The following is a 144,179-nucleotide window of genomic DNA, read 5'->3' on the forward strand; positions in this document are numbered from 1 at the left end:
GGATAGAAACATTACTATAAAATAAATTGCCATGGAAGTTGTTTTTAAAGATCTTGAATCTTAAAAAATATTTCCTATTTCTCATTCAATATGAGAACAGAAATCACACCTGTTAAAGTGTGTAATTTTGCAATCTCAGCCTGAGGGATTTTTAGTCAACAGTTACTTAAGTATTAACTTTTCCCTTCTCCAACATTTATGTGGCACTAAAACTTAACTGCCTATTTAAGTTTCTAATAGCTTAATATGAAAACCCAGATTCTATTTGATAAAAAACAGTTTTCAACCCATATGGAAGAATCATACTGGCTCATTTAGCAAGTACATGTAGGTTTATTATAGGTCAAAAATATGGAGGAAAGACATCAAATACATTCAGAAAGAGACAACTTTTAACTTCTTTAATAACACATTCAAAATTTTAACATGAGGAGGATTCACTACTTTAATTAACTTTAAACACAATTTTAAGAACAAAAGACCACACACTGGTCAAAACATTTAGAAATTCAATGGGTATGAAGTAACAATAGAGTGGAAAACCTTACAACAACTGAATTCAGTATGCTCATTGTACAGCTGACCAAACTAAAGGCCAAGGCAACTGGAATATAACAATCCACATGTGATTTTGAAAATGACAGAAACTACCTCGGTTATGAGAAATGCAGGTTGACTGCTTTAGGGGAATGTAATCCTCAAATTAGAATTTTCCACTGTAGTCTATGGCCATACCACCTGTCTGTGCCTGATGTTGTCCAAACTCAGAAGCTAAGCACAGTCAGAGTATGGTTAGCTTATGACCACAAACTTCTTCTGGTTAGAACTTGGATGGGAGAATTCCATCATAACCCAATCTAAAATGGAAGGATGCTAAATGTCCATGAAAAGTTACTCTTGTAAGTTGGGATGCCTTAATGATGAGGCTGTAGAATAAAATGGCTACACAAATAACCACCCCTGGTGGCTCAGATGGTAAAAAAAAAAAAAAAAAATCTGCTTGCTAATGCAGGAGACCTGGTTCCATCCCCAGTCGGGAAGATGATCACAGGGAAGGGAATGGCAACTCACTCCAGTATCTTCCCTGGAGAACCCTATGGACAGAGGAGTCAGTGGGCTACAGTCTCTGGGGGTGGCAAAGTCGGTCATGATGGACACTTTCACAAATAGAACAGTGAACACAAATTCTAAGTCAAGATAATATTCATATAGAAACAAGTAACATGAATTTTCTTGATACACAAGAATTATTTTGATGATCTTTTCAAGTAATGAATTTAAAATGAAGTGTGTTAGCTCCAAATACAAGATGAACAGAAAACCACTTTAGAATTTATGTAATATTCTTGCTGAAAAACGGTTATTGAAATCACAAACAAAATAACAGAATATCTTTAAAGCAATGCTGTATTTATAACCTTCAGTAATTGCAGTTGCCAATTTTTAAGAAGTTTTATTTGGTTTGTAAATTTTGTGCAAGTAGACTTCTGTTTTATTGCTCCCCAAATTGCAGATATCCAGGATACAGATGACATGTTCTCTATCCATTTTAGATACTGCTTTGATAATATCACCTAAAAGTAAAACAGATGGAAAGTATTATAAAATAGATAAATATTTACTCAGATTAAGTATCAACAAAAGCTGATTTTTTAAATAATTAACAGTGTCTGATTTTCTCCCTCTTCCCTCAAATTCATCACACACATCCATCGAGTTATGTCACAGTAATTTCTGCAGATAACAGTAAATACATCAAACAAATGCTACAAAAAATGTCAAGATACAAGCTGGTACTCCCCATAATTAATTAATTAACTAAATAAATATGTATTTTCAAGGTCATTTAGGTGCCAAGTAAACAGTTTCCTAGTACTCCTCAAGGAAATACAAAGAATAAACTTTTCTATTTTGAAATTCAATTATCAATTATTTACAAAACTTCTAAGACATAAAGCAAAGTAAGAATAATAATTGAAGCTGCTTTTAAAGTATATTTCCTTTGAAGTAGCTTTATTAACTAACTTAGCTTTGGATATTCTTAAGCACCTTTATCAAGAGGGGATTGGGTGAGACATTGATGAAAATGGCAGAGTACAGAATTTCAGGGCTCTCTCCCTCCACTAAAGCAACTTGTAAGCTGGCAAAAAGCTCTCAAATCAGCTTTTGCAGAACTCTGGAATTTAGAACAAAACTTAACAACCTGGTGAAAGATTAATGAATAGAGATTCTGCTGCACTGTGGTAAGAGTGTGCTTGTTTTCAATTGCCCACCTACTCCCCAAATCAGCAACAGTCATGAAGATGGCAGCTTGCCCTCCTGGTACAGGTCGCTAGCATCAGAGAGAGCAATGCTGGCCTTTTTCTCAAAGATGTGGTTGTGTATTTTTGATCTCTTAGGCAGCTCCCTCAAGGTCAGATGCAATAAACTGCTTTTGTTTTACCCAGTTTGGAGCACCCCCATGACTAGGGTAGCTTTCCCAGTGGCTTTTGCTGAAAGCAAAAGCACTGATCAATCAGAGCAGATAGAGCAGGGGATAAAGTTGGGACAAGCAATAGACAGACCAAAAAGCCTGGGGAGGAAGGAGCTGGGAAGAGATGTGGGGGGAGTATTATTGGCTTTTAAGACTTCCTGTGTATTTCAAGGAATCAAGGTGGCCACTTATATGCCCATTGCTGGAAGCATGTTCAGAAAACACTCACTGTTCACCTCTGGCTAACCATCAGTCTCTGCAGAGCAGAAGTGAGGGCTAAGACAGGATCATAAACAACTGGCTAAGTACTGAAGGGGCTTCCCTGATGGCTCAGTAATAAAGAATCCACCTGTCAATGTAGGAGATGCGGGTTCAATTCCTGCGTGGGGAAGACCCCTGGAGAAGCACAGCCTGGCAAACCACTTCAGTATTCTTGCCTGGAGAATCCCATGGACAGAGGAGCCTGGCAGGCTACAGTCCATGGGGTCACAAAGAATTGGACACAACTGAGTGACTAAACAACAAAGCACCAAAGGGGCGCCACAACACAGAGTCAATCTGCAAAAAATGAGAGAGTGCTGTTTTTCTTTTCTTCCTTTTCTTGGGTAAAATGGTATTTAAGGAATCTCTTTCAAAACACTACCTGACCACTACTAAGCTACTGTATCACAGATTTCTGTGACTACACATGACAAAGATTTCATTTTAAATATGAGAAGATTAAAACATTTAGAGGTTAAGTAAAATAACCAAAGTCACAGGGTCATTCTAAACTGGACAGTCTGGCATCAAAGTATGGGCTCTGAACCTTTTGTGCTAGAGCTACTTCTCTAAAAAATTATGCTAAAAGGCTAGCAGTGCATCTACATTTTATGGGGCCTGAAAAGGTACAGTATTTGGGGGCCCTCTTTATGAAACAGAAAGAAAAATACCTCCAAAAAAAACCCCAGAAGGGCCTCGGAAGGGATTTATGCAAGTGAGAACTCCTCAAGCTTAGATTTCATCAGCTTCATGCAAAAGCCACATCTGCCACAAAATCGGATGATTGTTTTTAATCTTTAATAATTTTATTTATTTTTGTCTCTGCTAGGTGTTTGTTGCTGCATGGGCTTTTTCAAAGTTGCACAGAGTGGGGGCTAGTTGCAGTGCACAGGCATCTCACTGCGGTGGCTTCTCTTGTTGTGGAGCACAGGATCTAGGCACGTGGGCTTGAGTAGCTGTGGCCTATGGGCTCAGCAGTTGTGCTGCATGGGCTTGGTTGCTCCAAGGTATGTGGAATCATTCTGGACCAGGGATCAAACCCACATCTCCCACACTGGTGGGTGGACTCTCTACCACTCAGCCACCAGGGAAGCCCCTGATGAATTATTTAAAATTGTGCAAGTTCACTAACACACAATGAATATAATAAAAGTGCTAGGTCTTCCCTGGTGGTTCAGTGGTAAAGAATCCACTTGCCAATGCAAGAGACCTGGCTTTGATCCCTGATTCGGGAGGATCCCACATGCTGCAGAGCTACTAAGCCTGTGCGCAACAACTACTGAGCCTGTGCTCTGGAGCCTGGGAGCCATAACTGCTGACCCCATGTGCTGCAACTACTGAAGGCCTTGTGCCCCAGAGCTCATGCTTTAAAACAAGAGAAGCCACCAGAACAGAAGCCTGTGCACTGCAACTAGAGAGTAGCCATCCTTCCTCACTCCACAACTAAAGAAAAGCCCATGCAGCAACGAAGACCCAGCACAGTCAAAGTTAAAAAAAAAAAGAAAAAAAAAATTGCCAGTACTATATAGTTTTATTCTTCTTTGATTGGAATGGACTTTAATCCAGGTGCTTTGGAAAGATTTTAAGATCTTCAGATTTGATGCTAACAACAGAAACCCAAACCTTAATAATTCTAATTGCTATCATGTCATTTATAAATATTGAGTTACACAGTACCTGCAACAAAATGTATAAGTAAGTCTTCTGTTTAGGTGACTCTGCCTACTTGTGTAAATGATAACCTCTCTGTGCTTCAATCTGCTCATGCAGTAACTACATCATAGGAGGATTAAATGCATGAAAAAGCACTTTGGTAGCTGACATAACAATTAAATGTCAGCAACCATCATTTCCTACTTAAGAAAAACTGGTATTAAATTACAAATTTTTGGAGGTTTTCGTTAAATGTAATATTGCTTCTCTTGTTATCATACTGATTCTTTTCTATTTATAAATGTGTTTTGATGGGCAGTAAAACAAAGTGTCTTAAAAGTTTTAAATAGATAAAATGTGCTTTACACAGTTGTCTATAAAAAGTGCTTTATGTAATCCAAGCAATTCATACTATAAACTTCACTCTTATTGTTGTATGCAACTTTTGCTATCATGTAAATAAGTTTAAGTAAAAAGAACTAATAGATGCCCTGCTTTAAAAAATACCCTGCTATTAAATTACAATGTTCTCATTTATATTACAAAGGAATTGTTTTAAGAGGGTTATAGATTTTACCTATAAAATGAGCTTCTCTACATCTCATTTGAAATTGTTGGACTTACAAAAATTGTGTATTTTTAGGAACATCATATATGCATAAGGTGTGTGACAAAGGAACGCTGTGTTTACCTCTCCATTTCCTATTCATGGTCACATGGGAGACAAAGTGGCCTGGCCTCCCTTTAGTTAGATTAGCGTTAGTCGCTCAGTTGTGTCCAACTCTTTGCAACCCCACGGACTGTAGCCTGCCAGGCTCCTCTGTCCACGGAATTTCCCAAGCAAGAATACTGGAATGGGTTGCCGTTCCCTTCTTCAGGTTATCTTCAAAAGCCAGGGATCAAACCTGGGTCTCCTGCACTGCAGGCAAATTCTTTACCATCTAACTGAGCCACCAGTTAGGTTGAGATCATGTAAATAAGTTCTGGCAAATAAGAATGTGAGTGGAAATGATGTAGCAGTTTTGCTCCAACACAATTACAAGCCAGTCTCTTTCATCCCTTTCTTCCTCTGCCTAGACAACCCTAGAAGTCATTTGTTCCTGTTGGAGCTGCAGCAGGATGGAAGCGGGCTGCATTCCTGAATCACTGCTGGGGAGAAAGCTAATAACTGATTGCATCAGACTTGACTTGAGCAAGAAACAAACTTTTACTGTGTTAAGTCACCGAGACTTTGGAACTGCTTTGTACTGCAGCACAGTCTAACCTCTCGTGTAATACAGTGTGTTATTCCTTTCTCTGAACATAATATCGGAAATCCGGATTACCTAGAGGATAATACAATTATTTTCTTAGATGTGTTAAAACCTTTTCATACCATGTTACGCTTCTGAAATGTTTATCAATGGAAACTGCTTTCAAAGGGATGGCATGTGTATGTGTGTGTGTATACACATACATATATTCTTGTACTTAATAGTTAAAAGTATAATAGCAATTTCAATCAGTATTATTCGGTATCAGTATTATTCAACATGATTTGGGAACTATGGCTAATTGTTGGAAAAACATTAAGCTGGATCCCCCATCTCATTCTCTATACCAAAATAAATTCCAAATGGATTAAAATTTTAAACTATAAAAATGAAACCATATTAACAAAAGGAAAAAAAAAAACAAAAACGCCCAAACAACCCAATTCAAAAATGGGCAAAGGACTTAAATAAACATTTCTCCAAAGAAGATATACACATGGCCAATGAGCTCATAAAAATACGCTCACTATCATTTGTAATTAGGGAAATGCAAATCAGAACCACAATGAGATATCACTGTAGGATGGATGTTATAAAAGCAATCAAAAGCAGAGCCCCCCCCCAAAAAAAACCCCAAAATAATGTGTTGGTGAGAATGTGGAGAAATTGGGATCCTTGTGAATTGCTTATGGGAATGTAAAATGGTACAGCTGCTGTGGAAAATGGTTTGCTGGTTTCTCAAAAAGTTAAATATAGAACTACCATGCTGCTGCTGCTGCTGCTAAGTCGCTTCAGTTGTGTCTGACTCTGTGCAACCCCATAGACGGCAGCCCACCAGGCTCCTCTGTCCCTGGGATTCTCCAGGCAAGAACACTAGAGTGGGTTGCCATTTCCTTCTCCAATGCATGAAAGTGAAAAGTGAAAGTGAAGTTGCTCAGTCGTGTCTGACTCTTAACGACCCCATGGACTGCAGCCCACCAGGCTCCTCGGTCCATGGGATTTTCCAGGCAAGAGTACTGGAGTGGGGTGCCATTGCCTTCTCCGAGAACTACCATATGACTCAACAATTCCAACCCTAGGGATATTCTTAAAACGACTGAAAGCAGGGACTTAAACAGGTACTTGCACACCAATTTACATAGCAGAACTATTCACAGTGGTCAAAAGATAGAAACAACCCCAATGTCCATCAACAGACGAATGAATAAAAAAAATGTAGTGCATACATTCACCAGAAGATTGTTCAGATGTAAAAAGAAATGAAATTCTGATATATATTATAACATGGATGGACCTTGAGGATATTATACCAAGTTAGTAAGTCAGACCAAAAAGGACTAAACTGCATTACTTCTCTTAGATATCTAGAATGGGGAAATTCATGGGGACAGAAAGTAAAATAGAGGTTATTAGGAGCTAAGGAGAGGGGGGAATGGGGAGTTATTGTTTAACAGGTATAGTGTTTCTGTTTTCAGATGATGAAAATGTTCTGAAAATGGTTAACATTGATGGTTGCACAACATTGTAAATGTACTTAGTGTCACTGAATTGTACACTTTAAAATGGTTAAAGTGGTAATTTTATGTTATGCATATTTTACCAAAATACAAATTATATGTGAGTAAAAAAACATATAAAAGTATCAGAAAAAAAAAAACAGTGAATTTTAAAAAAATCTTGGACTGAGTGATGTCTTCTCGAGTCTGACATAAAATCAATAGCCACAAAAATGAAAGACTGATATATTTGAGTACATAAACATAAAATTGCTTAACAAATCAAAACAAGATTCCCATTGAATAAATTTCAAACTGATAAAAGTATTTGCAACACACAATGAAGGTTAAATTTTTACAATATGCAGAAAGAACTTACAAATTAATTTAAAAAAGAACTCATAGAAAAATGGAAAAAACTAGCATAGAAAGTTCTAGAAAGTTCACAGAAAAATATAAATGGCCAATAAATATATGAAGATACTGAACCTTAGAAATAATTCAGAACTGCAAATGAAAATAATGATAGCAATACATTTTGCCCATCACCTGCCAAAGATTAACAAGACTGATACTATCCAGTATTTTTAAAGGAGTGAGTCAAGTGGCACTCTTTCTTTTGGTTGAAGTGTGAACCGTTATAACCTTTTTGAAGGACATTTTGACAATACCTACCAAAATTTTGGGCTTCCCTGATGTCTCAGACAGTAAAGAATCTGCCTGCAATGCAGGAGACCCAGGTTCAATCCCTGGGTTGGGAAGATCCCCTGGACAAGGAGATGGCAATCCACTCTAGTATTCTTGCCCAGGAAATCCCTTGCATAGAGAAGCCTCATGGCTACAGTCCGCAGGTCACAAAGAGTCAGACACGACTGAGTGACTAACTTTCACTTTTCACTTACACCAAAATTTTAAATTTGGTGACATCTAAGAAGTAGGTAAAGGAGTACATCAAGGCTGTATATTGTCACCCTGCTTATTTAACTTATATGTAGAGTACATCATGAGAAATGCTGGGCTGAATGAAGCACAAGCTAGAATCAAGATTGCCGGGAGAAAAATCAGTAACCTCAGATATGCAGATGACACCACCCTGGTGGCAGAAAGTGAAGAAGAACTAAAGAGCCTCATGATGAAAGTGAAAGAGGAAAGTGAAAAAGTTGGCTTGAAACTCAACATTCAGAAAACTAAGATCATGGCATCCAGTCCCATCACTTCATGGCAAATAGATGGGGAAACAGTGGAAACAGTGACAGACTTTATTTTGGGGGGCTCCAAAATCACTGCAGATGGTGATTGCAGCCATGAAATTAAAAGATGCTTATTCCTTGGGAGAAAAGTTATGATCAACCTAGACAGTATATTAAAAAGCAGAGACATTACTTTGTCAACAAAGGTCTGTCTAGTGAAAGCTATGGTTTTTCCAGTAGTCATGTATGGATGTGAGAGTTGGACTATAAAGAAAGCTGAGTGCTGAAGAATTGATGCTTTTGAACTGTGGTGTTGGAGGAGACTCTTGAGAGTCCCTTTGACTACAAGGAGATCCAACCAGTCCATCCTAAAGGAAATCAGTCCTGAATATTCATTGGAAGGACTGATGCTGAAATTCCAATCCTTTGGCCACCTGATGGGAAGAAGTGACTCATTTGAAAAGACCCTGACGCTGGGAAAGATTGAAGGCGGGAGGAGAAGGGGCCGACAGAGGATGAGACAGTTGGACGGCATCACCGACTCAATGGACATGAGTTTGAGTAAGCTCCGGGACTTGGTGATAAGACAGAGAGGCCTGGCATGCTGCAGTCCATGGGGCCACAAAGAGTTGGACACGACTGAGCGACTGAACTGAACTGAAGAATTCATCTTACAGATATATAAGTGCACAAAGATTATAGATTATATATACATACACATGGGGCTTCCCTGGTGGCTCAACGGTAAAGAATCTGTCTGTCAACACAGAAGATGCGAGTTCAATCCCTAATCCAGGAAGATCCCCTGGAGGAGGAAATGGCAACCCACTCCAGTCTTCTTGCCTGGGAAATCCCATGGACAGAGGAGCCTGGCAGGCTACAGTCCATGGGGTCACAAAAGAGTAAGACACAACTTAGCAACTGAACACCAGCAACATACATTCACACAGATAGATACAGATACTCATTTCAGTACTGTTTGCCAGTATAAAAAACATTTGGAAACAATCTAAATGCCCATCAATATGTGACTAATTAAGTAAATACCGGTATAGCTACACAGTGGAGTATTTATAGCTACTAAAACGAAAGAGGTAGCTCTCTATATATTGATACTAACATGAAAACTATTCAAGTGTTAAAAGATAAAAGTTGGTTATTAAACCATGTATAGTATAATTCCATGTATGTATCTAAGAGACAGAGAAACAGACTGTATGTGTGCATGCGTGCTTGTGTATGTGAGACAGAAAGAATATACTGTCAAATGTAAAAATAATTTCTTAAAGGATTCAAATACAGGTTATCTCCAGAGAGTGGGTGGGCTGGTAGAAAGGGATGAACCTTCAAAGGCGGGAGGGAAACTTTCAGTTTTACCCTGTACCTTTTGGTATTGTTTGATTTTTTAAATTATGAACATGGATAGCTTTTATAATAAAAAACTAGTTCATAAAAATGTTGAAAAGATGATACCAATGTTATACTGTAAGCCACTGTATTACTTTATTCTGTATATTTTTAAAAATTAGTTTATTTTAATTTAATTTTATTTAATTTAATTTTATTTAATTTATTTATTTAAATTAGTTTAATTTAATCACTTTACAATATTGTGGTGGTTTTTGCCATACACTGACATGAATCAGCCATGGGTGAACATGTGTACCCCCTCCCGAACCCTGGTCCCACCTCCCTCCCCATCCCATCCCTCTGGGTTGTCCCAGTGCACCAGCTTTGAGTGCCCTGTTTCATGCACTGAACTTGGACTGGTCATGTATTTCACATATGGTAATATACGTGTTTCAATGCTATTCTCCAGAGAAGGCAATGGCACCCCACTCCAGTACACTTGCCTGGAAAATCCCATGGATGGAGGAGCCTGGTGGGCTGCAGTCCATGGGGTCGCTAGGAGTCGGACACGACTGAGCGACTTCACTTTCTCTTTTCACTTTCATGCATTGGAGAAGGAAATGGCAACCCACTCCAGTGTTCTTGCCTGGAGAATCCCAGGGACGGGGGAGCCTGGTGTGCTGCCATCTCTGGGGTCACACAGAGTCGGACACGACTGAAGTGACTTAGCATAGCATAGCAATGCTATTCTCTCAAATCATCCCACCCCCGCCTTCTCCCACAGAGTCCAAAAGTCTGTTCTTTATATCTGTGTCTCTTTTGTGTATCTTTCCGTTTGTAATTATGGAGGGAATGGAAATGTTTCGAACCAAATTGATCTGTGCTCAAATCCTAGCTGTTATCTATGTTGATGAATCTCTCTGATCTTCAGTTTAATCATCTATCAACAGGGGATAATAATGTTTACCTTGCAAGGCTCTTCTTGTTAGGATTAGTTGTAACTTATGTAAAATGTCCAGGCACAATGCTTTGCAGTGAGCTAAATGGACACTATCATTATGCCATGAAAAATATGGTATTCCATGTTTGAAATGAATTACCTTGCTTTTGATTATATCACTTCTCTCTTCTAGTGATTCTTGCCCTTCATGTCCCAAATATTAACTGCTCTGGCAGAATGGTACCAGGTATTTTCACATGATCATGTTAAGTGACTGCTGGAAGAACGCTGGCTCTAGCAAGTAGTGGGTAACTGTGAATTTTGTCTTCATTTTTTTATATCGTTAATAACATACACAAACAGCAGAAGAAACATGACAGAAGTGGATACTGCAGTGAAGCAAGAGCAAGAGTTCCACAAAGATTTAAAGTACAGATTAGGGTCCTAATTACCAAATCCAGAGTTACTGACAGTCTAAGGAGCTGAAACGTAAGAAGTAATGTGTATGCATGCTCAGCTGCGCCTGACTTTTTGCAATCCCATGGACTGCAGCTTGCCAGCCTCCTCTGTCCATGGGATTTCCCAGGCAAGAATACTGGAGTGGGGTGCCATTTTCTCCCCCAGGGAATATTCCTGACACAGGAATTAAACCCACATCTCCTGTGTTTCCTGAATTGGCAAGTAGATTCTTTACCACTGAGCCACCTGGGAAGCCCCATATGAAGTAATACTGCAAGTTAATATATCATCTTTAAAATGGACTGTGGGAAAAATAAAGAACCTTATCTCTTACAAAACTGGATACTTAAGTTCAGTTTGAAGTGAAGTGTTAGTTGCTCAGTTGTGTCTGACTCTTTGTGACCCCATGGACTTTAGCCCACCAGGCTCCTCTGTCCATGGAGTTCTCTGGGTAAGAATACTAGAGTGGGTTGCCAGGCCTTCTCCAGGGGATCTTCCTAATCCAGGGATTGAACCTGGGTCTCCCATATTGCAGGCAGTTTCTTTACCATCTGAGCCACCAGGGAAGTTCAGTTTGCAGTAACCATTACTGCCAAAAGTTACTTCATCATCAGGCACAACTCCTAAGACTTGTTTAAAAACAACATACACTCAAGAGTTTCATCAGCTTAGAAAGACCCACCACAAAATCCCAAGATAATAAGGCCTTTCTTTAGTGCTTTTTTAAAGGGAATATTCATATAATCTCAATTAAAATTGCTAGAAACTTTACCACATGCTTAGGAAATAGAAATGACAGAAGAAAGTGAATAGGATAATTATAATTGGAATGTAATTTTACTCATATATATATAAATGATTTAAAGTTCAGGATGTTAAATAGCAGCCTAAACAATTCGTTGGTTGAAGGGTTTCACTATTGGGATTACACACATGCTTAGGAGTCCCCAAGGAATTTATTGCATAGCACTTGAATAACTATTTATAAGAGAAAACAATTGTACTGTACTATAGTATGGGGCTTCCCTGGTAGCTCAGCTGGTAAAGAATCCACCTGCAATCCAGGGGACCCCAGTTTGATTCCTAGGTCAGGAAGATCCCCTGGAGAAGGGATAGGCTACCCACTCCAGTATTCCTGGGCTTCCCTGGTGGCTCAGATGGTAAAGAATCCGCCTGCAATGCGGGAAACCTGGGTTCTATCCCTGGGTTGGGAAGATCCCCTGGAGGAGGGCATGGCAACTCACTCTAGTATTCTTGCCTGGAAAATACCCATGGACAGAGGAACCTAGCAGCCAAAGTCCATGGGGCCACAAAGAATTGGTAATGACTGAGTGACTAAGCACACAGTATGGAGGCACTGAGATTTCAGGCAATTATAAGGTGAAAGGACAAATTGTCTTGCCTGAATTAAAAGGAGAGAGGAGTAGAAGCTGCACTGTTCTGTATGCATACCACTTCAGTTTAGCGAATACTTACATTTAGAAATGTATTATAAAAGAACATTCTTAATGCCTGCCTGGAATAGAAACCATTAATCTATCCAATTTTATTTTTAAATATATTCTCATTTATCTTTGGGTACCTTTACCAAATAACTCTTCAAACTGTATCAAATGTTAAAGCTAGAACTGTTTATATAGTAACATCTTAAGGTTGGGACCATTTGCATTATTAATTAATTTTATTTTCTGACTGCAAAGATCCTGAGATTGTCTTACCTGCAAGTACTCTTGAACCTGTAGTTTTTTCACTGCTAGTTGATGCCTGTGGATACACACAGCTGTAATTCATGCAGGTTAATAATGTGTCTACTTGAGATGTTTGGGCATCTTGTAGAGAATACATGGGGAGGAAAGCCACATCGATTGCTATCTCATGGTTCAGACCTGTTACAGAAAAATCACACATTATTAAAAGTGTAGTTAGTAACATGGTGCTAATGAGGCCAGATCTGATGGTCTGATCCTCACATGTGCCAGATAGCTTCAAAACTATAAAAAAATAACTTTCAAAACTAAGGGACTAAGCCCTTTGCTGTGCAAATGCTTATAAATACATTGTACTGATTGAAAGAGGAGACACTTTAGAGCAATCTAGCATCATTGTTGGAAATAACAGTCCCAAATCTTTTAAATATTGATGGATGGCTTAAATATTAATATCTAGAGAACAGCCTAGTCACAAAAATGAAGACATGTAGAGAATTTTCATCATCATTTATGATAGATGCCATTACAGGACAGGAGAATTCAGAGATAAGTACTGGTTCTCTTACTGCCATTTTGGACTTATGGATATAAGACTCAAGCAAGGCCAGGGATGGAAGTACCAAGGTTCCATTTGTCCTCAAACATACAAGAAAAATTTCAGTCACTCACCATTAGGGCGAGAAAAGGTTGCAGCTTGGGGGAACCACCACCATGCATCCTGACCTATGTCTGTTGTCTCTTTATGAGGGTCAGTGTCAGCTAGGGTGGATTAAAAAAAGACTTCTGACAGGCAAGGGTTTTAGCTGGGTATTCAAGCATGAGTAGCGCTTAAATAGAGAGAAGGGTATTTCAGGTAGGGCAGGAAGAAGCCAAAAGTACAGGCCAGAGTAAGGAAACCATCTTGACTGGATGAAGGAAAAATATGCAGAGCACAGCTTGAAAACTCTGAATTCTACCCACTCAAACCAGAACTTAGAAGTTATCCTTAACTCTTCCCTTTCATTCTTCCCTGATATTTAGTCAGCAAGTCCTATAGATTCTATGACTTCAGTATCTACACTATTCATCCCATAGCAATTCTTAAGTATAGAGCATGAGCCAATGATATGTAAACAAGTCCTTCCAGTTAAGCTGTAAACTGATCCAGAAACTCAAGTCCATTCTTTGTTTTTTATGGGTAAACAACATTAAGTTCCATAGCTTTAACTTAACAAACAACTAAGGGCTACTTAAAGCTTTTTAAGGATTACTAAAATCTGGTATTCATAAACTAAAATAGTCATACCATCTAGAATTTACTGTGGATTCCAATTCAGTATTGTAACTCCCTCATAACTCAGCAATGCTGCAAAACTCATGTCAGTGTGCATACTGGTATTCTATTTCCTTGATTCTAATACCAAATCTAAGGCATACCATCAATTTAATAATGGGTTTTTAATAAAAAGAAAACACTGCATTAAATGTACCCATTGACCATAAGATGCATTCCAACTTGCAAATGTAAAAAAAGAGAAAGAGTGCTTTAGAATTGAGAAAATATCAAGTTGGAAACCTTGATTTTTAGGAAGATAGCTTTATTATCATTGTGTCATTGACACTATTATGAGTTGCTTTCTAAATTATAGAATACTGTGAGTTTAGCTTCAACATTACTGGTAAAATTTGTCATGAGTTGTTTGGCTAAACTAGAGTTCAGAGTGCAAATGTATAAGCAAATATGCCCAAGGCCGCTGTACTTGATGTTCCTGTACATAGAATGCTCTTTCCCCAGATAAACACACAGCTTGGTCCTTCACCTCTGTTAGGTGTCTGGTGAAATGTTATTTTCTTAGGGAGACCTCCCTGACCACTCCATTTAAAATTTAGCCATTTCCAATGACAGCACTCTCCAACCCCTTTCTTTTAGCATTGATCATTATACCTCATTTCACCACAGGGCTCTGTTATCGTTTGCATTAACTCATGTAACCTCAGTCCCAAGAGCAGCACTGAGCATGCCTTAGGTGCTCAGTAAATATTTGTGAAATTGAGTAAAAGAAAGTATACGTGCGCATTTCAATGTACAATTTTCAACTACTTAGACTTTAGGACATTTGTGCACTGTATTCAAATACGAATTCATCCATATTCACAATAGCAAAAGAGATGAACACAAATATCCTCCCCACAATGTACAGGTATAATGCACTTCAATGGTGACAATTTATGTGTTACTTAGGTAACTTGCAACATACTACCTAGGTAAGTGTGGTAATATATGTGGATTATATTAAAAATTAGAGGGAAATAGAAAATCAACAAAATAAGCTCATATTCCTCTTTTGTAAAGTGTATTGTATGCAATTTATATATCTTCCTCTCAAATTCTTCGTTATCACTGTATTCCTTTTCCAATGAAAGTCTATGTGTTTGTGTGTGTATGTGTTGGGTAGGATCCCACCACCTAGCATAGTACTTGGTATATGCTATATTTTATGAAATCTAAAATATCATTGTTTTTTAAGATGATCATTATTTTTTACACCACTAAGGAAAAAAATACTACCAATTAAACAAAGGCATGGCATCAATTTTAAGATGCATATACATTTTAAAAGATATTAACATACGGGGAAAAAAGTGTGTCTTACACTGATGAAATCTGATAGTAGGTACTTAAGGTTTAAGGATTAAATTACTTTTATTATGCAATGGAATAAGGGACAGAATTAAGGGGTAGCAACAGTAACCTATACAATCCAGTGTGCTGCTCCATTTGGGATACAAGAATGAGAAGCATGTCAGTGGAATAGGATATCCTAAGGATACAGCCAGTGAAGAAACCAAGAGGAAGGGAATCCAGTTCTACTCAGATTTTAATGGTTCAAGTAGCCTTCAACATGGAAGGAGGCATTCCTCAGGGCTACAAATAATTGGTCCTGAGCCTGCAGGCTAGTGCCAAGGAGGGCAGGAATTATGTTGCTCTGCTTAGTTGCTTTAATAAGAGGAAAAAATCAAGAGAAGTAAAGCCTTATGATTTCCATGTAACTACAGCATATTACATTACTTTGATGTTAATGCAATTACTTACTTACAATTTGTGATGATTTAAATGCATTTTCCAGAAAAGGAAAAGAATGATACAAAATTTTTTGACAAAAAAAATCCTGATTAAAAAGTCTACAAAACACTATCTTAACATTCTCCTTGCTGCTGCTGCTAAGTCACTTCAGTCGTGTCCGACTCTGTGCGACCCCATAGACGGCAGCCCACCAGGCTCCCCTGTCCCTGGGATTCTCCAGGCAAGAACACTGGAGTGGGTTGCCATTTCCTTCTCCAATGCATGAAAGTGAAAAATGAAAGTGAAGTCACTCAGTCGTGTCTGATTCTTAGCGACCCCATGGACTACAGCCCACCAGGCTCCTCCGTCCACGGGATTTTCCAGGCAAGAGTACTGGAGTGGGGTGCCATTGCCTTCTCCGAACATTCTCCTTAAATTACACCTATTGTTACTGGAGTTTGTATCTCTTGATATCCAAGAGATAAACAGATGGCTTTCAGAGGTTTACTAAAGGTTGGCTGAGTAATTATTTTCCTTACTGTCTAAGTCAAATGCAAACTGAAGCTTTAATTGACTCATAGCATTTCATGAGCAACTATTAATAAATTAGTGTTTGCAGAATCAATGATGTACTAATGCCATCTTTAAGTCCGATCAAGCTTTTGAGAAGTATCTTCTTAATATTTTAAGTGAGAAACAATTCTTAAAATTGACCAACAGATTAAAAAGCTTATACTTGGGCTAAATGCATTGAAAATTTCATCTTACTTCATTCAAATATCTTCTCTTTGAAGTATGTTATTATGTAATATGCAATGGGCTGAGATTTTAGCACATACTATCTACTTATTTGAGTTAAGTGAGATGGCATAACAAGAATTATTAACACAAGAATTGGTACTTTTGGGATAGGTTTCTGATATTGCCACAGTACCCAACTGGTTGTTGGGAGCCATTTGAATTGTGGGAAGGAAGATTAATAATTCTGTGCAGTATTTTCAATAATGATTCACCCTAGAGCAGTCAGAGCTAACGACCAAGTAATGGGATTATGGTCTGAATAACCTTTCTGGCTCCCAGAATAAGACACTTCAAAATTACTGGGCCCTCCAGAGATCAGCAAGATAAAGCTGAAGGATAATAAACTACTAGAAGGTAGTATCAGTGTAGGTTGTACACTCTTAATGTCAGAAGAACTTTAAAAATCATTCAGACTTATCTGCCTTCATTGGTATAGCCAGTTATATCTGAAAACAGGGATCTAGAATAGGGGTCAGCAAACTATGAGCTGGGGGCAGGGATCAAATGTAGCTTCTACCTGGTTTCAAAGAATCCATGGCCTAGGAAACTTTTTTTTCATTTTAAATGGTTGGAAAAAAAAGAATATTTCGTGATACATGAAAATTACATGCAATTCAAATTTAACTGTCTATAAATAAAGTTTTAGTTAAACATAGTCAGGCACATTCATTTACACATTGTCTATGACTGCTTTCACACTAAAACAGCACAGCAATGAAGTATCACCTCACACCTGTCAGATCAGCCATCATTAAAAAGTAAAAATGGAACTACCATATGACTCCTGGCTATATATATATATAAAAACCCCACTAATTTGAAAAGATACACACACCCTATGTTCATAGCAGCATTAATGATAACTGCCAAGATATGGACGCAACATAAGTGACCATCAACAGATGAATGGATAAAGGAGATGTGGTGCACATGCACAATAGAATACTACTCACTCATAAAAAAGAATAAAAATTTGCCATTTGTAACAACATGGATGGACTTGCAGAGCATTATATTAAATGAAATAAGTCAGACAGAGAAAGACAAACACTATATGATATTGCTTATATGTGGAATCTAAAAAATAAAACAAACTAGTGAGTATAACAAAAAAGAGGCAGACACAGATATAGAGAACAAACTAGTTGTTATGGGAAGGGGGAAGAGAGAAGGGGGAGGGACATTATAAGGGTAAGGGATTAAGACATGATTTCTCATTATGGCCTGACTTTTACCTATCTAGTAGGTAAGACTAGAAGATATTCAGGATTCTTTTATCTTTAAAATTAAGTACCTCATCAGGAACGATCCCTTTTCTCCCTTCCTGCAAGAAAACTCACAGAAAATTACTACTGGATGCTGGTAATTTGTTATTTACAGGCACCTAGTAATACTTACTTTTTCTGTTTTATTTTATTTATTTATTTTTCTTTTTAAAAAATTTTATTTGTTTTATTTTAAATGTTCTGTTTTATTTAATCCACAGGTAGCTTATTTTTCAATGTTTTTATCCCTGTAAATCCACTTACGCCCTTGAAAAATGGTAGGATATAAAACAGTCCAATTCTAACATGAATTACAGCTGGTTAGGCATAACAACAAATTAGCCTCCTTTACATCTGATTCTTGCTTTTCGGTGACACATAAGATAGCTGAAATGTTTAGAGGATCAGTAACATGTTGAAAAGAAGAAAAATATTCAATTTCTATGACTCCAAATGAACTCATGATTTTCATGGTTACTTCTTGTGATGTATGGGAAATCTCTGCTGTAATTTGTTTCCTCGATATAAAACTAAGATAGATAAACTACCCAAAGAGACCAAGCAATGCAGTCTAGTAAAAAGAAGCATTTGAAACTTAGATCTGAGACTGTCTAACAGTCAGTGGGAATTCATACTTTTCATAAATTATATACATATACACAATCACATGGATGTAATATTTATATGTGAGGAGGTAGGGAAGAAGAGTGGGAGAGAGTAAGGGGGAAAAAGGAATCTTGATAAAGGTCAAGGTAATTCATTCCAGTACTAGAGATATAAAAATCTATGAAATACATTTTCTTTCAGGCATTAAATTAATTTGCTAATGGCATTGCATCATTCTTTCACTTAAGGTAATCATATCTTCCTTTCAAGTACAAATAAAAAATTTCCCTTGATCTAGAGAGTACCTCACTTTGGCTAAGATTTTATTTCATAATTAACTTTGTGTACATTTTTCATTCATGAGAAACAAAATTTAAAAATGAAGTTTAAAAATGTGTTGACTTTAAATTTTTATAAGTTCCATAGCTACATGTCAGTTTAGAACAACCTGAGAAAATAAGTTTATTGTCACTTATCAGACAATATAGTTTTGGGACTTCCTGGTTGGTCCAGTGGTTAAGACTTCGAGCTTCCACTGTAGGGGGCTCGGTTTCGATCCCTGGTAGGGAACAAAGATCCTGCATGCTGTGCGGCATGGCCAAAAAAAGAGAAAAGACAAGGTCGTTTTTTTCAGTAGCTTCTTTCTTTTCAACCTAAGTTACTTGAGAATTTTATTTTCTTCACAGGCTAAACAGACAGAAGTTCATAGGATCTTCTCTTAATTATCCCTTTCTCTTTAACCGACATTTTACCCTTTAGTGGTTCAGATGCACTGAGAAAGAAAGGCAGAGAATATGAGCAAGAAAGTGGTGGCTAAAGGAGAAGAGAATCGGTTTTAGAGACAGTCGGTCAGGGAATAGAAAAGTTCCCTTGGTTCCCACTCTTCTCTCCTCAAATACTTTCCAAGGATTTGCCAATATTTAAAAGCACACAATTAAAGCTTCATGTATTCTAGGATGTGTTCCCATTCCTTTGGTTTGAGCCAAACAGGAGCTCTTTGGGTTTAACTTTTTTTTTGGATGGGTGGAGGTGAAATGTTTAGTTTTTTTTGTTTTTTTTTGTTTTTTTTTTTAAGCAAAATAATATCATCTGTATTTAAATTATGTCACGTAAATAACATTCACAAGGGCTTTCCTGGTGGCTCAAATGGTAAAGAGTCTACTTGCAATGCGGGAGACCTGGGTTGGATCCCTGGGTTGGGAAGATCCCCTGGAGAAAGGCACGGTAACCCACTCCAGTATTCTTGCCTGGAGACTCTCCATGGACAGAGGACCCTAGCAGGCTATAGTCCATGGGCTCGCAGGACATGACTGAGCAGCAAAGCACAAGGAGACAGTAACATTCAAAGAAAAGAACAGGTGACTTACCTAAGATGGTTAATTCAAAATGTCCAAGGCTTCGGGCGCTCTTAAAATGATCAAGTTTTGGGACCCTTCCTTCTGGTGGTACGTATTTTGCAGGCTGAGAATTAAACTGCTGACCAAGAAAATGTCTGTGCTCGGAACTAAATTTTCGTGGAATACTTTCAGGATGAACCCGGCTGTAACGCAGGTGATCTATCAAGCTGAACTTCTTGTCTCTCCACAGCTGACTTTCCCATTTATCACTTATAGTTTTTTTGGCTCTCACTACGAAGGTATGACTGGGGTTTTCTCGACCTGCTAAAGAAACAATGAGATAAACACAAATAAACTATTACTTATATTAAACATAAATAAACTATTATTTATATTACTTATAAACTAATGAAATCAGGTAATTCAGTACAAAGAAGCAGATTAATAAGAAATAGCTTAATTAACTGTAAAAATCAAACAGCCACCTAGAAAACATAAACTGAATGTCCAAAAGATAAATGTTATTAAAGTGAGGAATGAACTAAAATTTGCCTTCAAAATAAACTTTTACTCCAAAGTATTAAAAATATTGTTTTCTCTGTTGCTGGAATTAATGAGATTTTTAATTATCTTCTTTATACTTTTTCTGTCTTTCCTAAATGTTCTTAAACAAACAAACATTCCTTTTATTTTCAGTGATAAATTCAAGTTAAGTCAAATTCATGAGAATAAGAACATTTAGAGATTGAACCACTCCTCACTACTTGTGGAAGGTAAGCTTAAAATAAATTTTGTTAACTTTTGCTAAAAGTACCCTGAACAAATACAAAATATAGTCTATTTCTTGGATATAACACTCTTTCAAAAGGACCATTTATATGATATTCCTTTCAGATATAAATAACATATGAAAAACAAAGAGGGAACTAAATTGAAAGACCACTTCAACTCTTGATTGTTCTCTGTCATCAAGTCCATTTATCATTTATGTACAACTTACTTAACATATTTAGTTTCTAAGGCAGAATATAATTTATCTCTTACACACTGTGATATTCATTCACTCAGCAAACCTATTATGTACCAGATACTGCACTGAGGAATTTGGTAAAATAACATTTTAATTTAATAATATACACTGGAATCTGAAGACATAGAGTAGAATCAGTAAAAAAGCCAGATTTTAGCACTTCTCACTTTGTCAGTTCTGCTAGCTCAGACAACCTGAAGCAAATTGTTTTTTCAGAACTTCATTCCTAAGTTTAATAAGGTTGCTGAATTGCTTCCTTGTATGCTGCTCGTGCCTTGGCGTTTATTATTTTCCTAATATAAAAGACCTTGCTGAGACAGAAGGGTGTTTCAACAGCGAGGTTTCAGTGTGGTTAATATATCACTTCTGCTTTTGGACTTTATTCCATATCCCCAGACTACTTTCTTGGTTTCTTAACCCTAGACAGAGACTGAACATTTATTACAAGGTAAAATACTAGACTGAATTTTGAGAGAAGATAAAGAAGTTGAACTTCTTACCAGGAATTTAAAATACTGCAATATTACAAAAGAGTTTCTTTTTAATTCTCAAAATTTAGTTGATGAACACACTTAACTTCCTTATAATACCGCTTGATAACAAAAAGGATAGAACATATAATCACATGTGAAAAGGAAAGGACTCAATAAAAGCCAAGAGGAAAACTCTAATAGGACTAAACTGGAGATTGGGCAATGGATTTAATCCTTTTATCTTCTAGAAATGAATTCCTCTTATCTAAACTAATAAAAGTACATAATCAGATCAGCAATAAGTAGATATTAGAACCCAATATAGTGAGAATTCCTGACTGATTTGTTCTAAAATATGCAAAGAACAAGTTATAGGCCATTCCAATTTTTAAAAATTAAATAATTTCATCTACTCCATAGGAAAAAAAATCCTCTAATTCACACTGTCTGATAAGAATAAGTCTGATAGTCTGATATATTTTCTGTGCTTGTGTTCTCATTTGAGTGTTAAGAACTGGCAAGGTTTAATGCTCACATGAAAAAGTTCTTCTGAAAAAAATAATGTATAGTTTTTTAATTTGGTAACTTGGGACTGTAACTATCTCAATTATATGTTTCAAAATTAATACAAATGGGTATGAGATCAGTACAGGAGATATTGGCAGTCACCGGTTATGAATAGTAAGATTTCAAGGGCAACAATTAGGAAAGAGACAAAATGTATCTAGAGTTCAGGTTTTTCTAAAAATGGAAAATCATATACTATAATTCTTCAATTTTTAGCTTGAATATTACTAATATTACCATACAAAACACATTATGCTTTAGGCCCAATACATAACTAAGATGGGCTTCCTGGTGGCTCAGTGGTAAAGAATCCACCTGCAAAGCAAGAGACCCAGGTTTGATTCCTGGGTTGGGAAGATCCCCTGGAGGGCACGGCAACCCACTCCAGTATTCTTGCCTGGAGAATCCCATGGACAGAGGAGCCTGGTGAGCTACAGTCCATAGGGTCACCAAGAGTCAGACACGACTGAAATGACTGAGCATGCACATATGCACATATCTAAGATACAGCTTAATTACCTAGCAAAATTATACACACACATATATAATTATTTATCAGAATTATAGTAATCATTCTTATTTTAGTGAATCATTTTACCCTTATTCCTGATGAGAATGGATATATATTTTAATGAAGAAAAATTTCAGAATACCACATTTAGGTTGTGAGTTGAAAAGGTCATTGTATAAATGTGTATGTGTGGTGATTTTGTTTCTTCACTGAATCTACACTAAGCATTTCATTGTGTGGATAAGAGTGACAGGTAGGGGTGTATGAAGGCATAGGGGAGTGGGAAGAGCTATTTCCTTTGCCTCTTTCCTGTTTGCCTTCAATGACCCCATGCTGGTGCAAGAGCTACAAGACTGGAAAAAAACAGGGTATTTCAGTCAGTGATCAGGTCTGTGCTTGGTAGCAAACATATAAGGACTTTGTAAAGGATGGTGTAAGTCAGAAGCTACTTATAATGTCTTATGATCTCAGTAGTACTATCACTGTTTATTGCTAGATTTTCAGTGTATGTCTCATTTACTTATGTTACCAGATACAAAGGATAAGATGTTAAACTCTGTAATCTTCAAAATACCTAACACAATCAAATTGCATACACAAATTAGCTATATATTCACAAAATGAGTACTTTTGAATTTACACACATAATAATTTCCAAAACTAACATGAAACATATCTGGGAATACATTAGTAACCATGTTAACACATATAGATCCAAATTCATTAATTAAGCCTGAAATATAATAACACAAAGGGGACTGTGTAAAACTAGAAAGCTTCTGCATGGCAAAGGAAACCATCAACACAAAGGAAAGGCAACCTACTGAATGGGAGAAAGTGACTGCAAATCATATATCTGATATGGGGTTAATATCCAAATATATAAATAATTTGTTTACCTCAGTAAACAAAAATAAGCAATATGATTAAAAAGGGGGCAGAGGATCTGAATAGACATTTTCCCAAAGGCATACAGTTGGCATACAGGTACATAAAAAGATGTTTAACATTATTATTAGCAAAATGCAAATAAAACCCACAAGGTATCATCTCACACCTGTTAATATGGATATTATCAAAAATACAAGAATAAACAAGTGTTGGTGAGCATGTGGAAAAAAGTCAACCCTTATGCACTGTGGGAATGTAAATTGGTACAGCCACTATGAATACAGTATGGAGGTTCCTCAAAAAAATAAAAATAGAACAACAATATGATCCAGCAATTCCACTAGTGGGTATTTATCCAAAGAAATAAAAAACACTAACTCATAAAGATATATATACCCCCATGTCCACTGTAGCATTATTTATAATAGCCAAGACCTGAAAACAACCTAAGTGCCCATCAATGAATGAATGGATAAAGAAAATGTGGTATATTATTATTCATTCATAAAGGGAAATCTTAACTTGGATGAATCTTGAGGACACTATGCTAAGTTAAGTAAGTCAGACGAAGACAAATATTATATGATCTTACTTACATGTGGAATAAAAAAAAGACCACTCAAAAAAACAAGCTCACAGATACAGAAAACTGACTGATGGTTGCCAGAAACAAGGGTTTGGGAGGGGATAGGTGAAGTGGGTCAAAAGTTATAAAATAAATAAGTCAAGGAGATGTAATGTACAGCTTGGTGACTATAGTTAATACCATACTGCATATCTGAAACTTACTAAGAGTAGATCTTTTTCATCACAAGAAAACAAATTTTTATAACTATGTATGGTAATGAATGTTAACTAGACTTATTGTGGTAATCATTCTGCTATACATACAAATACCAAATCACTATGCTGTACACCTGAAATTAATATAATATTATATGCTAATTATACCTCAATTTAAAAAAGAAAAAATGTAAAAGAGTTTTGTAAATTAGGAAGAACCATTATCAACTTCATGTATCGGACACTTCTTGAGAAACTATCTCCTTAACAGGTATGCTATAGTGGGGATTTGGGACACTACACTAACTGAATAAGATTTGATCTTTTGCTCACACTCTAGTTAAATTTCTCTATTTTTTTTTTAACAATTCTGACCATTTAAATTTAATTATCAGTTTCTTTAAGGTTTGCTTGCTCTGAATAGCTAAAAGTTATCAATATACTTTAAATATTGATAATAATTAAGAAAATAAAGAGAAATTAAATTTAAAGGGAATTATTTATAATCCTGGGCAAAATAATTTATTATGAAAATCATATAGATTCAAAAAAAGTAAAAAATTAAACCAGTCATTCATATGGTAACACATCCCAGGGTTTATACTCACATAATCTGTAAGAATTAACGGATTATTTTTACTTAGTTTCCAGATTTTTTCTGTAGAGGGATGCTATACAAATGTGACAACTCTGAGAAACATTTACAGTTTAAAAAGTACTTTTGAACATCTGTTTAAAAGTCTTAGGCTAATTTTATTAAGTAAATAAAGGGATGCTATCATCCCTTTTGAGTGCATGCCAGTCACTGAGTCCCATCCAACTCTTTGCAATGCCATGGACTGTAGCCAACCAGGCTCCACTGTCCATGGAATTTCCCAGGCAAGAATACTGGAGTGGGTTGCCATTTCCTCCTCCAGGGGATCTTCTTGACCCAGGGACTGAACCCGCATCTCCTGCACTGGCAGCTGATTCTTTACTACTGAGCCATCTGGGAAGCCTGATGTCAATTTCAGAGATGAGTAGGTTGACATATAGAGTGACTGAGTTACCTCTGTTCACACAAGTTAAAAAACAACCAACCAACCAACCCTGAGGTATAGTATTATGGTACATAAATAAAAATGAAAATACAACATAACAACTTTTAGGATTCAGTGAAAGTAGTGATCAGAGGGAAATTTATAACATAAATACTGATATTAAAAAAGATATTCAATAATGTAACATTAAACTTAAAGGAACTAGGAGTGACAGAAGTAATTATGCTTAAAATAAATATAAATGAAATAGAGAATAAAAAACATAATAGAATCTAAGAAAGCAAAAGTTTGTCCTATGTAAAGGCCAGCAAAATTGATAATCGTCACCTCTACAGACCCAAGGAGTGAAGACATAAATAACTAAATTCAAAAATACAATGTGATTCATTACAGAGATAAGAAGAATTAAAATAGAATACTATGAACAATCATACACCATAAATTAGAAAACTGAGCTGAAACAAATTCATAAAAGCAAAAAAAATTGCCAAAACTCATTCAAAAGAAAAAAAAGGAAAAAAAAAATCTCCACAGACCTATAGCAAGTAACAAAAGAGTCCAAAATGCAGTACTTGGATGCAATCTCAAAAACGACAGAATGATCTCTGTTCGTTTCCAAGGCAAACCATTCAATATCACAGTAATCCAAGTCTATGCCCCAACCAGTAATGCTGAAGAAGCTGAAGTTGAATGGTTCTATGAAGACCTACAAGACCTTTTAGAACTAACACCCAAAAAAGATGTCCTTTTCATTATAGGGGACTGGAACGCAAAAGTAGGAAGTCAAGAAACACCTGAAGTAACAGGCAAATTTGGCCTTGGAATACAGAATGAAGCAGGGCAAAGACTAATAGAGTTTTGCCAAGAAAATGCACTGGTCATAACAAACACCCTCTTCCAACAACACTAGAGAAGACTCTATACATGGACATCACCAGATGGTCAACACCAAAATCAGATTGATTATATTCTTTGCAGCCAAAGATGGAGAAGCTCTATACAGTCAGCAAAAACAAGACTGGTAGCTGACTGTGGCTCAGATCATGAACTCCTTATTGCCAAATTCAGACTTAAATTGAAGAAAGTAGGGAAAACCACTAGACCATTCAGGTATGACCTAAATCAAATCCCTCATGATTATACAGTGGAAGTGAGAAATAGATTTAAGGGCCTAGATCTGATAGAGTGCCTGATGAGCTATGAATGTTCATGACATTGTACAGGAGACAGGGATCAAGACCATCCCCATGGAAAAGAAATGCAAAAAAGCAAAATGGCTGTCTGGGGAGGCCTTACAAATAGCTTTGAAAAGAAGAGAAGCGAAAAGCAAAGGAGAAAAGGAAAGATATAAACATCTGAATGCAGAGTTCCAAAGAATAGCAAGAAGAGATAAGAAAGCCTTCTTCAGCGACCAATGCAAAGAAATAGAGGAAAACAATAGAATGGGAAAGACTAGAGATCTCTTCAAGAAAATTAGAGATACCAAAGGAACATTTCATGCAAAGATAGGCTCGATAAAGGACAGAAATGGTATGGACCTAACACAAGCAGAAGATATTAAGAAGAGATGGCAAGAATACACAGAAGAACTGTACAAAAAAGATCTTCATGACCCAGATAATCACGATGGTGTGATCACTGACCTAGAGCCAGACATCCCGGAATGTGAAGTCAAGTGGGCCTTAGAAAGCATCACCACAAACAAAGCTAGTGGAGGTGATAGAATTCCAGTTGAGCTATTCCAAATCCTGAAAGATGATGCTGTGAAAGTAATGCACTCAATATGCCAGCAAATTTGGAAAACTCAGCAGAGGCCACAGGACTGGAAAAGGTCAGTTTTCATTCCAATCCCAAAGAAAGGCAATGCCAAAGAATGCTCAAACTACCACACAATTGTACTCATCTCACACGCTAGTAAAGTAATGCTTAAAATTGTCCAAGCCAGGCTCCAGCAATATGTGAACCCTGACCTTCCAGATGTTCAAGCTGGTTTTAGAAAAAGCAGAGGAACAGAGATCAAATTGCCAACATCCGCTGGATCATGGAAAAAGCAAGAGAGTTCCAGAAAAGCATCTATTTCTGCTTTATTGACTATGCCAAAGCCTTTGACTGTGTGGATCACAATAAACTGTGGAAAATTCTGAAAGAGATGGGAATACCAGACCACCTGATCTGCCTCTTGAGAAATTTGTATGCAGATCAGGAAGCAACAGTTAGAACTGGACATGGAACAACAGACTGGTTCCAAATAGGAAAAGGAGTTCGTCAAGGCTGTATATTGTCACCCTGTTTATTTAACTTATGTGCAGAGTACATCATGAGAAACGCTGGACTGGAAGAAACACAAGCTGGAATCAAGATTGCCGGGAGAAATATCAATAACCTCAGGTATGCAGATGATACCACCCTTATGGCAGAAAGTGAAGAGGAACTAAAAAGCCTCTTGATGAAAGTGAAAGAGGAGAGTGAAAAAGTTGGCTTAAAGCTCAACATTCAGAAAACAAAGATCATGGCATCTGGTCCCATCACTTCATGGGAAATAGATGGGGAAACAGTGGAAACAGTGTCAGACTTTATTTTTCTGGGCTCCAAAATCACTGCAGATGGTGACTGCAGCCATGAAATTAAAAGACGCTTACTTCTTGGAAGGAAAGTTATGACCAACCTAGATAGAATATTCAAAAGCAGAGACATTACTTTGCCAACAAAGGTTCGTCCAGTCAAGGCTATGGTTTTTCCTGTGGTCATGTATGGATGTGAGAGTTGGGACTGTGAAGAAGGTTGAGTACCGAAGCATTGATGCTTTTGAACTGTGGTGTTGGAGAAGACTCTTGAGAGTCCCTTGGAGTGCAGAGAGATCCAACCAGTCCATTCTGAAGGAGATCAGCCCTGGGATTTCTTTGGAAGGAATGATGCTAAAGCTGAAATCCAGTACTTTGGCCACCTCATGCGAAGAGTTGACTCATTGGAAAAGACTCTGATGCTGGGAGGGATTGGGGGCAAGAGGAGAAGGGGACGACAGAGGATGAGATGGCTGGATGGCATCACTGACTCGATGGACATGAGTCTCAGTGAACTCTGGGAGTTGGTGATGGACAGGGAGGCCTGGCGTGCTGCGATTCATGGGGTCACAAAGAGTCAGACACGACTGAGCGACTGATCTGATCTGATAGCAAGTAAAGAGATTCAAAAGAAAATTTAAAAGGCTATTCCATTTAAAATAGCAACTAAAAGAATAAAATACCTAGGAATAAAATTTAAGCAAGGAGGTGAAAGACTTCTATACTGAAAACTACAAAACATTGTTGAAATAAATTAAAGAATACCTAAAAATGAACAGAAAGAAATCCCATGTTAATGGACTAGAAGAACTAATATTATTAAGACATCAATACTATCCAAAGTACCTGCAGACTCAACGCAACCCATATCAAAATCCCAAAAGCTTATTTTGCAGAAATGGTCAAATGGATTCTTAAATTTTATATGGAATTACAAGTCCTCAACGCTAAAGCAATCTTGAACAACAGGGACAAAGTTGGAGGGCTCATACACCCCAATTTCAACAGCTGATACAAAGCTATAGTAATCAAAATACTGTGGTGCTGGCATAGGGACATACATATAGACCAGTGAAAAATAATTTGATATTTAACAATGGTTTTCAATTCAGTGGATACCAAGTCAATGCAATTTTTCCTATTCATTGTCCATGGACTACAGGAAACTTAGTGATACTTCCCCATGTTGATGGCAATAATTTATCTGACCATTAACAACCTTTCAAGTTTATATTGGTTCTACTTCAAATCCAAGAGGCCTGTGCTCTGGACTCTGTTTTCTAAGTGGTTATTACACCTCAGTCTATAATCATTTAGGCCTCTAGTTCTTAAATGTCCATGAGCAGTTTTAGTTTTAGTTCCTATTCACCACTTAATCTTTTTTGTTTCTGCCACTTAGGGATTTTTAATTCTTGCTTTCAACTTGGTTATATATTTATACTACAATGATTTCCCCCTTATTTTCTATCTTTTATTTGGGGTGGAGTACAATCCAAATCCCTTTGTGGGTTCTTAATCTGTCAGACTGACTAGAAGTCAATTCTCAAATAAGAATAACTCATAAAGCAAGAAGGATCTAAAGTATTAAAATGTCTACAGAGACGACCCCTTATAAGATCTGCTTTAAACAAACTCACTTTAAGGATACCCTGCCAGAACTAAATTTGTGTCAGAAAATTTGTGTCACTTCAGAAAAAAAAGCCCCAAAACTGAAACTACAACTATCTTTTAAGCTTTAACTACGGTTATTGTCAAATAAAAATTAAACTTCCTACTTCATTCTTCTCTTAATTAAAAATAGTACATCTGAAGGAATGTACTACCAGGGAACCAATTTACTAAGTGTTGTTCAGTTCAGTTACTCAGTTGTGTCCGACACTTTTTGACCCCATGAACCATAGCACGCCAGGCCTCCCTGTCCATCACCAACTTCTGGAGTCTACCCAAACCCATGTCCATTGTGTCAGTGATGCCATCCAACCATCTCATCTTCTGTTGTCCCCTTTTCCTCCTGCCCTCAATCTTTCCCAGCATCAAGGTCTTTTCAAATGAGTCACTTCTTTCCATCAGCTGGCCAAAGTATTGGAGTTTCAGTTTCAACCTCAGGGCCTCCAATGAACACCCAGGACTGATCTCCTTTAGGATGGACTGGTTAGATCTCCTTGGAGTCCAAGGGACTCTCAAGAGTCTTCTCCAACACCACAGTTCAAAAGCATCAATTGTTCGGCGCTCAGCCTTCTTTATAGTCCAACTCTCATATCCATACATGACCGCTGGAAAAACCATATCCTTGACTAGACAGACCTTTGTCGGCAAAGTAATGTCTCTACCTTTTAATATGCTGTCTAGGTTGGTCATAACTTTCCTTCCAAGGAGCAAGCGTCTTTTAATTTCACGGCTGCAATCACCATCTGCAGTGATTTCAGAGCCCAGAAAAATAAAGTCAGCCACTGTTTCCACTGTTTCCCCATCTATTTGCCATGAAGTGATGGGACCAGATGCCATGATCTTAGTTTTCTGAATGTTGAGCTTTAAGCGAACTTTTTCACTCTCCTCTTTCACTTTCATCAAGAGGCTCTTTAGTTCCTCTTCACTTTCTGCCATCAGGGTGGTGTCATCTGCATATCTGAGGTTACTGGCATTTCTCCTGGCAATCTTGATTCCAGCTTGTGCTTCTTCCAGCCCAGCATTTCTTATGACGTACTCTGCATATAAGTTAAATAAGCAGGGTAACAATATACAGCCTTGACGTACTCCTTTTCCTATTTAGAACCAGTCTGTTGTTCCATGTCCAGTTCTATCTGTTGCTTCTTGACCTGCATACAGGTTTCTCAAGAGGCAGGTCAGGTGGTCTGGTATTCCCATCTCTTTCAGAATTTTCCACAGTTTATTGTGATCCACACAGTCAAAGGCTTTGGCATAGTCAATAAAGCAGAAATAGATGTTTTTCTGGAACTCTCTTGCTTTTTCCATGATCCAGCGGATGTTGGCAATTTGATCTCTGGTTCCTCTGCCTTTTCTAAAACCAGCTTGAACATCTGGAAGGTCAGAGTTCACATATTGCTGAAGCCTGGCTTGGAGATTTTTGAGCATTACTTTACTAGCATGTGAGATGAGTCCAATTGTGTGGTAGTCTGAGTATTCTTTGGCGTTGACTTTCTTTGGGATTGGAATGAAAACTGACCTTTTCCAGTCCTGTGGCCACTGCTGAGTTTTCCAAATTTGCTGGAAAATTAAGTGTAGCACTTTCACACCATCATGTTTTAGGAATTGAAACAGCTCAACTGGAATTCCATCACCTCCACTAGCTTTGTTCGTAGTGATTCTTCCTAAGGCCCACCTGACTTCATATTCCAGGATGTCTGGCTCTAGGTGAGTGTGAGTAATCACACCTTCGTGATTATCTTGGTCGTGAAGATCTTTCTTGTACAGTTCTTCTGTGTATTCTTGCCACCTCTTCTTAATATCTTCTGCTTCTGTTAGGTCCATACCATTTCTGTCCTTTATTGTGTCCATCTTTGCATGAAATGTTCCCTTGGTATCTCTAATTTTCTTGAAGATATCTCTAGTCTTTCCCATTCTATTGTTTTCCTCCATTTCTTTGTATTGATTGCTGAGGAAGGCTTTCTTATCCCTCCTTGCTATTCTTTGGAACTCTGCATTCAAATGGGAATATCTTTACTTTTCTCCTTTGCTTTTCGCTTCTCTTCTTTTCAAAGCTATTTGTAAGGCCTCCCCAGACAGCCATTTTGCTTTTTTGCATTTCTTTTTCTTAGGGAATTAAGTGTTGTACTGGTGCAAAATTCAGAACAATTTTGGACTAGTACTTTTGACAAGGATTTCAGGTAATATAAATAAAAATGAAACAAAAATAACTAGCTACATATCTACTTAAAGTATTTATATTATGCCAGTGGCAGGCACAACCCAAAAATGCACAATCAAATCAAACAGCAGTATGTATATAATAATAGTGTTCCACAAAGTCTTCATAAAATCATTATCATTATCAAACCAACATACAGTCGGAGGAGCTTGGCATGCTTGGTTTACTTTCTTTTGTTTGTGAAGAAGTTTCTGGTTGAGGTACAGGAATTCTGCAAAAGATTAAAAAAAGATAACAGTTATAAAAACAGACTTTAATGGGAAAACTGTTTCCATTTGGAATTTATTCTAATCCAATACAATTAGAAAATTTATAGGTTTAGTTTCTTGAAAGTAATGCATTAGAAATGTAAGGAAAACACATTCAAATTCTGAACAAATATCCATACTAACATAATTCAAATACTGAAACAGAGTTATATGTTTTTTTAAGGAGTATTACACAAAAGAAAGTATTCAACTTTTATTAAATTAGTTGACACTAAAGATGGATATATATATATTTCATTCCCTACAATATAAATTAAATTATTCAGTGGCCTCCTTTCATATTTGCTTTGTTCAAATATTCTGGAAAACAAACTGCCTTAACTCTCCAACCTCATTTCAGAGTTTTCTATAAGCCTCATGCTGCTTCAAAACATCACGTTTTTCCTTCAGCCAGAAAAACCTTATTCCCCCTTTCCTTTGCCTGGTTAACTCTTATTCAGCCTTCAAAATTTAGTTCGTAGCATTATTTTCTATAAGAAGCCATCCTTGATCTCTACTCAAGGTTCACTAATCTTTATTTATGCTGTAATAGCTCTAAGAATAAATATTATCATACCACTCACCACATGATATTAAAATTACTGGCTTTTCAGTTTATTTCCTCTACCAGATTCTACTTGCTCTACAAAAACATAGACTTTATCTATTTTTGTATCTCCACAGAATAGCCACTCAATAATTGTTTATTGAAAGAAAAATAAGTGAAAAGGAAGCATCTTATTTTGAAGCTGACGAGAGAAACTTGCACTTATAACAAAGACCTCCTTCTTAAAAACTTTCAGTAAATTTCTATGATGAGTATTTTCTGCTGTTGTAGTTCCAAAACTAAAAGCATAAAGCAAAACAGAAGTGCCATGTTGTAGAATACTGCATAATACTGCTCAGCTTACTTAAGCAATAGAAATGTCTGTTACAATAACAGTATTCTTCATTTTATGAATGAGTTCTTAATGAATGCAAAGAACAAGCTTTCATGAAGGAAGACTTCATTTAAAGAACTCCAGGAAATAAAAACACGTTTTATAGTTGTAATTAAAACTTTTTTCTGAATATCAAAAAATGGTTTATTTCTAAAAATTAATAAACTGATAACATCAGCTCTCAGATATATTTAAATAAATAAAAATTTTTAGTTAGATTACATGTATTTTGAGATCATTAAACAGTATGTATATACTTTTAAATAGGGTCTTCCCGGGTGGCACAGTGGTAAAGAGTCTGCCTGCCAATGCAGGAGATGTGAGTTTGATCCCTGGGTCGAGAAGATACCCTGGAGTAGGAAATGACAACCCACTCTAGTATTCTTGCTTGGAAAATTCCATGGACAGAGGAGCTTGGCAGGCTACAGTCCATGGAGTTGCAGAGTCAGACATGACTGAACAATCGAGCACATACAGCAGCATATACTTTAAAATACATGGTGTTATAAAGTGATTTTTTCATCTGAAACAAATTAGAAGTAGTTTTCCAAATTCTGACAGCATCATTATATTGTATAGAATTTTTTTAAGTGGCTTAGGAAAGTTTTACTGAAACATACAATTATTCATTTGTATGCCTTAAGTGTCTTAAAGGTGAGGGCCTAAATGACAGAAGTGGAGATATCAATGTCTATGGGTACCAACTGAGGAAACTGAAAAAAAGAGATGAAAACTTAAAGCATAAGAAATATAACAGGATGCCTGAGGAAAGAAAGGGAACAGATGGCTAAGACAATAATGTTAAATATGGTGGATAGTAGCTGAATAGTATAAAAATTATGTCAGAGGCAATAAGCTGCACTCTTCATCAACTTATTGGCCTTAGATAAAAGTCATATAGATTGTATAGTATGCCATGCCCTCATTGATATAACAGTATTATAATTAATATTGTAGTCTTTCCTGTGGTCTTCCCCAGTGGCTCAGTGATAAAGAATCACCTGCCAGTGCAGGAGACATGGGTTCAACCCCTGGGTCAGGAAGATTCCCTGGAGAAGGCAATGGCAATCCACTGCAGTATCCTTGCCTGGAAAATCTCATGGACAGAGGAGGGTGGCAAAGATTTGGACATAACTGAGCACGCATGCACAACAAAAGTCATTCCAATAGTGCCTTCTCCTTTCTCATGGGACACTGATAATGATTTTTAAGGATTCACATAACCTTGATATGGTGTACTTTCTTGCTTTATGAAGTAAATACAACCAAGAGAACACAAATAAGTTTTAACATCCCATTTATTATGTTTTATTTCTCAGTGCTAAATTTTGAATGAGTTGATATACTTTGACTACATTTTACTATCTAGTAGAGAGCACCATGGGTCACTAGCTCCCATGTTCATTGATACAACCTCTTAAATGGTCATATTTATTACTACCATAAATTGTACCAGTGGAAACAGACCAATGGGTAATACAGACACTGGAGTCAGCAAGCCAGGAATTAAAATACAACAATGTGCCAGAAGAGTGGCATGCCCAGGTTCCACAAGTAGAGTGCACAGAAGCTCCATGTTTCTTCTCAGACCTTTCTCTATGTGTCTCTTCATTTGGCTCTTCCTGATCTGTAACCTTTACAATAAAACTGTGATTTTAAGTATAGTATTTTTCATTCTAGTGAGCTACTGACTCTGAGCGGGTCATGGGAACTCCTGAATTTGTAGCCAGTTGATTGGAAGTGAGGGGGACCTGGGGACCAGCTGAACTGTAGCCATTAGCACCTGAGGTAAGGTCAATCTTGAGCAGGATTAAGCCCTTAAGAATCTGATGTTAAGTCTGGTTATTAGTATTAAAACTGAATCACAGTATGGCTAGTTGGGTTGGAAACCCCACAAGAGCTCAATGAACCTAACTGATAGGTTTAACAGCACACAGGACATAGTTAAAGAGTAAATGGAGTGACAGGTCCAAACTGAAACACAGAATCAAAAATAGAAATGAAATATGTATATGAGTAAAAAATGCAGTGTAAGAAACTTGTTGGTCAGTCAGAAGTGCTAATATATATGAAGTATGAATCATGGAAAAAAAGGAAATAATGAGGAAGAAAACATATTTGAAGAAATATGGCAGATGGTTTTCCAAAACTGATGAAAGATATGAATAAACAGATTCAAGAAGCTTCGTAACCTCAAAGCAGTATAAAACAAAGAGAACCACTCCTTGGCACATCACATACAAACAGTTGAAAATCAAAATGAAAATCTTAAAAGCACTCACAGTAAAAAGATACAGTATCTTTGAATGAACAATCAGAAGGCATTAGTCTGATTCTTAATAGAAACAATGAAAGCAATAAAACAGTAGTTTCAGATTTCAAAAAAATAAACCTGCAACCAACTGAAAATATCCTTTTAGAAGTAAAAGTGAAATAAAGATGTTTTTAAACAAGCAAAAATAGAGACTATATCATCAGCAAGCTGTATTGAAATAAATGCTGAGAGGAATTCTTCATTCAGAAGGAAAATGATCCCAAAGAGAAGCATGGAAATATAAGTAGGAATGAAGAGAACTTAAAAAAAAAACTGTGGTTAAATATAAAAAAATACTAACCATATAAGAAAAACAATATTAACAATGTCTCTTAGAATTTAAAATATATGTAGAATTAAAATATAAAGCAAAAGTAATGAAAATGGAGATAAATGGAATTATCCTAAAGATCTAGCATTATCAGGAAATGGTAAAATTATTAGCATTTATTTATTTACTTATTTTATTTATCTTTGGCTGTGCTGGGTCTTCGTTGCAGTGGGGGCTTTTCTCTAGTGGCGGCAAGCGGGAACTACTCTCCAGTTGTGGAGCGTGGGCTTCTCATTGTGGTGGCTTCTCTAGTTACAAGGCACAGGGTCTAGGGCACATGGGCTTCAGTACTTGTGGCTCGCGGGCTCTAGAGCACAGGCTTAATAGTTGTGGCACAGGCTTAGTTGCTCTGTGGCATGTGGGATCTTCCCGGACCAGGGATCAAACCTGTGTCTCCTGCACTGTAAGATTTTTTTTTTTTTTTTACCACTAAGCCACTAGGGAAGCTCTAAATAATTTGTATTTATCTACAATAAGTCAAGTGTTTAGGTTGTAATTAACAGAGTAACTACTGAAGAACATATATCAAATTAAAAGAGGGAAAATTGAATAATGAAAACTATTTGATTAAACAAATAGTATAAAAATTGATATAAGCCCAAAGTACAGGTCTCCATCAACTTATGATGGGGTTAAGTCCTGATAAACCCACTATAAGTTGAAAATATAGTAACTTGAGAATGAATTTAATACACTTAACCTACCCAATATCATAGCTTAGCCTAACCCACCTTAAACATGCTCAGAACATTTTCAATACCCTACAGTTTGGCAAAATCACCTAACACAAAACCAAATTTATAATAAAGTATTGTATATCTCATGTGATTTATTGAATGCCATGCTAAAAGTGAAAATCAGAATGGCTGTCTGGGTACAGAATGATTATAAGTATATCAGTTCTTTACCCTTGTGACTGCATATTTGATTGGGAGGTGTGGCTCACTGCCACTGCCTTTATCATGAGAGTATAGTACTGCATACCACTAGCCCAAGAAAAGATCAAAATTCAGAATTTAAAGTATGTTTTCTACTGAATTTGTATTGCTTTCACACCATCATAAAGTTTAAAAATAGTAAATTGAAACATAAATTGGGGACTGTATCATTAGTTTCATTAAAACTGAACAGAGTGATATCAGCATCAAGGCAAAGGAAGATGCTCTCTTTGTCTCTCTCCTATCTACAACCAGTAAAACATCCACAACTCAACAAAAGTGCTTCTGCCCAACATACCAGAGCAGTGGAGATTTCAACATAGCTGTATATCTAAAGGTGGGTGGACTAGACTTATAGAGTATGTGGAATTTGGGGAACAGTGGAGTTGGTGCCTGTAATCCTGGTCCCCCAAGCCATGGCAGCTGAACTTGCAGTCCTGGAGAACTCGGTGGCAACAAGGTAAGCAGTGGATACAACTCCGGCCTCCTGGCTACAGCGGTGCCCAACAGCCACAGATTAACTGGATGGCAGTGGTAGTAGGGTCTGGGACCTTGCCTCTCTAGCCATTGAGGTACCCATGATTCTGACCCCTCCCCTCGCTTACAGCCGCAGAGTCCTCATCCGACAACGCTGAACATGGCCAGGGTTCCTGTGCCACCTGTGCCACCCCAACCTGCAGTGGGAAAGTCTGCACCTCAGGAAATCCTAGACATGGTAGAACTGTCCACCATCCTGGTGCCCCAGGTAGTGACACCAGCCACACCACCAGCAGCATAGCACCAATGACCCTGGAAGCATAAGCAGTAACAACAAAGGCACTGGGAGATACCTCTGATGGAGGTGGTTAAGACTGGCAAGTGCTGACTGTTAAATATAACCAGAGGCAGTGCAGGTAAGAGAAGCCAAAAACTTGTGCTATAGCACCACCTACTGGAAGATAAAAGAAAGGCCTAATCTGTTGAATCGGAGAAGGCAATGGCACCCCACTCCAGTACTCTTGCCTGGAAAATCCCATAGGCGGAGGAGCCTGGTGGGCCGCAGTCCATGGGGTTGCTAAGAGTCGGGCAGTCCATGGGGTCACTAAGAGTTGGGCACGACTGAGCGACTTCACTTTCACTTTTCACTTTCATGCATTGGAGAAGGAAATGGCAACCCACTCCAGTGTTCTTGCCTGGAGAATCCCAGGGACAGGGGAGCCTGGTGGGCTGCTGTCTCTGGGGTCGCACAGAGTCGGACACGACTGAAGTGACTTAGCAGCAGCAATCTGTTGAATTATCAGAAACAAAAAGTTTTACCTAGAAATGAAAGGGGCTTCCCTGGTTACTCAATGGTAAAGAATCTGCCTGCAATGCAGGGGATACAGGTTTGATCCCTGGGTTAGGAAGATTCCCTGGAGAAGGAAATGGCAACCTATTCCAGTATTCTTGCCTGGGAAATCCCATGGACAGAGGAACCTGGAGGGCTACAGTCCACAGGGTCTCAAAAGAGCCGGACACGACTTAGCAACTAAAACAACAACAAAAAAAAGAAGAAAGGTTTCTGCCACTTGAAATGGGCCAGCAGAGTAACACCTCATTAAGCACCATGAAAAACCACAGTAACACTGCACCACAAAAAGAAAATGACAATTCTCCAGAAACCAAAATTAAAAATCACAGAATATTGTGATCTAACTGATAAGAGAATTCAAAATAGCTATCATAAAATTCAATGAGCTACAAGATAAATCAGGATACCAATTAGTTCAGGTATAAAATTAATAAACACAAGGAATACTTTACCAAAGACACCGAAAGTAAAATGAAACAATCAGAAATTCTGGAGCTAAAGAACTTAATAAATGAGTTGAAGAATGCATTACAAAACACTGGAAATAGAGCAGACCATACGGAAGAGAGAATTAGTGAGCGTGAAGACAGAAATAGATGATACAAGGAGAAAAGAGAATTGAAATATTTTTTAAAGTGAGTAAGTGCAAAGAAAGTTAGCTGACTCTTTTAAGAAGGGCAGTATTAGGGTAATGGATATCCCAAAAGGAAAAGAGAGGGAGAAAGGAGCAAGGAGAAGAAAGAAATAATAGCTGAGAATTTCCCAAGTCTGCAGAAGGAACTATATATACAAGTCCATGAAGCTAGGAGAACTGTTGCCTCAATGCAAAAAGATCTTCTGCAAAATGCATTGTACCAAAGTTGTCTTCATAAGTCAGTGACACAGAAAGAATTTCAAAGGCAGGGTAAAAAGGATGGTAACCTACAAAGGAACCTACATTAGGCTATCAACAGATTTCTTAGCAGAAACTCTACAGGTCAGGAGGGAGTGGAATTGACATTCTCAAAATACTGAAAGATAAAAACTGTCACCCAAGAATACTCTATCCAGCAAAGTAATCATTCAGATATGAATGGGAAATAAAGAGTTTCTCAGACAAACAAAAGCTATGCCTTACAAAAAATGCTGAGAAGACTTCTTCTACCAGAAACAAAAAGGCAAAAAAGTTCATGAAAGTTTGAGTAAGGTAATAGACAGAATCATAAAACTGTAACTACATCAAAATAGGCTTTTTAACATTTTATTATAGCATAAATGTTAAAGCAGAAAAGAGGGAAACATAACTATAGCTACTTCAATTTGGTAACAAATTCACAACATAAAGAAAGATAATTTGAGAAACAAAAACATGAACAAGAATGGGGAAAAGGACATAACCTATATAGGCAAATGAAGATAAGATGCTATCAACAGAAAAAGGACTAGTTTATCTGTGAGATGTTGTATACAAACCTTATGGTAACCATAAAACATAAATCTAAAGCAGAAAATTTTCCGGTGGCTCAGTGGTAAAGAATTTGTCTGCCAAGAAGGAGATGAGGGTTTGATCCCTGGGTTGAGAAGAAATCCCTGGAGAAGTAAATGGCAACCCACTCCAGTATTCTTGCCTGGGAAGTCCCATGGACAGAAGAGCTTGGTGGGCTACAGTTGGTGGGGATGCCAAGAGTCAGACATGACTTAGCAACTTAACAACAAGCAGAGACACCAAACAAAAGAAAAAAAAAGGCAGGAGGGCTTCCCTGGTGGTCTGGTGGTTAAGAATCTGTCCTGCAATGCAGGGGATACTGATTCAATCCCTGGGGCAAGAGGATCCCACATGCGATGAAGCAATTGAGCTTGTGCCCAACAACTACTGAGGCTGTGCTCAAGAGCCTGTGAGCCAAAGTTACTGAGTCCATACACTGCAACTACTGAAGCCAGCACACCTATAGTCTGTGCCCTGCAACATGAGAGACCACCAAAATGAGAGTCCATACCACAACAAAGAGTGGCCCCCACTAGCCAAACTAGCGAAAGCCCAAGTTCAGCAATGAAGACCCACCAAAGCCAAAAACAAGAGGAAGAAACTGAGAAAAATATCAGAGAAAACCATGAAACCAAATGGTAGATCAAAAAAGAATGAAAAAGAAATAATGGAGATACAGAGCAACCAATTAGAACTGGACATGGAACAATGGACTGGTTCAAAATTGGGAAAGGAGTATGTCAAGGCTGTATATTGTCACCTTGCTTATTTAACTTATATGCAGAGTTGCTGCTGCTGCTGCTAAGTCGCTTCAGTCGTGTCCAACTCTGTGCGACGCCATAGACGGCAGCCCACCAGGCTCTCCTGTCCCTGGGATTCTCCAGGCAAGAGCACTGGAGTGGGTTGCCATTTCCTCCTCTAGTGCATGAAAGTGAAAAGTGAAAGTGAAGTCGCCCAGTCGTGTCCGACTCTTAGCGACCCCATGGACTGCAGCCTACCAGGATCCTCCATCCATGGGATTTTCCAGGCAAGAGTACTGGAGTGGGTTGCCTTTGCCTTCTCCAATATGCAGAGTACATCATGTACAAAGAGGAGCTGGGTGAAGCTCAAGCTGGAATCAAGATAGCTGGAAGAAATATCAATAAACTCAGATATTGCAGATGACACCCCCCCCTTATGGCAGAAATCGAAGAAGAACTAAAGAGACTCTTGATGAAAGTGAAAGAGGAGAGTGAAAAAGCTGGCTTAAAACTCAACATGCAAAAAAACTAAGATCATGGCATCTGGTTCCATCACTTCATGGCAAATAGATGGGGAAAAATGGAAACAGTGACACTTTATTTTCTTGGGCTCCAAAATCATTGTGGATGGCTACTGTAGCCCTGAAATTAAAAGATGCTTGCTCCTTGGAAGAAAAGCTATGACAAACCTAGACAGCATATTAAAAAGTAGAGGCATCACTTTGCCAACAAAGGTCCATCTAGTCAAAGCTATGTACGGTTTTCTAGTAGTCATGTATGGATGTGAGAGTTGGACTATAAAGAAGGCTGGGTGCCAAAGAATTGATGCTTTCGAGCTGTGGCGCTGGAGAAGAGTCTTGAGAGTCCCTTAGAGATCAAATCAGTCACTCCTAAAGGAAATCAACCCTGAATATTCATTGGAAGGACTGACGCTGAAGCTGAACCTCCAACACTTTGGTCACCTGATGCAAAGAGCCGACTCATTCGAAAAGCCCCTGATGCTGGGAAAGATTGAGGGCAGGAGAAGGGGGTGACAGAGGATGAAATGGTTGGATGACACTAAATGGACATGGGGAGAAGGAACTGGCAACCCACTCCAGTATTCTTGCCTGGAGAACCCTGTGGACAGAAGAGCCTGGTGGGCTGCTGTCCATAGAGTTGCATAGAGTTGGACATGACTGAAGCAACTTAGCATGCATGCATGCATTGGAGAAGGAAATGGCAACCCACTCCAGTATTCTTGCCTGGAGAATCCCAGGGAAGGGAGAGCTGGTGGGCTGCTGTCTGAGAGGTTGCACAGACTTGGACACGACTGAAGCAACTTAGCAGCAGCAGCAGCAATGGACATGAGTTTGAGCAAACTCCAGGAGGTAGTGAAGGACACAGAAGCCTAGCGTGCTGCAGTCCATTGGGCCACAAAGAGACAGGACTGAGCGACTGAACAACAACAGAGCAACCAGAAAACAGAAGATAAGATGGCAGTAACTAAATCCTCATCTATCGATAATCACTCTAAATGTAAATGGATTGAATTCACCAATCAAAAGATACAGTGGCTGGATGGATTAAAAAGCATGGCTGGATGGATTAAAAAGCAAGACACAGGAGGCGGTCCTAAGATGGTGGAGGAATAGGATGGGGAGACCACTTTCTCCCCCACAAATTCATCAAAAGAACATTTAAACGCTGAGTAAATTCCACAAAACAACTTCTGAATGCTGGCAGAGGACATCAGGCACTCAGAAAAGCAGCCCATTATCTTCAAAAGGAGGTAGGAAAAAATATAAAAGACAAAAAGAGAGACAAAAGAGGTAGGGACGGAGCTCCGTCCCAGGAAGGGAGTCTTAAAAAAGAGAGAAGTTTCCAAACACCAGGAAACACTCTCACTGCCGAGTCTGTGGCGAGCCTTGGAACCACAGAGGGCAACATGACCAGGAGGAAAAATAAATTAATAATTAAAACCCACAGATTACATGCCCAATGGTAACTCCCCCAGCAGTGAAGCAGCACAGACACCTGCATCCGCCACTAGCAAGTTGGGGCTAGGCAGGGAGGCGTGGGCTGCAATGCTTAGAGTAAGGACCGGGCCTGAATGCCCTGAGGGCAATCTGAGGGAACTAACTTGGGATAGCAAACCAGACCGGGGGATAGCTACCACGCGAAAAGCCCTAACCTAAGACACAGCCAGGCCTGCTCACAGAACAAAGGACTGACGAGAGCTACATGAAAAGCCCTAACTTAAGACACCATCAGGCCCGCACACAGAACAAAGGACTGAGCAGAGCTAGCCAGCTGCAGACCATTCCCCTCTGCTGACAGGCAGCCAGAGCCAGAAGGGGGCAATAGCGGCCCCAGAGAGGCATTATCTACCAAACTGCAAGCAGGCTTTGTTGCTGACTAAGATTTCTTGGGATTCTGGACGGTCAACATCTGCCTGAGAAGGTGTGCCGGTAGTACACCCAGAAAACTGAGCAGCAGGGATGGGGGAGGTGATAAGTTGCAGCGACCGTGCGTGCTTACCAAACACCTGATCACCTGAGCTGCTCAGACCTGGGAAGGGCACAAAACGCAGGCCCAACTGAGTCTGCACTCTGAGGACTACCCAAGTGCCTGAACCTGAGCGGCTTAGACCTGGGAGGTACTTGCAGCCCAGGGCCGGCCTCAGACGGTTCCCAGCAGAGCAACCTAGAGCTTGAGCAGTGTGAGCAGGGAGGGCACATGCACTGTGAGCAGGGGGCAGGCTCAGTGTGGCTGAGGCACTGCGAGCACACGCCAGTGTTATTTGTTTGCAGCGTCTCTCCCTCCCCACAGCGCGACTGAAAAAGTGAGCCTAAAATAGTGTCCACCATGGCTCCCTTGTGTCATAGAGGAAATCAGACACTGAAGAGACCACCAAACAGAAGGAGCTAAAACATAGGGAACCACAGTGGAAGTGACAGGTGCAACAGATTAAAACCCTGTCGTTAGTACTGACTACATAGGAAGAGGCCTATAGACCTTGAGAAGTACAAGCTGGACCAAGGAACTATCCGAAAATGAATTGACCCCACACTGCCCACAACACCAGCAGAGAAAGTCCTAGATATATTTTACTATCATTCTTTTTTTTTTTAATTTTTTTAATTTTTAAGTCCTCTATTACTCCTTTAATTTTCATTTTTATAACCTACTATTACTTTGCAAAAAAAGAGACCCTATTTTTAAAAGCAAACTTCATATATATATACTTTTTATAATTTTTGTGACTTTTTCTTCTTTTCTTTAATATGATATTTTTGAAAATCCAACCTCTACTCTAGATTTTTAATCTTTGCCTTTTGGTATTGGTAATCAATTTTGTACCTTTAAGAACCCAATCTTCAGTACCCATTTTTACTTGGGAGCGAGATTACTGGCTTGACTGTTATCTCCCGCTTTGCACTCTCCTTTTTCTCCACCGGGTCACCTCTATCTCCTCCCTCTCCCTTCTCTTCTCTACTCAACTTTGTGAATCTCTTTGTGTGTTCCAGATGGTAGAGAACACTTAGGGAACTGATTACTTGCTGGATCTGTCTCTCTCCTTTTATTCCCCCCTTTATCCTCCTGGACACCTCTATCTCCTTCCTCCCTCTTCTCTTCTCTGTATAACTCCATGAACATCTTTGAGCGGTCCAGACTGTGGAGCGCACGTAAGGAAGTGATCACTGCCTAGCTTGCTCTCTCTTCTTTTGATTCCACCTCATCTCATTCGGGTCACCTCTAACTCCCTCCTCCCTATTCTTGTCTCCATATAACTCTGTGAATGTCTCTGGGTGTCCCTCACTGTGGAGAAACTTTTCATCTTTAATCTAGATATTTTATCAACGGTGCTGTATAGATGGAGAAGTCTTGAGGCTACTGTAAAAATAAGACTGAAAACCAGAAGCGGGAGGCTTAAGTCCAAACCCTGAGAACACCGGAGAACTCCTGACTCCAGGGAACATTAATCGACAGGAGCTCGTCAAACGCCTCCATACCTACACTGAAACCAAGCACCACCCAAGGGCCAACAAGTTCCAGAGCAAGACGTACCACGCAAATTCTCCAGCAACACAGGAACACAGCCCTGAGCTTCAATATATAGGTTGCCCAAAGTCACTCCAAACCCACGGACATCTCATAACTCATTACTGGACACTTTATTACACTCCAGAGAGAAGAAATGCAGCTCCACCCACCAGAACACCGACACAAGCTTCCCTAATCAGGAAACCCTGACAAGACACCTGTACACCCACAGCGAGGAAACTCCACAATAAAGAGAACTCCACAAACTGCCAGAATACAGAAAGGCCACCCCAAACACAGCAATAGAAACAAGATGAAGAGACAGAGGAATACCCAGCAGGTAAAGGAACAGGATAAATGCCCACCAAACCAAACAAAAGAGGAAGAGATAAGGAATCTACCTGATAAAGAATTCTGAATAATGATAGTGAAAATGATCCAAAATCTTGAAAATAAAATGGAATCACAGATAAATAGCCTGGAGAAAAGGATTGAGAAGATGCAAGAAAGGTTTAACAAGGACCTAGAAGAAATAAAAAAGAGTCAATATATAATGAATAATGCATAAAAGACTCTTGAGAGTCCCTTGGACTGCAGGGAGATCCAACCAGTCCAATCTGAAGGAGATCAGCCCTGGGATTTCTTTGGAGGGAATGATGCTAAAGGTGAAACTCCAGTACTTTGGCCACCTCATGCGAAGAGTTGACTCATTGGAAAAGACTCTGATGCTGGGAAGGATTGTGGGCAGGAGGAGAAGGGGATGACAGAGGATGAGATGGCTGGATGGCATCACTGACTCGATGGATGTGAGTCTGAGTGAACTCTGGGAGTTGGTGATGGACAGGGAGGCCTGGTGTGCTGCGATTCAGGGGGTCACAAAGAGTCAGACATGACTGAGCGACTAAACTGAACTGAACTGAACTAAATGCAATAAATGAGATAAAAAACACTCTGGAGGAAACAAATAGTAGAATACAGGAGGCAGAAGAGAGGATTAGTGAAGTAGAAGATAGAATAGTAGAAATAAATGGGTCAGAGAGGAAAAAAGAAATACGAATTAAAAGAAATGAGGACAACATCAGAGACCTCTGGGACAATGTTAACTGCCCCAACATTCGAATCATAGGAGTCCCAGAAGAAGAAGACAAAAAGAAAGACCATGAGAAAATACTTGAGGAGATAATAGTTGAAAACTTCCCTAAAATGGGGAAGGAAATAATCACCCAAGTCCAAGAAACCCAGAGAGTCCCAAACAGGATAAACCCAAGGTGAAACACCCCAAGACACATATTAATCACATTAACAAAGATCAAACACAATGAACAAATACTAAAAGCAGCAAGGAAAAAACAACAAATAACACACAAGGGGATTCCAATAAGGATAACAGCTGATCTTTCAATGGAAACTCTTCAGGCCAGGAGGGAATGGCAAGACATACTTAAAGTGATGAAAGAAAATAACCTACAGCCCAGATTACTGTACCCAGCAAGGATCTCATTCAAATATGAAGGACAAATCAAAAGCTTTACAGACAAGCAAAAGCTGAGAGAATTCAGCACCACCAAACCAGCTCTCCAACAAATACTAAAGGATCTTCTCTAGACAGGAAACACAAGGGTGTATAAACTTGAAACCAAAACAATGGAGTAATGGCAACAGGATCATACTTATCAGTAATTACCTTAAATGTAAATGGGTTGAATGCCCCAACCAAAAGACAAAGACTGGCTGAATGGATACAAAAACAAGACCTCTATATATGTTGTCTACAAGAGACCCACACCTCAAAACAGGGGACACATACAGACAGAAAGTGAAGGGCTGGAGAAAGATTCCACACAAACAGAGACCAAAAGAAAGCAGGAGTAGCAATACTCATATCAGATAAAATAGACTTTAAAACAAAGGCTATGAAAAGAGACAAAGAAGGACACTACATCATGATCAAAGAATCAATCCAAGAAGAAGATAGAACAATTATAAATATATATGCACCCAACATAGGAGCACCACAATATGTAAGACAAATGCTAACAAGTATGAAAGGGGACATTAACAATAACACAATAATAGTGGGAGACTTTAATATCCCACTCGCACCTATGGCTAGACCAACTAAACAGAAAATTAACAAGGAAACACAAACTTTAAATGATACAATGGACCAGTTAGACCTAACTGATATCTATAGGACGTTTCATCCCCAAACAATGAATTTCACCTTTTTCTCAAGTGCACACGGAACCTTCTCCAAGATAGATCACATCCTGGGCCATAAATCTAGCCTTGGTAAATTAAAAAAAACTGAAATGATTCCAAGCATCTTTTCTGACCACAATGCAGTAAGATTAGATCTCAATTACAGGAGAAAAACTATTAAAAATGCCAACATATGGAAGCTGAACAACACGCTGCTGAATAATCAACAAATCACAGAAGAAATCAAAAAAGAAATCAAAATATGCATAGAAACGAATGAAAATGAAAACACAACAATCCAAAACCTGTGGAACACTGTAAAAGCAGTTCTATGGGGAAGGTTCATAGCAATACAGGCATACCTCAAGAAACAAGAAAAAAGTCAAATAAATAATCTAACTCTACACCTAAAGCAACTAGAAAAGGAAAAAATGGGTTAGTAGAAGGAAGAAATCTTAAAAATTAGGGCATAAATAAATGCAAAAGAAACAAAAGAGACCATAGCAAAAATCAACAAAGCCAAAAGCTGGTTCTTGGAAAGGATAAATAAAATTGACAAACCATTAGCCAGACTCATCAAGAGACAAAGGGAGAAAAATCAAATCAATAAAATTAGAAATGAAAATGAAGAGATCACAACAGACAACACAGAAATACAAAGGATCATAAGAGACTACTATCAGCAATTATATGCCAATAAAATGGACAACTTGGAAGAAATGGACAAATTCTTAGAAAAGTACAACTTTCCAAAACTGGACCAGGAAGAAATAGAAAATCTTAACAGACCCATCACAAGCACGGAAATTGAAACAGTAATCGGAAATCTTCCAGCAAACAAAAGCCAGGTCCAGACGGCTTCACAACTGAATTCTACCAAAAATTTAGAGACGAGCTAACACCTATCCTACTCAAACTCTTCCAGAAAATTGCAGAGGAAGGTAAACTTCCAAACTCATTCTATGAGGCCACCATCACCCTAATACCAAAACCTGACAAAGATGCCACAAAAAAAGAAAACTACAGGCCAGTATCACTGATGAACATAGATGCAAAAATCCTTAACAAAACTCTAGTAATCAGAATCCAACAGCATATTAAAAAGATCATACACCATGACCAAATGGGCTTTATCCCAGGGATGCAAGAATTCTTCAATATCTGCACATCAGTCAATGTAATACACCATATTAACAAATTGAAAAATAAAAGCCATATGATCATCTCAATAGATGCAGAGAAAGCCTTTGACAAAATTCAATATCCATTTATGATAAAATCTCCCCAGAAAGCAGGAATAGAAGGAACATACCTTAACTTAATAAAAGCTATATATGACAAACCCACAGCAAACATTATCCTCAATGGTGAAAAACTGAAAGCATTTCTGCTAAAGTCAGGAACAAGACAAGGGTGCCCACTCTCACCACTACTATTCAACATAGTTTTGGAAGTTTTGGCCACAGCAATCAGAGCAGAGAAAGAAATAAAAGGAATCCAGATTGGAAAAGAAGTAAATCTCTCACTGTTTGCAGATGACATGATCCTCTACATAGGAAACCCTAAAGACTCCACCAGAAAATTACTAGAGCTAATCAATGAATATACTAAAGTTGCAGGATATAAAATCAACACACAGAAATCCCTTGCATGCCTATACACTAATAATGAGAAAATAGAAAGAGAAATTAAGGAAACAATTCCATTCACCATTGCAACTAAAGGAATAAAATACTTAGGAATATATCAACCTAAAGAAATTAAAGACCTATATATAGAAAACTATAAAACACTGGTGAAAGAAATCAAAGAGGACACTAATAGATGGAGAAATATACCATGTTCATGGATCAGGAAAATGAGTATACTACCCAAAACAATCTATAGATTCAATGCAATCCCTATCAAGCTACCAACAGTATTTTTCACAGAGCTAGAACAAATAATTTCACAATTTGTATGGAAATAAAAAAAAAAAACTCAAATAGCCAAAGCAATCTTGAGAAGTAAGAATGGAACTGGAGGAGTCAACCTGCCTGACTTCAGGCTCTACTACAAAGCCACAGTCATCAAGACAGTATGGTACTGGCACAAAGACAGAAATATAGATCAATGGAACAAAATACAAAGCCCAGAGATAAATCCACGCACCTATGGCCACCTTATCTTTGACAAAGGAGGCAAAAATATACAATGGAGAAAAGAATCTCTTTAACAAGTGGTGCTGGGAAAACTGGTCGACCACTTGTAAAAGAATGAAAGTAGAACACTTTCTAACACCATGCACAAAAATAAACTCAAAATGGATTAAAGATCTAAATGTAAGACCAGAAACTATAAAACTCCTAAAGGAGAACATAGGCAAAACACTATCCGACATAAATCACAGCAGGATCCTCTATGACCCACCTCCCAGGATAGTGGAAATAAAAGCAAAAATAAACAAATGGGACCTAATTAAAATTGAAAGCTTCTGCACAAAAAAGGAAACTCTAAGCAAGCTGAAAAGAGAGCCTTCAGAATGGGAGAAAATGATAGCAAATGAAGCAACTGACAAAGAACTAATCTCAAAAATATACAAGCAACTCCTGCAGCTCAATTCCAGAAAAATAAACGACCCAATCAAAAAGTGGGCCAAAGAACTAAACAGACATTTCTCCAAAGAAGACATACAGATGGCTAACAAACACATGAAAAGATGCTCAACATCACTCATTATCAGAGAAATGCAACTCAAAACCACAATGAGGTACCATTTCATGCCAGTCATAATGGCTGCTATCCAAAAGTCTACAAGCAATAAATGCTGGAGAGGGTGTGGAGAAAAGGGAACCCTCTTACACTGTTGGTGGGAATGCAAACTAGTACAGCCACCACGGAGAACCATGTGGAGGTTCCTTAAAAAACTGGAAACAGAACTGCCTTATGACCCAGCAGTCCCACTACTGGGCATACACACTGAGGAAACCAGAATTGAAAGAGACATGTGTACCCAAATGTTCATCGCAGCACTGTTTATAATAGCCAGGACATGGAAGCCACCTAGATGTCTATCAGGAGATGAATGGATAAGAAAGCTGTGGTACATATACACAATGGAGTATTACTCAGCCATTAAAAAGAATACATTTGAATCAGTTCTAATGATGTGGATGAAACTGGAGCCTATTATACAGAGTGAAGTAAGCCAGAAAGAAAACACCAATACAGTATACTAACACATATATATGGAATTTAGAAAGATGGTAACGATAGCCCTGTATGTGAGACAGCAAAAGAGACAGAGATGTATGAACAGTCTTTTGGACTCTTTGGGAGAGGGAGAGGGTGGGATGATTTGGGAGAACGGTATTGAAACATGTATAATATCATACATGAAACAAATCACCAGTCCAGGTTCGATGCATGATACAGGATGCTTGGGGCTGGTGCACTCGGATGACCCAGAGGGATGGTACAGGCAGGAAGGTGGGAGTGGGGTTCAGGATGGGGAACATGTGTATACCCGTGGCAGATTCATGTTGATGTATGGCAAAACCAATACAATATTGTAAAGTAATTAGCCTCCAATTAAAATAAATAAGTTTATATTAAAAAAAGCAAGACACAATTATTTGTTGTATCCAGGAGACTCATCTCAACTCTAAAAAGAGAAATATAAGGTGAAAATGAAGGCATGCAAGATGATGCTTCAAGCAAAATGCAGACAAAAGAAAGCAGGTGTAGCCATACTTATATCAGACAAAATAGACTTCATTCCCAAAATTGGACAAGTTAGAAGAAATGGACAGATTTTAGAATCATACAAGCTTCAATGACTGAAAATCTGAGTAGACTGAACACTAGTATAGCGATCAGTTAAATGATCAAACAGTAATAAAAAACCACCCCCAAACCAAAACTCCAGGACCAGACAGCTTCATAGGTGAATTCTACCAGACATCCATAGATGATTTAATACCTTTTAAAATTCTTCCAAAAAATTGAAGGGAATGCTTCCTAATTTAAAATGTCCATATCACCTAAAGCAATCTACAGATTCACTACAATTCCTATAAAAATCCCAAAGACATTTTTCCCAGAAATAGAACAAAAAATTCAAAAATTTATTTGGAACCACAGTAGACCCCAAATAACCAAAGCAATCATGAGAACAAAACTGGAGGTATCATACTTCCTGATTTCACACTATATACACAGCTATAATAATCAAAACAGTATGGTATTGGCAGAAAAACTGACACATAAATCAATGAAACAGAACTGAGATCTCAGAAATAAACTCATACATATATGAACAACTTATTTATAACAAGGGAACAAAGAACATAGAGTGGTGGGAGAAATCTCTTCAATAAATGGTATTGGGAAAACTGGACAGTCACATGCAAAAAAATGAAACTGGACCACTATCCCCAACCACACACAAAATTAACTCAAAATAGAGTAAAGACTTGAGTGTAGGTCCTGAGACTATAAAACTCATAGAAGAAAACATAGGCAGTATGATCTTTGACCTTGGTTTTAGAATTATCTTTATAGATAGGTCTCCTCAGGCAAGGGAAACAAAACCAAAAATAAACACAAATGTGACTACATTAAACTAAAAAGCTTCTGCACAGGAAAGAAAACCAGCAACAAAATGAAAAGACAACTTACCAAATAAGAGAAGGTATTTGCGAATCATATATCCCATCAGGGGTTAAGATACATAATATATAAAACACTCATACAACTCAGCTTCAAAAAAATAAACAATCTGAATAAAAAATGAGCAGAGGACCTGAACAGACTTTTTCCCAAAGAAGTCATACAGATAGCAAACAAGGACAGGAAAAGATGTTCAACATCACTAATTATCAGGGAAATGCAAATGAACACCACAATGAGATTATCATCTCAAACCTTCACACCTGTCAGAACATCTATTATCAAAAAGATAGCAGGGACTTCTTTGGTGGTCCAGTGGTTAAGACTCTGTGATTTCACTGCAGGGGGCACGGGTTTGATACCTGTTTGCAGAACTAAAACCCTGCAAGATGCATGGCATGGTCAAAAAATTTAAAAAATAGAAAAGATACATGCACCCCTATGATCACAACAGCAATATTGGTAACAGCCAAGATAATGGAAATAATCTAAGTGCTCATCAACAGATGGATAAAGATGTAATATATACAGTGGAATACTACTCAGCCATAAAAAGATGAAATCTTATCATTTGTAACAACATGGATGGACCCTGAGATTACCATACTAAGTGAAATAAGTCAGACTAGGAAAGACAAATACTATATGATCTCCCTTATATGTAGAATTAAAAAAAGACAAAAATGGTTATTTCCTTTTTGTAATTCCCTACTTTAAACTTACATTCAATTACTCCATGCTGAATATGGCAGATAAGAGCTTATGTTATGGGTTGAAGTATGCATCCTCAATATTCACATTGAAGTCCTAATCCCCATTACCTTGGAATTTGACCTTACTTAGATATAGGGTCATTGAAGGTGTAATTTAGTTAAGATGTGGTCATATTAGAGTAGAGTGGGCCCTTAATCCAATGACTGATGCCCTTACCACATGGGGAAATTTGGACACAGATTGGAGTGATGTTTATACAAGCCAAGGAAAGCCAGAGATGGCTAGCAAATCACCAGATGCTAGGGGTAAGGCATGGTGCAGACTTTCTCACAGCCCTCAAAAGGAATCCATTCTACTGACACTTTGATTTTGGACTTACAAAGCTGTGAAACAATAAATTTCTGTTGTATAAGTCAAACAGTTTGTGGTACTTTGTTATAGCAGCCCTAGAAAATTAATACAGATTTTGGTATCAGTAAGTGGTGTGCTGCTATAAAAATACATAAAAAACATAGAAGTTGCTTTGGAATTGGGTATTAAGTGAAGGGGGCTTTCCCTGTGGCTAAGTAGTAAAGAATCCATGTACAATGCAGGAGATGCCAAGAGATGTGAGTTCATTCCCTAGGTTGGGAAGATTTTTGAGGTGCATAACATAAAAAGCCTAGAAAGCCCTGAAGAGAATGTTGGTAAAAATATGGATTTTGAAGGAGAATCTCTTGAGGGCTCTGAAAGAAAAGGAGTGGTAGAGAAAGTTTCCGCTGTCTAAGAGAATACATTCAGTGTCATGAACAGAACTAGAAATGTGAATGTAAAATGTGCTTCTGGTAAGGTTTCAGACAGAAATGTTATTGGAAACTGGGTGAAAGATAATCCTTGATACAAAGTGGCAGAGTATGTGGCCAAACTGTTCTGTTGGATGGAAAGTGAAACATCTGTAAGATGAACTTGTATATTTAGATGAAGAGATTTCTAAGCAAAGTGTTGAAGACACAGTCTGGTTTCTTCTTAATGCTTATAGTAAAATACAAGAAGGGAGAAGAGTTGAAAAGGAATTGTTAAGAAAAAAAAAGAATCAAGGAATCCCCTGGAGGTCCAGCGGTTAGGGCTCCACACTTTCACTGCCAAGGGTCTGGGTTCAATCCCTGGGTGGGGAACTAAGATCCCACAAGCTGTGCAGCATGGCCAAAAAATAAAAAAATGACATAAAAATGAAAAAAAAAAGAACCATCAATACTTGAAAAATTATCAGCCTTTCATATTGGAAAACATATGAAAGCTTGCTTTGGGAAGCATACTAAGAACATTGCTAGATAACCATATGCCCAAGAGATTACGACTTGTGGATCCAGTCAACCAACTCAGTAGGCATGCTATTAGCTTCAACTGAAAGGAACATAAGTGGGAAGAAATGCAGGAATGCAATGCCATTGGACTTCTGGGATTCTACAGTCAGGAAATGAGTTGACAGAGATATCTAGCTGTGATCAAGTATTATCCTTCAAGAAAATGGGAAAATGACCCTGAGAAGTGAGGCCATTTCCTCCGTTCTAGAAGGCAGGGACACCTCCTGAATTCCAGAAGCCAGGGCCACTTTCTCAGTTCCAGAGTGCAGGGCCACCACTCAGTGCCATGGGGGTAGGGCTGCCATCTCAGTGGGCCCAAAGGACACAGTACTCTGCCAGAGAGGATAATTCTGGGGCCTTAAAGCCAAATGGTATTTGCTTCACTAGGTTTCAAATTTGCCTGTGGCCCATAACCTCCTTTTTCTTCCCAATTTCTCCCTTTTGAAATGGGGAATACTTATCCTATGTCTGTCCCACCATTGTATTTTGGAAGGTAATAGTTTCATAGTTTCATAGGCTCACAGATGGAAAAGAATTTTGTTCCAGGATGAAACACCCTGCATCTCATCCATATAAGATTTATATGATATTTAGGAATGAGAGTTAATACTGGTATAGATTAAGACTTTGGGGGATGTTCTGATGGAGTGAATGTATTTTGTATGTGAGAAGGACATGAGTTTTTAGAGGGGCAGACTGTTATGGACTGAATTATGTTCCTGCCAAACACCACCCTGACTACCAATATGTAACCAATTACATGTTCAATGACCATAAAAATATGACATTATTTGGAAGTAGGGTCATTGAAGATGTAATCAGTTAAGATGAGTTCATACTAGAGTAGACTGGTACTCCAGAGTGGTTCCCTAATCCAATATGGCTGGTGTCCTTAAAGAAAAACTTGGACACATATACAGCCACAGGGAGAATGCCATGTGAAGACGAAGGCAGAGATTCAAGTGATAACTTCCATAAGCCAAGGAATGCTAAAGATTGCCACTAAACCACTAGCAGCTAAGGGAGATGCATGGAACAGATTCTTCCTCATAGCCTTCAGAGGGAACCCACCCTGCCTATACCTTGATCTTGGACTTTGGCAGCTGTAGAAAACTATACAACTTCCAGTAGCACTGCTCATTTTATACGATAGAAAAATGAAAAAGCATATGCTATGTATATACTTAATACAAATGACTTACTGTTTGCCACTTGGGGTTTGTGTAATTCTTTTCTTCGGGACAGGGTTTGAACTTGCACATGCAGAATGACATTGAGATCTCCCAGAACCATCATCGTGATGACGTTTACCATCTTTTTCCTGACTTTGACTTTCTTTTCTAGCTGCTTCAGATGTTGAGGGTCGCTTAGCATTCTAAAAACAAAAATTTGAAGAAAACATTTTAAACTAATTCACAAGAATTATTTCTCTCTTAAAAGACTCTACACTTTTAGCATATCCATTTTTCGTAACTTGAGTTGTGACAAAACTTTGTAATCATAACAATGCTTTTATAAAGTTGATTTATCTTAATCTAACTGCTAGTAACATATTTCAAAAAGATAAACAAAAGTTTTTCTTATGTAACTGTAAAGTTGGATTAGATGCTTCTTTCCATAAGAATAGTAATCTTAGAAATAACTTTTAAAAACACAAACTCATGGAAAAAATTAATTTGTCTTGATTTTGCCTAGAGTTCAGAAGTGGCCTCTTCTACAGCATTTATCCTCCAAGAGTCATTGCTACTTCTTAATAAAATTTGGGTAGAACTGCCAAGTCTGACAATAGAGCTAAAAACTTCCAGTGGGAATGTACATATACTTTTGGCCTGGACATAAGGTAAGAAATGAATGTAGTCAAAAATACGACCTGGAAATCTAAATAAATGCTATCATGACAGGCTCATATTACATAGAAAGCAAAACCAAAATACCAAGTTTGGAGGGCCTAGGGAAATATCAGAGGCTGTGACTTTAGTCCAGACTGCTCCAAAATAAATGACATAAAAAGAAAACAAACTAAAAATGAAGCTTTTCCTTTTAGGTTTACATCATTAAGAGTTAATACATTTGAGTTCTGAATGAATTGTACAAGATATAATGCCGGGGAGGCGGTCCTAAGATGGTGGAGGAATAGGACAGGGAGACCACTCTCTCCCCGACAAATTCATCAAAAAACATTTAAACGCTTAGTAAATTCCACAAAACAACTTCTGAATGCCGGCAGAGGACATCAGGCACCCAGAAAAGCAGCCCAGTGTTTTCGAAAGGAGGTAGAAAAAAATATAAAAGACAAAAAGAGAGACAAAAGAGATAGGGATGGAGCTCCATCCCGGGAAGGGAGTCTTAAAAAGAGAGACATTTCCAAACACCAGGAAACACGCTCACTGCCGAGTCTGTGGCGAGCCTTGGAACCACAGAGGGCAACATGACCGGGAGGAAAAATAAATAAATAATTAAAACCCACAGATTACGTGCCCAACGGTAACTCCCCCAGTGGTGAAGCAGTGCAGACACCTGCATCCGCCATAGCAAGTTGGGGCTGGGCAGGGAGGCGCGGGCTGCATTGCTTAGAGTAAGGACCAGGCCTGAATGCCCCGAGGGCAATCTGAGGGACCTAACTGGGACAGCAAACCAGACTCGGGGATAGCTACCACGTGAAAAGCCCTAACCTAAGACACCGCCAGGCCCACTCACAGAACAAAGGACTGAACAGAGCTAGCCTGCTGCAGACCATACCCCTCCGGTGACAGGCAGCCAGAGCTGGAAGGGGGCAATCACAGCCCTAGAGAGACATTATCTACAAAACTGCAAGCAGGCTTCTTTGCTAACTAAGACTTCTTGGGGTTCTCGACGGTCAACATCCGCCTGAGAAGGTGCACTGGATGTACACCAAGAAAACTGAGCGACAGGGACGGGGGAAGCGATAAGTTGCAGCGACCGCGCTCGCCAAACACCTGATCACCTGAGCTGCTCGGACCTGGGAAGGGCACAAAATGCAGGCCCAACCAAATCTGTGCCTCTGAGGACTACCCCAGCACCTGAACCTGAGCGGGTTAGACCTGGCAGCTGCATGCAGCCCAGGGCTGGCCTCAGACGGTTCCCGGCGGAGCAACCTAGAGCCTGAGCAGTGTGGGCAGGGAGGGTACACGCACCATGAGCGGCGGCAAACCCAGTGTTGCCGAGACACTGCAAGCACACGCCAGTGTTATTTGTTTGCAGCGTCCCTCTCTCCACACAGCACTACACAAGTGAGCCTAAAGAAGTGTCCAACACCGCCCCCTTGTGTCAGGGCGGAAATCAGACACTGAAGAGACCAGCAAACAGAAGAAGCTAAAACAGAGGGAACCGCTTTGGAAGTGACAGATGCAATAGATTAAAACCCTGTAGTTAGTACGGACTACATAGGAAGGGGCATATAGACCTTGAGAAATATAAGCCGGACCAAGGAACTATCCAAAAATGAAATGACCCAACACTGCCCACAACACCACCAGAGAAAGTCCTAGATATATTTTTACTATTTTTACTATCATTCTTTTTTTAAATTTTTAAAAAATTTTAAAGTCCTCTATTACTCCTTTAATTTTCATTTTTATAACCTACCATTACTTTGCAAAAAAAGGACCCTACTTTTTAAAGCAAACTTTATATATATTGTGTGTGTGTGTGATAATTTTGTGTGTGTGTGTGATAATTTTTGTGACTTTTTTTATTTAATATTGTATTTTAGAAAATCCAACCTCTACTCTAGATTTTTAATCTTTGCTTTTTGGTATTTGTTATCAATTGTGTACCTTTAAGAACCCAATCCTCAGTACCCATTTTTACTTGGGAGTGTGATTACTGGCTTGATTGCTCTCTCCCCCTTTTGACTCTCCTTTTTCTCCACGAGGTCCCCTCTATCTCCTCCCTCCCCCTTCTCTTCTCTACCTAACTCTGTGACACTCTTTGGGTATTCTGGGCAGTGGATAACACTTAGGGAACTGACTACTGCCTGGATCTATCTCTCTACTTTTGATTCCCCTTCTCCTCCTAGTCACCTCTGTCTCCTTCCTCCCTCTTCTCTTCTGTGTTTAACTCCATGAACATCTCTGAGTGGTCCAGACTGTGGAGTGCACATAAGGAAGTGATTACTGGCTAGCTTGCTCTCTCCTCTTTTGATTCTACCTCATCTCATTTGGGTCACCTCTAACTCCCTCCTCCCTCTTCTCTCCTCCATGTAACTCTGTGAATGTCTCTGGGTGTCCCTCACTGTGGAGAAACTTTTCAACTTTAACCTAGACGTTTTATCAATGGTGCTGTATAGATGGAGAAGTATTGAGGCTACTGTAAAAATAAGACTGAAAACCTCCATGTAACTCTGTGAATGTCTCTGGGTGTTCCTCACTGTGGAGAAACTTTTCAACTTTAACCTAGACGTTTTATCAATGGTGCTGTATAGATGGAGAAGTCTTGAGGCTACTGTAAAAATAAGACTGAAAACCAGAAGCAGGAGGCTTAAGTCCAAACCCTGAGAACACCAGAGAACTCCTGACTCCAGGGAACATTAATCGACAGGAGCTCATCAAACATCTCCATACCTACACTGAAACCAAGCACCACCCAAGGGCCAACAAGTTCCAGAGCAAGACGTACCACGCAAATTCTCCAGCAACACAGGAACACAGCCCTGAGCTTCAATATATAGGTTGCCCAAAGTCACTCCAAACCCACTGACATCTCATAACTCATTATTGGACACTTCATTACACTCCAGAGAGAAGAAATGCAGCTCCACCCACCAGAACACCGACACAAGCTTCCCTAATCAGGAAACCCTGACAAGCCACCTGTACACCCACAAAGAGGAAACTCCACAATAAAGAGAACTCCACAAACTGCCAGAATACAGAAAGGCCACCCCAAACACAGCAATAGAAACAAGATGAAGAGACAGAGGAATACCCAGCAGGTAAAGGAACAGGATAAATGCCCACCAAACCAAACAAAAGAGGAAGAGATAAGGAATCTACCTGATAAAGAATTCTGAATAATGATAGGGAAAATGACTCAAAATATTGACAAAAAAATGGAATCACAGATAAATAGCCTGGAGACAAGGACTGAGAAGATGGAAGAAAAGTTTAACAAGGACCTAGAAGAAATAAAAGAGAGTCAATATATAATGAATAACACAATAAATAAGATCAAAAACACTCTGGAGGCAACAAATTGTAGAATAAGGGAGGCAGAAGATAGGATTAGTGAAGTAGAAGATAGAATGGTAGAAATAAATGAATCAGAGAGGAAAAAAGAAAAACGATTTTAAAGAAATGAGGAAAATCTCAGAGACCTCCAGGACAATATTAAATGCCCCAACATTGAATCATAGGAGCCCCAGAAGAAGACGACAAAAAGAAAGACAATGAGAAAATACTTGAGGAGATAATAGTTGAAAACTTCCCTACAATGGGGAAGGAAATAATCACCCAAGTCCAAGAAACCCAGAGAGTCCCAAACAGGATAAACCCAAGGCAAAACACCCCAAGACACATACTAATCAAATTAACAAAGTCAAACACAAAGAACAAATATTAAAAGCACCAAGGGAAAAACAACAAAAAACACACAAGGGGATTCCCATAAGGATAACAGCGGATCTTTCAATAGAAACTCTTCAGGCCAGGAGGGAATGGCAGGACATACTTACAGTGATAAAATAAAATAACCAACAGCCCAGATTACTGTACCCAGCAAGGATCTCATTCAAATATGAAGGAGAAATCAAAAGCTTTACAGACAAGCAAAAGCTGAGAGAATTCAGCATCACCAAACCAGCTCTCCAACAAAAGCTAAAGGATCTTCTCTAGACAGGAAACACAGAAAGGGTGTATGAACTCAAACCCAAAACAACAAAGTAAATGGCAATGGGATCATACTTATCAGTAATTACCTTAAATATAAATGGGTCGAATGCCCCAACCAAAAGACAAAGACTGACTGAATGGATACAAAAAAAAGACCACTATATATGTTGTCTACAAGAGACCCACTTCAAAACAGGGGACACATACAGACAGAAAGTGAAGGGCTGGAAAAAGATATTCCATGCAAACAGAGACCAAAAAAAGCAGGAGTAGTAATACTTATATCAGATAAAATGGACTTTAAAACAAAGGCTGTGAAAAGAGACAAAGAAGGACACTACATCATGATCAAAGGATCAATCCAAGAAGAAGATAAAACAATTATAAATATATATGCACCCAACATAGGAGCACCACAATATGTAAGACAAATGCTAACAAGTATGAAAGGGGACATTAACAATAACACAATAATAGTGGGAGACTTTAATACCCCACTCACACCTATGGATAGACAACTAAACAGAAAATTAACAAGGAAACACAAACTTTAAATGATACAACAGACCAGTTAGACCTAACTGATATCTATAGGACATTTCATCCCAAAACAATGAATTTCACCTTTTTCTCAAGCGCACACAGAACCTTCTCAAGGATAGATCACATCCAGGGCCATAAATCTAGCCTTGGTAAATTAAAAAAAAACTGAAATGATTCCAAGCATCTTTTCTGACCACAATGCAGTAAGATTAGATCTCAATTACAGGAGAAAAACTATTAAAAATGCCAACATATGGAAGCTGAACAACACGCTGCTGAATAATCAACAAATCACAGAAGAAATCAAAAAAGAAATCAAAATATGCATAGAAACGAATGAAAATGAAAACACAACAATCCAAAACCTGTGGAACACTGTAAAAGCAGTTCTATGGGGAAGGTTCATAGCAATACAGGCATACCTCAAGAAACAAGAAAAAAGTCAAATAAATAATCTAACTCTACACCTAAAGCAACTAGAAAAGGAAAAAATGGGTTAGTAGAAGGAAGAAATCTTAAAAATTAGGGCATAAATAAATGCAAAAGAAACAAAAGAGACCATAGCAAAAATCAACAAAGCCAAAAGCTGGTTCTTGGAAAGGATAAATAAAATTGACAAACCATTAGCCAGACTCATCAAGAGACAAAGGGAGAAAAATCAAATCAATAAAATTAGAAATGAAAATGAAGAGATCACAACAGACAACACAGAAATACAAAGGATCATAAGAGACTACTATCAGCAATTATATGCCAATAAAATGGACGACGTGGAAGAAATGGACAAATTCTTAGAAAAGTACAACTTTCCAAAACTGGACCAGGAAGAAATAGAAAATCTTAACAGACCCATCACAAGCACGGAAATTGAAACAGTAATCGGAAATCTTCCAGCAAACAAAAGCCCAGGTCCAGACGGCTTCACAGCTGAATTCTACTAAAAATTTAGAGACGAGCTAACACCTATCCTACTCACTCTTCCAGAAAATTGCAGAGGAAGGTAAACTTCCAAACTCATTCTATGAGGCCACCATCACCCTAATACCAAAACCTGACAAAGATGCCACAAAAAAAGAAAACTACAGGCCAGTATCACTGATGAACATAGATGCAAAAATCCTTAACAAAACTCTAGTAATCAGAATCCAACAGCATATTAAAAAGATCATACACCATGACCAAATGGGCTTTATCGCAGGGATGCAGGAATTCTTCAATATTTGCACATCAATCAATGTAATACACCATATTAACAAATTGAAAAATAAAAGCCATATGATCATCTCAATAGATGCAGAGAAAGCCTTTGACAAAATTCAACATCCATTTATGATAAAATCTCCCCAGAAAGCAGGAATAGAAGGAACATGCCTCAACATAATAAAAGCTATATATGACAAACCCACAGCAAACATTATCCTCAATGGTGAAAAACTGAAAGCATTTCTGCTAAAGTCAGGAACAAGACAAGGGTGCCCACTCTCACCACTACTATTCAACATAGTTTTGGAAGTTTTGGCCACAGCAATCAGAGCAGAGAAAGAAATAAAAGGAATCCAGATTGGAAAAGAAGTAAATCTCTCACTGTTTGCAGATGACATGATCTACATAGGAAACCCTAAAGACTCCACCAGAAAATTACTAGAGCTAATCAATGAATATAGTAAAGTTGCAGGATATAAAATCAACACACAGAAATCCCTTGCATGCCTATACACTAATAATGAGAAAATAGAAAGAGAAATTAAGGAAACAATTCCATTCACCATTGCAACTAAAGGAATAAAATACTTAGGAATATATCAACCTAAAGAAATTAAAGACCTATATATAGAAAACTATAAAACACTGGTGAAAGAAATCAAAGAGGACACTAATAGATGGAGACACTAATAGATGGAGAAATATACCATGTTCATGGATCAGAAAAATGAGTATACTACCCAAAACAATCTATAGATTCAATGCAATCCCTATCAAGCTACCAACAGTATTTTTCACAGAGCTAGAACAAATAATTTCACAATTTGTATGGAAATAAAAAAAAAAAACCTCAAATAGCCAAAGCAATCTTGAGAAGTAAGAATGGAACTGGAGGAGTCAACCTGCCTGACTTCAGGCTCTACTACAAAGCCACAGTCATCAAGACAGTATGGTACTGGCACAAAGACAGAAATATAGATCAATGGAACAAAATACAAAGCCCAGAGATAAATCCATGCACCTATGGCCACCTTATCTTTGACAAAGGAGGCAAAAATATACAATGGAGAAAAGAATCTCTTTAACAAGTGGTGCTGGGAAAACTGGTCGACCACTTGTAAAAGAATGAAAGTAGAACACTTTCTAACACCATGCACAAAAATAAACTCAAAATGGATTAAAGATCTAAATGTAAGACCAGAAACTATAAAACTCCTAAAGGAGAACATAGGCAAAACACTATCCGACATAAATCACAGCAGGATCCTCTATGACCCACCTCCCAGGATAGTGGAAATAAAAGCAAAAATAAACAAATGGGACCTAATTAAAATTGAAAGCTTCTGCACAAAAAAGGAAACTCTAAGCAAGCTGAAAAGAGAGCCTTCAGAATGGGAGAAAATGATAGCAAATGAAGCAACTGACAAAGAACTAATCTCAAAAATATACAAGCAACTCCTGCAGCTCAATTCCAGAAAAATAAACGACCCAATCAAAAAGTGGGCCAAAGAACTAAACAGACATTTCTCCAAAGAAGACATACAGATGGCTAACAAACACATGAAAAGATGCTCAACATCACTCATTATCAGAGAAATGCAACTCAAAACCACAATGAGGTACCATTTCATGCCAGTCATAATGGCTGCTATCCAAAAGTCTACAAGCAATAAATGCTGGAGAGGGTGTGGAGAAAAGGGAACCCTCTTACACTGTTGGTGGGAATGCAAACTAATACAGCCACCATGGAGAACCATGTGGAGGTTCCTTAAAAAACTGGAAATAGAACTGCCTTATGACCCAGCAATCCCACTACTGGTCATACACAGCGAGGAAACCATAATTGAAAGAGACATGTGTACCCCAATGTTCATCGCAGCACTGTTTATAATAGCCAGGACATGGAAGCAACCTAGATGTCCATCAGCAGATGAATGGATAAAAGAGCTGTGGTACATACACACAATGGAGTATTACTCAGCCATTAAAAAGAATACATTTGAATCAGTTCTAATGAGGTGGATGAAACTGGAGCCTATTATACAGAGTGAAGTAAGCCAGAAAGAAAAACACCAATACAGTATACTAACGCATATATATGGAATTTAGAAAGATTGTAACAATGACCCTATATGCGAGACAGCAAAAGAGACACAGATGTACAGAACAGTCTTTTGGACTCTGTGGGAGAGGGAGAGGGTGGGATGACTTGGGGGAATGGCATGGAAACATGTATAATATCATATATGAAGCGAATTGCCAATCCAGGTTCGATACAGGATCCTTAGGGCTGGTGCACTGGGATGACCCGGAGGGATGGTATGGGGACAGAGGTGGGAGGGGGGTTCAGGATGGGGAACACGTGTACACCCATGGCAGATTCATGTTGATGTGTGTCAGAACCAATACAATATTGTAAAGTAATTAGCCTCCAGTTAAAATAAATAAATTTAAATTAAAAAAAGATATAAATCTAATTGTGGTTACAATCAGAGTGCTTTCAGAGATATACTATTAATTCTCTGCCACCATACCCGTAGTGTTTCAGATGCTGAGGCACTTTGAGTTGCACTGTGATATGGGACATACTTTATAACCGTAATTATTCCCTGAATTGCAATGCGCTTTTGTTCCCTATACTGCAGATCTTCAATCTCCACCTTTACTTCACTTATAGCTGTCAAGAGTGATTCAACTGCAAAAGAGTAATTCCAAGGAAATTGTAAGTTTTAAAGAACTGAAATTACAAAAACAAGAATTAGATTTGCAATGTAATTTCACAACATGAAAATTATAAACTTGCTAATAACTTAAATATGTGAGACTTTGTGTTTATATTTGGCATCCCCTTAGGTGATGTTGGTAAAACTGGCAAAATACATTTCAGTTAAATTGTTATACCGTCTTCTAGTCTGGTGTCTTAATTTGAAACAGAAATTTTACATATTGAATGCAATTTATATATCATACTTCAAACTATAAAGTGTTGCTTAGCCATTGCATAGAAGCACACATGTTAATATTTTCTATATTCTATATGCTATATATAGCATATACTACATATTGCTGGCATTATGAAGTATAGAAGGATGCCAATATTTAGCTAATGATAGATCAGTATTTCAAAGTTTCTTTTTTTCCAAAGCTGTGAAATTATCTCACAGCTTTTCAAAAAGAATATATGCTAAACTTTTCAACTATCATATTTTAAGTCTACTAAAATAAATTAATGTCTCTCATCAGTACTTATTCTGAATCTCACTAATTTTGATATCATTTTTATTTAAAGGTGGAGCCTCAGCCATGTTATATCCAATACACAGTCATCCACAAGTTTTGCAATACACATATCTATAAGTTTTGCAAACCTTCAGATACAAAGAGCCAACTGTAATCACTGTATATCCCTTATGTAAGGCATTTGAACATCTGAAGATTTACGTATCCATGGGGCTCCTTGAACCAATCCCCTATGGATACCAAGGGATATCTATGTATCATTTCATAAAAGTGGCCTAATACAGTTATATCTTGGTATCAAATTGTCCAATGTATCCTTTCATAGGTTTAATTTAAATAATATTATAAGAGTTGGGATCTACCAACTCAGATTTGATCTCAAAGACCTTAAATCAAGATATCTCCATTTAGTCAGTCTATATTCCTTTTTCTTTACAGTCTAATAAAATCAAAATATCCTTTATGGGACATGACATATGTTTTTATATCTTTATAAAGATCAAATTATTAACAGTGAGTATTGCTACACTCTGGCCTACTCAAATTAAAGAGTAAAGATGACTAAATGACAAGGCATATACCATACATATAGCATATAATCATAAACGACTAGTAATTTCATCAGTACCTTTAAGAGAACTACTATACTTCCAAAATGTCTCTGGCACTGGTGGATAGGGGTAATATCCACCTATAACAGTATTCTTCCCTTCTCCAGAATCGTTCTTCTCTTTAACCCACTGGATAAAGTTTTTTACCTTGGCATCATCGTTTCGCAGCTGGCCTTTATGACCTCATTGCACGAAGGGTAAAAAATAAGGGAAAAAAAAAATAAATCACTGTAGTAAACCGCCTGGACTTTTTTGTGTATAAAAACATTTTAATATAAGATCAATCTCATGTCACCAAGAAAAGAAGTCAACTTATTCACTATGTAGCACATAATTATACTGAATATGCATACAAAATTATCAAAGATGGTAAATAAATCCTAAATCTAGAAGGAAATCAAACATACTACAGTTTCTGTGGACTACACTGTAGCTGTCTGTAGGATACCAAAAAAAGCCAGAAGAAAAAGAAAACTAATAGTCTGGACTTTTCTAGCTATCCAACTGGTTAGCATCTTCTTAGAAAACCAATTTTTATGTATTAACCTGAAGGTATGATAGCACATATGAACTAAATTTTCTGTGAATATAGCTCAGCATTTAAACTCATGCTTTTGAAATGTACTTAAGTGTCATTTACATCTGATATTATTAGTATATTTTAGATCTGATATTATTCATATTTATAAAATGAGGTATAAACAAAGATGTGTATTACATCCTTCCTAGCACTCTTCTTTGACAAATTTCCTAATTACCAAGATGGTAGCATTCTAGTAAGTAAAACATTCCACAGTACTCTCTCATTCGTCTGATTTTTTTGCCCACATTATCAGAGAGAATGGAAAAAAATAATAAACTTATAGATAAGCAGTGAGACTTTGCTTGCTATGTTAAGTAAAATGCAAGTCTGGGAACCAAAATTTAACATACATTTTCATTTTAACATTTTAAAACTACTGTTAGTTGAATCCTTATTGTGATACAGGGCCAAACAAGTCTTCAATCTGTGAAGCCATTTATGATTATCTAACTTAACATTAAGCAGGAATTAAAGTTAACCAAAGGACATAAAATTCTCCAGAAATTCTTCAGAAAGTCAGAAAATTGTTGCTTGAATTGTAAATCATCTCGAAGCAACAGATTTCATAGGCTGTATATTCTTTGTTGGGGCCTCCTGGTGGCTCAGATGGTAAAGAATCTGCCTGCAATGCAGAAGACCCGGGTTCGATCCCTGGGTTAGGAAGATCCCCTGGAGAAGGGAATGGCAACCCATTCCAGTATTCATGCCTGGAGAACCCCATGGACAGAGGAGCCTGGTGGGCTAGTCCATGGGGTTGCAAACAGGCAGGTACGACTGAGCAACTACTGTGCACACACACACATACTCTTTGTTAAACCAATCTTATAGTGAAGGAGTTCAAAATAAGGCTATCTTGTGGTTGAATGTTATAATAAAATTTAATTTAATGAAGAGAAAATATATTAGATTTCCAATTAAATATATACAAAGAAATTGCTTACAAGTCATAAATATGTGACTCTCGTTTGTGGTGGTGAGGTAAAGCAGTTTAGGTACTTGATCATCATTTCTGACAACTTTCAGCTGTGTACACGTGAAATATGTCACTGCAGGAAAAGAAAACACTTATGAAATTATTTATGCATTTCAAAGGGAAATACCTAGATCACAATCTAACAGAGTACTTCTCAAGTTTTACTGAACTCAGGAATCACTTGGGATAATTGTTAAAATGTAAATTCAGATTCAGTAGTTTTAGTGTGGGGCCTGAAATTCTTTGCTTAGTGAGATCTTAGCACTAGTGATACTAGTGCTGTTAGCCCTTTGACCACACTTGGAGCAACAAGGATCTAACACTTTTCCTTTAGCAAGTATTAATACAGCAGCTGCACATAACCGAAGGCCCTGCTTGCTGGACAGCTGAAGAGTGAAAGTCTTTTAATTGGCCACACAACTGAGTGTGAACCGTTATTTCCTACGGAGAAAAAAAAAACTGAGCTTCTCCATGTTTTCACTGATTAACCCAATCTAACCTTGATCCCTGAAATTACTCTCACTCTTTCCATCAGATAGGGCTACACACTATTAATGTGAACTTGTTTATGCAAGTGTTTTAATTGTGTTTATCTCAATTAGACTTTAAATCTCAAAGACAGGGCTTCTACCACATATTCTTTTCTGTTGGCTTTCCTCACCAACTAGATAGACTAAAAAGAATCCTTGAAAATGAGATTATCATGTCTTCAGATTTCAACCACTTTCAAAAGCTATCAACTGTTTTGTAACTATCAGGTTATTTAGGAAGAGTTTACTTATGCAAAAATATCTTTAAAATTTTAACTTATATGTCCCAAAACAGTTGTCTTACAAATCAGGAAATGAAGAAATAAATATAAATACTTGCAATTTCCTATCAACAGTAAGCTCTCATTTGAGAATAAATATTTTCCTAGAGCATGATAATATCTATAAATTCATTTCCTGTATCTCTCATTTACTAGTTCTTTATTTTGGAGCAATGAAAAGAAAGAAAATCTGTTCAAATGACTAAGAATAATTCTCTTGATTTATACAGTTTTTCATTTATTTCAAAAATTATACAAAGATGTGAGTATTCATTATTAAAGATGCTGACATAAGCATACTAAAGAAATCTCTAATTCTAAGTTCATGGTTGCTAAAAATAAGATATTTGAACCTAACACCTTCTAGCTGTTTAAAATCTCTCTTGACCTTTATTTCCTCACCCATAAATTTGTAAAAACATCACCTCTTTAAAAGGTAACTGTAAGTACAAAATTAAGTAACATCTATGAGCAACTAATATATAGTAAGCAGTGAAAAAGTTTTCCCCTTAGTTCTTCACTTTCCTTAATGAAAAGTAAAAAAAGTGGCCCTGGGCCGGTGGTGCCCCAGCGTGCACACACCATGGGCCTTCCACAGCACCATGTATCGCCAAAGCCTGTGATTCTGAGCACACACACATAAAGTAAAACAGATGCCCTACTACCAAAGGATTCTGGTACTGTTCCAGAAGATCCTTAGTTATGTTCTCCTTCATAGGTCTGAAGCTTCCTTAATATTCACCATTTATTTCACAATTTTTTCCTTCACTCTTGGTCAAAAGATGAAAATGAATAGTGATTGTTGTCAACTCTTGTACTAGAGTAAATCTCACTAGGCTCCATATAAACTTTTCTTAAAAGATATATTTCATGTTTCCATAAGAAATAGAATGTGACTACATGGCAACACGTCTGTGAAAAATCATTTGCCAAAACCTGTGTCAGTTAGCTATTAAAACAGCTATAGTGGCTATAAAGAGAGAGGGATCTGGCCATAAAACCCATCTAAATTGTCATGAGCGATCATCACTATCAACCATCTATGCCCTGAGAGAAGTTATATGAAAGGTCATAGCCCCACTTACCTTGGAAACCTGTACCTTGGTTTTGGTCAAAATTCTCTTTCTGCTCTCCCCTCCAATCATAGTTGGGGTAATGTTTAGTTCTATTCATATACATATATTTTAAAATTTTAATCTCACAAGCATAAGGTGGATTCTAATGAAGTAATATCTGAATAGTGGGTAATACCATTTTACAATAGAGAATAAAGGGGTAGCAGAACAGCCCTGTATATGGTCTCTAGGTATCCTGATGTTCTACCATTTCTATGTTGTTGTCGATCAAAAAAAAAAAAAATACATGTAGTCAAGATTGGGAATTTCCTCAATTTTGGCAAGCATTTAACAATCAGTATTTCATTCATATACTTATTTGGAAAATAGCTCACCATATCTAAAATAGCTTTATGTTACAAATTCAAACAAGGAAAAATTTCACTGAAGTTGTTATAAGAAAGTATTAAATATATTTTTCCTCATCAAAATAGATTTGTAGACTAAGTTGTTACATAAAATACATAGTAGGACATACTTTAAATGTCTTGAAAGTAGTGGAAAAAATACCTATGTATATGAATAAATATAAGGGGAAAAATCAACACCAAAGTAAAATATTGACCAGGTGGTATAACACCATTAACCTAATATTAATTTCATACTCAAATGACATCATACTTACCACTGTCATTATTTAATTACATAGTTTCCCAATCCTCTACCAGTTAATTCTACATTAGTAAAGTCTTCATTGTCTTAAATGGGGTCTATTAATTCAGTTTCCAAACGGATACAAAGGAAATGGTCTATGCTTTAGTTTCACAGAATTTCAAGTTTTTATGTCTAAAATGCTAAAAGTGAGAATTAATAAGATCACCTGTTTTCTGAAAAACTAGTTTCAATCCCAAATTAATTCTGAATAGAAAACCAGAAGACAGTTAATATCTATAATACCACTTATAATATTAATATAGAAAAAAATTTATATGTGCTATCAGATTGCTTGAATTTGCTAGCTCAGTATCATGGCATTCTGTAAGTTAGTATACTCTACTATTTTTTTCAGTTAATGATCCCATTTCCAAATATAAAATGATAATAATATTTGAACTGAGTACTTGGGTAAATATGTTCAAAGATTTCTGGCTGAGATGTTGAAAACAGCTCCACTATAAATGGTTGTTCTGAAGTCCCGTCAGCAATGTGAATCCAGCGATATGACCAAAAATCTTCACGGCTCTCTATATGGATAGAATATTAGAATAAATGAAGACAATGGATTATGCACATATGAACACAGAATTATTCACTGAAATACATTTTATGACTTTCAATATCAGAAGCTTACCCTTCTTTTTTGACCGCTGGACCCTTCCTACAAAAACCAAAACTCCAATAACATCACAGATATAATTATTTGGCATCTTATCCAGTTCTGATCTAAAAGAAGGAAAATTATTAAATAGATATTTTATTTTTAAATAGCAAAAAAGCATTCTACAAATACGAATGAAAATACATATCTATTTAACTGCTACAGCATAATTTGGGGTAGATTTTGAGCAAATTATAATACCTTGTTTCAGTGACTAACAGTGAAAATTCATATTTGAGATATTTTACAAGAATCTATTTTACCTTGTAACAAAACGGTGATTTAATTTTGGCAATCTCCATTCTGGTTTCACCTGTTTTTCTGGGATGATAATTATATTAGGAAAATCTCGAATATTCAGGCAGATTTCTGAAAAAGAAATATATTACTTTAATATGATATACATATAAAATAATATACACATGTATATATCACACAGCAAAAAATAGATTGAATGCTTTGAGTCCACCACTAAACCTAAGAACTAGATCATTTTCAATAGCTTTCTTCTATCTATTCTGACATTATCACATCCACTTATCTTTGTGTTTTACCATATACTTAAATTTTTAAAAAGGTTTAAAAAAAATCACTTAAGTGTTTTTGCCCAAATAGTACACTATTTGGATTTGTTTTTGAACTTTAAATGAATGGAGTAACACCATAATGTAGTATTCTAGGGCTACTTTTTTCCCCACTTAACATTATGGTCTTAAAATTCATCCATGCAGCTTCGTGTAGCATTTTTTTTTTTTCTCCTTTCTACTGCGAATAATGTTCCAGGGCGTTGATATACTACAATTCTATTTACTCTTGATCATATTGCTGGACATATGGGTTATTTCCAGCTTTTGTCATAACAAACAGTAACTATGAATTTTTTTCGACATATCTCCTTGTACACACAGGCAAATACTTTCTAAGGTATTATATCCAGAAGGGAAAACCTGGATTATAAAATATGCAAATGTTCCACTGTATAGGATGAAGAATTTGCTCAGTCATGTCCGACTCTTTGTGACTCCAGGGACTGTAGGAGCCTACCATGCTCCTCTGTCCATGGGATTTTCTAAGCAAGAGTACTGGAGTGGGTTGCCATTTCCTTCTCCAGAGGATCTTCCCAAACCAGGGATCGAACAAGGGTCTCTAACATTGTAGGCAGATGCTTTACTGTCTGAGCCACCAGGGAAGTCACTCTATAGGATAATTCCAAACTATTCTAAAGTAGTATTTATTAACTCTTCACTTAGTTTATTAATATTATAAATATTTATTAATATTTACTAAATATTAAATATTAAACTATTAACAGTTTCAGCAGCAATGTACAAGAATTCCATTGAGCCACATCCTCTCCAAATTTTGGTTCTGTTAAATTTATTTATTTATTTATTTTGGCTGTACCACGCAGCATATGGAATCTTAGTTCCCTGACCAGGGATTGAACCTGTGACTCCTGCAGTGGAAGCACAGAGTCTTAATCTCTGGACAGCCAGGGAAATTCCTAACTTTCTTATTTTTTGTCAATCTAATGATACAAAATGGCAATTTGTTGTGGTCTTATTTTGTACTTCTCTTACGACTAATTATGTTCAACAACATTTCATATACCTATAGTTCATCTATGCATCCTCTTTCGTGAAATACTCCTAATATTTTTGAACATTTTTTCTACTGGATTGCCTTTTTCTTATTTGTATTAGTTGTTTATATATATTGCATACCTTTGTTGATTATACTATTGCAAATATCTTCACCCAGTTTTTGAATTTTTGGGGGTGTCTTTTGATGGACAAAAGTTCTTAATTTTTGTTTTATCCTTTAAAAAATATTTTATTTATTTATTTGGCTCTGCTGGGTCTTAGTTGCAGCATGCAGGATCTTTTTTACCTGTGGCATTTAAACTCTTAGCTGTGGCATGTGGGATCTAGTTTCCCGATTAGGAATAGAACCTGGGCCCTCTACACTGGGAGCATGGAGTCAGCCATTGGACCACCAGGGAAGTCCCAGAAGTTCTTAATTTTAATGTAGTTAAGCTTATTAATCTTTCTTTTATGGTTACCATTTCTTTGTGCTATCCACAAGATGCTTCCTTATCCTAAAGGCAAACAGATACTTTCTGTAAGTTCTTCTAAAAGTTTTGCCTATCATATTTAAGCATTTGATATCTCTGGCATTGATTTTTATAGCTGTGATATAGGAATATAATGTCATTTTTTTTCTCTTCATATTGTATGCTCAGTCGTGTCCAACTCTGCGACCCCATGGACTGTAGCCCACCAAGTTCCTCTGTCCATGAGGTTTTCCAGGCAAGAATACTGGAGTGGGTTGACATTTCCTCCTCCAGGGAATCTTCCCAAGCCAGGAATGAAACCTGCATCTCCTGCATCAGCAGGCAGATTCTTTACCACTATGCCACTATTACTCTTAATAGAATTTATCTAAAGCTCTTATTTCATTTACATTTTCTGTCCTTAAAATTTTCTTCATACCAAGTTCCTTTCCTTGCTGACAAATTTGTAATAACAAACATTAATTTCAGATATTAATTTGATTCTAAATACTTTCCAGCTCATGTGAGCCTGAAACTCACTTAGCTTAATTTCTTTTGTATTTTGAATTGTTTGGTTTGTAAGTACTTACTTTTATTTAAGCCAATTAAATAGAGCTCTTTTACAAATCAACCAAGGCAATGTTATCCAAAGTCAAAGATACATATACACACACAGAGACCTTAGTTCTTATTTTAAGATTTCAGTCCTGAGTCAGGTTCAGCAATGTAAAACCCATCAGTTTACAAAAGAAGTTGCATTAAAATTGGGTTTCTGACAGATGAAACAAGTCAGATTCACTTGGCTAGATGGCTAAATATTTGCAGAAAAAGCATTTAGGATTACTGTTTACCTTGGACAAGCCAACTTCTAGTTTACCCCCTCTAAAATTTGCATTTTAAGAGACAGCAGAGATGAGTGGTCCTGAGAAGACCAGATAGGACACTTGCATCTCAAAGATACAGGCAAGTTCTTCCTAGGATGACTTTGTTTCCCTTTTTGAAAATATTTACAAGCCTCTTAAGATAAACATGGAAGATTTGGGAAGTGGTAAAAGGACTGGAGGGTTTTGGATTAATTTTGGAGCCACCCTTCTGGTCCTGTAAAGATTACATTTGTAAAACAAGGATAGTTTTGTTTTTCCTTTTTTTTAAAAAAAAGAATTGTGTGGCTACCTCAATGAAACTGAAGGACTGACATACCAATTTACCTATGTTGGAAAGTTTTTCCCTTTCTAGCTTAGGGAAGAAGGCCTCTTGGGAAGGCTCAGAGGCAACACTTAGCCTCCTGTAAATCAATCTGGACCAAGGGGGAAAGAGGTGACAGTAATAGGAAAGATAGGCTGAGGAATCCACCTCATAGTCTTGCCAGGAAGGCAGCAGCCAGGGAAAAGTGGGCTCAGTGTTATGCTTGAACCAGATGTGTCTGGCATTGCACGGAAGTTGTCTTGTTGGGGGTGGATACCCTATTAGCCTGGTCCATTCCATGATCCCCCTTATCCTGTCAAGGGAGTCTTCAAGCAGCAGGCACCCTAATGGCTTTTAAGTGCCTGACCTGTGCTTGCACAATTTTAATTGGCCTGGTTCTCAACTTAAGGCAGAAGGAAAGGAGAGCCTTCACTTGCTTGGGTGGCAGATACTGTGGCACAGTGGGCTGCAGGGCCTTTGGAACACACCAGAGAGTAACCCTGGCCAGAGTTCCTCAGTTGCTTCCATAGCCACTAGCCTGTTCGCAGGGATTTGAGGAGAAAGAAACAAGAAAACGTAGAGGAAGCCTTACAGGAAGCAGTTAGTACCAGATGTCTGTGCGTTACCAAAGTAACCAGAATAAACCAAAACCTAGCCAGCCAGAGTCACATTAACATGGCTTCCCAGTTCCATTAGACCTGTGACCTTTATCCAAAAGGTCAGAGTTTTCAAAACACATACATACATACATACCAACACACAAACACAGAATGTCCTAGGAAGATAAGATAGAACATTTACATCTCAAAGACAGAAATCCAAGTTTCCCCCTAGAAAGCCTTTGTTAAAGTTTCATCAAGTTTCTGTTTTCTCCTCATTGGATCATAATGATAGGTCTACCAATCACTTAGGATTTTTCCTAGGGGACTTGGAGATGGAACCTTAAAGGAAGCAATTAGTACAAAATATCTGTGCACTCAAAGCAAACAAACCAAACCAAATCACGCCTGCAGGAAGTTACCCCAAAAAAGCAAATGGCAAAGAGATGCCCAGAAATTCAAAAAACCAAATGGCAAGAATGCCCCAAATGTGACTTCCAAGTCCCACTAAGCCTGTGACATTTGTGCAAAGCAGTGCCTTACAAACTGGGTGCCCTGTCTACAGGGAGAAACCCCTGAACTGGAACTGCATCAGTTCCTCAAATGGAAAACATCAAGAGACCTCAAGGTGCACCTTGGGGGACTTATCAAAATCCTAATGGGTGTCTCAATACACCAGATGCCCTCTTTCTGATCCTCCAGTATTTAGTGTTTTCTCAAGAGTGAAAGTTAGGGATGACACAGACTAGAGAAGAGAAGGTGTCCTTAAGGTGAAAGAAACCTTGCCAGGGCAGCCTCTCCCCCATTCTCTGCTGCATCCTTGAAGGTCCACAGCAGAGTCTGTGGGTCAGGTGTGACTGGGGCTTTGCCCTATGGCAGAAGTCTCTGGCTTACACACCCACCAGCTGGTCAGCTCCAGTCCTGGGACACCTCCATACCAAGCAGCTGCTGCTGCTGCTAAGTCGCTTCAGTTGTGTACAACTCTGTGCGACCCCATAGAGAGCAGCCCACCAGGTTCCCCCATCCCTGGGATTCTCCAGGCAAGAACACTGGAGTGGGTTGCCATTTCCTTCTCCAAGCAGCTATTCCTGCAGTAACCCAGGCCCACCCACCAGCAGGCTGGCACTAGCCATGGACCCACTCGACAATCCCATCCCTTGCCCAGGGACTGGCTCCCACCTTCCAGTGGCTAGCAGCCTCCACACAAGGTAGGGTCTGGCAGCCAACTAGGCCAGGGGTGCCCTGCCTACCAGCATGTCCACAGTAGTCATTCACAATAGGAAGGCTCACACAACCGGCATAGGAGGCACCCCTAAGCATATAGCCCTTGTGATCCATGCTTATATGGTCAATTAATCCATGACAAAGGAGGCAAGAATGGGGAAAAACAGCCTCTTCAATAAATGACATTGGGAATATTGGACAGCTCTATGCAAAAGAATCAAACTGGACTACTTTCTCACACCATATACAAAGATAAAACTCAAAATGGATTAAAGGCTTAAATGTAAGACCTAAAACCCTAAAACTTCTAAAAGTTAAAAAATAAAAAATAAAAAAAAAAAGAAAACAGAGGCCCTGTGCTCTCTGACATTGGTCTTAGCATATATTTTTGGATCTGTCTCCTCAGGCAAGGGAAATAAAAACAAAAATAAACAAATGTGACCACGTCAAACTTTTGCAAAGCAAAGCAAACTATCAACAAAATGAAAAGACAGCCCATTGAAGGGAGAAGGTGTTTACAAATGATAATTCAATAAGGGGTTAATATCCAAAATAGACAAATAATTTATACAAATACTAAAGAAAAAAAAACTAAATTAAAAGCTGGGAAGAGGACCTGAATAGATATTTATTTTTCTCAGACAACACAAAGATGTCCAATGGACATGAAAAGATGCATAACATCACTAATCATTAGGAAACTGCAAATCAAAACCATAATGAGATACCACCACACACCTGTTAGAATGGCTATCATCATAAAAGACAACAAATAACAGATGTTGGCAGGTATGTAAAGGAAAGGGTACCTTTGTGCACTGTTGGGATTGTAAATTGATGCAGCCCCTACAGACAACAGTATAGAGGTTTCTCAAAAAGTTAAAAACAGAACTACCATATGACCCAGAAATTTTACTTCTGGCTATTTACCTGAAAAAACAAAAACACTAATTCAAAAAGGTATATGCACATCAGTGTTCACTGAAGTGTCATTTACAATAGTCAAGACATGGAAGCAACCTAAATGTCCAATGACAGACTAATGGATAAAGAAGATGTGGTGTGTGTGACAAACACACACACACACACACACACACAGTGGAATATTACTCAGCCATCAAAAATAATGAAATCTTGCTACTTGAAACATGGATGGATCTAGAGGATATTATGCTACGTGAAATAAGCTAGATAAAGAAATATAAATACCATATGGTCTCACGTATGTGTGGAATCTTAAAATAAATTCAACATACAAAACAAAAACAGATTCACAGATACACAGAATAAATCAGCTGTTGCCAGGGGTTGGGGGATGAAATAGGTGATGGGAATTAAGAGGTACAAACTTGCAGTTATACAATAAAACAAGTAAGCCAAGGGGATGTAATATACAAAATACTGCTACTGCTAAGTCGCTTCAGTCGTGTCCAACTCTGTGCGACCCCATAGACGGCAGCCCACCAGGCTCCTCCGTCCCTGGGATTCTCCAGGCAAGAACACCGGAGTGGGTTGCCATTTCCTTCTCCAATGCAGGAAAGTGAAAAGTCAAAGTGAGGTCACTCAGTCGTGTCCAACTCTTAGCGACCCCATGGACTGCAGCCCACCAGGCTCCTCTGTCCATGGGATTTTCCAGGCAGGAGTACTGGAGTGGGGTGCCATTGCCTTCTCCAAATATACAAAATAAGAAGTTATAATAACTTTATAAAAACATTATAATAACTTTCTTTGGGGACAGGTAGTCACTAGACTTATGGTGATCATTTTGTAATGTATGCAAATGTCAAGTCACTATGTAGGACACCTGAAACTAACATATTGTAAAGCAATACAGCAACTGTGTTGTGCTGTGCCTAGTTGCTCCATTGTGTTCAACTCTTTGCAACTCCATGGACTGTAGCCAGCTAGGCTCCTCTGTCCATGGGATTCTCCAGGCAAGAATACTGGCGTGGGTTGCCATGCCTTCCTCTAGGGGATCTTCCCAACCCAAGGATCAAACCAAGGTCTGCTGCATTGCAGGATTCTTTACCATCTGAGCTACTGGGGAAGCCCAAGAATACTGGAGTGGGTAGCCCATCCCTTCTCCGGGGGAACTTTCCAACCCAGGAATCAAATGGGGGTCTACTGCATTGCAGGCAGATTCTTTACCAGCTGAGCTACCCAGGAGGCCAATACATCAACTATACCTCAATAAAAAGCTCTTATGCTTTTAATGGATTTTATCTTCTCACTAGGCAGTGCAGTGGTAAAGAACTGACCTGCCAAAGCGGATTTGATCCCTGGGTTGGGAAGATCCCCTGGAGGAGGAAATGGTAACCCACCCCAGTATTCTTGACTGGAGAATTCCAAGGACAGAGAAGCCTAGTGGGCTAGAGTCCATGGGGTCGCAAAGAATCAAGACACAACTGAGCACACAGGCACTCACACATCCCCACATTGGCAAGGGCAGCCTGTACAACATTAAACAGAAATAGTAATAAGAGACCATCAATGGTCCCCATTTTACAAAGGAGTGTTTCAGGACTTCCTTAGTAGTCCAGTCATTAAGATTCTGCCCTTCTGCTACAGAAGGCTCAGGTTCAATCCCTGGCTGGGGAACTAAGATCTGGTATGACACAAGGCATGCCCCCCCAAAAAAAAAAATTTTGGAGTGTTTCTAAATTTTCCCCTTAAGAGTTGTGTTTGTTTTCATTTGGTTTTGCAAACATCCTTTATCAGTTATGGAAAGTTCCTTTTCTTGGTATTTTCTTTTTAAAATTTATGAATGTGTGTAAAATTTTAGCAAATGACTTTTATGGCTCTGCTAGGACAACCTTCTTTAATCTATTAATGTGGCAGTGACACTTGTCTATTTTTGTAAGTAAAATCAACTTTGCATTGCTGGAAAACAATACAGCTTAGTCACAATGTGTAATCATTTTTTTTTTTACATATAACAATTCAGTTTGCTAACCTTCAATTTTGTATATCTGTATATATGTTCATAGCTGAAGATAGCCTTTAGTTTTCCACATTCATAAAATTCTTATTTGGTTTTAATTATCAAGGTTATATTGGTAGCAAAGAATAAGTCAGAGAGTATACCTTCTTACTTTATTCTCTAATGATACATTCCTTCAATGTTTGCTAGAATTTGCTTATACAATGATACCTGCCTGGTGAGTGAGAGGTGGGTGTGTGTGTGATTATTTTAAACCTCTGATTCACTTTAATAGTTATAGAACTATCTGGGTTTCTTATTTCTTAATGTCAATGTTTTTCTAAGGATTTGCTATGTAGCAAACAAAGATTAAACCAGAATGAAGATGACTGCTTTCTCATTTTGCCTATTACCAAACATGTGACTACAAAATTCTCTTTTACCTCTTCATATATGAGTGAACAAAGTTTGTATTACATGGTATTACCTTGTACCTAGAAAATAGTTTGCATTTTACAAAGCACTTTCATAGCCATAGTTATTCAGTTATACTCAAGGTCCCTCCCAGCTCTAAAATGCTAGGATTTCAAATGAATTAAAAACTTCCTTCACTCCAAACCCAAAACACCTAAGGTTATTACCTCAATATGTATTATGTAATACAGTCTGAAAATCTCAAGACTTTAAAAGGTTTATCATTTGTGTATGTCAACTGAACACTATTTTGTATAAGATAGGACAGAACAATAAACAAAAAGTCAATATACAAAAATCATACATTGCCAGCAAATATGTCCTTTTTTTTACAACAGAATTTTCATCTTCACAAGCTTCCATTTATTTAGTTTCTTTAAAATTACATTATTTTCTATAACTTACAACTATTATGTGTAAGCATGAAAAAATAAACCAAGCTAAATTACCCCAACGGTTTGTGTTCCAACATCAACACCTAGAAGGCAGTGATAGTATCACAGATCCTTATTTCTGAACTGACCAAACTGACCCTCGTTGCGTACTCTTTCTCATGTGTTCTCTCATAACATTTAAACTACACTGTTCTTATTCCTAACCCTTACTTACGTTTTCTCCAATTCAACCCATTCTCCTACTGTCCAGACCATTCACTCTTTCCTCAACTCCATTTCTGTTCATTTCCTCTCCCCTTCCATTCATCCTTTTTTCTTACCGTTTACTGTCAGCAGTCTTTCATGTTAATGTAATTTGTTCATCTTACATATCTGTTACCCTGCTAGACTAATTATTTTTTTAAATTGGAGGATAATTGTTGTGTTGGTTTCTGCTGTACGACAACATGAATCATCTATAAATATACATATATCCCCTCCTTCCTGAGCCTCTTAACCACTCCTTAGGTCATCACAGAGGACCTAGTTGCGCTCCCTGTACTATACAGCAGCTTCCCACTAGCTATCTTTTTTACACAGAGTAATGTATATGTTTCAATGCTACTCTCTTAATTCGTCCTACCCTCTCCTTCCCCCGCTGTGTCCACAGGTTCTCTATCTATGTGCTAGATTAATTCTAAGGGTAGAATTCTATATTACTTATCTTTGTGTTTCCTGTGCCTACCACAGTTCACAGAACTTTTTTTTTTCCCTTTAAAAGATGATTAATCACACTGAGATTTTTAAAAATCATAGATCAATAGTTTTCAACCCTGGCTGTACATTAGAATCCATCTGAGGAGTTTCAGAGATACATCAATGTGTGGTCCCCTCCTCAGAATAATTATTAATAATTCGAAATCTCTGAGAGTGGGGTGGTCATGGTTCTTTAAAGCTCCTGAAATGATACTAATATATCAATAGTATTGAGATCCACTTATACAGGAACACTAGGCAAACTATGGCTTGTAGATGGCTGCCTGTGTCTTGCACATAAAAGTTTTACTGTAATACAGCTATGCCCATCCATTGCCATATTATCTTTGGTTACTTTCACTCAATAAAGACAGAGCCGAGTTGTTGTGAAAGAGATTATACTGCTTATACATCCTATAATATTTACTATTCAGCTATTTATAGAAATAGCTCACTGACCCTTGATGAAGAGGGAAAAAGTCCTGTTACTTATTAAAAAGGTGTGGGATAACAGAGACTGATGCTAACACTGATAAGTAAAACTGTTCTAAAGACTAAACGGTGCATTTTAAACATATTCTCATTAAGGCTCTCATTTTAAAAATGATTTCTGTATTTGTAATTATTCACTTAAAAGTATAAATAGCTTCGCCTAGTGGGCTGCCGTCTATGGGGTCGCACAGAGTTGGACACGACTGAAGCGACTTAGCAGCAGCAGCAGCATATCCTAAAAAGAGAGTTTATATTATCAAAATCTGGCCCTATAATTCTGTGTAGCAGAGGTAGCATAGAGCTCAATTCACTTTCACTGCTATGTTTTAATAACTATTTATCTACTGACCACATGCTGTCTATTGCCCACTTTCCATATGTTTTTAAGGTTTAGAAGCAGCTATTAGTACAGACTCATTTCTAGATTTGTCCACAGCCACATAGAAACTGTGATTGAAGTTAATTTTCTTTATATCAGAAAACACTGTATTTAGTAAAAAGAACATTAGGTTAGGTATCAGGAGAACTAGGTTTCAATTTTCACTATGCCAGTGATCAATTATATGACATCAACAAAGTCACTTACCTTATCTGTTATTGACAAAGAATGTCTCAATTTTTACTAAAAAGCAATTTTGTCACTTGGAGATGCATGGTTGTTGGAAAGAATTTATAAATTGGCAGACACAATAATACACGTTTAGAATTAGCTTCCTCTTGCCAACTTTCACTACATTTTCTTAATTAAATCTCAACAGCAATCAGTTTATCTTCTCCTATGATAAAGAGTAATGCGATAATGGACTAGTCGTACCAAATTAATTAATATCTTGTTCACCCAGCCAAATTGATGTCCACCTTCAATAGCCGGTAGACACTAATACAGAATCATATGAAATTGTCCTAAATATATGTTTCGGTAAACAGTGAACAAAGGCTACATTATCTGAACATTCTTTATGTAATTAACCTTAATAGGTCAGCTAGGGAGTTCAGAATACATAGAAATACAGGTCCAGTATAAAACTATGACAAACCAAAAACAGTGCTTAAAACTGTTGACTGATGTGTCCTACAATTTTGAAAAATGGAAATTCAAAGAAGTCATATCCACACCTTAAGCAATCACTTAATATATTAATTCTAATGTTCCCCAAATATTAAGGATGATGCCAAGATATCAATACTGTGATTTCAATACTAATTAGGAAGAGTCCTTTCAAGATTACAATAATTGGCAACATTTGAATACTGATCATAAGTTATATAGCATTATTATATCAACTTTAAATTTCCTAGTTTTGATAACTATACTGTGACCTGTGACTGTGTAATAGAATGTTCTTGTTCTTAGGAAACAGAGAGTAAAATATCACCAAAGTGTTTAGAGGTAAAGGGATATGTATATATGATGGCTGCCACTTATTCTCAAATGGTTCAGAGGTGAGATCTATCTATCTATCTATCTATAGTGGAGAAATGATAAAGTAAATGTTGCCAACTGCTGAATCTGTGTGGTATACAGGAGTTCTTTATACTATTCTTTCAACTTCTGTGTATAAGTTCAAAATTATTTCAAAATAGAATGTTGACAAAAGCCCTGTGAAATGGTACCTTGAAGTAACAAAAACTATATTCAAGTCACTATTTAATATTTTAATACAAAAATGAAAGAAAAGAAAAATAAGTAAATCCAAAGTGGCATTCATTAATCAATAATAAATATCTCAGATGCTTTTCCTTAATAAATGAATAAATACACTTATTAAGTGATTGCTTAAAATTTTTTTATGGATAAAGGAATTTAAAGGTTTGTCAGGTTCTAATAGCGTCAGTAATTTTTAAGTTCTTTTGACTGATATGGTACTTTACAAATTTATACAAACAAAATAATGATAAAATAACAAATTCACTGAATACTTAACCCATTGTAGAAATTAGTTTGATGTGTGGATCCACAGGAAGAGGCTGCATCCTGAATGGATAACTCTTTCTAATAGAATAATTTTGAAGCAGAAGAACTAAACCAACATGCAGACTTTTGTACCACTCAGGACACAGGGTATTCCACATAATCATGGACACTGTGCCTGAGCTGTCAGCAACTTCCAAAAAGGTCTAGGAAAAAAAAAAGTAAAAGCATATTTTACCTAATAAATGCATATTTGTTACTTTTACCTACATGGTGTTCAAATTTTATTTTTTAAGAATGAGGAAGCAAAATTATAGGAGAACCACTGAGTAATTTATGATGTAATATGAGAGACTCTGTAATGATGAAAAGTTATGAAGAACTTTTAGTAATGTGAGAAAAACTTAAGAAAATGTTAAATGATACAAAATGTTATATATACTATGATTCCCATTTTGTAAGAAAATTTACTATGATACATGACATGCTGCTGCTGCTGCTAAGTCACTTCAGTCGTGTCAGACTCTGTGCGATCCCCATAGACAGCAGTCCATCAGGCTCCCCCGTCCCTGGAATTCTCCAGGCAAGAACACTGGAGTGGGTTGCCATTCCCTTCCCCAATGCGTGAAAGTGAAAAGTGAAAGTGAAGTCATTCAGTCGTGTCTGACTCATAGCGACCCCATGGACTGCTGCCTACCAGGCTCCACCGTCCATGGGATTTTCCAGGCAAGAGTACTGGAATGGGGTGCCATTGCCTTCTCCAATGATATATTACATAGTCATATGTAATATATAATAGGGGACTTCCCTAGTGGCTCAGTGATAAAGAATCCACCTGCCAATGCAGGAGACACGGGTTTGATCCCTGGGTCGTGAATATCCCCTGGTGAAGGAAATGGCAACACACTCCAGTATTCTTGCCTAGGAAATCCCATGGACAGAGGAGCCTGGCAGGCCATAGTTCATGGGATCACAAAGATTTGGACATGACTTGGTAACTAAACAACAACAAATACATGATAGGAATACATATATGCATAGATGTGGTATATATGACATACATATGCTATCAGAGACATATGCATTTATGAGAGATACATACATGTATGTATATATGATCTATACATACAAAATGGGGAAATAAAACACACTAATATTAACAGTGATTCTCACTGAGTGGTAGGATTTGGGTTGATATTATTTATCAGCTTAATATATCTTTATATACTTTGCAAATTCCCTAGAAGTATGTATAACTTTTATTATAAAAGCTTAGCAAAGCACTCTAAATAATTTTTGATAATGTGGAAATACAGTAAAATGTTAAGTTTAAAAAAAATGGGACAGAAATCAGCATCATATGCAGTCAAGATAACAGAGAAGTGTCAGATAGATTTGACAATTAAGGTCTCTATAGTGAGTGACCAGCTGAAGAAAAGAGCCGAGTTAATTGTGTTGAGAAGTAAACAGGAGGCAAGACAGTGAAAACAACTAGTGTAGACTACTTCTTCAAGGAGCTTGCCTGAAGGAGAGAGAGAATACAGGTGTCCTGATGTCAAAGATTGTTTTCCTTTTTTAAAATGGAAGACTATACTATATATCTGGGCTTCCATGGTGGCTCAGTAGTAAAGAATCTGGCTGCAATGTAGGAGATGCAGGCGACACGGGTTTGATCCCTGGGTCAAGAAGATCTCATGGAGGAAAGCATGACAACCCATTCCAGTATTCTTACCGGGAAAATTTCATGGACAGAGGACTACAGTCCATGGGGTTGCAAAGAGTCGGACACAACTGAAGCAACTGAGCATGCCCACACAGACTATATATTACTAATATTTATATGCTGGTATAGAAATCTCAGTAAAAAAGGAAAACACTGAAGATACAGAAAAAGGTATGAAGGAGACTAGCTGGATCAAGGGAACTAAAGAGCACTAATACAGAAATAATTCCTTTTTGTATAAGAAATTATACAGAAAAATACTCTGAAATATATATTTATGTTCATTATATACATTACTAAGTTGAACTTTTAATGTGTTATTTAAACATAAATTATCCTAATGAAGGTATCATGTCTGCAAGTTATAATTTATGATTGATAAATTAACATATAACATCTTATCACTATTCATACCTGGTATGGCTCAATTATCTTTTTATTGGGTTTTCCATAGTATCGCAGTTTTGATTTATATAAGATTCTCACAAGCAATGGAGGAAGATTCTTTGTATTAGACCAGGTCATCTCAAGGTGAGAAAGGGAAATTATTTTGGTATCTAGAATACAAAAAAGAAAAAATGTCATAGTGATTTCAAAATTCTATTTTATTAGTTAAAAATGGTAGCCAGATCAGACCCAAATCAACTCCTTCTCACCAGCTAAGCCAGTCTATATACTTCTCACATACAAAACTTAGCAATAAACAGTAACCTTAATAATAATGGTAAAATATATATATATATATATATATATTTATATTTATATATATATACACACACACACACACATACCCATGATTTACTATGTTACTGGAATATAGGTAAATACCTATGCTAAAAAACACATTTAGATGGAACTGTCCATCTATAATACTCTCTATCTTGTCAAACTGTGTAATTACTTCCTGGAAGACTTGGATCAAAACTTACCTTCCTTAAGAAAAAACTCAAAACCATGGAATATTTTCCCACTACTAAGCACTTATACATTTAATTTGTAGAATTTTCATGATATATTTCTTTATTGCCCCCACCTTAGTCTCATATGTGTAAGTTCAATTTTCCCCAAACATTCCAGACACGGTCCTGTATCAGGGCCTTTGCACTTGCTGTTCCCTGGGTTTGGAATGTCTTTCTCTTAGATATCTGAGTGACTTTTTCTCCTTCAAGTTTTGCTCAAAGGTCACTTTCTTAGTGATGCTAGCTCTAACCCCCCTATAGAAAACTAATCCCCTTACTTATCTCCATCCCATTTTTCTACATACCAATGGCACTTATTACATTTTTATATGCCATATAATTTACTTGAAAATGTTTTAATCTCCAAGCCTGTTGGTAAGTGCCAAAACTGTTTAAAAGCTATTCATCACCTTTAAAAGATTAATTTGTATTTCTAATTTTATTCTTCCTTGGGCTAAGAGGGATTCCATCTGCAATTTTCTCCACATTTTGTTCTCATAGCCTACAGTCCCAGCTTTTAAAACCTGAACTGGTATTTGTTCAAACATTTCATTTACTTCCCTAAGGCATCTTCCACTTCCATTTTTATTTATATAATGTATCACCACCTCAACTTTGGTATTAAAAGTATTCTCGTATTTTGTTTTCAGTAACAGTTTAAATGGCCTTTTATAATTACAACACTACCATTAATACCCACCCCATTTTCAGTATTAGGTATCTTGTATAAATTTCCCTCCAGATTCTCCCAAAACTACTAGTCCAGGATCACAGAGACTAGTATTTGATCTGACACAATTAAGTAATTTCCTTTTTAATATGGTGAAACAAACTGTACCTCAGCTCTGAATTATCTAGAGTGTATGTGGAACACTCTTGACCAATGAAGGCACATACACCTCCTTTACAAGTGGAATAAATTCAAAAGCTACACACTTTTATAAAACCAGAGCTGTAAGAGCTACTATTTCTGCTACAATTGAGTCCAGACAGCCATGATCAAACATCTGCCTGGAGAACATTTTCCCAGATTGGGTAAAAACAACAACAAAAAAACCCCTCATTAACTTCATAGAATATACATATCTCTAAAATCTAAAAAGAAATTACAAGTTAAAAAGAAATTACTTAGACAATGGGGAATCCATGTAAATTCATAGAAATAAGTGGATTCTTTATCAAAAGAAAGAATGAAAATAATAGACTACATATTCAATATAAAAATTAGTAAACAACACAATAGTGTTTCTTAAACTTGGTGGTCTCAGGACCCCTTTATAGTCTTAAAAAATTACTGAAGACCTCAATGCTATGCTAAGTCACTTCAGTGGTGTCCTACTCTGTGCGACCCCATAAACGGCAGCCCACCAGTCTCCCCCATCCCTGGGATTCTCCAGGCAAGAACACTGGAGTGGGTTGCCATTTCCTTCTCCAGTGCGTGAAAGTGAAAAGTGAAACTGAAGTCGCTCAGTCATGTCCGACTCCTAGCGACCCCATGGACTGCGGCCTACCCAGGCTCCTCCGTCCATGGGATTTTCCAGGCAAGAGTACTGGAGTGGGGTGCCATTGCCTTCTCAATAAGCTTCTGTTTATGTGGGTAATATTTACCAATACTTACCATATTACATAGTAAAACTAAGAAATAAAAATATTTATTAATTCCTTTAAAACAAAAACAATAAATCTGTTATACATAGTAAAAAGATGTATTTTTGAAAAATGACTACATTGTTCAAAATCAAAAATGTAGTGGGAAGAGTGGTATTGTTTTACATTTTTGCAGATCTCTTTATTATCTAGCTTAAAAGAATACAGCTGGATAAATCATATTTTCTTTGGCATTTATTCAGTCTGTTTCAATGTCCTTGACATGCAGCCTCTGGAAAACTCCACTCTGTACTTCAGAAGGAGAGTTTAAAAAAAGAAAATAAAGCCTTAATATTATTATTACATTGAAAACCACTTCAAAAGAATAAGTCTAAGGAATATAAAGAGGAATAAAGATAAAAATTGAAAATAATGAATTAGAAAACAGTATGACTGTTAAGTCCAATTCCCTGGAAAAATTAATAAAAAGGTAAAACCTTATAAGTGCAATCAGGAAAAAATCAAACAAAAAGATAACACCCAGAATGTGATCACCTATAAACATAGAGAAAATAATTTTAAAGATTATATGATTATATAGCACTAAGCATGAAAACAGCAATGAAATTGATAGTCTTCTAGAAACATATGAACTACCAATATAGTTGCCCTAAGAACAGAACACTGGAACACATCAATAACCATGGAAGAAAATGAAAAAGTTCCTAATAATGACCTTCCAAACTGCACCAGATTCACATGGTTAACAATTTTCAAAGAATAGCTTTCTCTTCAGTTGTTCTAGAGCACAGTAAGTATAAAAATTGTACCAATTCATTTGATAAACTTAGATAAATCTTAAAAATTATAACAAATAGTAAAAAAGAGAACTAAAACCCCCAAACATTTATAATGGCAAAAATCCTAAATCAAATACTTTAAAATCCAATGTAGCAGTATACTAAAATGCATTATGATTAAGTAGAGTCCTAAACATCTTGTGCAGGAGAATATTAAAAACTCTAAATAATTCTGGATATTGACATAAAATGCAAGTTCAAATAATTATGCTAAAACATTGAAGAGAATAAAAATATAATACTCTTAAATCACTAAGATAAAAATGTTTTCAAATAGTTAAAAAAATAATGCATGGACAAGGAAGAAGATGGTGGAGGAACAGGAAGGGGAGACCACTTTCTCCCCCACAAATTCATCAAAAGAACATTTGAACGATGAGTAAATTCCACAAACAACTTCTGAATGCCGGCAGAGCACATCAGGCACCCAGAAAAGCAGCCCATTGTCTTTGGAAGGAGGTAGGAAAAAATATAAAAGACAAAAAGAGAGACAAAAGAGGTAGGAATGGAGCTCCGTCCCAGGAAGGGACTCTTAAAAAAGAGAGAAGTTTCCAAAACCAGGAAACACTCTCACTGCCAAGTCTGTGTGAGCCTTGGAACCACAGAGGGCAACATAACTGGAGGAAAAATAAATAAATAATTAAAACCCACAGATTACATGCCCACGGTAAATCCCTCAGTGGAGAAGCAGCACAGACGCCTGCATCCGCCACTAGCAAGTGGGGGCTGGGCAGCGAGGCGCAGGCTGCATTGCTTAGAGTAAGGATTGGGCCTGAATGCCCGGAGGGCAGTCTGAGGGTACTAACTTGGGGTAGCAAACCAGACTGTGGGATAGCTACCACGCAAAAAGCCCTAACGTAAGATGCCACCAGGCCTGCTCACAGAACAAAGGACTGATGAGAGCTACATGAAAAGCCCTAACCTAAGAAACCATCAGGTCCGATAACAGAACGACTGAGCAGAGCTAGCCCACTGCAGACCATCCCACTCCGGGGACAGGCAGCCAGAGCCAGAAGGGGGCAGTCGCAGCCCCAGAGAGGCATTATCTACCAAACTGCAAGCAGGCTTCATTGCTAACCAAGACTTCTTGGGATTCTGGACAGTCAACATCCGCCTGAGAAGGTGCACCAGTTGTACAGCCAGAAAACCGAGCGGCAGGGATGGGGGAGGCCTTAAGTCGCAGTGACTGCGCTCACCAAACACCTGGTCACCTGAGCTGCTTGGACCTGGGAAGGGCACAAAACGCAGGCCCAACCGAGTTTGCCCCTCTGAGGACTACCCGAGTACCTGAACCTGAGTGGATTAGACCTGGGAAGTGCATACAACCCAGGGCCGGTCTCAGACAGTTCATGGCAGAGCAACCTAGAGCCTAAGCAGCGTACAAAGGGAAAGCACACATGCCGTGAGCAGGGGCAAACCTAGTGTTGCCGAGACACTGCGAACACACGCCAGTGTTATTTGTTTGCAGCATCCCTCCCTCCCCACACCACAACTGAACAAGTGAGCCTAAAAAAGTGTCCACCACCACCCCCTTGTTTTAGGGTAGAAATCAGACACTGAAGAGACCAGCAAACAGAAGAAGCTAAAACAGAGGGAACCGCCTTGGAAGTGACAGATGCAATAGATTAAAACCCTGTAGTTAGTACCGACTACATAGTAAGGGGCATATAGACCTTGCGAAATATAAGCCAGACCAAGGAACTATCCGAAAATGAACTGAACCCACACTGCCCACAACAACAACAGAGAAAATTCTAGATATATTTTTACTATTTTTACTATCATTCTTTATTTTGAAAAAAAATTTTAAGTCCTTATTACTCCTTTAATTTTAATTTTTATAACCTACCATTACTTTGCAAAAAAAAGAGAGACCCTATTTTTTAACGCAAACTTCATATATATATATATATTGTTTTTTATAATTTTGTGACTTTTTTTTCTTTAATATTGTATTTTTGAAAATCCAACCTCTACTTTAGATTTTTAATCTTTGCTTTTTGGTATTTGTTATCAATTGTGTACCTTTAAGAACCCAATCCTCAGTACCCATTTTTACTTGGGAGTGTGATTACTGGCTTGATTGCTCTCTCCCCCTTTTGACTCTCCTTTTTCTCCACGAGGTCCCCTCTATCTCCTCCCTCCCCCTTCTCTTCTCTACCTAACTCTGTGACACTCTTTGGGTATTCTGGGCAGTGGATAACACTTAGGGAACTGACTACTGCCTGGATCTATCCCTCTACTTTTGATTCCCCTTCTCCTCCTAGTCACCTCTGTCTCCTTCCTCCCTCTTCTCTTCTGTGTTTAACTCCATGAACATCTCTGAGCGGTCCAGACTGTGGAACACACATAAGGAAGTGATTACTGGCTAGCTTGCTCTCTCCCTCTTTTGATTCTACCTCATCTCATCCGGGTCACCTCTAACTCTCTCCTCCCTCTTCTCTTCTCCATGTAACTCTGTGAATGTCTCTGGGTGTCCCTCACTGTGGAGAAACTTTTCATCTTTAACCTAGACATTTTATCAACGGTGCTGTATAGATGGAGAAGTCTTGAGGCTACTGTAAAAATACGACTGAAAACCAGAAGCAGGAGGCTTAAGTCCAAACCCTGAGAACACCGGAGAACTCCTGACTCCAGGGAACATTAATCGACAGGAGCTCATCAAACGCCTCCATACCTACACTGAAACCAAGCACCACCCAAGGGCCAACAAGTTCCAGAGCAAGACGTACCACGCAAATTCTCCAGCAACACAGGAACACAGCCCTGAGCTTCAATATACAGGCTGCCCAAAGTCACTCCAAACCCACTGACATCTCATAACTCATTACTGGACACTTCATTACACTCCAGAGAGAAGAAATCCAGATCCACCCACCAGAACACCGACACAAACTTCCCTAACCAGGAAACCTTGACAACCACCCATTCAACCCCACCCACAGTGAGGAAACTCCACAATAAAGAGAACTCCACAAACTGCCAGAATACAGAAAGGCCACCCCAAACACAGCAATAGAAACAAGATGAAGAGACAAAGGAATACCCAGAAGGTAAAGGAACAGGATAAATGCCCACCAAATCAAACAAAAGAGGAAGAGATAGGGAATCTACCTGATAAAGAATTCTGAACAATGATAGTGAAAATGATCCAAAATCTTGAAAACAAAATGGAATCACATATAAACAGCCTGGAGACAAGGACTGAGAAGAGGTAAGAAAGGTTTAACAAGGACCTAGAAGAAATAAAAGAGTCAATATATAATTAATAATGCAACAAGTGTGATCAAAAACACTCTGGAGGGAACAAATAGTAGAATAAGGGAGGCAGAAGGGAGGATTAATGAAGTAGAAGACAGAATGGTAGAAATAAATGAATCAGAGAGGAAAAAAGAAATACAAATTAAAAGAAATGAGGACAACATCAGAGACCTCTGGGACAATGTTAACCGCCCCAACATTCGAATCACAGAAGTCCCAGAAAAAGAAGACAAAAAGAAAGACCATGAGAAAATACTTGAGGAGATAATAGCTGAAAACTTCCCTAAAATGGGGAAGGAAATAATCACCCAAGTCCAAGAAACCCAGAGAGTCCCAAACAGGATAAACCCAAGATGAAACACCCCAAGACACATATTAATCAAATTAACAAAGATCAAACACAAAGAACAAATATTAAAAGCACCAAGGGAAAAACAACAAATAACACACAAGGGGATTCCCATAAGGATAACAGGTGATCTTTCAATAGAAACTCTTCAGGCCAGGAGGGAATGGCAGGACATACTTAAAGTGATGAAAGAAAATAACCTACAGCCCAGATTACTGTACCCAGCAAGGATCTCATTAAAATATTCAAACCTTTACAAACAAGCAAAAGCTGAGAGAATTCAGCACCACCAAACCAGCTCTCCAACAAATACTAAATGATCTTCTCTAGACAGGAAACAAAAGGGTGTATAAACTTAAACCAAAACAATGAAGTAAATGGCAATGGTATCATACTTATCAATAATTACCTTAAACGTAAATGAGTTGAATGCCCCAACCAAAAGACAAAGACTGGCTGAATGGATACAAAAACAAGACCCCTATATATGTTGTCTACAAGAGACCCACCTCAAAACAAGGGACACATACAGACTGAAAGTGAAGGGCTGGAAAAAGATATTCCATGCAAACAGAGACCAAAAGAAAGCAGGAGTAGCAATACTGGTATCAGATAAAATAGACTTTAAAATAAAGGTTGTGAAAAGAGACAAAGAAGGACACTACATCATGATCAAAGGATCAATCCAAGAAGATAAAACAATTATAAATATATATGCACCCAACATAGGAGCACCACAATATGTAAGACAAACGCTAACAAGTATGAAAGGGGAAATCAACAATAACACAATAATAGAGGGAGACTTTAATACCCCACTCACACCTATGGATAGATCAACTAAACAGGAAATTAACAAGGAAACACAAACTTTAAATGATACAATAGACCAGTTAGATCTAACTGATATCTATAGGACATTTCACCCCAAAACAATGAATTTCACCTTTTTCTCAAGTGCACACGGAACCTTCTCCAAGATAGACCACATCTGGGGCCATAAATCTAGCCTTGGTAAATTCAAAAACATTGAAATCATTCCAAGCATCTTTTCTGACCACAATGCATTAAGATTAGATCTCAATTACAGGAGAAAAACTATTAAAAATGCCAACCTATGGAGGGTGAACAACACATTGCTGAATAACCAACAAATCAAAGAAGAAATCAAAAAGAAATCAAAATATGCATAGAAATGAATGAAAATGAAAACATAACAACCTAAAACCTGTGGAACACTGTAAAAGCAGTTCTATGGGGAAGGTTCATAGCAATACAGGCATACCTCAAGAAACAAGAAAAAAACCAAATAAATAACCTAACTCTACCCCTAAAGCAACTAGAAAAGGAAGAAATGAAGAACCTCAGGGTTAGTAGAAGGAAAGAAATCTTAAAAATTAGGGCATAAATAAATGCAAAAGAAACAAAAGAGACCATAGCAAAAATCAACAAAGCCAAAACCTGTTTCTTAGAAAGGATAAATAAAACTGACAAACCATTAGCCAGAGTCATCAAGAAACAAAGGGAGAAAAATCAAATCAATAAAATTAGAAATGAAAATGGAGAGATCACAACAGACAACACAGAAATACAAAGGATCATAAGAGACTACTATCAGCAATTATATGCCAATAAAATGGGCAACTTGGAAGAAATGGACAAATTCTTAGAAAAGTACAACTTTCCAAAACTGGACCAGGAAGAAATAGAAAATCTTAACAGATCCATCAAAAGCATGGAAATTGAAACTGTAATCAGAAATCTTCCAGCAAACAAAAGCCCAGGTACAGACGGCTTTACAGTGGAATTCTACCAAAAATTTAGAGAAGAGCTAACACATATCCTACTCAAACTGTTCCAGAAAATTGCAGAGGAAGGTAAACTTCCAAACTCATTCTATGAGGCCACCATCACCCTAATACCAAAACCTGACAAAGATGCCATAGAAAAAGAAAACTAAAGGCCAATATCACTGATGAACATAGATGCAAAAATCCTTAACAAAATTCTAGCAATCAGAATCCAACAAAACATTAAAAAGATCATACACCATGACCAAGTGGGCTTTATCCAAGGGATGCAAGGATTCTTCAATATCCAAATCAGTCAATGTAATACACCATATTAACAAATTGAAAAATAAAAGCCATATGATTATCTCAATAGATGCAGAGAAAGCCTTTGACAAAATTCAACATCCATTTATGATAAAATCTCTCCAGAAAGCAGGAATAGAAGGAACATGCCTCAACATAATAAAAGCTATATATGACAAACCCACAGCAAACATTATCCTCAATGGTGAAAAATTGAAAGCATTTCCCCTAAAGTCAGAAACAAGACAAGGGTGCCCACTGTCACCACTACTATTCAACATAGTTTTGGAAGTTTTGGCCACAGCAATCAGAGCAGAAAAAGAAATAAAAGGAATCCAAATTGGAAAAGAAGAAGTAAAACTCTCACTGTTTGCAGATGACATGATCCTCTACATAGGAAACCCTAAAGACTCCACCAGAAAATTACTAATCAATGAATATAGTAAGTTGCAGGATATAAAATCAACACACAGAAATCCCTTGCATTCTTATACACTAATAATGAGAAAATAGAGAAATTTAGGAAACAATTCCATTCACCATTGCAATGAAAAGAATAAAATACTTAGGAATATATCTACCTAAAGAAACTAAAGACCTATATATAGAAAACTATAAAACACTGGTGAAAGAAATCAAAGAGGACACTAATAGATGGAGAAATATACCATGTTGATGGATTGGAAGAATCAACACAGTGAAAATGAGTATACTACCCAAAGCAATCTATAGATTCAATGCAATCCCTATCAAGCTACCAATGGTATTTTTCACAGAGCTAGAACAAATAATTTCAAAATTTGTATGGAAATAAAAAAAACCTCGAATAGCCAAAGCAATCTTGAGAAAGAATGGAACTGGAGGAATTAACCTGCCTGACTTCAGGCTCTACTACAAAGCCACAGTCATCAAGACAGTATGGTACTGGCACAAAGACAGAAATATAGATCAATGGAACAAAATACAAAGCCCAGAGATAAATCCATGCACCTATGGCCACCTTATCTTTGACAAAGGAGGCAAGAATATACAATGGAGAAAAGACAATCTCTTTAACAAGTGGTGCTGGGAAAACTGGTCGACCACTTGTAAAAGAATGAAAGTAGAACACTTTCAAAAAATAAACTCAAAATGGATTAAATATCTAAACATAAGATCAGAAACTATAAAACTCCTAGAGGAGAACATAGGCAAAACACTGTCCGACATAAATCACAGCAGGATCCTCTATGACCCACCTCCCAGAATAGTGGAAATAAAAGCAAAAACAAACAAATGGGACCTAATTAAAATTAAAAGCTTCTGCACAACAAAGGAAACTCTAAGCAAGGTGAAAAGACAGCCTTCAGAATGGGAGAAAATAATAACAAATGAAGCAACTGACAAAGAATTAATCTCAAAAAAATACAAGCAACTCCTGCAGTTCAATTTCAGAAAAAAAACAACCCAATCAAAAAATGGGCCACAGAACTAAACAGACATTTCTCCAAAGAAGACATACAGATGGCTAACAAACACATGAAAAGATGCTCAACACCACTCATTATCAGAGAAATGCAACTCAAAACCACAATAAGGTACCATTTCACGCCAGTCAGAATGGCTGGGATCCAAAAGTCTACAAACAATAAATGCTGGAGAGGGTGTGGAGAAAAGGGAACCCTCTTACACTGTTGGTGGGAATGCAAACTAGTACAGCCACTATGGAGAACTGTGTGGAGTTTCCTTAAAAAACTGGAAATAGATCTGCCATATGACCCAGCAATCCTACTGCTGGGCATACACAGCGAGGAAACCAGAATTGAAAGAGACACGTGTACCCCAATGTTCATCACAGCACTGTTTATAATAGCCAGGACATGGAAGAAACCTAGATGTCCATCAGAAGTCAAATGGATAAGAAAGCTGTGGTATGTATACACAATGGAGTATTACTTAGCCATTAAAAAGAATCCATTTGAATCAGTTCTAATGAGGTGGATGAAACTGGAGCCTATTATACAGTGTGAAGTAAGCCAGAAAGAAAAACACCAATACTGTATACTAACACATATATATGGAATCTAGAAAGATGGTAATGGTAACTCTGTATGTGAGACAGCAAAAGAGACACAGATGTATAGAACAGTCTTCTGGACTCTGTGGGAGAGGGCAAGGGTGGGATGATTTGGGAGAATGACATTGAAACATGTATAATATCATATGTGAAATGAATAGCCAGTCCAGTTTCGATGCATGATACATGATGCTCGGGGCTGGTGCACTGGGATGACCCAGAGGGATGGTACAGAGAGGGAGGAGGGAGGGGGGTTCGGGATGGGGAACACGTGTACACCCGTGGCGGATTCATGTTGATGTATGGCAAAACCAATACAATTTGTGAAGTAATTAGCCTCCAATTAAAATAAATAAACTTTAAAAAAAAATAATGCATGGCATATAATAAAGTAGGACTGCAAGAATAAGTATAAACATCATTAATTACATAAAACGTAACTTGGTTAACTTCATCTCTTGAAAGAAAAAGAATTTGTTTGGGTAAAAAAGAAAAAGCTTAGCTATGCAGAGAAACCTAAAACAAGGATGATTTGAGAGAATAGCATTGAAACATGTATATGATCACATGTGAAATAGATCGCCAGTCCACGTTTGATGCATGAGGCAAGGTGTTCAGGGCTGGTACATGGGGATGACCCTGACAGATGGGAAGGGAGGGAGGTGGGAGGCAGGGTCAGGATGGGGAACACATGTACACCCATGGCTGATTCATGTGAATGTATGGCAAAAACCATTTTTAAAAAAATGGAAATAAAGTCATGAGCAAAGAAATATACACTAAGCCAGTGGTTATCAAAGTGTGGCCTTTGCACCAGCAGAATCAATGTGTTAGTAATGTAAATTCTAGGGCAGATGTACTGAGAATCATAAACTGGTGGCAGGATCCAGCAATCTGAATTTCTGAGGTCATATGGCTTCCCTCATAGCTCAGTTGGTAAAGAATCCGCCTGCAATGCAGAAGACCCAGGTTCTGCAGCCGGAAGATCTGCTGGAGAACGGACAGGCTACCCATTCCAGTATTCTTGGGCTTCCCTTGTGGCTCAGCTGGTAAAGAATCCTCTTGTAAAGCGGGATACCTGGGTTCGATCCCTGGGTTGAAAAGATCCCCTGGAGACGGGAAAAGTTACCCACTCTAGTATTCTGGCCTGAAGATTTCCATGGACTATAGTCCATAGGGTTGCAAAGAGTCGGATACGACTGAGCAACTTTCACTTTCACTTTGAGGTGATGTGGATGCCCACTCAGGTTTGAGAATCATGGCTGTAAATGCTAAAAGACCATGTAAGTGGTAAACAGTACTATTAGACAAAATATAATTTGAGGCAAAAAGGGACTAAGAGAAATTCTATGTTGTTAAGTGTAAAATCCACCAAGATATACTCAAGTTATGAAATTTTACGTATTACTGAAAGATCTAAACTTAAAACTTTTAGAAATATAAGCAGAAATGAACAAAATCACCTTCCTAAAAAGAAGTCAATATTCCTCTCAAAGAAATGGGCAAATAAAATAGATTTTAAAATAAGGACATGGAATGTTCTAATTAAAAAATTTAAAACCTGGTATAACAAGGAACTGCACAGCTAATAAGCAAACTTTTTCTAAACTTTTCGGGGTAAACAGAAACTCAAATTTAAAATCAGAAAATATGAGTAATGAGTAAAAATAAAATCTCTATACTTCAAAACCTGGGGTATACAGCCAAAACAGTAACTGTGTTAAATTTCAGAACTGTTAAAGCTTTTGGAAGAAATAAAGAAGGGAATAAATAAACCAAGCATTCAACTCTAGAAGGAAGTACCAAAAACAAAAATAAAAAATGAACAAAGGATGTAAAAATAATTAAAGAGGACAGTACAAATAAAGTAGAAACATCTCCCTGATACAGACTTTTAATTAGTAAAGTTAAAAGTCTTATTTTTGAGTAACAAGACAGTAGACAAACCTCTGCCAAGGCTGATCACGAAAAAGGGTGAAGACTTGAACTTTAGGAACATATCAGGGGATGTAACTGACAAGATAGAGATTAAAACATGTAGATTATGTACAGCTCTGAGATTTAGGTGAAATGAGATTTCCTAGTGAAATGTCAACTCTCAAAAATGCACTCAAAAGAAGCGTTACAGGTTTTACTACTTTCTCAAAAATTGAAAAGGAAAACATTTTCCGAACTCCCAATGCTCACCCAAGGTCCCAGGTTCAAATAGTTTTGGGGGTAAATTCCACCAAACCTTCAAAGAACATGTTATTTTTCTAAGTTCAGAAAAACAGGAAAGCTTCCTAACTCATTCTTTAGACTAATATTAATTAATCTGGTATCAAAATTGAACTGAAATAGTACTTTCCTAAAATATAACAAAACTTATGGATCAAATTCACTTGAATATATAGAGGTAACAATAACAAGCATGACCAAGTAGAAACAGTAGTGGTTCAACATCAGAAAACCTATTAATATAATCTATTTCATTCATTCCTTTATTCAATGAACACTTCTAAACTGCCTACTATGTGCCACACATTTTCCTGGCTATAAGAAAAATAGACCACAGCAGTGAAAAAAAAAACACACACACACGAGTGCTTACCCCCAAGGATCTTATAAATTAGAGGGAGGAGAAAGAAAACAAAATAATTTCTGAGTGTTATCAATTCTGTTATAGTGGTGTAATAACAATAAAGTGTTAGTCCCTCAGTCGTGTCCCGCTCTTTGTGACGCCATGGACTGTAGCCCTCCAGGTTCCTCTGTCCATGGGATTCTCCAGGCAAGAATATTGTAGTCGGTAACCATTTCCTTCTCCAGAGGATCTTCCCGAACCAGGCACTGAACCCCTCTCTCCTGCATCTCCCGCGTTGCAGGCGGACTCTACTTTCCCTAGTGGCTCAGATGGTAAAAAGTCCGCCTGCAATGCACAAGACCCAGGTTCGATCCCTAGCTCAGGAAGATCCCCTGGAGAAGGAAATGGCTACCGACCATGGTATTCTCTAGGCAAGAATACTGGAGTGGGTTGCCAGTTCCTCCAGGGGATCTTCCTGAGCCATGGATTGAACCTGGGTCTCCTGCATTGCAGGCAGACTACCGTCTGAGCCGAAAACGGCAAGGGGAAAAAAAAAAAAAAGGCGGCTGGTGGGCGGGGTGGAAAAATGGCGGCCGGAAAAAAAAAAAAAAAGGCGGCTGGTGGGCGGGGTGGAAAAATGGCGGCCGGAAAAAAAAAAAAAAGGCGGCTGGTGGGCGGGGTGGAAAAATGGCGGCCGGAAAAAAAAAAAAAAAAAAAGGCGGCTGGTGGGCGGGGTGGAAAAAATGGCGGCCGGAAAAAAAAAAAAAAAAGGCGGCTGGTGGGCGGGGTGGAAAAATGGCGGCCGGAAAAAAAAAAAAAAGGCGGCTGGTGGGCGGGGTGGAAAAATGGCGGCCGGGGAAAAAAAAAAAAAGGCGGCTGGTGGGTGGGGTGGAAAAATGGCGGCCCGTATGCTGAAACAACATGGTGCAGAAGAGAAGTAAGAAGGCTGCAGTTGTGTACAGCAGGGCTCCGCAAACTGTGGTCCTCAGGACAAATACAGCCTGCTGCCAGCAGTCCACGGGGTCGCTAAGAGTCGGGCACGACTGAGCGACTTCACTTTCACTTTTCACTTTCATGCATTGGAGAAGGAAATGGCAACCCACTCCAGTGTTCTTGCCTGGAGAATCCCAGGGACGGGGGACCCTGGTGGGTTGCCATCTATGGAGTGGCACAGAGTTGGACACGACTGAAGCGACTTAGCAGCAGCAGCCAGGATTTGTTAATAAAATAACCCATACATTTACATATTTTCTATGCCACTTTCCATAAACAACAGCAAAGTTCAATAGCTGCAGCAGAAATCATAAGTCTCAAAAAGACAAAAAGATTTACCATCTCTTTACAGAAAGAGTTTGCATACACCATAGGGCCACGTGGATCCCGGTAGGTGGTCTAGATGTTTGTCTAAGTGCAATGGGGAGCCCTGGGGAGGGGTTTAGGCAGGAAAGTGGCACAGTCCAACTTCCATTTTACTTTTTGCCTGCACCCTCTGCTTGCAGGATCTTAGGTCCCTGACCAGGGATGGAACCCTGGACCTGGACAGTGGAAGTGGAGTCCTAACAACTAGACTACCAGGGAATTCTCCTAACTTACATTTTAAAAAGCTGTCTCTGACGTATTATAGTTTACTTTTGGAATAGGGTACTGAACCAGAAGAGGAAAATTTTTGGGGTTCCTGAAATGCTCCATATCTTGATCTAGGGGGATGGTTACATAAATATATATATAGTTGTATTTTTAAGATTTTTCTCTTTTACTGTGTACACAGTATACCGAATAGAAAAGTTTAAAAAGCACAAAAGCACACAATAAATCTAAGAGAACAGAGACACAGTGGGAGAAAATAACCTGAAATATACAGCAGGTAAAAATTTACTGCCTTTAGCAAAGAAATACTATAAATTAATTAGATTAAAGATATAATTAAAAACAATAGTATAAAATGGGGAAATGGGCACTCTACTAAATATGTTGCTGCTGCTAAGTGGCTTCAGTCGTGCCCGACTCTGTGCGACCCATAGACGGCAGCCCACCAGGCTCCCCCGTCCCTGGGATTCTCCAGGCAAGAACCCTGGAGTGGGTTGCCATTATCTTGTCCAATGCATGAAAGTGAAAAGTGAAAGTGAAGTCGCTCAGTCGTGTCCGACTCCTAGCGACCCCATGGACTGCAGCCTACCAGGCTCCTCCGTCCATGGGATTTTCCAGGCAAGAGTACTGGAGTGGGTTGCCATTGCCTTCTCCATTCCATATACCTACATACCTATAATTCTGCTCATTTCCATCTCTTATAAATAAAAATATATTTTAGAGCAGTGGCTGATGACTAAGGAGCCAGCATTATCAGGTTAACTTCCTTCTTATGAAACTGAACTTAGATTAGTTTTGTTCGTGGTAAGTAATAAACACAAAAATGAGAACTTCAAGCTTTTCCACAAAAATCACACATTCCAAAAACAGTATTTAGGTAACTGCTACAGTTAACGGTATACAAATGGCATTTCATTAAATGTAAACTAAGGAATAAATCACCGAACATCCTTTTTTGAATCAAAGTTTAAAAAGGCAAACCCCAAATTTTTACAACTTTTATGCCGAATTCAAATCTTTCCAACAACACAGAAAGTACTACTTCCATGACTGGAATGGGAATAGAACTAAAATGAATTTCACTCCGTCAAATGTATACCAACACATGAGGAACAATGACTGCAATGAGACTACGTTCGTCAGATTAAATTTAAACCACATGCAAGCCACTTGCCGAAATGGCCCCTTTTCACAATCAACCCAAGACACAAGCTGTGCAAATTTCATTAAGCGACCGTCTCCGTCACCCTGCAAAGCTTGTCTCTTACCACTCCCGGCTTATAATTAACAAGACCCAAACACCTTCGTTTCCTTTTCCATTAAAGTGAATTCCTAAAAACTATTTTTTAACCCCCCCGGCATTCCCTCCAATTACTTACGGTTAAATTCGTGCTCCTTTGGTTGCTTATTGTTTAGCCAGATATCTCCATACGGATCTTCGTTATTCCACAGGGGCAGGTAATGACTTTTTTCGCCTCTTAAAGGTCTCTCGGGGACCTCTCGGTGCGCACTATTTCTGAAGGGAGTTTCTAGAGAAACAGACTCCAGCAACTCCCCACAGAGAACGTTATCTATGCACAAGATTCCCTGGCCTATTCTTTTCTCGTTGTAAATGCACGAGACTCTGAAAATTCTCACTTCTATGCCAACTTTGAGGATATTTTTATATACGAGAGAATTCAGGCTGGGGTCCAGGTAGCACTTCTCTTGGTACACCCCGTCTGAGATTGTCACATCAAAGCAGTAAAGCGGAGGTTTAGGTTTCACGTCGCGTGGCTCAGCCTCTAACAGGTATCTCTGGACGGCCAAAACTGCAACAGGAACCACCTCCAATGGGGTGACCCACCGGCGAGGTGAATCTATTACTTGCTCAAAAACCTTTTGGATCCAGGACCGGCGCCCTAAGGCACCGACCCGTCGGACCACACCTCTTGGGACCGCAGCCCCATTTCTCTCAGGGTGCGGCATATCGACCCCAGCCTGGGATGGGTCAGCCTGAGGCTGACCCGACTCACCAGACATTGCTAGGTGACTGCGTACCCTCTTCACTTTCAAAAGCCAGCTTGCCGGGTCCGAAGCTAAAAGAATAAGAAACTGCGCGCTCGAGCCTTAAATGTTACTCGGCCCCAGGGGGCAGGTAAGGCTCCGCCCCGTCGCGAAGCTACAAAGACTTTACGCGTGTGTGCTTCGGCTCTCTGGCCCTGCCCCTCGCCAGGCGGGCTTCTGTATCCCAGAAACTATTATTAGGCAGTAACGCACTGTGGTGTTGGAGAAGACTCTTGAGAGTCCCTTGGACTGCAAGGAGATCCAACCAGTCCATTCTGAAGATCAGCCCTGGGATTTCTTTGCAGGGAATGATGCTGAAGCTGAAACTCCAGTACTTTGGCCACCTCATGCGAAGAGTTGACTCATTGGAAAAGACTCTGATGCTGGGAGGGATTGGGGGCAGGAGGAGAAGGGGATGACAGAGGATGAGATGGCTGGATGGCATCACTGACTCGATGGACGTGTGTCTGAGTGAACTCTGGGAGTTGGTGATGGACAGGGAGGCCTGGCGTGCTGTGATTCATGGGGTCACAAAGAGTCGGACACGACTGAGCGACTGAACTGAACGGAACACACGTGGTTGCGCGGCGGGTTCTCTAACTTAGAGCCGGCTGGAATGCCCGGATTGGAGAAGCGGGAAAAGCTCTGGTCGCCAGGGTTTCCAAAGCAAAGTAACCAGAGGGAGGGGAGGAGCCCTCGTGACACTTCTAGTAGGGAGGGTACCGAGAGGCTACGGTGACGAGAACTGGCTGGAAGCCAGAAGCAAGTAGTCAAAGCTCAGAGTTGGGGGTGGGGTGGGGCGGGGCCTTTGGCAGAATCTTTACCATCTGAGCCACCAGGGAAGTCCCCTTGGGCCAGTGACAGAAAGTAAATGGGGGCTTCCCAGGTGGCACTAGTGGTAAAGAACCCCCCTGCCAATGCAAGAGACGCGTGTTCGACCCCTGGCTCGGGAAGATCCCCTGGAGGAGGGCATGGTAACCCACTTCAGTATTCTTGCCTGCTGCTACTGCTGCTAAGTCGCTTCAGTCGTGTCCAACTTTGTGCGACCCCAGAGACGGCAGCCCACCAGGCTTCCCTGTCCCTGGGATTCTAAAGGCAAGAACACTGGAGTGGGTTGCCATTTCCTTCTCCAATGCATGAACGTGAAAAGTGAAAGTGAAGTCACTCAGTCGTGTCCGACTCTTAGCGACCCCATGGACTGCAGCCCACCAAGCTCCTCCGTCCATGGGATTTTCCAGGCAAGAGTACTGGAGTGGGGTGCCATTGCCTTCTCCGATTCTTGCGTAAAGGGTCACAAAGAGTCGGACAGGACTGAAGCGACTTAGCACGCACGTACACAGGCGATCCATGTTATCACGTTCACGTATATTGCATGCATGTGTGTTAAGTCACTTAATCGTGTCCTACTCTTTGCCAGCCTGTGGGCTGTAGCTCGCCAGACTCCTCTGTCCATGGGCTTCTCAGGCAAGAGTACTGGAGTGGATGCCGTACCCGCCTCCAGGGGATCTTCCTCACCCAGGGACTGAACACGTGTCTCTTACGTCTCCTGCATTGGCAGGCAGGTTCTTTGCCACTAGTGCCACCTGGGAACCCTGGGCTTTTGGTAGTATGAACAAAACTGGATAAAGTATGCACAGCCTTTAGGACAGTTCCTGGTGCAGAAAATCCTCCATAAACATTAGCTGCTCTTGCTATTAGCGTTCACATAATTGTAGTGGCTCACTGAGTGCAGGTTGGGTGAATTTATGATTAAATGCAAATGAAGACAGAAAACTATAGAACTGGCTTGTGAAGGGCTCCCTTTAGTTTACAATTTTTAAAATATATTTTATACAATATCTGGCTTAAAATACAGGCAGGATATAGAATTTCAGAAGCTGCATTTCTAAACTACAAGGAATGTATAGGGAATGAATGTAATGTGAAAATTCTGAGAAGAATAGTGAGAATTTATATATATTTATATATCTCCAGATGCACCAGTATACACAGAATGTAGTGATTGTCCAAGAATATTTTCAAAGATAGAAATAAGCATGCCTTGATTATATTAATCTCCCTTGGCTCTCTATTTCATCATTCTTAATTCACTATTTATGAAGTCCCTACCAAAAGGCAGGCACTGTTCTAGACCATTGCAGATAACAGTAGTCAGGCTCCTTTACTCAAGCTTCTCACTGCTTGGGCTGAAGAACCCTACCATTATTAATATTTAACCAATTCACTAATTCTACATGTATTTATTGAGTGTCTGCTCTAGACCAGGTGCAGCCTTGCCTTGGAGACCAAAAAACATATTAAGGGGAAAGTGAGGAGAGGGAGCAGGAGTTAATGTGTATTAATACAATATGATTAAGGGAGGGTTTTCTATTCAGAAATTGAACAGAGCAGAGACCTGCAAGAAGTGAGGGAGTGAGTGTGTGGACTTCTTGGGAAGAGACACTGAAATTGGAGGGAACAGCAAAAATAGATTCTGTGATAGAGAAACATTTTTGATATCTTTTTAAAAATTTTATTTATTTTGATTGGAGGCTAATTTCAATATTGTGATGGTTTTTGTCATATATCAACATGAATCGGCCATAGGCATACGTGTGTTCCCTCCATCCTGAACCACTTCCCATCTCCCTTCCCATCCCATTCTTCCAGGTTGTCATAGGGCACTGGCTTTGGGTGTCCTGTGTCATACATCAAACTCCCACTGGCTATCTTACATATGGTAACGTATATGTTTCAATGCTATTCTTTCAAATCATCCCACCCTTTCCTTATCCCACTGAGTCCAAAAGCCTGTTCTTTACATCTGTGTCTCCTTTGCTGCCTCGCACATCAGACCATCGGTACCATCTTTCTAGATTCCATCTTGTTTTGCTTTGCAGTTTTCAATTTTTTTAATTGGAGTATCATTGCTTTACAATGTTGTGTTAGTTTCTGCTTTACAACAATGTGCATCAGCTATGAGTATACATATATCTCCTCCCTCGTGAGCCTCCCTCCAACCCCCTAACCCATCCTACCCTCTAGGTCATCACAGAGCATTGAGATGAGCTCCCTGTGCTTTACAGAAGCTTCACACTAGCTATGTATTTTGCACATAGTAGTGTATATATGTTAATGCCACTCTCTCGATTCATCCCACTAAAAACAAAACTTCTAATGTATGTAGCTCATCTCCCTAACTCAGGGTTTCTCAGCCTGAAGAGTCTTGACATTTGGGACTGGAAAATTGTTTGTTGTGAGAATGTCTTGTGCACTGGAGGATGTCTAGAAACATTCCTGGCCTTTATCAACTAGATGCCCTCCCAGTTGTAACAACCAAAAATATCTCTAGACATTGACAAATGTTCCCTGGGAGTCAAAATTACTCCTTGTTAGGAGCCACTAATTTAGCTAGACTATAAGCCTTTTGAGAGTAGAAATTTATTTTTCTTTATTGTTTCCTATACTTCTTTCTGTTATATGTAAAAGACACCCAAGTATTTTAAATAAGTGAAACATGTAATTCCCACTGACTCTCCACTACAGGGAATATATATATATATATATATATATATATATATATATATATATATTCTAGCATATAGTAGGTGCTCAATAGTAATTGTTGAATGAATAAATGAAATGGTGGGTTTTTACTGGATTTACTGCAGGAGTCATTAAATATCAACTATCTCTATCCATGAAGAACTGCTTTTAAATCTTTCAAATATGTTCCATCAGCACCCCCTAAACTGTATGTGAAGTGAAGTGTGAAAGTCACTCAGTCATGTCTGACTCTTTGTGACCTCATGAACTGTAGCCCACCCGGCTTCTCTGTCCATAGAATTTTCCAGGCAAGAATACTGGAGTGGTTAGCCATTACCTTCTCCAGGGGATCTTCCCAACCCAGAGATTGAACCCAGGTCTTCTGCATTGCAGGCAGATTCTTTACCATCTGAGCCACCAGGAAAGCCCAAGAATACTGGAGTGGGTAGCTTATCCTTTCCCCAGGGGATCTTCCCGACCCTAAACTGTACACTCAGTGGAATTTATACATAACAGTATGACATAATCACATTCTGGGTCTTTCTATCTAATTCATAAAAAATGCATATTGGCAGTGGTGCTCAGTAGTTGTATAATTATTGGAATTGAGAAGAAATAGCACCCATGTGTGTTTTTACAAAACTATACACAATAAAGATATACACCAACTATGAGAACACAATGGAAGCCTTTTGTATTGTTCTGAAAATCTGCTGAAAGTGCAAGAATCAACAATCAAGGTGTATGTGTGAGTGTTCTCTGAAAGCATTATCAACACCTGTTTTAGGATTAATTATGTGATAATAGAATAAGTAAGAGAAATGACTTTTAGAGCCAATAATGTATCATTCAGGTTATTGAATTTTTCTCTCCCCTCAGATCTGGACAATCTGAGATATTCAAAATACTTTAAGTAAAACATGAAGTTTATTTTGGTAGTTCACTAAATTTGGTGCAAATATCTGCCACATTGATTTTCCTCATCTTTAAAACGAGAGTAGTGAAAATATTCAGTTGTTGAAAAATTAAGCTACTTCATATAGACAGTGCTTAAGACTGTTTTTGGAACATCCTTTTTTGAATCAAAGTTTAAAAAGGCAAACCCCAAATTTTTACAACTTTTATGCCGAATTCAAATCTTTCCAACAACACAGAAAGTACTAGTTCCATGACTGGAATGGGAATAGAACTAAAATGAATTTCACTCCGTCAAATGTATAACCAACACATGAGGAACAATGACTGCAATGAGACTACGTTCGTCAGATTAAATTTAAACCACATGCAAGCCACTTGCCGAAATGGCCCCTTTTCACAATCAACCCAAGACACAAGCTGTGCAAATTTCATTAAGCGACCGTCTCCGTCACCCTGCAAAGCTTGTCTCTTACCACTCCCGGCTTATAATTAACAAGACCCAAACACCTTCGTTTCCTTTTCCATTAAAGTGAATTCCTAAAAACTATTTTTTAACCCCCCCGGCATTCCCTCCAATTACTTACGGTTAAATTCGTGCTCCTTTGGTTGCTTATTGTTTAGCCAGATATCTCCATACGGATCTTCGTTATTCCACAGGGGCAGGTAATGACTTTTTTCGCCTCTTAAAGGTCTCTCGGGGACCTCTCGGTGCGCACTATTTCTGAAGGGAGTTTCTAGAGAAACAGACTCCAGCAACTCCCCACAGAGAACGTTATCTATGCACAAGATTCCCTGGCCTATTCTTTTCTCGTTGTAAATGCACGAGACTCTGAAAATTCTCACTTCTATGCCAACTTTGAGGATATTTTTATATACGAGAGAATTCAGGCTGGGGTCCAGGTAGCACTTCTCTTGGTACACCCCGTCTGAGATTGTCACATCAAAGCAGTAAAGCGGAGGTTTAGGTTTCACGTCGCGTGGCTCAGCCTCTAACAGGTATCTCTGGACGGCCAAAACTGCAACAGGAACCACCTCCAATGGGGTGACCCACCGGCGAGGTGAATCTATTACTTGCTCAAAAACCTTTTGGATCCAGGACCGGCGCCCTAAGGCACCGACCCGTCGGACCACACCTCTTGGGACCGCAGCCCCATTTCTCTCAGGGTGCGGCATATCGACCCCAGCCTGGGATGGGTCAGCCTGAGGCTGACCCGACTCACCAGACATTGCTAGGTGACTGCGTACCCTCTTCACTTTCAAAAGCCAGCTTGCCGGGTCCGAAGCTAAAAGAATAAGAAACTGCGCGCTCGAGCCTTAAATGTTACTCGGCCCCAGGGGGCAGGTAAGGCTCCGCCCCGTCGCGAAGCTACAAAGACTTTACGCGTGTGTGCTTCGCGTGTGTGCTTCGGCTCTCTGGCCCTGCCCCTCGCCAGGCGGGCTTCTGTATCCCAGGAACTATTATTAGGCAGTAACGCACTGTGGTGTTGGAGAAGACTCTTGAGAGTCCCTTGGACTGCAAGGAGATCCAATCAGTCCATTCTGAAGGAGATCAGCCCTGGGATTTCTTTGCAGGGAATGATGCTGAAGCTGAAACTCCAGTACTTTGGCCACCTCATGCGAAGAGTTGACTCATTGGAAAAGACTCTGATGCTGGGAGGGATTGGGGGCAGGAGGAGAAGGGGATTTTTCTGGAACTTTGGCGACATTTGCTATTTTCTGTCTTTGTTTATCTTAATAGATGTGGCTATCTTATATCATATTATACATGTTTCAATGCCATTCTCCCAAATCATCCCACCCTCTCCCTCTCCCATATGGCAAAACCAATACAATATTGTAAAGTTAAAAAATAAAATAAAATTTTAAAAAAAAAACAAAAAAAAAAAAATAAAAGGAAAAAAAAATAGATGTGGCTATCTTATCCTAATAGAAGTGGATATCTCATTGTGGTTGGATTTATATTTTTGCAATGACTAATGATTTTTAGCTTCTTTTCATTGTGCTTATTTGGCCACTTTTATATTTTCTTTGGAAGAATGTCAATTCAGATCTTTTGCCTGTTTTTATTTGTTATTTACTTAATTTTCCCTTTGTTTATTTTTATCATTTCCTTCTGCAGGAGATCTTCCCAATCCATGGATCAAACCCCCATCTCTTGTTTGGTAGGTGGATTCTTTACCACTTAGCCACCTAGGAAGCCCTCCTTTGCCTATTTTTAGGGCTTCCCTGGTGGCACTAGAGGTAAAGAATCTGCATGCCAATGCAGGTGACCTAACAAGGCATGGCAACCCACTCCAGTATTCTTTTTTTTTTTCCTACGGTGAGCATCCATTAGGTGCCATATAGCCCAGGATGCTCCTAGAGCCAGGTGGTTGAGAGAGAAGGCTCCACTCCAGTATTCTTGCCTGTAGAATCCCATGGACAGAGGAGTCTGGTGGGAGTCCAGAGGGTCACAAAAGAGTCAGACATGACTTAAGTGACTTAGCTCGCACACCTATTTTTAAATGGAGTTGTTTCTTGATTATTGAGACCTCAAAGAGGTCTTTATGGGGCTTCCTTGATGGCTCAGTGGTAAAGAATCCACCTGCAATGCAAGAGATACAGGAGACACAGGTTCAATCCTGGGGCCAGGAAGATCCTCTGAAGAAGGAAATGGCAACCCACTCCACTATTCTTGCCTGGGAATTCCCATGTACAGAGGAGCATGGCAGGCTACAGTCCAAAGGGTCGAAAAGAGTCAGATGCAACTGAGCAGCAACGGCTGTTATTTTGTTATCTTCTAGATACAAGTCCTTTATCAGATATATGATTAACAAACATTTTCTTTGATAATGTGGGTTATATCTTAATTTTCTTGAATGTGTCTTTTGTAGAATCTGCTTTTCCTTCTCCTCCTTCTTATTCATTTTACTCATCTTTGCCATTTCATCTTAGAATATTGAACCTCTTCATATAAGGCATCATTATCCTCTCTGATAGCTTCTCTTGAGTGATGTTCTACTGATCCTGGGACTCATAGAAAATGTGCTCCAGTTTATTTGTGGTAAGGATAGCTTCAGCAGCAGCATTTAGGGATTCTTCCTCAAGAACTTCAGGGGCTTCCCTGGTGGCTCAGTGGTAAAGAATCCACCTGCCAATGCAGGGGACACGGGTTTCATCCCTAGTCCAGGAGGATATCACATGCCACAGGGCAGCTAAGCCCATGCACCACAACTACTGAGCCTGTGCTCTAGAGCCTGGGAGCTGCAACTACTGAGCCATGTGCCACAACTACTGAAGCCTGTGCATCTAGAGTTCATGCTCTGCAACAAGAGAAACCACAGCAATGAGATGCCTGTGTGCTGCAACTAGAGTAGCCCCAGCTCACTGCAACTGGAGAAAAAAAGCCCATGCAGCAACAAAGACCCAGTACAGGCAAAAATAATAAACAAATAAATAATTTTTAAAAAAAGAACTGCAAGAAGACAAAAGCAACTAAAGAAGGAATCATTATTTACCCACTTAACTGGAAAAAAATAACAAAGCCTAGGAATGCCAAGTGTTGTAAAGAATGTCAAACAATAAACCAGTGTAAATTTTTTCACTAGTTGTAAAGTTTATCATATATATACCATATGATCCATAAATACTCCTTTGTATATACCCAAGAGTAGTAGTGTTTGTCAAAGGAAAAGATGGTATTAATATTTTGTGGAGAGATGATCTTTATTTGTACTGGGTAGTACCAGACATTATAGGATGTTTAACATCTGGCCCTCACCTTCTAAATACCAGTTGTACTCCCCAATCCCTGGGACGATCAACACATCCCAGGTAAGAACCACTACCCAGATCAGATCAGATCAGATCAGGTGCTCAGTCGTGTCCGACTCTTTGCGACCCCATGAATCGCAGCACGCCAGGCCTCCCTGTCCATCACCAACTCCCGGAGTTCACTCAGACTCACATCCATCGAGTCAGTGATGCCATCCAGCCATCTCATCCTCTGTCATCCCCTTCTCCTCCTGCCCCCAATCCCTCCCAGCATCAGAGTCTTTTCCAATGAGTCAACTCTTCGCATGAGGTGGCCAAAGTACTGGAGTTTCAGCTTTAGCGTCATTCCTTCCAAAGAAATCCCAGGGCTGATCTCCTTCAGAATGGACTGGTTGGATCTCCTTGCAGTCCAAGGGACTCTCAAGAGTCTTCTCCAACACCACAGTTCAAAAGCATCAATTCTTCGGCGCTCAGCCTTCTTCACAGTCCAACTCTCACATCCATACAGGACCACAGGAAAAACCATAGCCTTGACTAGATGAACCTTTGTTGACAAAGTAATGTCTCTGCTTTTGAATATGCTATCTAGGTTGGTCATAACTTTCCTTCCAAGGAGTAAGCGTCTTTTAATTTCATGGCTGCAGTCACCATCTGCAGTGATTTTGGAGCCCAGAAAAATAAAGTCTGACACTGTTTCCACTGTTTCCCCATCTATTTCCCATGAAGTGATGGGACTGGATGCCATTATCTTCATTTTCTGAATGTTGAGCTTTAAGCCAACTTTTTCACTCTCCTCTTTTACTTTCATCAAGAGGCTTTTTAGTTCCTCTTCTCTTTCTGCCATAAGGGTGGTGTCATCTGCATATCTGAGGTTATTGATATTTCTCCCGGCAATCTTGATTCCAGCTTGTGTTTCTTCCAGTCCAGCATTTCTCATGATGTACTCTGCATATAAGTTAAATAAACAGGGTGACAATATACAGCCTTGACGAACTCCTTTTCCTATTTGGAACCAGTCTGTTGTTCCATGTCCAGTTCTAACTGTTGCTTCCTGACCTGCATACAAATTTCTCAAGAGGCAGATCAGGTGGTATAGCTGCATTAGAAGATGTGAAAAAGAATGTTCAGTAGCATTATTAATAATAACTCCTAACTGGAAACAGCCCAAATATTTATAATAGAAGAATGAATAAATAAGTTGTGGTATAATCACCTAGTGGAATATCCTGATAACCTCATGATACCAGCATACCAGCCCTCATTTGCTTATATCTAGGCTTTTAAATTTAAGAGTAAAATAATCTTACTGTCTTGTTGAGTCGCTCTTTTATTTCCCAGTCTCTAAAAAATACTGGTTTGAAAATTAATGACTTAGAAATGAGCCCTGATCTTTGGTAAGGGCCACATTAAACAAATGTGGTATTACAATGAGATTTTTTTCCGCTTTTAATCACTAGGTTGTTCCCTAACATATATGAAATGTTTAAGACTTAGGCATAATGCTGGCTGATGCAATTTGAGTATGAGATAGCATTCTGAGTTTCGATGCTGCTATTACTTTTGAAATTAAAGTATACAGTTGGTTTCTAGCTATATGATTTATAAGGCAGATTACTGTGCCTTAGCAAATCAGCCTTTGAATGTCTGGTCATTTTAAAAAACTTAATTAATTTATTTATTTTTGGCTGTGCTGGGTCTTCGTTGCTGCCCGCGGGCTTTCTCTAGTTGCGGCAAGAGCGGGCTACCCTCTAGTTGCAGTGGGCAGGCTCCTTATTGCAATAGCTTCTCTTGTTGCAGGGCACAGGTTCTAGGGCATGTTGGTTCAGTAGCTGTGATGCATGGGTTAGTTTCTCTGTGGCATGTGGGATGCTCCAGGATCAGGGATCAAACCCATGTCCCCTGTAGTGTTGGCAGGCAGATTCTTAACCTTTAGACCATCAGGGAAGCCCTGTCTAGTTATTTTTAATGTAGTTAAGTTGTTCAAATCCTGGATATCTGGAGGTCTTCAATGTGCTTGGATAGCCTGGACCTTGAATGTTTTGCTAATTTTCATAAAAACAGGACTTGGCTGGCTTCATAAGATAGAAGCCTTAATGGTATTCTCTCTTAAACAGCTTGGATAAAATTCTTATCACTAATCTGTGCTGGTGCTGTTGTAACATCTGGTTACACATGGTTAAGGTCGTGCTATTCCTTTTCTAACTAGACACAGTTTTCCGGAAGCCCCAGTTTCTTTGGTGGTACCCCTCAGTTCAGTCACTCAGTCATGTCCAACTCTTTGTGACCCCATGGACTGCAGCACGCCAGGCTTTCCTGTCATCCCCAGATCCTGGAGTTTGCTCAAACTCATGTCCAGCAAATCGGTGATGCCATCCAGCCATCTCATCCTCTGTCATCCCCTTCTCCTCCTGCCTTCAATCTTTCCCAGCATCAGGGTTTTCTAATAAGTCAGTTCTTTGCATCAAGTGGTACCCTAGGCTGTTGAAATTATTTCATGTACCCTTATCCTTTTCCAAAGTTGCCTATATTCTGGAGAATTATGAGAAATTGCAACTCATCTTTCTCTTTGGTTGGGGATCTTTCACTTTCATCCCTACCACATCTCAGAAGACAAGCATCAGCAAAATATACATACATATATATAGAGAGAGAATATATAGAGAGAATATATATATATATATATATATATATATATATATTCTCTATCAATAGTTTGCATAGAATGATGCTAAAGCTGAAACTCCAGTACTTTGGCCACCTCATGCGAAGAGTTGATTCATTGGAAAAGACTCTGATGCTGGGAGGGATTGGGGGCAGGAGGAAAAGGGGACGACAGAGGATGAGATGGCTGGATGGCATCACGGACTCGATGGACGTGGGTTTGGGTGAACTCTGGGAGTTGGTGATGGACAGGGAGGCCTGGCATGTTGTGATTCATGGGGTCGCAAAGAGTCGGACACGACTGAGCGACTGAACTGAACTGAACTGATAGTTTGCATCCAGTTTAACTAACTAGAAATTGAAGTGTGTTAGTCGCTCAATCGTGTCTGACTTGTGTCTGACTCTTTGTGATCCCCTGGACTGTAGTCTGCCAGGTTCCTCTGTCCGTGGAATTCTCCAGGCAAGAATATTGGAGTGGGTTGCCATTCCATTCTCCAGGGGATCTTCCTGACCCAGGGATGGAACCTGGGTCTCCTGAATTGCAGGCGGATTCTTTACCACTTGAGCCAAAGCTAGCTTTTAATTTGACTAACACAAATTTAAATTCTCATTCTCCTGCTTACTATTTGTTTATCTTGACCAAGTTACCTAAACTCTCCAAACCTGGTTCCTCTTTTTAAAAATGGAATGGAGGGAATTCCCTGGCAGTCCAGTGGTTAAGACTCCAGGACTTCTACTGCAAAGGGCACAGATTCAATCTCTACTTGGGGAACTAAAGATCCCACGTGCTGCATGGCATGACCGAAAAAAAGAAGAAAAAAAAGAAAAATAAATAATCAGGACTTCTCTGGTGTCTCAGTGGTAAAGAATCTGCCTGCCAATGCAGGAGACACAGGTTCAATCCCTGATCCAGGAAGATCCCACATGCTGTGGAGCAACTAAGTCCATGTGCCATAACTACTGAGTCCGTGCTTTAGAACCCATGCTCCATGACAAGAGAAACCACTACAATGAGAAGCCTGTGCACTGCAACTAGAGAGTATTCCTCACTCAGCGCCCCCATGCACCAATGAATGCCCAGCATAGCCAAAAATAAATAAATGAATAAAGAAATATTATAAAAAGAAACAAAAAAAGAAATAAATAATGATAGGAAAAGTATCCTAACTCCTTTAGTAGTCAAGAAAATGCCCATTAAAATTACTTATAAAATTGCCCCCACCCAATTTTGAAGCATCATAATTTGTTATTCATTGGCTGTCATTTTGTCTCACCTCCAAGTTGTTGGATATTATTTAGGCCAGAGGAACAGGAGGAAGATGATCATATTATTAATAACTGAACTGCAGGGAAAGTGCCAGTCTCAAGGATACTGAACTTCACTGGAATATGGCCAGACTGCTCATGTATCTTTTATGCATTTTCTCCTCCCATCCTATAAGACTAATCAAAGCTCTCAACAACATGACAAGGCTAGAAGATATCTCTTCTCTTTTCTGTACTACAGAGAATTATATCTATGTTAATGAAGAAGAAATATTCATGATATATTGAGCTAAATACATACACACACACTGAATATGAGAAAAGTGTGGAATAATACATAGAAGGTTATCTGGAGTTTGCAGGTGAAGAAGGAAAAGGGGTGAAATTATATATATTTTTATAAGATCAACATATTATTTACTTGTTTTCAGTAAACACAGGCTAATTTTATAATTCTGGAAGGAAATTTGATCACAGATTGAAGAAATATACAAATTTGAAAACTTTTAATTTAATATGGATATATAGTTTAAAATATATTTTATTATCATTTATTATTAATATAAGCTTAACACTTATAATTAACTTATCACCTTAAAGTAAAAATATATTTTTATTTTTTGGCTGTGCTGGGTCTTCATTGCTGTGCTTGGGCTTTCTCTCGTTGTGGCAAGCAGGGCCTACTGTCTAGCTGTGGTGTACGGACTCCTCATTGTGGTGGCTTGTCTTGTTGCAGAGCATGGGCTCTAGGGTGCACAGGCTTCAGTAGCTGTGGTGCTTGGGCTCAGTAGTTGTGGCTTGTATGCTCTAGAGTGCAGGCTCAGTAGTTGTGGCTTGTATGCTCTAGAGTGCAGGCTCAGTAGTTGTGGTGCATGGGGTTAGTTGCCCCAAGGCATGTGGAATTTTCCCGGATCAGAGAGCAAACCAGTGTCCCCTGCATTGCAAGGCGAATTGCTAACCACTGGATCACCAGGGAAGCCCCAGAAAAATTAATATATTGCATAAACCTGAATATTCAGTGACATGAGCATCAAACATATGTTTAATTTAGAGTCATTTCACAGAAAAATTTCTATTTGTAGTATACATTTCTTCCACCAAAAGGGCCAAACATCATTCCAATACTATGAGTTATGAAGTTTTATTTATTATTGCATATGCTAAGTCGCTTTGATCATGTCCAACTCTTTGAGACCCCATGGACTTGATCGTGTCCAACTCTTTGAGACCCCATGGACTGTAGCCCACAAGGCTCCTCTCTCCAGGCAAGAATATTGGAGTGGGGTGCCATTTCTTTCTCCATCATTGTATATAGTCTTTGTGAAATGGATGCAATAAACATGATTTTTTCTTTGAAATCACCCGTAGATCATTTGGTATTTCACAGAGGCATTTTGAGGAACACACTTTAGAAACTTGGAATTAGAAGAGTGATTTCCATACTCTTTAAACAATGCACCCTTTCTGGTAAAATATTGATTATAAATATTTATCTATTAATGATAAATTACATGTTTATTTCTCTTCTAAAATTTTATGTATGTTTAAAACCTACACGAAATTCAAAACATTAAAATGATAAAATCAAACAAAATTATGTTTTAAAAATACTTTACATTAATGCCACAAAAATGTACCTTTAAATATTTATCTTCAGGTATAAGTATTTTATTGAGCTCTGTATTGCTAAACATACTTTATTATTTTGAAAACCACGGTCAACATTTTGTGATACAATGATTAAAAGGATTGGTTCTAATTTAAAAGAAATCCTAATTGCTGACAGATAACGGTTGGATAAAATTACTTAGAAGATATGATAATATAGCATTTGCAGAAGCCAGATAAAAGAATGATACAAACAGCTCTTTTGAGAGGCTCTTCAGTGTTATTTGCTTGCTTTTGCTCTGTATTTCCTTTTCAAATTTCTATTTTAGCTTGTAATTTTGGAAAAGCTCCTGATTATAGTAAATGACCATTGTTCTACAAAATTTATGATGTTTCAGCAAAATGAAATAGCCTCTATCACATTAATTTTCTTCTTGTCAATACATTCCAATCATCATAGTCTTTAGTCTGTTGCAGAGGTTGCAATGGTGTCAATAATTTCCCAGTCTGTCAGAAACTGGTAAATGACAGAGAACTGTCATAATCTGTATGTTACAAGTGGTACTGCCATGATGTCAGTGAGATTATCTGCTGCAGATGTTAATGGTCATAATCACAGCTTAGTGGGTCACCATGTCATTGTGCACCCTGCAGCATATAGAATTGATTCAATGCTTCCTGTGTGCCAGGAACTGTGCCAAGCATTGTATAAGCATAATATCATTTAAGATAAACACTTATCCAGTTAGATGTGCTTAGTTGCTCAGTCGTGTCTGACTCTTTGCGACTCCATGGACTGCAGCTCTCCAGGCTCCTCTGTCCATGGGGATTCTCCAGGCAAGAATACTGGAATGGGTTGCCATGCCCTTCTCCAGGGGATCTTCCCAACCCAGGGATCGAACCCAGGTCTTCTGCACTGCAAGCAGATTCTTTACCGACTGAGCCACCAGGGAAGCCCATCCAGTTAGATAGGTATTATTATCTACACGAAGACTCAGAGTTTAAGCCATTTGTCAGGTGGCAAATAGCGAAGCTAGGGCTTGAATTTAAGGTTTGTGATTCCAGATGTGCTCTTTACCTATAAGCTATACTGCTTCTGGTAGTATCTGAAGTATACATTACGAAAGCTCAAAAATGTTTGGTTCTCTTCTATTTTATGCATGTTGTGTGTGTGTGGTGTTAGTCACTTAGTCATGTCTGAATCTTTGTGACCCCATAGCCCACCAGGCTCCTCTGTCCACGTAATTGCAAGGATATATTTCCTAGTGTTCTTGTAATTGGTAAGGGCCACCTAATGAGTTCTGGCCAAGGGGCTGTGAACAGAAGTGATATCTTTTGTTTCCAGGTAAAAACACTTAATTGGTAATATGCAACTCTCTTACCACCTTTCTTTTGTGTTCAGATGCTATAGCTTCTCAAATTCAAATAAACCTGATAACTCTGGAGAGTTACCTGAATCCATAGAGTAATTTGTGTGAGTTAAAAGCATACTTTTGTTCTGTTAAGCTACTGAGATTATAGGACTATTTGTTAACATACGTTTGTATGTGTGTGCATGCTCAGTCACTAAGTCCTATCCAACCCCTTGCAAACCCATGGGCTGTAGCCGGCCAGGCTCCTCTGTCCATGGGACTTTCTAGGCAAGAATACTGGAGTGCATTGCCATTTCTTTCTCCAAGGAATCTTCCCAACCTAGGGATAAAAATTTTGCTTGGCAGGTGAATTCTTTACCACTGAGTCACCTGGGAAACCCTAGCTTACTATAACCTGATTACTTCAGAAAACTGGTACTGGAAGTAGAGTACTGCCACAACAAAACTCTGAAATATGACATTGGCTAAGTGGTTTTGTGGTAGGATTTTTCAATGGCAAAAATGTGGTGAAATTGTAACTTGCAATAGACTCAGCATATATAATTAAGGAATTTGTAACTCCAAGAGATTGGAAAGCAATGCTAGTGGGAAAATATGGGGAAGAATCTAGAAAATAAGATGTTAGTACTCTTTGTCATAGTGATGGCATTGTTCATCAATAGTTGCTGGCTTTGATTGGTGTGATGGTTAATTTTATGCGTCAACTTGATTAGGCTAATAAGAAATGCTCAGATAGCTGATAAAGCTTTATTTCTGGGTGTGTCTGTGAGGGAGTCTCCAGAACAGATTAGCATTTGAATCAGGAGACTGAGTGAAGAAAACTACCATTACCAATGTGGGTAGGCATCTATCAATTTGTTGAAGGCTTGGATAGAACAGACAGACAGAGAAAGGGCAGTTCACTCTCTCTACTTTGACAAAACACTCATTTTTTTCCCCGGTCATTGGATATCAGCACTCCTGGTTCTTAAGTTTTGGGATTCAGACCGGGAATTACACCATCAGCCCCTCAATTCTTAGTCCTTCAGACTGAGTTACATCACTGGCTTTCCTGGTCCTCCAGCTTGCAGATAGCAGATGGAGGGACTTCATGGCTTCCATAATAGCATAAGCCTACAAGAAATTTCTCTGTGTGTGTGTGTGTTTCTCTTTCTCTCTGTCACCGTCTATCTATAATATATACATATAATATATATATATATATATATATGTATATCTTAATGGTTCTGTTTCTCTGAAGAGCTTGAGTAATTCAATTGACAAAAATAGCTCAAGAAAGAATTAGCTGGTTTGCAAGCAGAAATAAAGGGGAATATTGGGAGACTGGGATTGACATATACACAATACTATATATATATATAGTATTGTGTATATGTATATATAAAATAGATTAATAAGGACCTACTGTATAGCACTGGGAGTGAACTGAAAGTCACTCAGTTGTGTCCGACTCTTTGCGACCCCAAGGACTATACAGGAATTCTCCAGGCCAGAATACTGGAGTGGGTAGCCTATCCCTTCTCCAGTGGATCTTCCCACTGGAGAACCAGGGTCTCCGGCATTGCAGATAGATTTTTTACCAACTGAGCTATCCAGGAAGCACAGGGAGCTATACTCAATACTCTGTAATGATTTCGATTCACTTTGCTATGCACCTGAAACTAACACAATGTTGTAAATCAACTATAAAATGTGAACCTGTTAACCACTCAGTCATGTCCCTGCTCTTCATGACTCCATGGGCTGTAGCCCTTCCAGGCTCCTCTGTCCATGGGATTCTCCAGGTAAGAATACTGGAGTGGGTTGCCATACTATACACCAACAAAAAAATTTTTTTAAGAAATAAAGGGGAATAGTTTATGGTTGGAAAATCCAACTGTATTTCAACCTCAAACTGTAAAAAATAAGATTGAGAGATCTTTGGAAGGACAAATACCCATTGAAATGTTTCAAATTATTAAAATGTATCATGGGAAAATCAGACTAATTTAGTATTAAATAAAATACTCAGGTCAAAGATTACCTTAATGTGGTTTTTCCACAGAAGTCTGACAACCTCAAGTTAATCCACATTAAAGAAATGGGGCGATATGGGAGCAAGAAAGAAAAAACAAAAACAGTCTATGGCAAATCTGAAAACTACATCTGCATAAGAAGTGCAGGTGTGGTTATTGGCACATGTTGCTGACTGAAACCAAGTCTGTTTTTGAAACAATGGAACTGTTAAACCATAAGCCTGTAAAAAAGACTTATACCACTCCTTGGACCACCAGGATGAAAATAATTCTACGTCATCAGGGTCAATTTAGGCCATAAGACTTAAAAACAACTCTTAGGCCACCAAAATTATATAGACAAGAAGCAGGCATACCCCTCAAGGCATACCTCAAGGCATACCCCTCATAGTCCATAATGCTTAGTTCAGATATAATACCTGTACAAACATGTGTAGAGATTCAATTAATTTTATGAAACTAGCATAGCCTTAACACAAATCTTGTAAAGATAATTCAAAATAATAAGCTAATTGTATTGATGGGTAAAAATACATCCATTTCTAATAAATAATAGTAAATATTGTGGATTGATTAGCTCAACCTCCATTCTATTTCCTAACTGCAGTTAGAGTTCTGATGGTAAATTCATTTCTGCCAATTAGATTGACTTGTTAGATATGTATAATGTGTGTATGAGATGGAAGACATGCTGCTGTTGCTGCTGGCAATGTCATGGATATGAGACTGGTGACTCCATTTAGCAAAGACACCTTTGAGTCCAGGTGTGGCAGACATATTTGATGCCTAACATTGAATAACCTGATTTCTGACTTGTCCTGTCCATGTCAGCCAGCCTCCATCCTTGGCCACCTCAGTGTTTGCACAATGAGCCTACAAGTGGAATAGCCATGATGGTAAGGATGGATGCTATACATGGGCTCAAAAACATGGAGTACCTACCAAAACAAGCTAGCATCTTGGTGGCAAGTTGATTATTTCAGACCTTTCTGCCATGGAGGATAGTGTGAATTGCTCTTAACAGAATTGACACCTTATCCAGATATGAGTTTAGCTTGCTTTCTCTGCTGGCATCATTATGTGAAATTTACAAAATGCCTGATTCAAGGGATCCATTTTATGGTGAAGAAGGTGTGGCAATGGCCACAAGACCACAAGGACCCATTGGTCCTCTAATATACCGTAGACCTCAAGATTAACTGGTCCAATAAACTGATTGAATGGCTGGTTCAAGGCACAGCTAAGGCACCGGACAGAGGACAACACCTTGCAATGTTGGGATATTGTCCTTCACAATGAATAATATCTACTTAGATATCAACAAATGATATGTAGCATTGCATTTCTAATATCTAGAATGCATGTCTTGGAACCAACTCAGTGACTCACTTACAAAATTTGTATTTCTTATTTCTACATGCACAAATCTGCTTCTCACGGGGAATGCTTCCACCAGGAAACACATTAAGGGTTCTACCTAACCTGAAACTACACCTACCAGTGGTAACTTTAGGCTTCTCATTTTGATACAGGAGAAAGCAAAGAAAGGAGTTACTATACTAGTGGGCATAACTATCTCTGATTATCATGAGAAGTTAGAGCTTCTGCTTCATAATGGAGGCAGGATAGAATATATTTGTCACTCAGATGATCCACTGGGATCTCTTTTAGTTATTCCATGTCTGATGATAGAAGTGAATGGACAACAATTACAGTAAAAGTGACTCATAATGGCAAGGCAACAAAGGGCTCAAACCCCTTGAAGATAAAATGTTAGGTTGTCCCAAAAGGTAAATGACTTAAACCAGCTCCAATGTTGGTCAAGAGCAAGGGTAATAAAGAATGAATGATAGAAGAGAATATGTTGATCAACTGGTCTTCAATCAAGATTAATCAAAGCAGGGGGGCTTCAGCTTGTTAATTAACTCTCCTAAATTACTTAATTTTAGAGACTATGGCCTGCATCTCCTTAAAAAATTTGATATAGTATACTTAATATAGGGTAATAGTGTATCTGATTAGTACAAAGGGTGAACTGAGGCAGATACACATATGTTGTGCAAAGGGTAAACTGTTGTACATTTGAGTCCTCCCTTTTAAAGAATATGTATTGTATGAAGATTCTTCAAAAAACTAGGAATAAGCTACCATATGACCCAGAAATCCCACTACTGGACATATACCCTGAGAAAACCACAATTCAAAAAGATACCAGTACCTCAGTGTTCATTGCAGCATTATTTACAATAGCCAGGACATAGAAGCAACCTAGATGTCCATCAACAGATGAAGAGATAAAGAAGTTGAGGTACATATATACAATGGAATATTACTCAGCCATGAAAGGAATGAATGTGAGTGAGCTGAACTGAGGTGGATGAAACTAGATCTTGTTATACTTACTTTCTGAAGTAAGTCAGAAAAACAAATATTGTGTATTAATGTATATATTTGGAATCTAGAAAGATGGTGCTGATGAACCTATTTGCAGGGCAGGAATAGAAATGCGGATATAGAGAATGGACTTGTGGACACAGCAGGGGAAGGAGAGAGTAGGACGAACTGAGAGAGTAGCATTGACATATATACACTATAGATAGCTAGTGGGAAGCTGCTATATAATACAGGGAGCCCAGCCTGGTGCCCAGTGCTCTATGATGACCTAGAGGGGTAGGATGGGGAGGTGGGGATGGGAGGGAGGCTCAAGAGGAAGGGGGCATATGTATGTGTGTGTATATATATATATATATATATGTATGTATGTATATGTGTCTATATATAGTTATGGCTGATTCAGGTTGTTGTATTACAGAAACCAACACAACAATGTAAACCTCCAATTTAAATTTTTTTTTAATTATTTATTTTTTTATTTGGCTGTACCAAGTCTTGGTTGCAGCCCACATGTTCATTAGTTGTGGCATGTGAGATCTAGGTCCCTGACCAGGGACTGAAACCAGGGCCCTGCATTGGTAGCATGGAGTGTTAGCCACTGGACTACCAGGGAAATCCCTCTTCCTTAATTCTTTAAAATTTGACTTCACTTTACATAGCAAAATTTTACTTGCTCCTTTTCTCCATTGGACTATTCATGGCACCATTAAAATGATTTCATTGTCTATTGACCAATGTTTTATTCACTTATGTTATTAGTACTCCTTAGAAGTTTCTTGTTTTGAAGGTTACTCTAGATGGGGCTCATAGACTTAGCTGTAACTGAGGTTTAACATGAATTTTTTTAGGTAACAACATTTGTGTTTTAAAAATAGTTAAACCATTCCAATCCATGATCATGCAACTAGTTTACTTTTCAGAAAACCCTATAAGGCATCCATGCCAAGATATATATATCACTAGACAGATAAGTAACAATATAGATATAGGCAGTTGGTTTTAAAATTTACTTCTGGGCAGTATAAGTAATGACTTGTAGTAAGAGTTAACTGTTGTTATTTGGAATCTTCACTGTTTAATTTGAGATTCAAACTTACCTGTTCATTTTGTTCCATCATTTCTTTAACCAAAGCCATACATTTTTACAAGTATGTACAACAGACCCATTATATACTTTTGTGCCTGCTGTTGCCAATACTCCTTAGTAAGCTCCTTTTAGTGGTAAATCTAGGAAGTTGTCATTATGTAAAGAATTCATGTGACACTTTATTGCCTAACGTTATGAGTATTTGTCTTCCCTCCTAAATTCATATGGTGAAGCCCTAACTCTCAGTGTGATGGTACTTGAAGATGGGGCCTTTGGGAAATAGCTACAGTTAGAGGAGCTCAGGAGGACAGTTCCCTAGTCTGATAGGATTAGTGTTCTTATAAGAAAACTTTATCACTGGAGGAGGAAATGGCAACCCACTCCAGTACTCTTGCCTGGAGAATCCCATGGACAGAAGAGCCTGGCGGGCTGTGGTCCACGGGTTCGCAAAGAGTCGGACACGACTGAAGTGACTGAGCAGGAAAACAGACCAGAGAACTTGTTCTCTTCCTCCTTCACTGTGTGTGCACAGTGAAGAAGTCATGTGAGCACACAGTGAGATAGCAGCTAAGAGAAGAGGCCTCAGAATGAAGCACATTTGGTGATAATATTGGCATTCTTGATATTCTGTTTGGAAATCAATCAACTACAAACACACAGGATTTTTTCTGTTGAGAAAACCTCACTGGAAGATCCCCCCACCTGGCCTGCAAGCACTCCCAATGTCCTGAGTGCCCAGTCGTCATCTATCTCAGTCTGAAACCAGCTGCTTGTCCATATTCTCAAGGGTAAAAGCAAAAGTAAGTCCTGGTAGACAGGGAGTATGCTCAGAAGATGGACTATGGCAAGGGACAAAAACAAACAAACAAACAAACAAAAACCACAAATGTGAACTCTAGCACCACTTATGAGAAAACAAAAAAGAGGCTATCAGGGACTTCCTTGGTGGTCCAGTGGTTAAAATGCACTTACAGTGCAGGGGATACAAGTTCAAACCCTGGTCAGGGAATTAAGATCCCACATGCCATGCAGAAACAACAAAACAAAACAAAACAAAAACAGGCTATTAGCAGCCAGCCTGGTTTGTTGTAAGATCGAATGAAGATGTACAAGATTAAAAATTATGCCACAAGAGAGAACAAAAAGCATGGAGAGGAGGTATATCCATATAAGGTTTAAGAAAGCTTCAGAGTTTATAGCAGGATTGATGAAGATTTTTTCCCTTAAAGACAGTTATTAAGGATTAGAATAGGTGACTCCTATTTCAAATTCAAAAATCAGCAATAGAAAACTCCAAAGAATACAACAAATCAAGGAAACACGACATCATCAAAAAATCACAATAATCTTCCAGTAACCAGGCCCAAAGACACGGAGTTTTGTTATTTACCTGATAAAAATTCGAAATAGTTATCTTGAGGAAATGAAATGAGGTACAAAAAGCACTTAGAGACGATTCAATGAAATCAGGAAAAAAAATACATGAACAAAATGAAATTTAACAAAGAAAAAGAAACACAAAAAAGAACCAAGCAGGAATATTGGAGCTGAAGAATTCATTGAATGAAACAAAAAATGCAATAGAGGACATCAGTATAATAGACCAAACAAAAGATAGAATCGGTAACAGGAACTTCAAAATAACTTAGTCAGAGGAGAACAAAGAAAAAAGAATGAAAGAGTGAAGAAAGCCTATGCGATCTAAGGAGCACTGCAAAATTGAAGTCCCAGAAGGAGAAGAAAAGGAGAAGGGGAAGAAAGTTTATTTAAAGAAGTAATAGCTCAGAATATCCCAAACCTGGGGCGAAACTTGGATGTCCAAGTTCATGAAGCTAATAGATCACCCCATTATCTCAATCAAAAATGACCTTCTCTAAGACACATAAAACTGTCAAAAGTTAAAGACAAATAGAAAATTCTAAAAACAAGAAGTAAAAAAGATTGTAACCCACACAGGTATATCCATTAAAGAATCACTATAGTTCTTAAAAGAAACTGTACAGGCCAATAGAGAGCGGAATTATGTCTTCAAACTGTTGAAAGGAACAAAATGCCATTCAAGACTACTCTGTCAATGTTGTCCTTCAGGAATGAAAGAGAAATGAAGACTTTCCCAGACAAAGCTGAGGGAGTTCATCACCATGAGGCCTGCCTTCAAGGTGAAATGAAAAAACATTAATGGTTAGCATGAAAACATGTGAAAATATACAACACAGTGGTAAAGTTAATATACAGTCAAATTTTGAAAATTCTAATTCAATGATATGATGATGTATTAACCACTTAACTATAGTATAAAATTTAAATGAAAATAATATAAGGTGTAATTATAGTGACTCTAATTTGTTAATGAATGCACCATATAAAAAGGTAAATTGTGACATGAAAAACATAAATGGGGAGAGCTTTTGTATGTGATCAAAGTGAGATCAGCTTAAAGTAGACTGTTAAAATGTAAGAGGTTTCTGGATTACCTGGTAACTCAGTGGTAAGGACTCAGCCTGCCAATGCAAGAGACATGGATTCCAGATCCCAGAAGATCCCACATGCCATGAAGCAACTATGTCCATGTACCACAACTACTGAGCCTGTGCTCTAGAGCCTGGGGACCTCAACTATTGAGCCCTCATGCCACAACTACTGGAGCTTGCACACCTAGAGCTTGAAGTTCACAACAAAAGAAGACACCACAATGAGAAGCCCACATGCTGCATCTAGAAAGTAGCCCCCACTCTCCGAAACTAGAAAAAAGCCTGTGCAACAACAAAGCACAACCAAAAGTAAGTAAATAAATTTTTAAGAAAAATATAAGAAGTTTTATGTAGGCCTTAAAAACCACAAAGCAAAAACCCATCACAGCTTCAGAAAATATAAAGAGAAGTGAATCCGAGAAATAAGCTACCATGAAAAGCACCAACTCACAAAAGCAGAAAGAAAGTGGGGGGAAAAGGAATAATGGAAACACAATACAGCCAGAAAACAATAACATGGCATTAATAAGTCCTTACATATCAATAATTACTTTAAACATAAATAGATTGAATTCTTCAGTCACAAGGTATAGAGTGGCAGGATGGATTAAAAAACAAGACTCAACTATATACTGCCTACAAAAAACTCACTTCAGCTCTATGGACAATCTTACACTAAAATAAAAGGGATAGAAAATGATATTCCACGCAAGTGGAAACCAAAAGGAAGGGTGGGAAGCTATAAGACACCAAACTAAATAGACTTTATACCAAAAATGATTAACAGAAGACAAATAAGTTCATCATATAATGACTAAGAGGTTGACTCATCAAGAAGATTTAACAAATGTAAATATGCATGCACCCAACATCAGAATCCCTAAATATATTAAGAATATACTAAGAGATATTAGGGAGAAATAGACAACAAAACAATAATACTAGAGGGTGTCAGTAACTTGCTTTCAACAATGCACAGATCATTAAGACAAATTAAACAAGGAAACATTAGACTTGAACCATACTTTAGATCAAGTGGGCTAAACAGGCATATAAAGAACATTCTATTCAACAGCAGCAGAATACACATTATTCTCAAGTGCGTATGGAACATTCTCCATAACCATACAAAGTGCTCCATTCTCTACTCTTATTCAACATATTTCTAGTACTGGAAGTTCTAGCTAGAGCAATCAGGCAAGATGAGAAAATAAGAGGCATCCAAATAGGAAAGAAAGAAGTAAAATTGTGAATATTTGTAGATGATATGATCTTACATAGAGAAAATCCTACAGACTTCACCAAAAAAAAAAAAAAAAAATGTTAGACTAATCAACGAATTCAATAAAGCTTCAGGATATAAAATCAACATACAGAAGTCAGTTGCATTTCTATACAATAACAGCAAGATATCTGAAAAGAATATAAAGAAAACAATTCCATTTACAATAGCATAAAAGCAACAAAATACTTAAGAATAAACTTCACCAAGAGAGTGAAAGATCAGTACACTAAAAATCATAGAACTCTGATGAAAGAAATTGAAGGAAAGATGAATAAATTAGAAGATATCCTGTGATAATGGATTGGAAGAACTGATATGGTCAAAATGTCCATACTACCCAAACCTGTCAAAATTCTAATGTTATTTTCCATAGATATAGCAAAAAAAAAAATCTTAAAATGTGTATAGAATCACAGAAGATCCTAAATAACCAAAGCAATCCTGAGAAAGAAAAACATAGCCAGAGGCATCACAATTCTTGGTTTCAAACTATTCTACACAGCTATAGTAATGAAAATAGTATGATTCTGGCATAAAAATATATACATAGATCCATGGAACAGAATAGAGAGCCCAGAAATAAATCCCTGCATGTATAGTCAATTAATATTTGACAAGGGAACCAAGAATACTCAATAGGGAAAGGATAGTCTCAATAAATGGTCCTGGGAAAATTGGATAACCACAGGTAGAAAAATGAAACTGTATCCCTATCTTGCCTACTCACAAAATTAACCTGAAATGGATTAAAGGCTTAAACAGAAGACCTGAAACCATAAAACTCCTAGAAGGAACTTAGGGGGAAATATCCTTGACGTTGTCTTGGCAATGATTTTTTTTCAGACATGACATTAAAGCACAAGTAACAAAGCCAAAAATCAACATGTGAAACTACATCAAACTAAAAAGCTTCTGCAAGAGGAAGAGAAAATCAGCAAAATGAAAAGGCAACCTATGGAGTGGGAGAATGTATCTGCAAAAAATATACTGGATAAGGTGTTAATACCTAAAATATGTAAAGAACTCTTACAACTCAATAACAACAACAACAAAAACAAATGTCCAGTCCCTTGCCTCAGGTGAATGTGGGTATTAAATGCCTTTACATGCTTTTGACCAACTGTCCCAGCCTTAAGAGACTTCTAAGTGGGGAGCAAAACAAAGGCAAGTTTATGAGCTGACATCTCAGAAAACCGTCAGAAAGGTCAAAATGCACAACTACTATTCTATGAGAAAAGGTCCATATTTCCCCTCTGTACCAACAACTTGTACCAGGAACTCAGTCTGTCATTCCCATATCCACCATGGAATGTGCTGGAATGTGGGTGACACAACAACATTCATTTCCTGAAATTTGAAACCTCTTTCCATATTAAGCAGTCTTCTATTTGTTGTAAGTTATTTTTTTTTCACAATCCAGAGTTCAAAACTGTAAACAGGGACAGATTTTATTTTCTTGGGCTCCAACGTCCCTGCAGATGGTGACTGCAGCCATGAAATTAAAAGAATTTGCTCCTTGGAAGAAAAGCTATGACAAACCTGTGTGTTTGTATTAGTTGCTCAGTTGTGTCTGACTGTTTGTGACCCTGTGGACTGTAGCCCGCCAGGCTCCTCTGTCCATGGAATTCTCCAGATAAGAATACTGGAGTTGGTTGCCATTCCCTTCTCCAGGGGATCTTCCTGAGGCAGGGATTGAACCTGGGTCTCCTGCACTAAAGGCAGATTCTTTGCCATTTGAGCCACAAGGGAAGCCCTATGACAAACCTAGACAGTGTATTAAAAGCAGAGACATCACTTTGCTGACAAAGTCCCAAATAGTCAAAGCTATGGTTTTTCCAGTAATCATGTATGGATGTGAGAGTTGTACGATAAAGAAGGCTGAACATCAAAGAGTTGATGCTTTTGAATTATGGTGCTGGAGAAGACTCTTCAGAGTCCCTTGGACAGCAAGGAGATCAAACCAGTCAATCCTAAAGGAAATCAACCTTGAATATTCATTGGAAGGATTGATGCTGAAGCTGAAGCTCCAATACTTTGGCCACCTGATGCGAAGAGCCAGCTCACTGAAAAGACCCCGATGCTGGGAAAGATTGAGGATAAGGGATAAGGGGGCGACAAACGATGAAATGGTTGGGTGGCATCACCAACACAATGGACATGAGTTTGAGCAAACTCCGGGAGATAGTGAAGGACGGGGAAGCCTGGTGTGCTGCAGTTTATGGGGTTGCAGAGTCAGACATAACTTAGTGACTGGACAACAGCGAGAGTTCAAAAAATTTGACTCTGACAGTTCTGGCATCTTAATAATTGCTTCTGTGCAGGAACAGATTCTTGGGACTCCCTACTTGCCATTTGACATCATTTTTTCTCTAACTATTTTTAAGGAAAAAAATTATTAGGTCCAGGAATCAAAGAAAACTTGGTATAATTACAAGTGCATGCAGAGTTTGATGGTTAGAAATTAAATATATTGAGGTCCAGCTTAAGGTTCTCATATCCCATCTATGGGCACAATCATAATAATAAAAGGTCATCAAAATTCTACGCTAGGGATTTTTAGGGTATAACCAGGATAAGAATGGATCCCAAGTCTGTACAGGTCCAGTGCCTCTGACTCCAACGCACAAAACAGGGTTCCTGCGGGTGGGGGATGGGTGGAGATGTGCCTTTCTCATATGTCGACAGACTCTGAAGGTACTGCTGCTGCTGCTAAGTTGCTTCGTACTACCCACTAGCAAATCTCAGCTGAATCAGATGGAGCAGAAAAACAAGCTGTACCAAGTTTTGTATACTAGGAGTGGACATGAACCTGCCATGGCATCATAGACCTGAGCTTTCCACTGCCTTGCTGTAAGATACATGCACCCATGACCATTCCGTATGTGAGGTGTGCCCTGTCCTTTTCAGTTTGGACAGTGAGAGTGAGTGGCAGATAGAAAGACCCATCAGATTTACTACTGATATTTAGCACACAGCTTTGAAACCCCTAGGCTTCCCTGGTGGCTCAAACAGTAAACTGTCTGCCTATAATGTGGGAGACCCAGGTTCGATCCCTGGGTAGGGAAGATCCCCTGGAGAAGGAAATGGCAACCCATTTCAGTATTCTTGTCTGGAAAATTCCATGGACGGTGGAACCTGGTAGGCTATAGTCCCTGGGGTTGCAAAGAGTTGGACACGACCAAGCAACTTCACTTTGAAACCCCAGTGCTAAGTGTGGTCATTTCCACTAACTCTATTTGCTTGAGAAGAAACAATGTCATGGTACAATCACCCTCTATCTAGTCACTGCCTTGTCAAAATCCCCCAATGGCTTTCTAATGCCCTCTAGGTAAAGTGTGCACTATTTAACCTGACTTCCAAGTCCCACTATAGACCGTGGCTTAGGCTTATCTCAAACTAGCTCCCTTTCCCCCATTCTTAACATGCACACATCTTTAATGTAGTCCTGAAGCAGTGAGTGTCTGAAATGAGATGATTCACGTCACACCCTGCACATGGTAAATACTCTGGAGTTGCTGTTGCTACTGCACTCACTGACCGACCAGGGTTCTTGGCCTTCCCCAATCAACAGAAGTTGACTAAATGCCAGACAAGTACTTCGAACAAGGCTTTATTGGGAAGTGAGAACAAACAACAGTTTCCCTTGTTCGCTATCTCTTGGGGTGGGGCAAACTTGTTCCTTATATGGGATGAGGGTAGGGGTGTGTCCAGAGGTTAGGCTGGAGGGGTGACTTAGGTGGTGTTATATGCAGGAGGCATGCACAGTACCCTGCTTTTGCTCCCAACACCCTGTTTTTGCTCCAGGCTCCTCAAAAGTAGAAGTTGGGTTATTTTGGTCTCTGTATCTTTTGGGTGCAGAATTTGCCCCAACTGCACATGCATGATTTTTCATCCCAGTTTCTCTGTGTTGTGTTGCTCAAGGAGAGGTGTATCCAGGCATAACCACTGCAGCACTGTAGCAAAAGTCCCAGGTCCCAGGCCTATCTCATTCCCCTGAGAGACTCTACACCTTTATTTTTAAGGGATGAGGGGCCGAAGGTCTCTTCTTCTGAAACTTCTTCCTGCGGGACAGGGGCCACAGACCCTAACCTGTCCTAGAGGTGTAGAAGTCCCTCGCTGACTGTTCCAAGGACCTGTAGGGACCTGGGCCACTTACTGCTAGAATGGGCTGAATTCCTTGAGCCATGATGAATGAGCCTTACTTCAAACTGTTGGAGCTTGAAAGACACAAACCTAACCAAAGGTTTAAACATACAAGGGCTAAAAAGGAGAATAACAACAATAGCCATTAAAAGGCCTGGTAAAGGAGGGAACCACTTTGAGCTTCCTTAACTGTTGACCAGACAAGAGAGGTGATATCAATCCTGCCAAAATTATGAAACCATTCTGCCTTGCTCTGCCAGAAGGCAATCAAGGGCCAGATAATTAAGAAGAACATTAACCAAGGAAACAAGAGAGGTCCCAAGTCCCATTAAGGTTTCAAATAGGAGCTCATCCATGCCATCATTTTACTTATCTATTGACGGTGCCTATCATTTGAATAGGCATCTCAGATCTTCCACGGGCTCACAGGTGTACTGTTCTTCTGCTGTGACCTGCGGGGTTTCTGGAGGTACAAGCTTTAGTCCGGACAAATGTACCCAACTAGATATCCCTTGTGGTTTGACAGCAATGGGAGTGGTTAAAAGTACTTTATAGGGACCCTTCCATTCTGGCAACAGTTGGTGTTAGGGGAACTCCTCTTTCCAGGTTTTAAGAAGAACTTGGTCCTCAGAATTTGTTTGTGAAGGAATTGTTCCTTCCTCTGTAGTTTTAGTGGGAGCTCACAGGGCCTGTGGGCATAGTCCTAGACTGCCTTCTGAACTTACCCTAGATTAAGAATATCTCAGGGCCTGGCTCATGTCATCATCCAGTAAAATGTCAGAAGCAAGAAAAGGCCTCCCATAGTTCAAGTCCCATAGTGTGTGGCATCATGGAAGCTCTCGGTGGATCTCTATTTTTGGGCTTCAGGGATTAGAATCTTATCCTCCTTTTTATACCACACTGTGCTTCCCTTCCCATAGCCCAATTTCTCAGCATGTTCTTGTTCCTATGGGAATACTGGGGGAGGCTAGGAAGCTCAAGGAGGTCAATCACTAGAGCCATACCTTGTTCAGGTTCTTGCAGTTGAGCTGGAGCTGCCTGTTTTGCAATTTGATCGGCTCTGCTGTTCCCTTGGCTCAGAAAAAACCCATTGTTCTGATGGCCCCTGCAGTGGATTACTGCTACCTGATTGGGAAGCTGCAATGCTTCTAAAAAAGCCAGAATCAAATCTTTATGTTTGACGAAGGAATTTTTACCAGTTAACATTCATCTTTCTTTCCAAATGGCAGCATGAGCATGTAGCACATGGAACCCATATTTAGAGTTATAAAAATATTACAAAGCTCTTATTAATGCAATTAGTTTAGGCTTCTGGGCTGATGTGTGGGGTTACAGGGCCTTGGCTTCTATGATTTCATCTAGACCAACGATGGGATACCCTGCCTTTCAGGTTCTCATCTCTACAAAATTGCTCCCATCGGTAAATCATTTGCCTCAGGACTGCCAGCAGGCTCATCTAGAAGATTAGACCTGCTGGAGTAGGTCTGTTCTATGGTCTCTATACACTGAGGTACTAAGTTTCCATTCTCAATATTTAGAAGCAGAGTTACTGAGTTTGGCACACCTTTAAGGCAATGTTGAGGGTGTCCATTAGAAAGGCCTGAGATCTTAACTTTCCTCCAGTCAACCAATGACGTCCTTTGACTTCCAGCACAGATTGTACCTGATGAGGGGTTAACTCATCTAAATGTTGCCTCAGGGTGAACTTGGAAGCCTCATTAACCAACAGGGCTGTGGCTGCTACTGCCTGCAGGCAGCTTGGCCATCTCAGGGCCATTGAGTTCAGTTGTTTTGAAAAATAAGCCACTGGTCTCTGATCCAGTTGGAAAGACTTCATATCCCATTTGCCAGAAAACTTAGGACTGTAACAGTATTTTTGAACTGAGTCTTGTTTGGTCACTAGGGAAGTTGCTCAGTCGTGTCCGACTCTTAGTGACCCTATGGACTGCAGCCTACCAGGTCCATGGGATTTTCCAGGCAGGAGTACTGGAGTGGGGTGCCATTGCCTTCTCCAATGCATGAAAGTGAAAAGTGAAAGGGAAGTCACTCAGTTGTGTCCGACTCTTAGCGACCCCATGGACTGCTGCCTACCAGGCTCCACCGTCCATGGGATTTTCCAGGCAAGAGTACTGGAGTGGGGTGCCATTGCCTTCTCCAATGCATGAAAGTGAAAAGTGAAAGGGAAGTTGCTCAGTCGTGTCCGACTCGTAGTGACCCCATGGACTGCAGCCTACCAGGTCCATGGGATTTTCCAGGCGGGAGTACTGGAGTGGGGTGCCATTGCCTTCTCCAATGTTTGGTCACTACTTATCCATAAATCATTGACATGTAGCAGAGTTCCCTTCTCAAGACTCAGTTCCCTTGCTAATGCATTTGCAAAAAGGTGGGGCTGTCCAAGAAACCTTGTGGAAGCACGGTCCATGTATATTGGCCCTCCAGGGACCCCTCGAGGGTGAATCAGAGCAACCAAAATCTGAACTATCTTTTATTAGCCTCTTATCCTTATTGGCTTCCTCTGTTAACGCTCAGTCATTATAGACCGTGATGTCCTGCCCCGTGAGAGATGTCAACCTCAGCCTGATAAATTCATCCCTAAACTTGTCAGGGTTCTCTGAGAACCTGCCAAATCTCTCCTTACAGATTTCTAAGTCCAGCTGGAGTTGGGCACAGTGTAAAATGCTACAAGATCAGGACCTGAGGGCCTAGAGGTGAGAGTATTCCCACCTCTAGGAAATTTTTGGACATAAAGTAAGGTGAGAGACTAGACAGCAGAAAAATCGAAAACCTTTTCCCCTATCTGTTTGGCAGCCATGATAGGGGAGAGCCTGAAGATCCATCTGACACAGGCAGTAGTGGGTTTGAACAATGTTTCCCATATAATTTAATATATCAAATGAATGTAATTAGTTTAGGATACCTCTTTGGGATATTCCAGGAGCCACTTGAAGCACCCCAAATTTAGCTAGAAGTCAAGAGAATTTTAATTAGAATTTGATATTTGGGAATTCTGTCAAAAATTTTTTAAAAATTTAAACATCTGGTCAGATAGGATCATAGGTCACTGTGAAACCATTATTTCTTGAGCTAAGGTGGAAAAAAAGATATCAAAAGTAAATACAGATCACTTAAAGGCTGGACGTCCTATCCACTTAAAGAAACTCACACAATATGGTATCAAAAGGAGTGTTCCAAGAAAACTTCATTCTCTTATGAAAGAGAAAAACCAAATCCAGTCCCACAGCGATATTTGTCCTCTATTCTTTCCATTCAGAGATAACCATCTCTAGGGCAAAGTCACCTTTTCCTTTTAGCAAGATATATTTCCATTCCTCATATCTTCTTTTCTGAAAGCACTCCTTGTACTTTCCTTAAGCAACCATGAACTGTCTTCTACATTAGTATTCTAAAGTTCACTAAAAAAAAAAAATCTCAAACATCCTTAGTTTCTCTCTCATAGAAAGACAAAAGTAAGCAAATTTAGATCTATTTAGCAGTTAAAGTTCCAAAATTTTATCTTAGTTGAAATGACCTGGATATTCATTGAATTCTTTTCATTTAACTTAGTTTAGTTTCAAATACCAAACTTTGGAGAGACTGTTTTAGATGGATATTTCCAAAACATAATTAATCCTATAGAGTTTACCAAAAAGTTCTTATCCATTACATTTACTTTAAAATTTGATCTTACCAGGTTGTTTTCCATGTTGGCAAATTTCATAACGAAAACAATATGCACTTATTGACTTTCAGTAACCCTAGGTACAGTGAAAGTATTAATCTTCATGTTGAGGACTCTAAAGACAGATCTATATTAATTAAACCCACAAGCTGAAGCCAGATAAGCCAGTTTCTGTAGAACCAGAACATAGTTTTCCTGCTTGAATTTAAAATGGTCCTTTTTTTCCCCTTAAGTCTGGGGGACTACAGATGAATCAGGCAGTTCTGAGAGCTCAGGCAAAATTAGTTACATTGCAAAGGTAGAGGCTGCTGCTGCTGCTAAGTCGCTTCAGTCGTGTCCGACTCTGTGCGACCCCATAGACAGTAGCCCACCAGGCTCCCCCGTCCCTGGGATTCTCCAGGCAAGAACAATGGAGTGGGTTGCCATTTCCTTCTCCAATACGTGAAAGTGAAAAGTGAAAGTGAAGTCGCTCAGTCGTGTCCGACTCTTCATGACCCCATGGACTGCAGCCCACCAGGCTCCTCCATCCATGGGATTTTCCAGGCAAGAGTACTGGAGCGGGGTGCCATTGCCTTCTCCGAAAGGTAGAGGAGAGAGATGCAAACCACCCAAGCTCAGGCAACAATAGTTACATTGCAAAGACAGAAGAGAGAAATGCAAGCCCCTGGAACTCAGGCAAGAATGGTTACATTGTAAGAGCAGAAGAGGGAAAAATGCAAGCTCCTGTCTTTTCTTTTTGTTCTTTAAAATCCCACTAGTACTTTGGCCACCTCATGCGAAGAGTTGACTCATTGGAAAAAGACTCTGATGCTGGGAGGGATTGGGGGCAGGAGGAGAAGGGGACGACAGAGGATGAGATGGCTGGATGGCATCACTGACTCGATGGACGTGAGTCTGAGTGAACTCCAGGAGTTGGTGATGGACAGGGAGGCCTGGCATACTGGGATTCATGGGGTCGCAAAGAGTCGGACATGACTGAGCAACTGAACTGCAGCAGGAGGGAGTAAAAACAAACAGCAGGTTCTGTTGCTCAGTGCCTCCCCAGTAGGGGAAGGACAAACATGTTCCTTATATGGAGTGAAGGTAGGAGTGTGTCCAGGTGTAGGCCAGAAGGGTGGCTTTGGTGTTTTGCCCATCCCTTAGGTGAAGTTGAGTGCTGGGATCATGTGCAGTACCCTGCTTTTGCACCCAACCCTTCGCTTTTGCTCTAGGCCCCTCAAAAGTAGCAGTTGGTATTTTGGTCTCTTTGTATCTTTTGGGTCAAAAATTTACCCCAACTGTGGGTGCACACAGTTATTTTTAGTCCCATATAGTTTCTTTGTGTTTTGTTGCTCAAGGAGAGGTGTGTCCAGGTGCAAGTATTGTAGCTCTGCAGCAAAGGGTCCCAGGTCCCAGGCCTGTCTCACTATTACTGCTACTACTGCTTCTACCACTAGGACTAGAAATTGGCAGAAGCAAGGTGGAACTCAGGTCTCCTGACCAAGTCCAGGGCTCTTGGCCCCCTCTGCTTCTTTGCAGCACACAGTTCAGTACATAGTGAACATCTAACAATGAACTTTTTGATTCCACTCTTCTTGGCTCCTTCTGCATCCTTTCTTAGGGTCCTGGGCCCAAGGGACAGAACAGGGGATTTTAGTAACCAGAGGACAGGACTGGTTCCCCCCTGAGCAGACATAGATGTGTGCAGCATTGGAAGTCTGGAGTTGGAGCTGCTTTTGACACCATCTCCTCCAAGCCTATGCATAAATAATTTCTACAGCACCTATTACAGAAGCTTACCCAGTCTCTTCATGTGTGTACCTTTCCCTTAAAAGGCTGCTGATCCCAGCACTGTTCGGCTGTGATGGGGAAACAGTTTTTGCCCTGCTGCCTCTTGGCATTTTTGCCCCTGGCCCTCATTCTGCCTGCTGAAAAAACACATTTCCTAGCATGAACCCAGACCCTGCCAGCTCAGACCATCCTCTTCCTCTCTTGTTATAGCTGAAAAACGTGGCAGCAAAGCAATCATTCAAAGTTCTATCCTTACCATTTTTCACTTTGTTCTTTTTGGCCTTGGTTTTGTACATTGGCTTTGAAACTATTACCCCAGAGCTAATGCTGGTGATGATGAGTAACTAAGAACACGCCACTTTTGCAATACATGGCACATTACAAAAATGGAAAGATTTTGCTTTCTGAGAGATGCAAGTGGCTTCTTGGCCATATATGGTAAATATCTTTTTCTTCTCCTTTCAAACTTTGAGCATCTCTATCAGCAAGTCAGAATCTCAAATAACCATGAGCTCCAAATTCCTAACCCTAGAGGTCTAAGTGTCATGGCAGTCTGAATATGTGTTGGGAAAGAATTACCAGACACAGAGTATTGCAGAAAGGAGTGAGTTTATTAAGAACAAAGAGCAGAGATAATGCTGTAAGCACAGTGGGCCAATCTCCTAACAAACCAGGGAGAGCTGATCAGACACTGTTAGAACAGCAGACTGGCTCAAGGGAGAGCCAGTGATTTTCATGAGTTAGTAGCCAATTTTTATAGCCTCAAGACAAAGAAAATTCCTGCTGGAAGAATATCATTAGGTGATTGGTTAGGGTGCTATAGGGTGAGTACCTTGATGGGCATTTTTGCGTAATTTGGGGTCAGGAAGCTTGGTGATGATCAGAAGAGCTTTGGCAACAGTGGGGCTCAGTCAGTTCTGGACATGACCTTCATTCTGAGCTCCACTTCTGGGACCTCCCACCTGTGACCTTGGGATAGGACTCCCCACTGAGCTCTGCTTTGCTTAGTTGCTCAGTCATGTCTGACTATTTCTTTATTTTTAATTAATTAATTAATTTTAATTGGAGGCTAATTACTTTACAATATTGTAAAGTGGTTTTTGCCGTACATTGACATAACAGCAACTCCCAGTGCTCGTATCTGCCACCAGCAAGCGGGGCTGAACAGGGAGGCATGGACTGCATTGCTTAGGGTAAGGATGGGGCCTGAATGCCCTGAGGCCAATCTGATGGAACTAATGTGAGATAGCAACCCAAACTGTGGGATAACCAGAGAGAGAGAGAGAAAAAAAGAGAGAGAGAGGAAAAAAAAGAGAGAGAGAAAAGAGAGAGAGAACTATCCAGCAAAAAGCCTAACATAAGGCACTGCTGAGCCTGCTCACAGAACAAAGGACTGAGTGAATACTAGAGGAGAGCTAGCCGGCTGTGGACTGGCCCATCCCCCGCCAGAGATAGGGGGGCAAGTGGAGGGCAGCCAGAGCCAGAAAGGGGCAATCTCGGCCCAGAGAGGCATCCTCTACCAAAAAGCAGGCACCCAGTTGCTAACTAAGACTTCGTGGGATTCTGGATGGTTGACATCTGCCGGGAGGGTCGCAGCCAGAGATCAACTCCCCAGAAGAGAAACATGGCACACCTGAGATAGGTGCGCCAACTGACACCCAGGAAACCAATTGGCTGGGACTGAGGAGGTGATAAGATGCACTCCCCACCTGGGGAGTCTGCAGTCACCAAGCACCTTGTCGCCTGAGCTGCTCAGACCTGGGAAGGGCACAAAATGCAGGCCCAACCAAGTCTGCGCCTTTGTGGAGTACCCGAGAACCTGAACCTGAGCAGCTTAGACCTGGGAAGTACACACAACCCAGGGCCCGCCTCAGACAGTTCCCTGGAAGAGCAACGTAGAGCCTGAGAAGTGTAGACTGGGAAAGCACACACGCTGTGAGTGGGGGCAAACCCAGTGCGGTCGAGACACTGCGAGTACTCCCCACACACGCCAGTGGTATTTGTTTGCAGTGTTCCTCCCTCCCCACAGCACGGCTGAACAAGTGAGCCTAAATAAGTGACCACCTTCGCCCCCTTGTGTCAGGGCCGGAATTAGACACTGAAGAGACCAGCAAATAGAAGAAGCTAAAATAAACAGAGGGAGCCGCTTTGGAAGTGACAGGTACAACAGATTAAAACCCTGTAGTTAGCACTGACTACATTGGAAGGGGCCTAAAGATCTTGAGATATAAGCCGGATCAAGGAACTATCTGAAACAACACTGACCCCCACACTGTCCGCAACTCCTCAACAGCTCCAGAGAAATTCCTAGATATATTTTTAATATTATTATTTCTTAAATTAAAAAAAATATTTTTAAGTTCTCTATTACTCATTTAATTTTCATTTTTAAAATTTACTATTACCTTGCAAAAAAAAAAAGACCCTATTTTTAAAGCAAACTTCATATATATATATTTTATAATTTTTGTGACTTTGTTTTGTTTTATTAATATTGTATTTTTGAGAGTCTAACTTCTACTCTAGATTTTTAATCTTTGCTTTTTGGTATTTGTTATCAATTTTGTACCTTTAAGAACCCAATCTTCAGTACCCATTTTTACTTGGGAGTGTGATTACTGGCTCAATTGCTCTCACCCCTTTGGACTCTCCTTTTTCTCCACCAGGTCGCCTCTATCTCCTTCCTCCCCCTTCTCTCTACCCAACTCTGTGAATCTCTTTGTGTGTCCTGGGCTGTGGAGAACACTTAGGGAACTGATTACTGGCTGGATCTGTCTCTCTCTTTCTGATTTCCCCTCTTCTCCTCCTTGTCACCTCTGTCTCCTTCCTCCCTCTTCTCTTCTCTGTGTAACTCTGTGAACCTCTCTGAGGGTTCCAGACTGGAGAGCACAAAGGGAATTGATTACTAGCTAGCTTGCTCTCTCCTCTTTTGATTCCCCCATTTCTCCTCCTGGTCACCTCTATCTCCCTCTTCTCTTCTCCATGTAACTCTGTGAACTTCTGTGGGTGTCCCTCACTGTGGAGAAGCTTTTCATCATTAACCTAGATGTTTTATCATTGGTGCTGTATAGATGGAGAAGTCTTGAGGCTACTGTAAGAATAAGACTGAAAACCAGAGGCAGGAGGCTTAAGCCCAAAACCTGAGAACACCAGAGAACTCCTGACTCTGGGGAACATTAATTGACAAGAGCTCATTCAAAAGCCTCTTTTACTGAATCCCACAGGTTTGGGGTTGTTGTGTTTTCATTTTCATTCGTTTCTATGCATATTTTGAGTTCTTTTTTGATTTCTTCTGTTATTTGCTGGTTATTCAGAAGTCTGTTGTTTAGCCTCCATATGTTTGTATTTTTAATAGTTTTTTCCTGTAGTTGGCATCTAATCTTACTGCATTGTGATCAGAACAGATGCCTGAAATGATTTCAATTTTTTTGAATTTACCAAGACTAGATTTATGGCCCAGGATGTGATCTATCCTGAAGAATGTTCCGTGTGCACTTGAGAAAAAAGTGAAATTCATTGTTTTGGGGTGAAATGTCCTGTAGATATCAATTAGGTCTAACTGGTCCATTGTGCCATTTTTTAAAAATATAAATTTATTTATTTTAATTGGAGGCTAATTACTTTACAATATTGTATTGATTTTGCCATACATCAATATGAATCCACCACAGGTGTACATGTGTTCCCCATCCTGAACCCCCCTCCCACCTCCTCCCCATACCATCCCTCTGGGTCATCCTAGTGCACCAGCCCCGAGCATCCTGTATCATGCATTGAACATTGCATCATTTAAAGTTTGTGTTTCCTTGCTAATTTTCTGTTTAGTTGATGTGTCCATAGGTGTGAGTGGGGTATTAAAGTCTCCCACTATTATTGTGTTAATGTTAATGTCCCCTTTCATACTTGTTAGCATTTGCCTTACATATTGTGGTGCTCCTATGTTGGGTGCATATATATTTATAATTGTTAAATCTTCTTCTTGGCTTGATCCTTTGATCATTATGTAGTGTTCTTCTTTGTCTCTTATCATGGCCTTTATTTCAAAGTCTATTTTATCTGATATGAGTATTGCTACTCCTGCTTTCTTCTGGTCTCTATTTGCATGAAATATCTTTTTCCACCCCTTCACTTTCAGTCTGTCTGTGTCCCTTGGTTTGAAGTGGGTCTCTTGTAGACAGCAAATATAAAGATCTTGTTTTTGTATCCATTCAGCCAGACTTTGTCTTTTGGTTGGGTCATTCAACCCATTTACATTTAAGGTAATTATTGATAAGTATAATCTCATTGCCATTTACTTTGCTGTTTTGGGTTCGAGTTTATAAACCTGTTCTCTGTTTCCTGTCTAGAGAAGATCCTTTAGCATTTGCTGAAGAGATGAATTCTCTCAGCTTTTGCCTCTATCTTTTCCTCTGTTGGGTTCTCTTGATACCTGGACTTCTAAATACAATCCATTGTGTACCACTCAACAGCTCTGAAGTTAAAATAACCACCTCCCATTTCTCTCAAAAATGTACTACTCTTGTAAGATGCCAGTCTACAAGGTTGCCATTGCATTCAACCTTACTGCAAGTTCACTGTGGCGATCCCGGATTGAATCATCTTCTCCTCTGTGAGCATTTCTGTAGCTTTGGCCATGCTATCCCTTAGGGCATGTTCTGGCACCCAAACTGAGATCCTGGAGGGCTTGGGGTTCAACCTCACAGATACTCCAATGATAGAGATGCATCAGAGCTTTCAGCAACTGATCTGGTCACTGAATTTTCCGAAGCAGGAGCTGGAATTGCCAATGGGAAACACTCTCTTCATAGGGAAATGGCTAAAATCAATGGTAAAGTTTTTGGATTACTTCAAAACGTGCCCAAATCCTCTCTCTCCAATGTTTCTGTATAAGAGAAGGAGATCAAAAGTCAAACGGAGATGCAAACCAAAAGAAGGTGCTGGACCTTATCGACAATACTCAAACCTCAAACTTGGTGAATTAAGCATGTTTTAATGATATGACTCTAAGATGTCAATTTCAAATTCAGTGTTCAGATAATTTAAAGGTAGAGGAAGAAGCTCATGGTGTCTTCTCACTTGGCACTAGCAGGTATCCTCCTAACCCTCAACACAGTGACCTCCTCTGCTGAACATAGCTGTACATGTTGCTGGCTCTCCCATGGATGTGAGTGGGGGTGGTTGGTGGTTTTCATACAACTCTTTAGTTGAATCCGGGAAAGTTCAAGGGAGAAGGCAGTTTCAGAGAGGTGGGTAACAATGGCATGAATATCCTGCTCACACCTGGATAAATCATCACAGTTCCCCAAAGATTTGGTGAACATACTCTGTGCACTCTTGTGACATAAATATTTTTATCATATTGTATAACTCAGCTCTGGCTGCCATAACAAAATACCGTTGACGGGTGTCTTAAACAACAGAACTTTATCTCTCACAGTTCTAGAGGCTTGGAAGTTCAAGATCAAGATACAGTTAATTCAGTTTCTAGTGAGGGTTTTCTTGCTGGCTTGCAGATGTGGCTTCCTGGCTTCTCTCTATGTCCTCATATATTCTTTCTTCAAGTGCATGCATGTGGAGAGAGACATTTATCTCTTTCTCTTCTTATAAGGTTACTGATCCTACTGAATTAGGATACCACCCTTGTGCCTTAGGGCTTCCTGCTGCTGCTGCTGCTAAGTTGCTTCAGTCGTGTCCGACTCTGTGCGACCCCATAGACGGCAGCCCACCAGGCTCCCCCATCCCTGGGATTCTCCAGGCAAGAACACTGGAGTGGGTTGCCATTTCCTTCTCCAATGCATGAAAGTGAAAAGTGAAAGTGAAGTTGCTCAGTTGTGTCCGACTCCTAGTGACCCCATGGACTGCAGCCCACCAGGCCCCTCCGTCCATGGGATTTTCCAGGCAAGAGTACTGGAGTCGGCTTCCTAGGTGGTGCTAGTCGTAAAGAATCCAACGGCCAGAGCAGGAGATGCAAGAGGCACTGGTTCAATCTCTAGGTCAGAAAGATTTCCTGGAGTAACAAATGGCCTTAGTGCACATACTATGCACAAAGGTTTTAATTTTGATGTAGTTCAATTTATTTGGTTATTATCATTGCTGGTGCTTTTGATGTCAAGCTGGCTCTCCCACAGAAGAGTGGGGTCACAAAGCTCTTTGGATGAACCCAGGAGATTTCAAAGTAGTGGAGACTTTAAGAGAAGTGGGTGTTGTGGCGGATATTGGTGAAAAAGGAACAAAAGCTATAATCTATCCCTGAAGTCAGTTTTCTGTGCCTATCTGACATGAATCCCTTTTACTTTACCATGCAATTTGATAAATCCTTGTTGTTGATTGTGGAGAAAAGCACTGGGAAACTTTCTAGGGAAAGTTGTGGACCCAATGGAAGTGTAGTGCACCCCTGCTCTATTTGCTCAATGATGAATGTCCTACTTAATCCGTTTTTTGTCTCCACTCTCATCAAAGTTTGATACCTTCCCATCACTAGATCCTTCCACAACTTTCCCTTGCCTGTGCATGCCATTCTATCCTTACTCACCACACTAGACTTCGTCTGAGACAATGCATATTCAAAGCCCCAGTATTAGAATTCAGTACACAGGAATAATACAGTGACTCTTAATGATGTACTGTCTGAAATTCTAGCCTTATGGTGAAACCCTTTAGAGAAAGAGCAATAACAAATGTGTAAATGCTGTTGCACGTGTTATACTTTCCATTTGAAATAAATATATACTGTTTAGAAAAATATGTAGCCCTTAAGCATTTCTAGAATTTTTTTCTCATCAGTGTTATTTGCATGTAGGTTTGCTTACTCCTGGTATAGTTAACATTTTGTTTTTACAGATAATAAATTGGAAACTCAAAGAGGAAAAGTGACTTATGGGTAGAAAATTCATTGATAACATAGAATTTGGTTTTATTGGAATTACATTACAATCCTGGTTCTGCTATTGACAGTGTTCTGTGCCCTTGAACAAGCTACTCTATCCTTGCACATCTAATTTTTCTCATCTGTAAAACGGGAACATTAATAACATTCCTGTAATCAGGCTTTTGTGAACATCTAATGCTGCAGAGCATATAATTTGCTTATTGCTGACCGTGACGCCTGATAACAGCCCTATAAATATTGTTTTATTATTGTTGGTTGACATCAGACGGTGGGCCAGTATCAGATCCAGGGGTGTAGGGTGAGATCCCTGACTTGCAGACTTTTGTTTTCTAGCACAGACTCTACACCCAGAGGCCAGTAAGAACAGAAGTTGTTCTGGGAGAATTTTCAGTATCTCCAGAGGAAAGTCAGAGAGTCACAAGACAATGTCCCTTAAATAATTTACGCATCTTGTTAGAGGCTAAACCTCATTCAAGCCATTCATTCCTGTGGCCAAATCATAAAGGACCATTATTCACCTTGTAAATCTCATTCATCCTAGCAAACTAGGAATAGAAAATAACTTCCTTAGCTTCATAAGGGTTAATTCATAAAATATCTCTACTAATATCTCAATAGTGAAATTTACAGCAGAATTTCTGCTAAATTGGGGGAAAAGACAAGTATTTTCTCTATCGTTGTTTCTATTAACCATTATGCTGGAGGTCTTAGTCAATGCAGCTAGATAAGAAAAGAAAACATTATAAAAGATGTTGTGGAAAGGAGAAAACAAATCTGTCTATACAGAAAAATCAAGAAAAATCTATGGGTAAACTTGTAGAACAAAGTGGAAGAGGATACAAAGAGTTGTGGTGTATATAAAATAGATAAGCAACAAGAATATAGTATATAGCACAGGAATTTATACCCATTATCTTGTAGCAACCTGTGATTTAGTATAATCTGCAAAAATATAGTCACTTTGCTGTACATCTGAAACTAATATAATATTGTAAGTCAGCTATACTTCAGTTTTTATAAAAACAGTAGTGGTGTGAATTGCATGGAATTCATCAACTCTGTTTTCCTCTCTCCACTGTAATAGCCACATGGCTTTCCTTATATATATTACATTTATTAGCCTTTCTTATAATTAAGGGTGCCCATGAGACTACGTTCTCATCATCTAAATATGAGTGAAAGTGATGTGTGACATTTACTGGTCAGGGTATAACAGTTGAGTCCCTCCTCCATTCTCTTTCTACCTCCTTTGAGCTAGATAATGGACTTACATCATGGATCCAGCTTTGACTGCCAAGTAAGTGAAGAATTCTTTGGCAGTCTGGTGAAAAATACGCAATTCTTTTCAGAATAAACTTTTAAATGCCAAAAAGTTATTTAGGATTACAAAGGGCACCGGTAATGTTGAAATATAACTATAAAAATACTACAATGACAAATTAGTGATATAGTGTGGGTTGGTCTCATCCTGTCAATAGAGGTCCTATCAGCTAGGAATGCCTAAAGCACTCGCCCACTGGTACTACCTGTGAGGAGACCCCCATGGACATTTCCCCAACCAGAGCCAATGTTGTAGCTGGACTGGCCCTTGTGGTTCTTATTATGACTGTAACATGTACCTCAGTAACAACCATCAGGAAACTTTGAGAAAACAAAGTTAATTACTCACAGGTCCTAGAGGGTATACAGCACACTTGGGCCACATAGCAAGGCCATGGAGAGAGAGAAACAGAGAGACACAGAGACAGAGAGAGAAATGAACTTGAGGTTTGCATTTATTAGGGTCCAAGGGCAGGGTGACTAAATTCACTCTTTATTGGTGTATTTAAAGCATAGGAGGGGATTTGGCATAGGAAGGGAAAAATGAAGTCACTCACCTGGTCAGTTATCTGGGTTACCCAGAGCTTTCTAAAAGAAGGACTTAAGAGTTATCATGGGTGGGGGTGACCTGGGTACTTATCTAGTTGTGTAGCTAGTAGCTGTCATGCAGCTGGCAATGTATTTATTTGAAATGGATGTCTTTGAATTGGATGCCTTGGCAATCAAAAGCTTAATATCAGGCACTTACACTGCATACAGTAACATGTGCTTTTATGCTAACAATATCTATCTTCCAAAGTAACAGGAAGTATAAGCGGTATTTTGAAATCTCTACAACTATAATATGTCTTGAGGTTATGTATGATTCTATAATATGTATTTTTTTTTTGTGACAAAAATTATAGGTACGGCTACCACTACTGTGATTCTTAGCCCATATTCATAAACTAAGAAAATGCTAAATCTCAGCTTGAGGTTGTTGAAATAAAAAATAAAAATTTTTATTTTTCAAATTTCATGTAGCTGTAGATTTGGTGTGTCTGTTGAAGAAGGTGAGTTTAGGACCTTCCTACATTCCCATCTGGAACCACCTCTCACGTGGTGTTTTTTGATTTGCATGTCTCTGTTGAGAGCATGGTAGATGGGTAAAAAGTTTTAAAGATAATAACAAAAAGGAAAACACATGCAAGAATATATTGGAAAATTTGACCTCAAGAATAAAAACTGCATGCTTGACAAAATACATCTTAAAGTGAAAATAAGATCATAGATAAGAATAAGATTTCTGAAATAAATGGATAAATGAATCAGGCACAGTGATATAATAAATGCCTACAAAAGTAATAAGAAAATGACATATAACCTGAGAGAGGAAAATTGGCAAAATTTGGAAAAACCGGTGCTCAAAGGAAGAAAAAATGATTGTCCAATAAGACTATGAAAACTGCTGGTAACTGGACTCCGGGACTGGCTGTAAAGGTAAATTTTAGGGTATCATAGGTTGGAGACGTTAGTCTTATGACTTCTATCATGACTGATACGCACTACATATTCCACAGAAACAAAGGTCTTTGGCAGAGGCATGTTTTCAGGAACATCTGAAAACCAGCTTCTGGTATTTGGAATTTCAAGTGACCTTCTGTGTGCTTGGGAGTGAAAGTGCTGGTTGCAGGGAGACAGAAGGGTTCTAACCTCTTCTGCCACTTAATCCACACCGGAGGCACTTACTGCAGGTGTGAGGAAGACTTCATGTGGATTTCCCAGGACAGGTCTTCCTCTATATCCTCTGCTTTAGCTCCTCTCTGAAGTACCTAGATAATAATATTTGTTGCACATTTCTTGAGTTGCTTTGCAACTATAAACAACTCCCCTCCATCCTCCAC

The 144,179-nt window shown here is 38.9% G+C and overlaps 1 protein-coding gene across 2 annotated transcripts; it reads right to left on the bottom strand.

The window, feature by feature from the left end:
• Positions 1–313: 313 nt before the first annotated feature.
• RADX (RPA1 related single stranded DNA binding protein, X-linked) lies at positions 314–100,179 on the bottom strand. 2 transcript variants are annotated; one of them, XM_027534501.1, is made up of 14 exons: positions 99,473–100,179; positions 83,193–83,335; positions 81,069–81,261; positions 69,330–69,435; positions 69,040–69,131; positions 68,810–68,932; positions 65,791–65,895; positions 64,284–64,448; positions 62,950–63,110; positions 54,023–54,195; positions 31,716–31,789; positions 19,867–20,160; positions 12,794–12,961; positions 314–1,574 (listed from the first exon to the last, which is right to left on the bottom strand). In XM_027534501.1, the coding sequence occupies exons 1-14, from the start codon at positions 100,113–100,115 to the stop codon at positions 1,444–1,446; spliced, it is 2,571 nt and encodes an 856-aa protein (XP_027390302.1). In that variant the 5' UTR covers positions 100,116–100,179; the 3' UTR covers positions 314–1,443. The 2 variants fall into 2 exon arrangements, with proteins under 2 accessions (XP_027390302.1, XP_027390303.1); XM_027534502.1 differs by having other exon boundaries at positions 19,867–20,157; positions 99,473–100,115.
• Between the last annotated feature and the right edge of the window lie 44,000 nt (positions 100,180–144,179).

The sequence above is a fragment of the Bos indicus x Bos taurus genome, chromosome X (assembly GCF_003369695.1).
Source record: "Bos indicus x Bos taurus breed Angus x Brahman F1 hybrid chromosome X, Bos_hybrid_MaternalHap_v2.0, whole genome shotgun sequence".
NCBI lineage: Eukaryota > Metazoa > Chordata > Mammalia > Artiodactyla > Bovidae > Bos > Bos indicus x Bos taurus.

Coding starts and splice junctions, on each gene's coding strand:
- RADX (XM_027534501.1), bottom strand. CDS start 100,115: ATGTCTGGTGAGTCGGGTCAGCCTCAGGCTGACCCATCCCAGGCTGGG. Junction 69,436..81,068: donor CAAACTAATTTCTACAATGG/GTTAAGTATTCA, acceptor TTTCTTTTTCAG/AAATCTGCCTGAATATTCGA. Junction 65,896..68,809: donor CTTTGAACATATTTACCCAA/GTACTCAGTTCA, acceptor CTTTTCCTGCAG/TGACATATTTCACGTGTACA.